Source organism: Agelaius tricolor, unplaced genomic scaffold, assembly GCF_023055355.1.
Source record: "Agelaius tricolor isolate 1412-34295 unplaced genomic scaffold, bAgeTri1.0.p SCAF_4, whole genome shotgun sequence".
Taxonomy (NCBI): Eukaryota; Metazoa; Chordata; class Aves; order Passeriformes; family Icteridae; genus Agelaius; species Agelaius tricolor.
Window position 1 is genome coordinate 44,074,661 of NW_027269264.1, and position 130,403 is coordinate 44,205,063.

The 130,403-nt window shown below is 40.8% G+C and overlaps 5 protein-coding genes across 16 annotated transcripts; 2 read left to right on the forward strand and 3 right to left on the reverse strand.

Moving 5' to 3' along the window:
* Positions 1-28,389: 28,389 nt before the first annotated feature.
* HMGCS1 (3-hydroxy-3-methylglutaryl-CoA synthase 1) lies at positions 28,390-39,858 on the forward strand. Of its 3 annotated transcripts, none has more exons than XM_071425469.1 (10): positions 28,390-28,542; positions 33,063-33,520; positions 33,877-34,002; positions 34,517-34,681; positions 35,383-35,551; positions 35,669-35,839; positions 36,619-36,725; positions 37,072-37,197; positions 37,470-37,633; positions 38,054-39,858. In XM_071425469.1, exons 2-10 carry the CDS (start codon positions 33,073-33,075, stop codon positions 38,144-38,146), a joined length of 1,569 nt encoding a protein of 522 aa, XP_071281570.1. In that variant the 5' UTR covers positions 28,390-28,542; positions 33,063-33,072; the 3' UTR covers positions 38,147-39,858. The 3 variants fall into 3 exon arrangements, with proteins under 3 accessions (XP_071281570.1, XP_071281569.1, XP_071281571.1); XM_071425468.1 differs by lacking the exon at positions 28,390-28,542 and adding an exon at positions 31,823-31,882; XM_071425470.1 differs by lacking the exon at positions 28,390-28,542 and adding an exon at positions 31,934-32,068.
* An 849-nt stretch (positions 39,859-40,707) lies between these two features.
* On the reverse strand, positions 40,708-69,516 carry NIM1K (NIM1 serine/threonine protein kinase). 4 transcript variants are annotated; one of them, XM_071425474.1, is made up of 6 exons: positions 68,466-69,516; positions 67,169-67,330; positions 51,035-51,417; positions 50,248-50,486; positions 44,201-44,469; positions 40,708-42,250 (listed from the first exon to the last, which is right to left on the reverse strand). In XM_071425474.1, the coding sequence occupies exons 3-6, from the start codon at positions 51,103-51,105 to the stop codon at positions 41,501-41,503; spliced, it is 1,329 nt and encodes a 442-aa protein (XP_071281575.1). In that variant the 5' UTR covers positions 51,106-51,417; positions 67,169-67,330; positions 68,466-69,516; the 3' UTR covers positions 40,708-41,500. The 4 variants fall into 4 exon arrangements, with proteins under 4 accessions (XP_071281575.1, XP_071281574.1, XP_071281573.1 ...); XM_071425473.1 differs by having other exon boundaries at positions 50,248-50,578; XM_071425472.1 differs by lacking the exons at positions 67,169-67,330; positions 68,466-69,516 and adding an exon at positions 52,125-52,868 and having other exon boundaries at positions 50,248-51,417.
* A 142-nt stretch (positions 69,517-69,658) lies between these two features.
* Positions 69,659-87,053, reverse strand: ZNF131 (zinc finger protein 131). 6 transcript variants are annotated; one of them, XM_071425464.1, is made up of 9 exons: positions 85,718-86,785; positions 82,914-83,052; positions 81,408-81,509; positions 80,288-80,432; positions 78,428-78,471; positions 78,108-78,193; positions 77,783-78,005; positions 74,100-74,230; positions 69,659-71,794 (listed from the first exon to the last, which is right to left on the reverse strand). In XM_071425464.1, the coding sequence occupies exons 1-9, from the start codon at positions 85,790-85,792 to the stop codon at positions 71,132-71,134; spliced, it is 1,608 nt and encodes a 535-aa protein (XP_071281565.1). In that variant the 5' UTR covers positions 85,793-86,785; the 3' UTR covers positions 69,659-71,131. The 6 variants fall into 6 exon arrangements, with proteins under 6 accessions (XP_071281565.1, XP_071281563.1, XP_071281564.1 ...); XM_071425462.1 differs by having other exon boundaries at positions 77,783-78,193; positions 85,718-86,787; XM_071425463.1 differs by lacking the exon at positions 85,718-86,785 and adding exons at positions 83,894-84,051; positions 84,145-85,701 and having other exon boundaries at positions 77,783-78,471.
* Positions 87,054-98,325: 11,272 nt separating this feature from the next.
* Positions 98,326-106,073, forward strand: SELENOP (selenoprotein P). 2 transcript variants are annotated; one of them, XM_071425476.1, is made up of 5 exons: positions 98,326-98,468; positions 100,083-100,286; positions 101,466-101,678; positions 103,279-103,396; positions 104,245-106,073. In XM_071425476.1, the coding sequence occupies exons 2-5, from the start codon at positions 100,096-100,098 to the stop codon at positions 104,905-104,907; spliced, it is 1,185 nt and encodes a 394-aa protein (XP_071281577.1). In that variant the 5' UTR covers positions 98,326-98,468; positions 100,083-100,095; the 3' UTR covers positions 104,908-106,073. The 2 variants fall into 2 exon arrangements, with proteins under 2 accessions (XP_071281577.1, XP_071281578.1); XM_071425477.1 differs by having other exon boundaries at positions 104,245-104,889.
* Positions 106,074-106,133: 60 nt separating this feature from the next.
* CCDC152 (coiled-coil domain containing 152) lies at positions 106,134-118,572 on the reverse strand. The gene is made up of 8 exons (XM_071425478.1): positions 118,486-118,572; positions 117,336-117,441; positions 111,105-111,173; positions 110,009-110,073; positions 108,487-108,589; positions 107,641-107,768; positions 106,608-106,694; positions 106,134-106,256 (listed from the first exon to the last, which is right to left on the reverse strand). The coding sequence occupies exons 1-8, from the start codon at positions 118,570-118,572 to the stop codon at positions 106,134-106,136; spliced, it is 768 nt and encodes a 255-aa protein (XP_071281579.1).
* Between the last annotated feature and the right edge of the window lie 11,831 nt (positions 118,573-130,403).

The window sequence follows — 130,403 nt, forward strand, 5'->3', positions numbered from 1 at the left end:
AGCAAAGCAGAGACACTCAGAACTTTAAAAATGTGTGCACATGTGCACTTTATTTTCAGTTTTTCCCCATGGTGAAAAATAGTTCCACATGCTTTAGCATAATGCATCTTGCATTTAAATATCTATATAAATGTTGACCAAATGGTATTTCTAGTACTTTTATATGGCTAGAGAGACACTGTTAGTGTTTCATGTGCTCTCCTGGTGCTTAACTCAGGCTGGATGATAAGCATGATCCTACTGCCTCAGTGTACAGATTGCTCAGCTGGGTGTAGCAAATATAAGTGCTAGACATCTGTCTGGTAGTGAGCAATCATAGAGACCTTTTCTATTCAGTATGTGACTGCTCAGTCTATTCAGTGGTGCTTAAAATGTGATTTATATCTTCCTAAAAGAAGATATAAATTTACATCCTAAAAGAGATTTTTGCTTCTGGTATACTGAATTGCATTCCAGTCATCACCTATTGTTCTAACTAGATGGTACTAATTGGGATTGTAGATTAGGCTTGTCTTACTCTCCTTCATGTGATTTCCCCTTGCTGGAGAAGTAAACCATCTTTTCAAGGACTATTTTATCCAGGGATTCTTTGATGTGTAACATAATAATGTACGCATAAAAAAGTGAAACAACTAGAGGCAGTTCTCAAGAGGCACTGATGCTACAGTTGCTTCTAGACTGGCATATTTCAGTAAAGGGATGACCATATTTTTAAAATTAATTTTAACTTTTGAAATGTAGATGAAGCTTTTATTGTAAAGTTAGACAATTATGTGACTATCTGTCCAAACACAGGAGTGTCTCTTTGAAAGATTTCACAGTTTCAGTGAGAACATTTATCATGGCTGAAGTTTTCAGTGCTAATCTTTGCTTCAGCTTACTATTTATTCAAGATTCAGTGTATGGGGACTTAGCAACGTGAAATCTGTTGAAAGTTTGCACCTTTTTCTCCCTTGAAACTTGACGCAGAAGAGGTTCTGTTTAAGTTTCCTAAAGTAGAGCTTGTATTAGGTAGTCTAGCTCTGTGGTAATACAGAAAAGCTGACTGCCTGATACTGTCATGATACACATTTATTGCAGTTAGAAACCCTGCTGCTGGTCTGCAGCACTCCCAGGGAGCTGTGGGCTGTATTTGCTGCTGCCATCTGCAGACTCAGTGCAAAGAACGAGTGCTGCAGTGTTACTTAAGGGAAACCATGGCTCGAGTTTGTGCTGTATGGCGCTCCACGCTTCAATGGTTTCTGTAAGTGTCAAAACCTGCTTCTGTTACAAAGAAAATCAGTCAAAACCTGCTTCTGTTACAAACAAAATGAGTTTCAAAAAGAAACGTGTTTTTTCCCCAATGAATTTCAGCCGCTGAAAGTCTTGTTGGATGATCAAATTTCTTGAAAACTCATTTCAGATAAGAAAACCAGTTTGGCAGGGACTTGATTTACAAGTAAGCATATTCCTGCTGTCTGTTTCAAAGTGAGGAATGTTGGCACATTTCTGTAGTTCTCTGTTGCCTGGATTAGCTTTGCAGAAAAGGATGTGTTTTCTTAGTCACCAAGTGTGAGCATTTCCCCTCTTTTTAGTGAACAGATAGATGGCTTTGAAAGCGTTGAGGACAACTCTTTTTGCCTTTGGCACATGTTCACAAGCATTCACCTGTCACGGTTATGAAAGGTATTCAACAAAAGATGGAAAATGCCTTGGACTAGGCACGCACTGAATACTTAAATCAGAATGTGTCCAAACTGCTCACAACACAGTCTAGGCGCATCTCTCTGCAAGAAAGTAACTGTTAGTGCGAAAAAGTCTATTGGGAAACAAATCACTGAAGACAGAATTGCTTTGCTTTGGGTTATTTCTTCACGCAGTAGTTCTACCTCCCTGCCTTGCAGGGGGACTGGCCTTTGAGTGGGCTTGTTCTCATTGCTACACAGGGTGCACATACACCAAGCTGATTTGAAAGGGGAAAGGTTTCAAGTGCACAGGCAAAGGTGAGTTTCCTGATGGCAGCAGAATGCTTTGTTCCTCAGTTGGTGGTAGGTGATACCAAGAGGGGGTGGGGGAAGCACCTCTCAAAAGCATTACTATTGATTGGAGGTAGAGAACAAATTATTTCCCTGGCCCTGGTGATATTTCAAGGAACCTGGCAGGAGTTACTTTACTGCTGGAGATAAAAGCTTTACGTTTCAGCTGAGATTCCATACTGACAAAATTACATCTACAGAGGGAATAAACACTGATGTCCTCAGTGTAATGAGAACAGGTTCTACTAAAATTTTCCAAGTTTGTGCTATATCTGGACTTGCAAAAAAAAAAAAAAGGCAACAGAATACTTTGCATTGGAGATGTTGTTTGAAAACATTCACATCCTGCCATGTTTACAAGGGGTGTTTGCTGTTTCTGCTTCCTTTCTATCCCAAAGTTAACCACACTTGCCTTAGCTGCTTCACACAGAAGGAAAGAACTTGTGGAGTTAAATACAGAAGAAAATCTGGTTTATCAGTGTTCTGAAGGCTTTTTGCTAGGGTTTCAAAGTCAAAACAGTTGATCAGAGGTGTTATGGGGCATACAGAAAATACATTTCAATGCTATTGAATGTTTTATTCCTTCATACTTTACCGAAATAAAACTTCACTGCCACTTGTTTTCTTTCCTCCAGTCCATGGCTAGTCCTTTCTGTACTCTATCTCCAAGAGTCTCCTGGTAGCATTTCAAATTTGTCTTCAATGTGCTTTGTAAGAATTACCCAATCTCACTGGGTCCCTAATTAGTTTACAGGAGGAAAAAAATCTTATTGTCTAATATGAAAAAATGGGGTAGCTGAGCCAATAAGTATGTCCAAAGATAAATTCTTTGAAGCTAAAGAAGGGGACCTAAATGGAGAATGTTATAATGAAATGTAGTTCTTCTAGAAAAAGGCTGATCTAGAGAGGAGCTTGTTTCAAACTCTGTAAGGACTAGCTTGGAGTTTCATGGTTAAATGTTATGTACCAGTCATTTCCTGCTAGCTGACCTAAAGTGATGAAATAGTTTGGGTTTTAAAACTACAAAAACAGAGCAGTTTTGCAAACAACTTTCCAGTGCCAGGAAATGGGATCTGGAATAGTGATGAGGAACTAAGATATCAAATTCACTTGCCAAAGTAAATCAACTCCATGCCCCAAGTTACTCAATAAATATGAATGTGCAGGACTCTTTTCATCCAAGTATTTGATGGACTGGAAACCACTGGATAATTTGAAAAAAAACAGGCATTGAAAGAGATTACAGGAAGACAGCGTGTGTCCTCCTTCTGGAGGGCACAGAACCACCCCATGGCAGGACAGTCAGCATTTACTTGAAAGATTTGTCTCTTATTCCTGTTTGATTTCTATTGCAACCCAAAGACTGGATCTCAGAAGAAGTGAACAGTTCAGGGTGGTCCATCCTTCACTGGAAACATACAGTCAGTGATATTAGAGTGTAAATGAAATTAAACAAAACATTTACTTGCCAAACTTCAGGTGGCTAACATAACCTAAAAGGCATTTAAAGTGCAGATTTATACCTGTGTATCATTACAAATCAAATTAATTCTGTTACATCTGTGCAGCCTCTATCTGCTGGCTGTGAGATGAGCTTGGTTTGCTGTGGTAGTTTAATGATGTAACCTCTACTGTAAGTGAGCAATATTTGGTGACCACATTTCTTCAAGTGGAATTCAAAAGAAAAGCAGGCTAAATACAACAACCAAAGCCTTCTGGTATTAATGAGCAAGAACTGTAGAACGTGCTATTACATATTATTAATAACATCCTTATTAATTAATCCTTATTAATAATTTATTTGTCTGGGTTAGCGCAGGGAGGTTTCAGTCACTCATTGCATTAGATGTTGTTTAACAGTAGGACAATCTGTGCTCAAGTAGTCTTACAATGTAAATCATTTGGTTTATATCATATAGGATAGGTAACATGTAACTATAAAAATATGAGAATAGAGAAAGGGATTGTAATCTTAAATTTGAGTAACAGACTTAAAATATGTAAACTAAAATAAATGAATGCAAGTGAGTAGTTCTTTTCTCAAATTGTTGGCATTTCCTGTATCTCAGGGAGTTGTTAAATTCTTCTGGTATTCCAAAAAGAGAGTGGCCAGGAATATTCCCATGTTTTTTGTGCTTTTTCTTTAAATTCATGTTTTAAAAAATTTCTTAAGTATATTTTCCTGAGACAATGAGCTCATGGAGAATGATGGGGAGGATCTATATCCAATTCATCCATCATTTTACTGTTCAAAAATGTACTCTCTCTGTGACCTGTTGTTGGTAGAGTCTGGGTCTTTTGAAAGCACAGCAAATCCAATTTTTTTCTAAATGAGACAGACTGCAGTCCTGTCTACTGTGTTTCATAATAACACATGATGAAATTGTACACTGAAGTTATTTTGTTCCATTCTGTGGGAAAAAAATGAACCAAAAAAATCAAAATGGCATGGGGAAGAAGCTGTTTTGGATGACTGCTCCTTCCATGGTGAGTTTCCCCACTTGTGCCAAGCTACCTGACAGCCCCGGAGACAGAATGGGCATTGATAGGAAATTTATGCAAAGACACGGAGTGAAAACACTCTTTTACAGGGGGCCACAAGGCCTGCTCAGGAAGGAAAGATCCTTCATTAGTGTCACCTTCACATTTCTTAGTCTGGAATATAGAAAGCATGAAAGAAGTTTTGGCCTCTACTGTTCTTAAAGAGACTGTGAATTCAGCTCTAAACAAAGAACCAAGTATGCTGTGCAGGACTGACAAGTGCAGCATGGCCTCAGAGGCCTCAGGGATGTGAGGGGACAGCTGCCTGTTACCTGGCAGACCTGAGGTCATGTGAAGTGTTATAAAAGCCTCGGTGTTAGCTAAACAACAAACACGTAACATGAGGACATGACGGTTTGTAAAACAAAATTTAATCTCCTGGTATAAACAAGGGCTGCAAGAGATCATAGTTCAGGGTTGATAGTGACTTCACAAGCCGCTGTCAGAGTGAGTGAATTTGGGTGAGGAAAGAGCTAGGATCACATTTGTTCTCTGTGAGAGTGGGGCAAGGCTGCCGCTCCCCACACGTTGCTGCAGGGTGCTGCACGTGCCCCGCGCACACTCGTGTTGGTATAACCTTGTGTGGGCTCTGTTTGCGCTCGTCCTGCGCAAGCCTCTCTGGCCCTAAATGTGTTTGGACAAACTGGAACACCAGGACACCTCTGTGTGCATTTATGTTGGTAGAAAACAGAAGCAACCTCTTTAAAAAACTTGACTTAATGCATTTCCATTGAACATTTGTCACTTTTTGTTATCATCCTGTGCATACAATGTTGTGTTTTAAAAGATAGGGAGATCAGAACAGATGCTCAGGATACATCTTGTCCAGAAGGACAGCTTCAAGTTTTTTAGAATGCAGGAGAAGCAGGTTAGGAACAGAACATCCTGCTGATCCAGACCACTATCCTGTGTGGTCAGATACTGCCTCTGTAGGGTATGAGCTTTCACATGTTTGTGAGTAGACCTTCTGTCCATCCCCTATTTTGGTTTTTGCCTTTTGGAATCAGAATCACAGACTCACTTCCTCATTTAAGAGTCAGTTAAGGCTTAGGACAAAAAACAAATCAAACATCCAAAACTTAGGGGTATCTGGTCTTTGGCACTCAGCTTTGTCATGACAGAAGGCAAAGTCTCCTGGGAGGTAGAGTTGGAAAGAGGTTGTGTGGACACAACATGTAAATGTTTTTCTTTTTTTTATTTGGTTTCAAGAACAACTCAGCTATGTACTCAAGAAGATACATTTATTTTTAAAATAATAAGGAAGCATGCAGAATTACTGGTCTTTGTTCTTTGTTCAAAAACACAATTACCAATGTACTTATTTTCTGCTTGTGCATCTCAGTATCAGGTTTTCTCCTGAGCTGTTCAGCCATGGAAAACATCTGACATTCTTTTTTTCAGCACTCACCTTGTAATCATCTGAATTATTATTATTTTGTTAAAAACAGGTTGAGAAGGGAAGGGTCTTCAGTTTGTCCTTTTGCTCATTGCTTCAATAAATTATGTCCTTCTTCTCAAGCTGCATAAGAAGGTGTCAGGCTTAAATATCATACTGAATGTATCTCAGATAGCCAAAACATGCTATCAGAAGCCAAGATTTTCAGTTTACCAGCAATATTGTACTCTTTGGCAGTCTTGAATTACATTTCTGAGGTGAATCCTGGGGCTCTGCTCAGGGCTGTCTTCCCAGCCAAAATCTGCAACATGATGCTAATACAGCAGTCTATCAAATGGTACTCCTTGCTTCTTCGGTAGTTGTTTTCTGGGTGTCAGCCTCTCTAGTCTGCAATATTTTCATGGCCACCTTCTCTTCAGTCTGTTTCATTCTTTCAGAGAGGAACAGAATCACAGAACTTATATCAGCCTCAGTTTTCTCATAGTTCTCACTTCAGAGAGATTTTCACTTCTCTTTTGAATGCCAGTCATCTTCTCTTCTCTGTTAGCACCTGTGCCACAGCATTCTCTCCTCCCCCTGTGGTTTGGCCCCCAAAGCACTGCCCTGTGAGGAACAATCCCTTCTGCAGTGTGCTGGTGGTTGGGGTTTCTTCTGTGCTCTTTCCATTGGTGATGATAATTGCTGCCACAGGAAGAGCTGAAGTCCATACAGCCACCTTCAGGTAAAATACCTGGGGTTGTATATCACTCTGTCTGTCTGTACATGATTTTGTGTGTCAGCTGCTCCAGATGGATTTCAAAATACCCATAATAAAGCTTGCTGAAATAGACAATGGGAAATAGTAGGTATTTCTCTGAAATTTTAGCATTGCATCCAGAGCTGGCACCTTTGTCTTCTTGGTCTGTAAAGCCCAAAGTGTCATTTCAGGACAAAAACCTGCATCTTCTTCCCAAGAACTCAACTTTCATCCTATTCTGTCAAAATTTAGTAGTCAGGGAATGGGAAGTCCATGCCCTGAGTGCCAGGAAACAGCACAGACAGAGACAAGACTTTCAACAATTCCTGCAAGTGCTGCACCTCTGTCACCTCCTGGGGATTCTGAGCACAGCAGCAGCATGTGAACATCATCTGTGAGGACATTCATCTGCTGCAAGGGGAATGGGTGCTCCAGTCCCTCCTCAGGTTTTTTCCCTGTTTTATGCACCATAAGATGTAGTGCTGAATGTAAGATAGATCCCACTGAGGCCCTAGCTGGCTGCTGGAGAGGTATCCTGACATTTGGATGTATCCATACCCTCCCTCTTGGGCAGAGGACTGAATCTGACTTGCATATTGGAATTTGCATATGAAGGACTAATAATTTTTCACAGCCCGAAGTTTTCTTTGGGACTCCTCTTTTTTCCCCAAAATGAAGTACCCACAGATAAAATATCTGGTATGGAGAGGGCTGAATGAGAGGCATGGAAACCATTTTAAAGTTTATGATAGGCACAGGGCCAGCCGTTGCAGTCTGGAATAGGGGACATCTGAGGAGACCAGTCTCGGGTTTTGATACGCACATAAACAGTTGAGACTAGGAAGTCCAAAGTATATTTCATTGTGAAATCTGTCCTTTCATTGTTTAAATCAAACTAGAAAAAACATTTATTACTGTGAGTTGGTTATTATGATCATTTACAGCATAACAAGTACTATGATAAGCCTATTGCATCTATCAATGTGTTGGAAGCCTTCATCAAATTAAGTCTTGCTGGAAACACTAAAGATCCAAAGTTGTTTTAACATTAATTATCCTGCTTTAGCAAACTGGACTTAGTCTTCCTCAGCAATCAGCACTCCTGTGGCAAAAGAACATTGTTTGACTGCAAGGAATGGGTAAAGGAAGGAGCATTTATTCTTGCCTCAGCTTAGTAACTGCAGAAAGATATACATAACTGAGGGGATTATATTACAGTGCACACTGAAGTGGAAGAAGTTAAAATCATTAACCTCTGCTCAAAAACTGAAGGCTCAGATTAAAAGATTGGTCAGTTTTAGCCTTGCTAGCTGTTCTACTTTCACAAATAAAAGGTAGAACTTCAAAAAGGATTTTTAAAAGCATTTACTTTGTTTCTCAGGATAGAAGAATGACTAGCTTCTCATTTGCAACAATTTCTGCCTGCAGGTTCGAGCTTTGATTTGAGCTTTGAATGCAATCCAAGTCAATATGTCAATAAAACTCCTTGCCTTCTTTCAGCTATACCTGTAACTAATGCCACTGTCAACTCCTGTCAGCCCAGTTCTTGGAAAAGAATTTCTGGCTAACTCCTTCTTCCTTTTTAAATTGGATGACTGCCTGCACATTCATGTGGAGCCATAGCACAATATTTGCTATTGTTCTCTTTGTTTTTATTTTTAATTTCTCAGTCTCATAAATCAGTGTTGTTTCCCCAGTTTACATTTTGTCCTGTTCCAATAGGTTAGCATTTTAAATTATTGACATATTATATAGCCTCCATAAAGTGGGAAGCATGTTCTTGTTCTGACACAATCCTAATTTCCTTGCTGCACATTCAATGCTGAAGCAAATGGCCATTTACTTAATTAAGAACCTATAAATGGCACTGTAAGAACCTATAAATGAACACAGGACAGAGGAGCATAAGATACAAAACTTGAGCTCAAGCTGAAAGAAATAAGTTTTATTGTGTGCTGTTGTTTGTTGCCAGCAGCAGAGAAAATAATACTCAGATTCCTGTATTTACTCCATGGCTCTGAGAGCACAGGAGCTGTGCACGTCTGAGTTACCTCTGGGGAGCACTTAGAACTCATCATACAGGAACAGGTCTTAAGAAACACAAAATGCTTGGGTTCTTCTTCCATCCCCATCCCTGCTACAGCTCCCTGTACTCCATACTCTCACTGTGGAAAGACCCTTGTAATCTGTATCAGGTCTTTAAAACTCTATCATCCCTTGTGAAGAATTTGCCAGGACAAACAAATTAATTATCCGCAAGGAAACAAAGCATCCTGATTTGCAGCATCAACCAGGCACTGGAATACAAAATCTAATACGGACTGAAGCTGTTTCTTTACCATGCTACTCCAGTAGCACCTGTCTCACTGTACTTCTTTTAATCTAGTTTTCTCCTCCTCATGCTACTTTGAAGAACAATAATGCTGCTAATATTCTTGTCCTTATGTAGGTTCAGGTTAATAAAGCTGTTGTGATCTGTCTTAGCTTTGGCCAGGATGGTGTAGCTTTTACAAACTAAATGGTGATAATGAATCAGCTAGCTGATTTCAACATAAATTACTTCCTCAAAATCATACTTTAAACAACACACATGATTATCTTCTACTCTTTTTTTTATTTTTACAGTAGACATATTTCACAGTACAGTCGTCTGGATTTGCCCTGGTCTTTTATCCTGGTAGATAACAGTGAATAACAGAAACAAATAGCTAGGAAGTAAAACACTGATAGCCAGAAAGGTTGATTACACTTTATTAATTTATTATTAGAAGAAATTGCAAAACCAGTGTTGGGACAATGTAAGTATAGACTAAAGTCCCTGAAGTAACAATTTCTTCTACCTTGTGGCCTGAAAATTTAGTAATAGTAAGAATGATGTTATGAGCCAGTGCAAAGATGAGCTTGGTTGAATAGTGTAGGAAATTCCCAGACTGATTTTCTAGCTCAGCCCTGGGAAAGGTGGAAGCAGGCAGCTGTCACTGCCCTGGCTGTGGTGGAGTACAGCAGCTGCTTGCTACTCCTACAGCCACTGTGCTCAGTCCAGACTGAAACCACGCAGTAATCTTTTCAGGGGTTTGGAAGCTTCGAAACTGTGCTGAAAGCCAAGTGTGCCAGGAATAGCATGGTCCTTATAGACTGAAAAAATTAGGTCAAACACAAAGCTAGGGCAAGGCTGGGGTCTCCTTGAGGTTGTGTTTTTTGCGCTACAGCAGGTTTGGCCCACAGCGCTGCACGTGTAGCTTCCATGCAGGTGACACCTAATAGCAGAGGGGTATGTTTCTTAATCCTCAATCCTGCAAGTACTTGTTTCTGAAGTACTCCTACCCTTGGCAAGCCTGTTGCTGAAGAGCCTCATCAGTGAGGAGGGCTGTGAGGATCTGGATGTAAGGCAGTACATTCTTGGGGAGCCGTGTGGAATACAGCCTGTCTTCCCACCTGGCAAAAAACTGAACCACACGTCTTCAGGTGAGAGGAGGGATCCTGTTCAAGTCCATAGTGCCACACAGGACAGAACTGACGCCAAGCTGCTGCTCAGGGTGGGGCTTTAAGGCACGTTCATCCCCAGCAACCAGCAGGTAGGGTCAGGTGTTAGTCCTGCAGCTCACCACCTGCTCTGTGGCTGTGCTCCTGCAGCTCCCAGGAGGAATGGATGTGAAACTTGTCACTGTTCTGGTTGTTCTAGCAGTCACGGTTAGTCAGACATCTGAGAGTAAGTAGTAATTGTACTTTCTCTATTTCTATACTTTATTCTCTTAAAGATAAAAAACCTGATGTGTGCCTACCTGGAACTGTGTCTGTTTGAGCCTTTGCAGCTCTGCATGGGATCAGAGGTGATAGCTTAAATGTCTGTGCTGCTTTTCTTCAAAAAGTGAAACTTGGGTGTCTTAACTGCACAGAGCAATTGGCATTTTCAGTGGAGTCAGGGCCTCACCTGAGAATTTCCTCTGCAAACCTGATGTTTCCTCAGCAGGTGTGAGCACACTATAATTCTGTGAAGTGGCTTGAGCAAGAAAAAGCCATGTGAGCTATTTGTCATAGGAAACATTTCAAGAAGATTTTAGCTGCTGAAGGTGTAAAAAATTTAAAGCAGTGATTTCCTGAGAGAACACCTTGTAAAATGTCAGTATTTGTTCAAATGGATCTCTCAAGTTCAGGTGTAAATTCTCCTTTACAAACTTCCTAGAGGAAATGTGTTTAGAAAGTCACTTGGTCTTTTTCCTTTAAGGTGAAGTTGCCCTGGGTAGCACAGGTTTCAAAAAACTTCTTATGACAAACTTCAAGTAAGAGATTTTTCCCAACAGTAAAGCAGTTTTGCATGCAACTTTGCTTTGAGTGCAGCACGTCTCAAGGATTCAGGAGATCTAATAACACTCAAAAATTAAACTTAACTTTAAACTTAAAATTAAAAAAAAAAAAACCTAAACAACTTTAAAAGTTTTCAAAACCATCTAGGCAATGCTGTGCTTGAATCCTTACTTTTTCTTTGTAATTTTTTACTGTAAAATAGACTGTGTTCACAGATAAGGTAACTCAGATTCTGGAGCACTTCAGGACAATCCATCTCAGGCTCTTCTGGCTTCTGTAGGAGTAGGAATTGTGGAATTCCTTGAAGATTTTGATAACATATGGACAAAATCTGCCTTAGAATTTTATCCTGTTAAAATGGCCACTACACTTGCTGGCATGGGAATGCTCTGCAAGTGCTTTTGGTCTGGATAAATGATCTGGCCAGTCAGCAAGGTCTTGCACAACAGAACTGACACCTGCATGCTCAGGCCAAAGCAAAGGCTCTCTTAGAAACTGTTCTTTTACACTGAACCACCTGACGCAGGGGAAATAAATGCCTTTACCACCCAACTTTCCTCAAACAGATGTGCTCCATACTTGACTGCAATACTCAAATGGCAGAACCCACAATAAAAATGAGCAGAATTTCAGGTGGCTGGCTGGGTTACAGGCATGCCCTACCTGAGCTGAACCAGATTTGGGCGTAACCCTACCTAGGATTTATGCATCCATTTATTTCAGGGTGACAGTAGACATACAAGTAAGAACTGGGCTGGCAGCTACAGAGGTTTCCTTTGCTGGTGGATGTGAATTGGCAGCTGTTGACAGAGGCCAGGAAAGCCATCTATTGTCCAAAATCACACCTAGCTACAGGCTTAAGCATCACCCAGCCAGGCAAGGCCAGAAAACAAAGATCAAGGTATTCTGTAGAGTGTGATGGGGATTTCCCCCTCCACATTCTCTACCCCAATTTCCCATAATATGATTCAAAATAAGTTTTTGAAATTTTACTTCAAAAATCCCAGTAATCTTCCATGATCACATCTCAGTGCCAGGGATTTAGAGGGTGCCACATATGCAGTGAAGGAGGCAGCACGGCATGGAGTATGCAGCAGGCTGGACAATGGAGCTTATTCCAGAGATGGTTGGTTTGAATTTCAATTTGAGAAGACAAAAGTTCTCTTCTGGAAGCTCCTACACGTATTTCATCTTGAAGACATGAAAGGAGAAATTTGGTAATTCTCATATAGTAAAATCATCCAAATCAAATGTTTGATGCTACAGCATAGGAACAACAACTAAGTAAGACTGTCTGACACTTCCCAAAGGATTTATCTGCACTTATCCTACTGAAGGTATTGCAGTAATATTAGTCTGGGCTGTGCAGTGTGGGAGATGGGTTCCCTCTTATCAAAATGTATTTCTTTATAGAAACAAACCAGATTTCTGTTGAAATGACAGCTTCTTTCTGCATCTTAATATGCAAGACAGTGTGATATTTATTTTTGCTAGGAATAGCAGAAATTTCCCCTTCCGGTAAGGCAGTAAATTTTTTTTTGACCACGCCAATATTATACTCTCTTTTGCCAATTTTCAGCTTGCATTTCTCTGATGCTCTGTAACCCAAGCACCAAGGATGTTGTGTGAAGACAAACAGCTTGCAAACTGATCATGATTTGATGGACGAAACCCCATCCTAAAATCCTGACCTATAGAAAATACCCATCTATCCATCTCCTATCAGCCTTCCAGCTTTGAAAATGTCCATACTAAGAGCAGTCCTCATAGCAAAACAGGAAAAGCATCACTCCACAACTTCAATTATATTTATTCTTTAAATATGCTTTTTAGATTTATGTATTATTGTTTATGGTTATATGGTTATAGCTTAGAATCCCTTTATCTTTTTTTTAAACTCTGTCTCAGAATTGTGCTTTAACTGTGTGCATTGCCATGTTAAAATAGTAGGATGCATTGGAACATATTTCAGCATTTGAGTTCCCCTGTCAAGTCCAGCTGTTAAGCAACCTCCTTGTTGTTCCATTTCCCAAGAAATCTAGCATCTGGCTTTGTTCACCTGTCAATCAGGATCACAGTCTTCTACATAACGAAATAGTTAATGACTTTCTTTAGGTTAAGATAAAAAGACCTCCCTTGAGGTGCTGAGCTCTTAAAATAGCCTCAAGTTTGTTTTAAATGAGAGAAACAGTTTCTGTCAGCTTTATGAAATGAGTGCTAAGCAAGCTGCTTAACAGTACCTAATATTAAGTGTAGATGATGTGATAGTCCATTTCCCTACAAGGGCAGAGCCTGGATTCTATGTTCATAAGCCAACAACATGGGACTAAGTGCTGAAACTCGTCTGTCGAGGTGGCTGTACTGATACCAGAGCATATCAATAAACACCATGTTCTGACTAAGCAAGACCGTAATACAATTAAACAATGCAAAGTTATGTGGGTTTTCTTTCAAGATGTACAAAGCCTACTTTGTAACCACAAAAGAATTCCATTAGGAAACACTAATGCCTGCTGCTAATAGCACAGCTGTGCCAAACTTGTGCAATGTGTGCAGAGCTGCAAGTTCAGGGTGAGTGAACTTGAGGCACAATTACCAGCAGGTCTCACATTCCAGCACAGAAAGTGCCTCAGGTGTATGGATCTCACTGTGCAAGAGAAGCCTCCCCTCAGAACACACAAAGTGTTGGGGGAACACATCCTGCTTAATAAATGTTACCCATATTTGCTGGGCTCCGACATTTTGTGTAAATTCAAGAACTGTCCTGGTTTTCTTGGTTACATAAAAGAACAAGTACAGCATGGTTTTTCATTCAAGCAGTCCAGTTCACAAAGGTGAACCAGGTGCTCTGCCAGCATTAGACAGGCTCCCGTGCACTGCCAGCAGGATTCAGGAGGGACCACCAAAGGCCTGGCCAAAACACTAACTGCTGGAGTGAAACTTGTGAAGAAAAGAGCTGCACAAGTCCTGCCTAGGGCAGCTGGGTTGGGTCTGGAGTGGAGGGAAATGGAGAAAGGAAGGAAAAACGCCTTCCCTACTGTTCTCACTTAAAGCACACCTTTTCTTTATCATGCTTAGTCAAAAGAGACCAAAATTAAACCAGTAGGTAAGAGCAAGCAGAGGGGTTGGGGGCACAATGGCTCCATCACTCAACATCTGTTTCCATGGGGCATCATCTCCTCTTTTTTCCTCCATCTGGCCCTCCTCCCTCATGAGGCAAAGACCTGCCCTGCCATGTTAAATTCTCTATGGAGGAGGCTGGCAGAACCACTGACTGCCCTGTCTGTCCTTACCAGTGCTCTGCCCAGCTGCCTAAAACTGCAGAGGAGAGCAGTGCAAGAGCCTGGCAGGCTCCCACTGGGTGCCACAGGAGGGCTCTTCATCAGGCACAACAGTTTTCCTAAAAGACTTGGCAAATCTAGGAATATCAGCTTGGAACTGAAGATGGACAGAAAAGTTCTTTGTGGCCCCAGAAACCAAGCATGCACCAATAACTTTTTTTGGATTTTTGCCTGAACCCTAGACAACCAGCCCTCTCTGCATGATTAACATGTGGCTCTCAAGTTTGAGAATCACAATGAAAAAGTAGAGCAGAAGAGTAAGACAAGTTTCTATAGACTAAGTTTGGTCAGATAGCAGAGAGGAAATGGAAAAGGAAAGTTTAGGCAGATCAAGGAGATTTGATACTGATCAACTTAAATGTAAAAGTAGATATAATGGACAGTACTCATGGAGGTATTTTTCCATGAAAGGCTTTGTTTTCACTGTGCTCCATTCCCAAGTACTCCACTTCAATCATAGAATTGTTTGGTTTGAAAGAGACCTTGAAGATCATTCAGTTCCAACCCCTTCTGTCCTGTGCAGGGAAAACTTGGACAACTTTCACCTTTCTTTTTTTTTTTTTTTTTTTTTTTTTTTTTTTTTTTTTTTTTTTTTTTTCTGAATGTGATAAATAACTTTGAAAACAACAGGTCATTCCCTGGAGATAGTTCCCAGGGAACTATAGTTCCCAGGGAAGAAATACCAAAATAGATAATATCACTTGCTAAAATAACAACAGAGGAATCCTTTCTGTCTCAAGATCCACCACTAAGCTTAGTCCTTTCAGCAGTTCCTTTAGGCTCTAAGAATCTCAGTGTCAGACAACAGGTCTGAATAATTTTTGGGTAAGCTGCTGTGTATTTCTTACCATGTCACTGAGCAATAGAGACAAATGAAATCAGCAGCACTGAAAAAATCCTATTGACTGATAAATGGCACAAAAAAGGCCGTGCCAACATCCATATGCAAAACCACAGTTCTTTCCTTTTAACTACTGTTTAGATTAACAACTACTAATAACCCTTATCTAATTGCTGAAACCACAAAAAAAAAAAAAAAAAAAAAAACAAAAAAAAAAAAACATGGCCTGGGCTGGGCTGAAATTATTATCTTTGTTTAGGATTACCTCCTAATTTCTTCCCATGTTCAGGATTAGAATGACGTTATAGTAACAATGGAGGTGCAGGATGGCTCAGTTCTCCATGAGAGCTGCATCAGTTTTTCTGGGCTTTGGGGAATTACAGGATTTCCTCGGCTCACTGCTCTCATACTTCATACACAGGAAAAATATTGCTTTTATTACTGACTTCCATGTAGAAAGGTACCAGTTCTCCTGAGTGCCTCTGTCAGCAGAAGGTTGCTGGTGACACTTTCATGTTCTCTGACAGAAAGACCCTCATGCCATGCTTTGTCTATGACTCACAGATTATTGATTTATATTTTCCATATTGTAGCTGTGCTTTCATACACATAACAAAAATGCAGCAAAAAAAAAATTGTGAGAGCTTCTTTTTCATCAAAAAAAAACAGTGCACATCAGGGAATACATACATATGAAAGCAAGAAAACCTCTCCAGGCACATACTTCTAATAAAAATGTACTAGCAGGCTCTCAATGTCCATAAGAAATGCTCTTGCCCTTTTAGCACGACTCATTTACATTTTATGTAGAATTTCAATCTGTTTTTTACTGGGGCATGCCCCAGTTTCCCATGCAGCCTGTGCTCACAGCTGTGGGGCACAGCTTTTGTACAGCTGCAGGGGCTGGATGTCAGTGGCATCCAGTGCTCTGGGTCAAAGACTGACTGAGCAGTGGGTGATTGAATTTGCTCTAAAATGGCAACTCTGGTCATGTAAGTGATGTCTAAATGTGCAGTTGTAAACAAGTTGCTAAAGGATGCAATTCCTGTTGGTTAAGATTTTTGCAAAAGAGCAGTCAGTCAGTCAGAAGTGGCCAGTGAGACACTCACAAGCCTACCTGGATGCATCAGGAGTTTTGCTTTATTTTCCTTGGTTGAGCCTGTGTATGTTTTTCATTACAAAGCTATAAAAGTACATCAATATTAATTTAATAATTTCCAGTTATAAAGTGTACAAATGGCTAACATGGTGGTATATAGTGCACTGTAAACTGCAATAGTGACAGTTCAGATCTGAGTATCAAAGCAAGGGATGGTTTTAAGCACATAAAGTAGGATGAGGGCAAGAGATAGTCAAGCATCAGCAAAACCAGTTGAGGAATAGTTCAGGGGACAGCTGGCAGCTGGCTCTCTCTAACACCTCCTGCCATTCTACAGAAGCTGGTAGTACTGGTCTTGCCAAGCATTTTAGTTTACTAGACCCCAAAGAAGTACTGGAGTAGACCTCTTTTAAAAGCTTAGCAGACAACATCAGACAGAGTTGAAAATATAATTACCCTTCGTTAAGTTTTCATCTGACAGGATTCTTCTGTCAGGAGCTGACTAGCAGCAACAAAAGTTTTACTTTAGTTTTACCAACTCTATCTTGAGGACCCAGAAAAAACCTTAAACTTAGTGGTGCTCAATGAGCTGAATTTCCACTTGTGAACATCAATTAGCCTGCTTCACAAGAAGTATGCTGTTGAAGATGAGAAAAACAAAGGACAATGGAGAAATAGCACAGGTAGCACTCAACACTTAATTAGTCCTTCTGCACCATATGATTATTTATAGCCCTCCTCTCTGGGTTGCTGGGGAGACAACTGCTGAACCAGCTTCTGTCGTTCCACCTCCCCTCTGACCATGAAATCCCAGGGCCCTGCCATCAACCCCACAGGTACAAAATCCCCCTGTAGGCAGCAGTGGGCAGTGTGAGTGCTCTCCGAGGACTCCAGCTCCATTGCTGGCTGCTCAAGCTCACTGCTTCAGCTGTGCCAGCATCTGTTATTCCAGCACTCAGCAAGCACTCTCATAAGAAGAAGGGCACACAATCGTCTTGCTTACAGGAAAATGTTTAAACAGATTTATCTCCTGCTTACAGAAGCTGAAATTGATTCTCTTTTTTTTTTTTTTCCTAGCTCATGACTTGCATTCAAGGCCAAATGATTACTTAGGGAAAGCATGGATAGGAAGAAAAATAGGAAGAAGATTCTCTCTCCACTTCTCCCAGATTAGTTCAAGGTCTGGGACACAGGGGTCTTTGCTGTGCTCATTTTGAAGAGTGGGTTTAATCTTGAGACCTTCATCCTAGATAAATCCCTGAGCAATACAGCTTTGCTTGTCCTTGAGCTAGTGGAGGAAATCCCTTTTAGAAGATCTATTTCTCTGCTAGCACAGAAGAAAATCAAGTCCCAAAATGTTAGTATTTTTCTTAAAAAATAAAAACCCACCTAAATTTATTATTTGCTCTTAAAAGTTCAGTGACTTTTAATTTTTAAGATGGTATTTGCAAACAGGAAAAAAATGTGCAGGAGATAATTCCATAGTGGAGACACATTCAACCATGGGAGCCTTTGGGGTAAAAGAAAACACAAAGCCCAGCAAGAGCATTTATCATTTCAAAAAGACAACAAAACATAATGGGCCTGATTTGACCTAAAAAGGCAGAGCTTTTAAATTATACTCCTGGCACTTCCTGTGTGGTAAATGTTAGTGATCTTCCACAAGTAAAAATAAATCATTTAAAATTACTTTTATATTACTGTAACAAGCCTTTACATATGCACGCAGAAGGAGGAGGGAAGGAAACTGATTTAAACCACCAATCTCTCTTGTGGGAGAAGCAGAGAGGACAGATCTCAGGCACAAGCTGTGGGGATAACTAGTCCTTGTCAGCACTGGGAGCTGCCCTCCCGCTCCGGCATGCAGCATGGGGACAAGCAGCAGCACAAAGGGGACAAGCAGCAGCACAAAGGGGACAAGCAGCAGCACAAAGGGTGGCTGCAGCTGCAGCTCGCACCTCACTGGGCTCAGGGACGTGCTCAGGGGTGCCTCATGTCACTGCTGTGCTGCAGCTGAGGGATACAGGCTTTTAGGAACGGCAGGATGGAGAGGGAACGACAAGGAAACGACAGGCTTGGCCTTTAGGCAAGAGAGCAGCAGGAATGCATCGGCTCTGCCTGGGACGGAGGACGAGCTGGCTGAGAGCTCACAGGGCAGGATGAGTGGGCAGACCAGCCGGGGTGATCTGGTAGTGTGGGGGTCTGCTATAGACTTCCTGACCAGGAAGAAGAAGCTGAGGCCTTCTTCAAACAGCTGGAAAAATTCTCATATTCACAGGCCTTAATCTTCATGGGGGACTTCACCCATGCTGATATCTGCTGGCAGGACAATACAACAGTGCTGAAGCAATCCACAAGCTTTGATGTGCATTGATGACATCTTCCATGACAAGTGATCAAGGAACTGGCACAGAAAAGCTCTCAGGTGGACAAGATACTTGCAAACAGAGCAGATCTAGTCAAGGGCATGAAATCAGAGGCAGCACTGGCTATAGCGTCCATAAAGTGGGGGAGTTTGAGATTCTAGGAGAAGGGAGCAGGGCAAAAACCAAAATCATGGCCCTGGATTTAATAAGAGTTGATTTACAACCTCTTCACAAGTTTGGAAGAATCCCATGGAATGTGATCCTGGACAGAAGAGAGGTCAAGCAGAGCTGGCTGATGTTCAAGGGTCACCCCCTCCAAGCATTATAAAGGTCTGTCCTGACAAATAAAATCCCAAGCAGGAGGCCTGGCTGGATGTTCTCAGAGCTTTTAACTGCATCAGAACATAAAAAAATGTGTGGAACAAAGGGGTGGAAGCAGGGCCAGGTGACCCAAGTGGAGTATAGGGCTGTCTGATCATGCAGGAATGCTGCTGGGAAAGACAAAGACAAAGCTGAGCTGGAATTGAATCTGTCAAGGAATGTGATGTGTGACAAAATGTTTCATAAGTATAGAAATAACAGAAGAAAGAGGGGTGAATACAAAAGCCCACTGCTAAACTGGGCAGAGAAATTGGTGACAAATTACATGGATAAGGCTGAGGCACTCAACACTTTCTTTGTCTTGCTCTTTACCATGCAAACTAGGCAATCTAACAAGAAACCCAGGTTCCTGGGACCAGAGGGAATATTTGCAGCAAGGATGATTTATCGTCAGTGGAGAAGGATCAAACTAGAGAGCACTTTTAAAAACTACACATATATAAGGTCACAGGACTAGTAGGATAGACCACAACCAGTGCTGAGGAAGCTGGTTGATGCCATTGTGAGGCCACTGTCAGTTACCCTGGAACAGTCATAGCAAGTGGGAGAAGTTCCTGAAGACTGAAAGAGAGCAAGTATTACCCCTATCTTCAAGTAGGGCAAGAAGGAGATGCAGAGAACTATAGGCTGCTAAACCTCATCTCAGTCCATGGGAAGGTGATGAAGAAAATTCTCTGAGAAAGCATTTCCCAAGATCTGAAAGACAACATAGTCATCAGGAGCGGTCAGCGTGGATTTATGAAGGGAACCTCATGCTTCCCAACCTGGTAGCCATCTCCAATAGTGTGACTAGCTTATTGGTGAAGAGGAGAGACATGGGCTTAGTGTATCTTGACTTCAGGAAAGGCTTTGATTACTGTTTCTTGTAATGCCTTTATAGACTAGCTGACAAAGTACAGGATAGGCAAGTAAAGATTGAGGCAGACAGAGAACTGAATGAAGGACCAGGTCCAGGCGGTTGTAATCGGTGCCACGAACCTCAGGGATCACCATGGGAGACAACAGAGTTCAACATCTTCATTAAAGACCTGAATGATGGAACAGAATGTGCCTGTGCCATATTTGCAGATGGTAACAAGCTGGGAGCAGTAGGTGATGAACCACATGGTTTTGCTGACATAGAAATGGGCAGAGAAGAAACTCAGGAAGTTCAACAAGGGGAACTGCCAAGTCCTGCATCTGGGGAGCAATGATGGCAGGCTGGGGGCTGCTAGGGAACAGAAATAGAAGTCTGATTGGTTTGTCTCTTGTTTCACAGGACCTCCAGGGCCTGATAATGAGGGAAGGGGTATGAACACATGACTTACTTGGTCACAGAAAGTCATGGCTGCTTGTCTCATAAAATTGAGTTAATTAAGCTAACCACATTATAGGGGCTGGGAGTGGAGCTCAAGCAGGACCCAGGGACCAGATGGCCCTGCTTGAGCAGAGAGCTGTGCCAGATGACTTCCAGTGGTGCCTTCCAATCTCAACCCCTCTGTGACTCTGTGCAGTCAAACTATGAGTTATCCCTCTTATATCTGTGTTGTTTCTAACATTGTTACTCCTCTTTTTAGCTTTGTTTCCTGGGGCCTTTAGCTGTTGCATGAAAATTTCAGATGAAATTTCCAAAGGAATTCTCAGAAGAGTGGAGAGATTTGAAATCCAGAAAGCTGATGGCCTGTGTCACCTAGACGCTGTTATGTAAGAGATATTTTGTGTCCTTCACAGTGAAAGGGATACTGCGAGTTAAAATCCATCATGCAGCATTTAAATAAGGAGAGTCTTGGAAAGCTAACACAAATTCAAAAAACAATGGTTTATGTGATTTAAGAACTATCCTTCCTTGTGCTATTTAAACTTGATTGTTAAAAGTTAATTATTTTTTCAGTAATAATACTGAATATTATTCTGCCTTCATTGACACTTGCTTTATTTTCAGAACTGAAAAATTACTCATGCACCTTAAGACTTCTCTGCTTTTTCCAATTATTTATCCCATAAACCCCTGGCCTAAACTCATTAAATCAGCTTTACTTTTGTACATAAACATATATCTGATTTTTTTCTGATACAATATCACACCATTTGGATTAAATTGGTACATTTCCTAGACTTTTGCATGATAATCATCACAGTCATAATAACTACACAGTAGTCTGCTTATTTATTTGCCATAGAAATGTACTGCTTTGCACTGTGGTTCTTTTTGCACTGAAGTAGTAAAGCCTTTTTACAGATTTTGGAATATAAGTTTAATAACGTAAAACTTAGATCCTAATGTATTTTAAACCAGAAAAAAAATTAATAAACACAGCATAAAATATAATTTAAGATTAACCAAGTCTAACTTTGTGGTTTTCATAGGTGGGTGATAATTATGATGATTTTTAAAAGCTGGGATTTTTATTTTTTTTCTTTGAAACTGACAACCATTTCTTTAAATGTTAGTCTCCACGTGAAAGGCAGAAAATTCTGTGTGAATCCATGGAACAGAAAAGTCGAAAAAATGATGAAGAAGATGAAGCACAAGATTCACAGGAGCAAATCTCATGTTAGAAAGCAGAGAAGAACCAGAAGAACCAGAGAGAAAGAACAGAAGTAGTAGCAAAATGAAGCAAGATGATGGAAAATGAAGCAAAATGACCCATGATGAAGATTCTGTGGCATATGGCACTGTGGGCAAGGATACCAGATTTCACCACTGATGGACTATTGTAGCACTAAAATTACTTTTCAAATCTCTATGTGCTAGAGAAAGCAGAGGCAGAAAACATCACCTGTACTCAGAATGATGCTGATCAGACAAATGACAAAGTGTTCCTGGTAGTGTCTCGTAGCAAGTGCTCACTGTACCTCCTGGATCTTTTGGCAGACTTAAATCTTCCTCTCTCTCACCCTGCTTTTATGGCAACCTCCCCTGTGACTTCTGTTTTAACATGCTGCTCCTTCTCAGTCCTCCATTTTTTCCCAGTCCTATACTTGGTCCCTATTCTTTCCAGTCTGCAATCATCTTTCTGCTGTTGCCTGCCTTGTTTATATTCTGTCTTTCAGTCAGTCTTTCAGTCACTAATCTTTCTTTTTTGATTCATTTTACATTGATTTACAAAATTTTTTTCAGATACTTCCAGCTTGTTTGCCAAAACCATGTCTTTTGCCTCTTTTAAACAATCTCTGCTCCCAACTGTTACTATCATGAAATACAGTTTCAGGGATAATATCTGATCCTCTTCACAAGACTCAAAGTGTGGCCCTCAGAGCTATGCAATAAATATCATCTCTATTCCTTTTTTTCATTCAGTTTTGTTCATTCAAATACTCAGATCCTTCATATGGGTCCTTCCTACTTTCTTTGCTGAATTTCTCATAATTGAGACTGAGGATTACATCTCAAGGCCTTTTTTCAAAGACTAGCAGTGATGACAGTCTGGCTAGCCACTCCACAGCCTCTCTTCCATTGTACAGTACTGCCTTCTCCTGTGTGGCACAGTCTGGATTCCCTCCCTCCTTCCTTGGAAACTTCAAAGTAATTTAGTATTTCCACAAAGACATGTCATCAACAGCACTTCTTCTCACAGACACGTATACAGAAAGCAGCAAATGAGGGAGAAGAGAGGTCTTTAAAAGAGTCAGTGTCATAGAATGTACACATCTCATAAGCCAAAAATACTTAATTTAGCAGCACAACTCTGCTCTTTCTCCTCTTCCCCTAGCAATTACTGGTTTTTTTCAATGACTGCATTTGACTTAAATGAGATCCTCTGAGTTGCCTCTAGTGTTTGCTTTGAAATTTTTATGTAAAGCTACATCCTGCAAGCATGGGAGAAAGCAAGTCTGATGATAGGGGATAGAAGCAGATGCTGGTAGGTTCCCTAAAAATAAGAAAGATGAAAACTGCAGCAAGGTCACTAGAGACAAACAGCATATACAGATGCAAATCTGGTCAAAGAAACCTGACTCGTTTCAAAACAGGTAAGAGAAACAATTACTGCTCTAATGAGCCAACTGCCAGGGATGAGACAACTGTTATATTCTTCCATAATCTAGGGAATATTTTGTACAGCATGTACACTGGCACAGCCCCATCCTCTGCCTGCTGGAATAGTGTGCAGGAAGCCTGCTGCTGGGAGCAGGAGCTGGGGCTGCCCTCTCTGACTCCGAGCGCACAGAGGCTCTTCCTCCCAAACCTGTGCTTGGCACACTGCTGAGGCAGAGGATGTGACCCTGGCTAATGCAAGCTGAAATGGCACACGCTTCCCACCTCTCATTTGCACTGCCTGGACACCACACGGATAATTAGCTAATGGGTATCACACAGAATCCAAACCCCCTGGGCCCAGGTCAGCAGAGCACCAGGAATGCAAAACTGCTGAAGCACTTTACAATATGGAAGCAGCACATTGCTCTTTCTGGCAGTTCTGTTGTCTTCCTCATGTTCTGCTCTGCCTTTCAGATTTTGAACCTTCTTGCTTCCTTCCGATTTCTAGGTGGGTTTATCATGGCATCTCAGCTCCTCAGAGCTGTGCCATCAATGCAACCAGTTACCTTTTGAGAGTATAAACATACTGACTGAAGCATGGGCTGTACCCTAATTTCCATGGCTGTGCTATGGGAGAGAGCATTTCACAGAGTATGGAACAACCTTCCCAAGCTGAGGGAAGGGAAGGGAAGGGAAGGGAAGGGAAGGGAAGGGAAGGGAAGGGAAGGGAAGGGAAGGGAAGGGAAGGGAAGGGAAGGGAAGGGAAGGGAAGGGAAGGGAAGGGAAGGGAAGGGAAGGGAAGGGAAGGGAAGGGAAGGGAAGGGAAGGGAAGGGAAGGGAAGGGAAGGGAAGGGAAGGGAAGGGAAGGGAAGGGAAGGGAAGGGAAGGGAAGGGGTTCATGCTGGTTAAGGTACAGGCTGCTGGGAAGCTCCATGCAGTCTTGGCTTGCAGACCAACTCTGACAGCTGTAGGATCACAGCACAGCTGCAGTTATCCCTCCCATTTGGAAAGCAGTACAGATACTAGTAACTGATTTTTGTACTGTCAGCCTTTCTGGCCTCCAAATCTATGATTCTTATCAGTTTAGCAGTTCCTTCTTTGTATTGAAATTAAAGACCCAATCAGATCTACAAGGCAAACGTTATTGAAATATTTGCATTTACTGGACCTACTTTAAAGACAGGCTTTGATATTTTTGTTTACATCTTCCAGTTCATCAGTGTGATGTCTCCTGTCAGGTTCTCCTGGAAGCAGTAGATCAGTCTGAGAGATTATGAGATTACAAAGTCCACTCCATGCTTCCAGCTGTATTTCAAGTTCTGATTACTGTGCATTCTTTTGGGAATTGAATTAGAAATAACTTATACCAGTCATTTAATCTAATAAAAACTTTATTTCCTGGTATTGGTATATAAAGTACCAAAAACAACAATTGAAAGATCCACTGCCTCGTACAGTTTCATTTAGCCCTGAACACTGCCACACAAATATGTAGAAGAAAAATCTTCCAGTTTCCAAACCTTCACTTGAATGATCTCATATTCTCTGTACCTGAGCATTATTTTTGACCTTTGCTATTTTGTACTTGGCAGCAATATAAAATCAATGCCTTTTTTGTTAAAGTCATCTCAACATCTTGTTTTGTGGAAGAGATTATTAGGGCACATTACTTTGTTTTCCCTGAAAATGCTGAAAAAAGCTCTCTCTTCAATAGGTTTAGGTGCCTAAAAGATATAGTTGGATGCATTTGAAAACACCAGTGAGTATCTTAGTGGCTTAGAAGTGCAACTTCCACTGAATTAAGTCCAAATTAGACTTGTAATTAATATTCTTGAGAAATGCAATAAAGTCACTCTTAACCACTTTTAAGAAACAGCTTAATAGATTATTATCATCCACTTTTTAAATTTATTTTAAGAGTTATTAACTTAATGTGGCAGCCTCTAAGTCTTTAGGATGCTTTAAAGAAATCACAGGTAGCATTGCTTAAGAAGTGCTAACAAAAGCAAAGAACCTGTTGGGTCTATTCAAGCAAAACCAGCACCCTGAATTTGATACTCTTGCTTAAAATTAGAAGTCAGACTAGAGTCATAAGATTGCAAACACTTTTCTTTCAAAACACTAGGTTAGGAGTTACCACACACTTTTACACAGTTGAAAAATGTTGATAGAGGCTCAAATTCAAACCCCTCTTTTACCAAAACAGCCTGGATTTTAACAGAGGAAGAGGATGCCTGCTTGCCCCCTGACTAGCACACCTGAGCACATTTCTGAGACAGTGTTATTCTGAGTTATGCTGAGCTTCTTTGGTAGTACCATTTTTATTAAAACAACCTGTTCTTAGTCCAAACAAATAAACACAATTTGCAAATACAATTTTTGATTGAATATCTCTCTGGGCAGATTGGTTAAGCTCTACAGCCACGAAAGGGATTCTCACTAGCTGGGCTGGAAATAGTGCAGTTGCATGTCTGGAGCATAATTCGGTTAGAAAACTATAATTAATTAACTAAGAGGTTTGGAATAAGATTCACCAACAACTTTAATGATACTAATGCAATCCTTACGAGAAATTAATGTAAAACAATTGTAGACTATTGCAACAGCAGCATAGGCAGATCCTTTCTTGTGAAGAAATGACTGCAATTTTTTATAAGTCTTCCCTTGTAATACAGTCTGTAGCAGGAAAAGCAAATATTGTCATAAAGCTGAATAAAAATAATGACACTATTGACAACAATTATACAATAAATTGCACTGATTAATAAGAAAAAGTAGGTTCTAGGTCTTAGGCTATAAAGGCTTAGTCATCAAACCAGTCTGCAAGAGGAGGATGTCTGGACTTCATATAAATTTAAATTAGCATTTGGATCCATAAACATCCTGAGGAGACAAAACCAATGCTTTTAGCAGTATAAAGACCAGGTAGATCTCTTAATAGAGAGTAGAGATACATAGACTATAGGAAAGAAAGCAATAACATGGCTCACCTCCCCAAGCTAATCTTAGTAATTTTGGCAGGGTTTCTTTATGACATCTGTAGAAGATCTGCATTTTTAAGATCTCCATTTAGTGTTGACTATACATGCACCAAAAAAAATTACAGAACCCAATTCTGACATCGCCATTTTGAAAGCAAGTAAGACATTTATCAGAAGGAACCCCCCTCACAGGTGAGTGCAGGCTCCCAGGCCTGCATTGCCAGGAGCAGCCAGAGCCACGACAAGGCAGCAGGCAGGCCAGTGACCTCACCAAGGGCGCGCTCTCACAGTGCCCAAACAAACGTGCAGAGCAGGGCCAGCGATGGCAAAACAGGGTCAAACAAGAGTCCAGATTTTCAGAGTAGGTCGGAGGTGAAGCTGGGAAGTCAAGTCACTGGGTCAGGGTCAGCAAGGGCGGTACCATGCACAGGCACATTCATGGCGCCCCTCTGGCAATGGCCCAAGCTTGAACACAGCTCCCAAGTGGAAGGGACGAGGAGGTTCCCCACAGCTCCATCACCCTGCCTTCTCCAGGGCAGCCCCAGCCCAGGCTGCCTGAGTCGTGGGAGCCAGTGGTGGCCTGGAGCACAGGCAGCCGAGTCCCCAGGGAGCAGGGAAGTGGAGTGGTCCCTCTGCTCCCCAGCATCTCTTCCAGAAAGCCTGGGCAATCCAGGCATCCCTGTGGCAGGAAACATTTTGTCACCAAGAGCATATTGAGGCTGGTACTAGGAGTCCATTTTGATGTTCAGAACAAGGATACAGCTCTGGTTCTGTTTTTTCATACTGTGTAGTTTTGAGTTTTGGTTTTTTTTTTACGTTGGTTGTTTGGTTGATTTTTGGTAGGTTTTTTGTTTTGTTTTTATTCTGTTTGGTTTTGGTGGGGGAGTTTTGGTTTTGTTTGTTTGTGGTTTGATTTTCTGTTTGTTTGGTTTTTTTTTTTTTTCCTGTGGTAGGAAGGAAAAGAAGGAAATTGAGTTTTAGAGTCCCAGAACAGAAGAGGAACTTTCCTGACAAGTCCCTTTTTTCTGTAGGCAAAGGAGGTAACTGTGTCTACATGATGTAACTACACCATCACCTACTGAATTTACATTTTGTCAACATGTTTTTTTCAGAATTACAAATGGAACTGGCGTGTAACAGTGACTGGCACAAGCTTATCATGAGACTGCAGGGTAGCACGTGCAAGCAAAACTTTTCTTGATTTCTCAGTAGTATTTCTCAATCCTCACACTACAGATAGTTATGTGACAAATCTGTGATGATTTCCCATGCCAATGGCAGAACAAATTGAACAAACAGGATAGGAGTTCACACTTTCAATGATGGCTTTCCCATTTCCTGAGCAGTGTTTTTACCTGCCCCTAAGATGGTGGTTTGACACCCTGGAGTGGAGTGAGGTGAGCAGGCTGGTGTCTCCTGCTGGCTTCAGCAGCCAGATCTCACAGAACCTGACGGCTGCCAAGGGAGTGCCTTTCCTTGACTTGAGCAGTGGTTTACAACCCAATTACCCAGGGTACAAAATTTGTGTTAGACTTTTGTCAAGCAGCTTCCCATCTACAGCAGAAGTTTGTTCTCCCAGTTCTCCGGGGGTGTGCAGCAATGGATTAGGTGGCAATAAATCATCGCACGGCCTAAAGGCAAGCCAGGCTGGCAGAAGGAACCCACACAATGCCAATTTGTCAGACAGCAGTAACCCCGTGATGTACGGCTTGGCACACGGAGGATTTAACGAGCTCGAACGAAAATGTTACGGGAAGATCCAGGGCAGGGCAGGGCAGGGCAGGGCAGGACAGGACATCCATCACATCCTGCGTGAAGCAACTCTGCAGGCAGAGCCCCGTGCGAGCCCCGGTGCTGGGGCACGCTGGGGTTGGGACGCGCCGGGGCCGGGACACTTGGGGGGCTGATGGGCAGGAGCCGGGACAAGCCGGGGCCGGCATGGGCCGGGGTCAGGATGCACCGGGGTCAGGATGCACCGGGGCCGGGACACTTGGGGGCTGGATGGGCGGGAGCCGGGACAAGCCGGGGCCGGAATGGGCCGGGGTCAGGATGCACTGGGGTGAGGATGCGCCGGGGCCGGGGCCGGGGCCGGGGCCGGGGCCGGGGCCGGGGCCGGGACACTCCGAGCGGGCGGCTAGGGCCGGGACACGCGGACACTCCCGTTGCCAGGCAACCGCCTCGCGCCCGGCCCGAGCCCTTCCTACCCTCACCCGCGGTCGGCCGCGCGCTCCCATTGGCTGTCTCCGCACGGCGCAGGGCTCCCATTGGGCGCCCGCCGCCCCTGCCGCGTCCCCATTGGCGCACCGCCCTCTGCCCACGCCGCGTCACTTTCTCACGCCATTCCCCCCGCCCGCTCTGCCCGCCGCTCGCCGGGCGGGGGGCGGGACCTGGGGCGGCTGCGGCTGTGATTGGTGAATAGCGCTGCCGCTCAGGCCGCGCGCCGGGTGGCGGGCGGTGCAGCTGCTTAAAGGGGCCGCACGCCCGCCGGAGGCTGGTGCTGTCTTGAGTGCGTGTGGAGCAACATCGGGAGCGACAACGGGAGCTACATCGGGAACGACACCGGGAGCCATCACCTCCGACGGGTGAGCGCGGCTCGGGCCGCGGAGGCACTCGGGCCGGGGGCGAAGGGCTGCGGAGCCGCGTGGGGGAAGCACGCGAGGGGCGGCGGGGCTGGGAGGGGGAGCCGCACGCAGGGTCGGCATAGCTGGGAGCGGCTTCCTGTGGATGCAGCGCCTTCGGAGGAACGTCCGTAGAGCGGCCCCGGGGGTTGAAGGGAATTTAAAAAAATTAAAAATGAAAAGAAAGAGAAAAAAAAAAAGGATGAAAACACACCCCAAAAACGTGTGTCAGGGTGTCCTAACTTAGGTGTCACCTCGTATCCCGCGCCAGCCGCTGTTCGGAACATCACGGGCCGTCGGGCGGCGCAGCGGGCGATGCTCACTGCCCAGGTGACCAGGTGCGTCCCGCAGGAACCGCATCCCGCAATGGGGATCCCGGTCACCGCCTCCTGCCCTGCCCGCGGGGGAGGCCCCCGGCTGCGTGAGCTGCGGTGAGCGGCTGCTGCGGGCTCTACCCCCGTCTCGGAGGCAACCGAGGAGCCTTCCGTGTGTCCCTTATCCACCTCTCAATGTCGCGACAGCGTCGCCCTCCCAAGCCGGGAAAGGCGGACCGAGCGTGCCTCCCTGCCCGTGCCACCCCCGTGCCCAGGCAAAGGCAGCCGGGTGCTGCCCCGGGGGATGCCGCCGCCTTCTTTCCTGACGGCGTTTGCCGCAGGGTGTGGGCATCCCGGCGCCCACCCGTGTTGTGACGGAGCCCCGTGCTCGGGTGTGCCGCCATCCGCGCGGGTGGGGCCGCACGACTCCGCCCGAGTTCCGTCCCCGCGGCTCTGCGCGGTTTGCCTGTATCCCGGCGCACGGCGGTGAGCGAGCATCCCTCGGGATGCCCGTCCCGGCCCATCCCGGCGCCCGCAGCCGAGCGTCCCGCGGGGAGGTGGCCGCGGTCCGGCGGCCTCTGGTGGCGGCACGGGTGTCTTGCGCGCCAGTGTCACCGGCGGGCCCCTGCGGGACGAGACGGTGATGTCGCAGCCGGGGCCGCCACGGGCACTGCCCCTCCCACCGGTCCTCCGGAGCCAAAGGCATCGCTTGTAGCAAACAAGGCCGGAGCTTATTTTCTACCTTTGAGTAAAGTGTTCCGTTAGAATTAAAAACTTAGGCAGGAAATAACACAGTCAGATTATTGACATAATATGCTCAAATTCCTAAGAAAGGCAGTAACGCTACCACTTGTTACAAGCAAACATGTTTCTGGTAGCACAAGCAGAAAGAAGTGGCTTGGCTTATGCTTCTCGTTCATTCCCAGCAGAATCATAAGGAGACATGAAACAAAGTGTGTTTCTCATTTCCATAAACCAAAGCATTTGGGGTTCTTGTTATTTTAAAACAAATTATACTTCTGAGAAAGTTTTCATTTTCAGTAAAAACTCAATGATACGATGTTGTTTGCTGTTTGACCAGGAAGACAAAAGACTGTCTGTTTTATACTGAGTAAACAATTTTTTTTTTTCCGTAATGACTGACTGAATCGAGATGTCATATGTCCCGTTTCCTTCAGTGGTCAGAGTGTGCTTACAGAGCAGTGCTGCTCTCGGCAGCACAGCCTGGCAGCCCAGACTGCTGCCCTGCTGGGTGTGACTGGTGAGCTTGGTGTTTGGTGAGCCTGGGAACACAAAAGAAACACCCTCCCTTCAGTTGTGTTCTACACAAAGTTTTCTGATGAGAGAACTGCAGCAAGTAATATCACATGAATGCTAGTTTTGGCATCTCAAAGTTCTGCAAGGAGCAAGCACAGAAAACACTTGTTTTCATCAGCTCTCATCAATAATGTAATTCCTTTTGGCATATTGATTTTCCCAACAATTCACTGCCTGGTTAAAAGCTGCTCTTCTTCACCCATTATTTGTCAAGTCCATTACATGCTCCATGCAGGCTTCAGGGAGACCTCGCTGCACCCCTTCAGTACTTACAATGAGCTTATTAAAAATTAGAGGGAGAGGGGCTTCTTGCAGGAACGTGTAGTGACTGGACAAGGGGGAATGGTTCCAAACTGAGACTACGTTTAGATGAGATATGGGGAGGAAATTCTTTAGGGTGAAGTTAGTGAGGCACTGGCACAGGCTGCTCAGAGGAGCTGTGAAAGCGCCATCCCTGCAAGGATTTTAAAGCCAGGCTGGATGCATTGAGCAGCCTGGTCTAGTGGAAGGTGTGCCAGCCCATGGCAGGAGGGTGGGAATGAGATGATCTCTAAGGTCCCTTCCAACCCAAGTTATTCAATGATTTAAGATTCAATGAATCTTAAATAAAGTTAGGCCTTTTGAGATTCTCTGCAGCCTCCAAATTTAAGCTTTCTGGCCCATGGAGCAGCAGTGAGCTCTGCTCTGGGTACATGGCTCACCCTCGGTGTGGCTGCCAGACGTTGATGAGCTGGAATTTCCTCTTTGATAAAATGAGGTGTTTTGTGCCAGAAAGGGAGCTGGACCCCAAAGCCCTTTTCCCAGCTGGTACCTTGGGATCTGCCTGTGGGGCAGTGTGTCTACACTCATATGGGAGCCAGAGTCTTCCTGCAGTGCCTGCGCAGATTTAGGATAGCACACAGCTCTTGGGGCCAGGTTTTGGACCCCAGCGCTGCTGCGTGTCCCCATGCCGTGTGTATGACTTGTTTGCGGTGCTGGGCAGGGACATTCCCCGCAGCTCCGGGGCACTCCCGGACCAGCACCCTCCCTCCGCTAACAGCATCAGCCCTCTGCTGTACCAGAACAAATCCAAAATCCTGCCCGACAGCTCCCGGGAGGCAGGAATAATTACGAGTTTGCTCAGTTTGTGCATTGTTTGGGGGTTTTTTATCTGTCTAGTTTAAAGCAAGATAAGGCGGCACGGCACCGCTCCACTTTGGAAACAGAAGCGAGGTGCCGAGGGCTTGTCCAAAACAACAAAACAAACACAGCCAAGACCACACAGAAAGCCTCTCTGCAGCGGGGGTTTGGATGCTGGCGAATTCGGTTTTATTTCCCGTGGGAGCTGTCGCCCGTGCCCGCTGGCCGAGCCAAGCGCCCCGTCCCGGCGCTGTCCCTGCCCTATCCCGGCGCTGTCCCTGCCCTATCCCGGCGCTGTCCCGCCCTGTCCCGACGCTGTCTCTGCCCTGTCCCGGCGCTGTCCCTGCCCCGTCCCGGCGCTGTCCCTGCCCTGTCCCTGCCCCGTCCCGGCGCTCTCCCTGCCCCGTCCCGCCGCTCTCCCTGCCCTGTGTCCCGCCGCTCTCCCGGTCCGGTGCCGGCGCTGGGCGGGCGTGGCGGTTGCTGCGCACGCGCATTGCCCGCGGCGCGCATGCGCCCTGCCCGCGGCAGGAGGCGGCCATGGGATTCCGCAGCGTGTAAGAGGCGGGCGCCGTGAGGGGCAGCGCGGGCACGGCGGGAGAGGCAGAGAGGGCGGCAGCTGGGGCACGGCGGGTCGGCGTGAGGGGCAGCTAGGACACGGCGAGGCGCTGGGCTCCGCCTGCGGCTGAGGCGCGCTGCGAGCCCCTGTGCGCACATTTCCGCGGCTCCTGCCCGGCTCCAGGGTGGGTTATGGATAACCTTGAGGTGGTGGGGGCGGCAGCAGGGGACACAGCAAGGCGAAATTGGTTATTTTGCTTAAAACCGCGCAGTGCGCTGTAGGGCCGTTCTTTGGCCCTCTATGCAGCTGGTCCTGGCTTCTGGAAGCTTGGAGCTGGGCACGGAAGGGACGGTGCCCTGTCGGGATGTAAGCTGAGGAGGATGGTGCCGGCCTGTGTAATTGAGGGAGGGTTGAAGTAATGGGGTGTAATGTGTCCTTGGGATAGTAAATCCCCAAGTGTGGTGACAGGAAAGTTGTGGGGTTAGAATAAGGAAACTCGGCCTATCAGGGAGAACGCTGTTCATCTCAGCCCATGAAATACTTCTCCAGGCATGGTACTAGGAGTTCCAGTGTTCTGGAATGCCAGAATAGAGTATGCAACAAACAGAAAAAACAGAAAAAACACCAACACCCCCGCTGAAAACAAAAACCAAAAAAAAAAAAAAACAACCCACACAGAAATATTTCTGCCTTGTTGCAAGTGTAAACAAAACAAAGTGACCTATGTCGCTTTGTTTAAAAATAAATACTATTTTGAAGGGTCCTGGCCTGTCTTAAGATGGTTATTCTCTAGTAAGGGTTTTCAACTAGCAATGCTAATAAAAATATCCAATCTTTCTAGCTTGGTTATATGCAAAATTGAGACTTTGCATATAAGCAGAAGTAAGATATTGAACATTAATTTCTCAAACACTTAACACTTGGTAAGTGTGTGGTTTTGCTTCAGAAAGACAGGGTTTTACCTACATCTTTTTGTCTCCAGAGCTGAAATCTGTATTTTCACTTAATATACTCATACCAAAGCTTCACCAGAGGCAAAGGGTTGCCTTTTGCAAATTACATTATAGAAAACATGCAACACAACTTTTTCCTTACAATTACAGGAACTAAAAGTAGGCTCCTCTAAGTATACCTGAGTAAATCACATGATTTTGTGGTTTTCTTTTATTTTCTTAAAGATCTGCCACGATGCCTGGGTCTCTTCCCCTGAATGCTGAATCCTGTTGGCCCAAAGATGTGGGAATTGTGGCACTGGAAATATATTTTCCCTCTCAGTATGTTGACCAGACAGAGCTGGAGAAGTACGATGGCGTGGATGCTGGGAAGTACACCATTGGGCTGGGCCAGGCAAGGATGGGGTTCTGCTCTGACCGGGAGGATATCAATTCCCTCTGCTTGACTGTGGTCCAGAAGCTCATGGAGAGGAACAACCTTTCCTATGATTGCATTGGGAGATTAGAAGTTGGAACGGAGACCATAATTGACAAATCAAAATCTGTGAAGACCGTCCTGATGCAGCTTTTTGAAGAGTCTGGTAACACAGATGTAGAAGGAATCGACACCACCAATGCATGCTATGGAGGCACTGCTGCTCTTTTTAATGCTATTAATTGGATTGAGTCCAGTTCCTGGGATGGTAAGTCACGGGTATTTTCTTGAAAAGTTACATCATCCTTACATCAGTCTGCCCCACAATGACAGGGTCATGTTTAACCATATAAAATTCAGAGGGTAAACTGTTTTTCTCTTCTAAAGTCTTTTTCTTAAATGCTCTGGATATTTGCCACTTCAGTTACAGCATGAATAATGACATAGCTACTAATGTAAAGGTCTTCTGTAAATTCAGGTGATTGCCAATTGAAATGTGGGAGAAAAATCAAAATTGAAGAGCCCTTTAATCTTGGTGTCATCTCCTCAATAACTAGAGTCTAAAAATTGCTGATGGATGTTAAGATGTGCCTTCTCATCGTTTTCCCTGTGTGTTTTTCCCAGGTCGCTACGCCCTTGTGGTGGCTGGAGACATCGCTGTGTATGCCTCGGGAAATGCCAGGCCCACTGGGGGAGCTGGTGCCGTTGCAATGCTGGTGGGCCCAAATGCACCGCTGATTTTTGAGAGAGGTTAGTCCCATGGGAGAACATACACTGCTCAGGTCAGATTACTGCATCTGCCCTGGAGCCTCTTCACTGGTTTTTGTGCCTTGCTGAAGCAGCAGATCAATTCCCACTAATGTCAGAAATTGCTCTTTATCTCTTCTTGTCTGGGCTAACTCAGCCGAGTCCAGTTACAGGACACATAGGGGAACAATTAGAGGTGCTCCTATTTGTTTATTTCCTTGAGGATTCTCCAGTAAAATTGATAGAGTAATACTAGAGCTGAACAAAACAACATTCTACTTCCAGGGCAATATGACAATCCTTTATTGCATGTGTTTGTCATGCTCAGTCCTACTCTGCTTTACAGGCCATTGAGGACTGTGTGAAACCTTATCTTAAAAGGCCACAAGTGCCATGAAAATCTGCTGAACAGGGCCAAAACTGCTTTTTTTCCCACATGTGCCAACTGACACATCCCAATTGACTCAAAGCAGCTGAATAAATTAATTTTCAACTTCTGTCCATTTCTGTCCACCAGGATTGCGTGGAACCCACATGCAGCACGCGTATGACTTCTATAAACCAGACATGGTGTCTGAATATCCAGTGGTGGATGGCAAACTCTCCATACAGTGCTACCTCAGTGCTCTGGACCGCTGCTACACCGTCTATCGCAACAAAATCCACGCCCAGTGGCAAAAGGGTGCGTAGCCTCTCCCGGTGCTACTGCAACATTGGCAGATGCTTGAGTGTGTAGCACACAGGCAGTCTAGTGTGTGATCTAAAAGCTAGTCTGAGTCTCTTCATGTTTGTATGTTCTGAAGTGATTGAAATATTTCTCCTGTAAGAAATTATTTATTTCTGTTCTGGCATGGCTAATTTCCTGACAGTCTGTAGTAGTCTCTACAGGCATTTGTTGGTGTAAGATATAATGCCTTGGTTAAAAGCATACTATTACCCATCTCCATCCAGACTTTTAAGAAACTTAGGTTAATATTTAAATGTTCTGTAATTATACTGATTTTTTTCTTTTAACACAATATGTTTAGTAATTGCTTTAATTATATTAAGAGACATAAGTGTGAAGATAGGCAAATTAAGTAGATTATTACGTCAAAATGCTGGGTAGGAATACCAAGATTCTGTTAAACATAGCTTTTTGTTCTAGAGAAAGAGCAAACATTGTTAGCTGGTGCAAAAGGTGGTAAAAAAAGAAATTTTAAACAGAAGCAGTACAGTGTGTTAAGTGCACTTGACAGGAGTGGTTAGTGTTACTCGTATGTTTGTGTCTCTTCTATGCCAGCATGTTATGATGACTGGTGTCCTGCCAGCTCCCTGCTTTATTTCCATAATTGAAGTGAGTACTAAACAGAGGTTGTAACATAACCCTTCTGCCACTTCCAGAGGGGACAGACAGACGTTTCACCTTGAATGACTTTGGATTCATGATCTTCCACTCTCCATACTGTAAACTGGTACAGAAATCTGTGGCTAGACTCTTGCTGAATGATTTTCTCAGTGACCAGAATCCAGAAACAGCAAATGGTGTTTTCAGTGGTCTGGAAGCTTTCAGGTGAGAATGGCTGCTGTCTACCTTCTTCACATAATCTGTTACACATCCAAAGTGTGTTTTTACTTTCTGCTATTTCATTAACTGTTTCTGAACTTTTTTTATTCCTCTTTTGAATAGGGATATAAAACTTGAAGATACATACTTTGACAGAGATGTGGAAAAAGCTTTTATGAAAGCTAGTACAGAGCTCTTCAATCAGAAAACCAAAGCTTCATTACTTGTATCCAATCAGAATGGAAATATGTATACCCCTTCAGTCTACGGTTGCCTTGCCTCTCTTCTAGCCCAGTAAGCATAACATTGGGAAAAGTTGTTTATGAATAAGGTCATAAAAGGCTTTTTTCAGAAAGTTTCTTGTAAAAGCGTAATATAGCAAATTTTTCCCTACAAGATTGCCTTAAGCAGAAAAACTAAAGTTAAAACACAATTCTGCACACACATTCAGTTCAAGTGATGTGCAGATTGAAAATGTCCATGTCAGAAGCTGATGCAAAACAGCTGCTTATGGCCTTGCAAAGCAGGATCTTATTTGTAAGGTAGCATCTGTTCTCAGCCCCAACTTCCCCCCTCTTCCTTCCCCTAGAAACACTCCTGAAGTGGAAAAAAAATCTGAATGTCTTCTCTTACTATAATAAGTAAAGCCAAATTAAATTACTATTTAATTATTTTTTTTCAAATACAGCCTTTTACAAAATCATATTAAGTTTACATTAAACCACTCTTCCTGTGTTTTCTTTATTTTTATTTATTCTGACATTCTCTTCCAAGATGTGTTAATTTTTTTGGCCTTAGTTTGCTTAAGAATGATATATGTCTGCCTTCATTATATTCTGAGCATTTCTCAGGCATGTTTTGCTCTAGGCAGCTTTCAAACTCAGCAGATAACAGCAGTATTTGAATTTGTGTTTTTAAAAGTCAGTATTTATGTACATAGTATGCTAAATGTGTATTATAGACACTATAATAAAAAGCTGGTTGCTTTTCCAAAGCTAGATGCAGTTTCTAGTTATTTAAAACTGGAACTTTGTCTTAGTTCTGACTTTAAAAAGCTGTGGTATGATTTGCAGGTACTCCCCAGAGCAGCTTGCGGGACAGAGAATCAGCGTGTTCTCATATGGCTCTGGTTTTGCTGCTACCCTGTACTCCATCAGGGTCACCCAGGATGCCACTCCTGGTGAGTGACTGGAGGTGATGCCATCTGCCTCCCTTGCTCAGCTCGTTCTTGCTGCCTTGTTGCACAACCCACTGGCATAAGGAAACCTGCAGGGCAGTGCCTTAATGACAGCAGTGCCACACTGGGAATGTCCAGCTCCAGGGAGTGTTTAAGTGTCTCCTTGAACAAATAAATAATAGTCTTCAAACTCTGTTAAATGTTTTGAGTTGGTAATTGGGAATATTTTAAATGACTAATACTTTAGATTCTATAATGCAAAGTACTTTGAAAGGGTTTGAAATATTCACATACTAGTATGCAGTTCTCAGTACTGACTCTACCCTACCTGGATGGTTCTATATTGCAGGTTCTGCACTGGACAAAATAACTGCCAGCCTTTCTGATCTCAAAACAAGACTTGACTCAAGAAAATGTATTGCACCTGATGTCTTTGCTGAAAACATGAAGCTCAGACAGGAAACACATCATTTGGGTAAGAACCTAATAAATATCAATCATTCCTAGTCCTTGAGCAAATTGCTTATCACTTAATCTGACAGACTTTAAATGATTAGGGTGTAGAATGAAGGAAATGTCCAACCCTTTCTGCCTCTAAGTAGCTTGTGTTCATTTCACCCAACATGTCTGAAGTAAAAAATGGTGGCTTGTTTTTTTCTGTCTCAGTGCATCCAGTCTGCCAAGGCCTATGTTGGGTAAAACTCTTACCAGGAAACAACTAACAATGTGTTCCTCCCTTTCTTACAGCCAATTATATTCCGCAGTGTTCAGTCGAGGATCTCTTTGAAGGAACATGGTACCTTGTGCGTGTGGATGAGAAACACAGGAGAACTTACGCCCGGCGCCCGCTCATGAGTGATAGACCTCTGGAAGCAAGAGTTGGAGTTGTCCATCCAGGCATTGTTCATGAGGTGAACACTCAGCACTCTTTTAAAGTTTGATGTAAATGGTGGAACCATTTACATGTTTGTCTTAGCATGTGCATGTATGTTAAGAGGAAGTGGTTTTATGAGTTACATTGAATACTTTGTTAACACATGTAACATACAAGCCAGAAGTAAAAAGTTGAAACTGTGATTTTAAAAAGTATATTTCATCATAAAAAGAACAAAAGTACATTTCATCATAAAAAAGAACTGCACAAGAATGAAAGAGGAACAAACTGGCTCTTCTCACACGATCTGTTTGCATGAAGCATGACCAATTTGATTGACTTAAGGCCAAGCTGTCCATTGTAGCATGAATGTTGTTTGAGAGTTGGACTAGCCATGAAGTATGAATGTCTGTGAACTAGAAAACTGTATTTAATATTTTTTTTCCCTTCTTCTTAGCACATCCCAAGCCCTGCTAAGAAAGTGCCAAGAATCCCTGCAACAACAGAATCTGAAGGCGTTACTGTCGCCATTTCCAATGGGGAGCATTAAGATACCTCTGTGAGGTGGGGAAAGAAACGAGGTGTGAGGGCAGGGTGAGAGAGAGAGAAAAAGGATTGCAGTAGCACTGAAGTTTCAGTGTACACTAGGACTTAATTGGAGCATGACAAAACTCTTTAGGCTCCTTGAAAAAAATCATCATAATATGGTGTGCTGATTTTATAGTATTTTCAGAACACTTACATCAGGAGTATATTGGAGATAGAAGGACTTGCCAGGTGCTGTGGGGATTCCTTAACATGTCTGAACTTTTTTAATTGCTGAGAAGTAGCTGTAGTCTATTACAAAGTCTTCGTACACAGAAAGGAAAAATAAAAGGAATCTTCTGCCTGCTCTTCCATGTAAAATGACTTGAAACCTACACTGTTAACTTCTACTAGTACTCAACTGTGTGCAAAATTGTCCAAGCTTTTAATGTTAGGGTTCTCAGTGCCTTGACAATAAGCAGTCAATCTTCTGAATACTGCAATTCTCTTTCACTTTATCACCTTCCCTTTCATCTCCTAGTCTGCCTCCCATCACCCCATTGCTTTGGGACAGGCACAGAATCAAGAACATCCATTGCTGGAATAGAGCCTCTCTTCCCTGTCAAAGTGACTGGATCAAGAACGGCTAGGCTGACAAGTGGTTTTCTTAGAAGAAACTCTGTGATTCACTGTGTTAGTTACTATGTAATTACTCCTAACATCTTGTGTGATTTATACCTGCATTTTAAGTCACAGGAGACTGGGAGGAAAGATGAAGAAGAAGGGAGGTAGTAAATTTTTTATTCTAAAGAAAGGGGATAATTGATTTGACACCATAATAGATGGTTTAGTAGAATATCCAAGACAGCAAAATTTTAAAATAAAATTTAGAGCTATTGTAGCGCTGTTTTAATTGGCAAACAAAGGAGAGAGTGATGTTTATCACTTTGTCTGGAACTCTAGCCTATTAGTTGTCTTTTATATAATACATTTCCAAAAAACTCTTTGTAGCTTTGAATCTGGCTTTTTACTTTGAGGTCCTTCTCACTATTGGTAATACTGTAGGAGTGGAGTCCTTTGTTTCTTTCCCCCCTTCCCCAGCGTGCAAGCTAAAGCTATCCATTTTGCAAGCAGTAGACAGATTTACAGTGGTTATGGGGAGTCCATTCTGGTAGATTTTTAAAGCCCAGATTGGAAATGAACTATGATATGAGCCTTTTAAGCTTGTAAAATATATATATATACATACATATATATGTATATATATATTTAAGTTGAGCTGATGTACAGAATGAAGTTTCATTGAATTTATTTCTTTGCTAATTCTACAAAGCTACATTATCTAATATAAAGTAGCAAAATATTATTTCTGTTAATTACATTTTTTTGTGTGTGTGTAATGAAGTGTTTGTATTACCTGTCACTCACTAGAATTTGATAACTTGCTGTATTTGTACAGTCAAGCCTTGGTAAAATAGTTGTTTATTATGGATTGATGAATACTAATCTGTTTGTTCTGCTGAAAATGATGGAGCAATGCATGATGATAGTGTTTGCAAGTATTTTGGTTTAGGTTGCCCTCATGAAACTTAACCTTGACACCTGTAATACAAACTGTCATGGAACAAAGTCCATTGCTGGCAGTGGACAAGCCAAGAAGTGAGCTACTGGCACAGGCCTCACAGGTCTGTGAGGCTGATCCTTTATTAAAATAAAGTTTGAGATATTTGAAACCTGTTGGAGTAGTGCTGACTTGTTGGTTTTTTAGGAGGGATTTCTTTAACAGGAAAGAAGAACCTGGCTCTGGTAAAAGCCCAGAGTTGTGGGGTCACAACCCGTGTGGGCATTTTGCGTCTTTCTTCTTAGTAATTCCATTACAGAAGTGGAAAAAAGAATTGCATAGGCTGGTGTAAAACAATCTTATCAGGGCCATGTTTCAAGATAATTTAAAATGCTTTTATATGGAACCTGTTTATAGTGGAGGAATTAATACTCATTTTATGAAATTTTATAAATCAGTAATTAATTCAAATTGATATTATTTACCCTCAAATTCTAAATTCTGTGAAGGAGGCTTGGTTCTTGCTTTGTACACACCTGGGCCTCACTGAGTCATTTCCCATGCGTGGCCTTTCAGATTCATTCCACTGTTCATTTATATGAATTATTCCCTCTAAAGTGAAATTGGTGTCGCATCAGTGTCATAACAGATAAGGCATCCTGCCTTTAAATGTGACAGCACCAGCTGTACCTGTGTACACCTTGTGTTGGGTATCTTTCCTTAGCTAAACTCAGAGGTTCTGCCTCTTAGCTTAGGCATGTCAGCTGTCCCTGTTCAGAGAACAGCTGCCACACTTGTCCTCTGCACTGGAGTTGATGCTGTTGAAGAACTAAGCATAGAATAAATGACTAAAGCTGAAAATCAGAGCATCTGCATTTTGGTGATGCTCAGAACAACTGGAGTTGTCAGACTGTGCAGCTTTTACTTTTACTGCATCAACTTGCAGTGATCAAGTGTCACAATCAGCTTTGTGCAAGCTTTGGCTGCCAAAGCAGGATGGCAGGAGTGAGGACAAGCCTGTAATGCTCAGTGAATATAAGCAGATTTTGCTGCTGCTTGCATTCAGCTACTGGTAACTAGGGCTAAGGAGAGAACTTAAAACTACGTGGGTTTTGGAGTATGCTTAAATCTTTCTTTATTGGAATGCAGGTGGAGTCCAAGCAGTTCCAGAGTGGCAGAATCATGCAAGCAGTGGAAGGTGTCAGAAGGGTAACTGATGGTAGCCCAACCAGTCAGGCACCCACACATACAGGGTTAAAGTACTGAATCCTGATTTGTCTTCTGGAATCGTGACAAGTTGGGAACTGCAGCCGACAACAGCTTTGATGTTTCTTGAAAGAAAATAAAATGCTTTTTAAAAATAAACTTGTTAAATTTGATGAGGAAGTTCAAAAGAATTTGCAATCGATTAGATTAGTCTGGTCTCTGCTTAAATTTAGTTTCTGCAACTGTCCCAGTTTGCAGTGGTGAAGTTGTGTTGAGCTTAGGTACGGCTTTCAGAAGTTAGCAGTTAGATGCCTGTGCAGAGAATCTCCCAAGTGGGTTAAGTGCAGTAGCATGGTGTTTATTAAAAGATCCCCTCCACTCATATTCTTTTCAGTCACTGGGTTCTTGCACTGGCAATACCAAGTATATGGAGAAAGGGTCAAACAAATGCACAAGAGCTCTGTTTTTGAGTGCTTCACTGTCAATTGAGAAATGCAAAGAAAATGAGGCATTTTTGGTTTATTCAAAAATTACAAAAGAACACTAAAACTTAAGGATAAGTGAATAATCCCCTTTGTCAAATGTGCTGAGCATAAAGCCTGCAGTGCAATTTTATAAAATAGAACACAGCTTGGATGTGTGCTTAAAGCCACTGTAAGGAGTGATTCCATTCCTTGAGTTGTCTTCTTTTGGATCTGGCTGGGACATGATAGGAACAGATTCAAGTGCCCTTTTCTTCTGTACTCTGTGCAACACGATTCTGTAGACCCCCGTTATGGAGCTGCGCGCATCTCTTCCCTGGTTGTTCTGAATGTGCTGTTCTGTGATTCCAAGGTCTTCCAGAATATTTTTCACTTCAATTTCTTCTTCTTTTAGTGTACTGGCGTCTGATAAATATTTCGGATCCAGTTTAAATGTCTGTAAAGGTTTGGGGAACTGTATTCCTTGCATCCATTCACTGTTCATAATCAGTTTGACAGAGTATCTCTTGGTTGGTACTGGCTGAAGGACTCCTTTTATCAGTTTCTGGCAATTTTCTGAGAGGCAGGGAGGCAAAGTGTATGTCCCTTCAAGAATGCACTTTTTCAGTTTGCCTACTGTATCTGCCCGGAATGGCATGCTGCCTGTCATCATGAAGTATAAGAGGATTCCCAGCGCCCAGATGTCTACATAGATGCCAATATAGTTTTCATCTCGGAAGAGTTCAGGAGCAGCATAAGGAGGAGAGCCACAGAAAGTTTTTAAAGTTTCATCTCTTTTACTTATTGTGCTGAATCCAAAGTCTCCCACCTTAACACAGGTGTTACTGGCGTAGAAGACGTTTTCTGCTTTCAGGTCTCGGTGAATGATATTGTTGTCATGCTGTGGAAGAAGAGGAAAAGTTGGTATTGTTTTGTTCCCAGGAAAGTTCTCAATGGCTACCTCTAATTCATTTATTAGCCTGAAGGAGAAAGGGAGTTATCTTGGGCAAATTCTGAAACTGGTATTTTAATTATTAAAATTAAAATTATTACTCAAATTTACCTTAATTTTCCAAGGATAGAAAACCAATTGAGTAGAGGGAGGAGAAGGATGCTGGGATTTTTAAACACAGCACTCTCAACGTGTTAACTAATAGCAACTATTTTTATGAAGCAAATGTGTGAGGGCAGCGTGACTAATCCTACAAGACTAGACAGATTCATGTGCAAAATCAGTATTTTTTGGGGTTCACGGCACTTGTTTTTGCAGTTACTACATGCAACTTACAGATTTAAATATTTAGTTCACTGATCGAACATTGTCACAGATAAAATAAGAAATCTGTCATCATTACATTCTGTGATCTAATGTCCTATGAGGAACTGGTGGTGGTAGGAGAAAAGGACCACAGAGTTGGGCTTCAGAGTACTTCATGCTCCTGGACAGCCAAGTTTAGTGGTGTTCTAGTTTTAGAAATCTCTAATACATACACTGTAATTTCTACCTTTTTCCCATTGGAAATGCCAGTAGTAGCTAAGGACTCAAAATGAATTTGCTCTGCTTAGTGATGACATACCTGCTTTGATTAAGTAAGAGTTAAGCTTCATCTTTGGAATAACTAGAAGGAATGGATGAGCACTCTCTGCCTTATCCTTTGGAGTAACATCATACAGTATCTGGAGGCAATAAAGAAACCCTTTGGCATCCTATTTCAACTTTCATCAGTAACAGCAAGGGATCCTCTGTCCTTGTGGACTGGCAGCAAAGAGAAAGGATTTATGTAGCCTGGATGTGATGGCTTAGCAAAAGTGAAATGTGCAGAAGTTTCTGTGTACAAATGAAGAGGTTGGCCAGCTTGATAGTCCATGTTTAATTCTAAGAAATAAATGTGGTGCAATTTTGAAATGCAAATTGAATTCCTATAGCTGCAGGGTGCCTGTCCTATGGATTAAACGTTGAAGCTAATCCACCAGTTAAAGCACATACAATCATTTCATCAAAATAAATAAGAAATGCATGCTGTTTATGTAAGCCAGGAGTAGCGTGCGATGCAATCTCCAGACGTCTGACCTGGGATCACCCTTGCTTCTGACTTCGCCAGAAGCTGTTATGTGGCAAGGAGGACAGGAGCCACCGGAGGGCACCCTGAGCCAATTTTAACGAATGCTGCTTCTCAGACTTGTAGAACAGTTCTCCGGTTTTTTTTTGTTTTTTTTTTTGAAGTAGCTGTAATTACTCTGCAAGATTTAGAGATGTACCAAAGTACAAAATTGCTCCTTTTCTGCCTTGACAAGATGCTTTCAGTTCTACACAAACAGCATCATCTTAAATGTATATATTGAAGACCAGGCAAGAAGTGACCTGTTGGGCGTTAACCTCACAGACTTGCATCGAAGTGAGGAGCAGGAATTGACTGTCTTTAAGTGACAGATTCGTACATTCATTAATGAGCAAGCCGGATGTTTGCAATGCCTAACCAGCCTCTCTGGAAGCAGAAGAGCGACTGATCCTATGTTTTGAAACAGGGAGGGAAGAAACGAAGCTTTGTTCACTGATGCCCACAGCACATTAAAGCAAACAGAACACTGGTGCTAGAAGGGTGATTCCACCCATCAGGTGTTCCCAGTCTCCTCCCAAAAGCTGTCAACAGAGAGGCAGTAACTTGAGGTGGATGTGAAAACTCTCAGATACCTTTAAAAGCTCTTCTATAGCTGCTAGCGGTTTTGCTTTTTAATAATGTGGGCCTGAAATTTTGGGTAACAGTAAATCTACTGTTGAAATTCAAAAGAAATATCCACAAAATGAGCTCAGAGTAGTGAGAGGCAGCATGCCTGTGTAAGAGCAACTTACCATGTGCTTCACAGCAGACACAATCTGGGAGAAGATTATTTTACACTCTGTTTCCAGCAGCTTTCCTTCTGTACTGATTTTAGTGAAGAGCTCCCCACCTCCTGCATACTCCATCACCAGGTGCAGTTTTGAGAGTGTCTCCACCACTTCATACAACCTGATGATATTTGGGTGGTGCAGCTTTTCCATGCTGGATATCTCACGAGACAGCAAACGTTGAGTCTTCCGGTCTAGCTTTGTCTTGTCCAAAATCTTAATTGCAACTTTCTCTGAGAAGAAAAACATTTTTTCCTTGTTGTTAATGCAACAGGTACAAAATGGTAATACCATTTACATACAATGATGCTTGGTTGTAGAAGTGCAATAAAATTTCATCTCATCAGTATAAACTAAGCTGCAAGGACTTACTAAGTCCTGTGATCTTTCACACAACCCCTGCCCTTTCTGTCTACAACATCCTATTCAGTGCTGAGGTAACTGAAGGCTGGTAGAGTATTTCAAGGGCTGATCTTGGTGCCTCGGTGTGCTTTGCTGTGCCAGGCTTATATGAGTCTGAAGGTACAGCATCTGCTTTTGGTGTTCACTGCTGGTAGAGAGTCTGTGCTTTTTCAGAGCTACTCAGATGAGCCAGGTACTTGGAGACTAATGGAGGTGTGAAATTTGTGTGCTTTGTTTCCAACCAGACAGACAAATTTGTGGGGAATTTAGAGGCTTTGGCTATTTTATGCTGAGCAGTGAAGTCAAGTAAGTCGCAGGGATCCTGTAAGACAGCAAATCTAGCTGGCACATACTGTTCTGGTTATGCAAAGCTGCTTTTAAGTACTACATGTCTCTGGAAGCCTACACAGAGAAGCCAAAGGCCACAAAACACTTATACATATCTTCAGCTGCATCACATCATGAGGGTAGCTCAGAGCAGTATGAATAGGTGAATCACAGTTGCCCTTATGTTCCTGTTTTAGTCTGTAGGTTACAGCTTTTGTCTTTACTCTTCTGAACACAGCCAGTATTTGAAGGATTAGTCTGGTTAAAACAGGTTTACAGTGGCTTTGTATAACTTGTCTGGACAGCAAAATTAAAATGGATCACAGCAATAAAAACAACTATTTTTTCCTGGGAAGAAGGGATTCTTGGTTGTTCAGTTTTGCCTTTTTTTCCCCTCAACACTATCTCAGTCAAACAATCACACATTTCTTAATAATTAATCACTTTTGATAAATCTTTCAGAAAAAAACTTCCCCTTGGTTTCTAGTAAATGGGAATAAATTAGGAAAAAAATGTATTGTTCACTTGTTGCTGTAAGAAAAGAGAGAGAAGGCTATTACATTCATACACATGTTCAGGTATAAAACCATTCAAGTTTTTACTGAATATTATCAAGTTTTAACTCAAGTTTAATATTTCAACATATATAAAGGAATGTTAAGGATACTTATGCATGTGTCTGTACAGATCAAGAAAACTCCATATTTGGTATATTTACATTTTTTAGTGTGATACATATATCAATTGATCTCCCTACTGAAGTGCAGCAGATGCTTGAAGCACATGTGATTCTTGTGGTGGAAGGTGCTGAATTATCCCTTGATGTGCCTATTTTTAGGAGTCTCTGCTGAGTACAGGGCAGTTATCCTGGTCACACTACTTCTCTGGGAGCTGAGGGAGAGCCCCTCAGGGAAGCAGGTACCTCCTGTGTGGGGTGGAGCTGGGTGAACCAGAAGGAAACGCAGCTACTGACAGTGACTGCTGACCGAGTGGAGGACCCTCATAGCACATTGATCTCCTAAACCCAGAGGAAAGAGCATCAGCTTGCAGTAGGTGATATATGCACATCTAAATGCTTACAATACTTACAGTCTTAACCATGCAAGATGGGGACATTTGGGCTTTTAAAATAAAATCTTCTAAGTTAATTTTTCCCCCTGTCCTTTTGCTCTACTTTTCCTCCTGGTAAGTTTTCCTGCTACATTTTAAAAGGAAAGAGGAGAGGAAAAAAAGATTTTGAATGGAAGAGCTTGATCCTACTCCAACACCACCATAAATCAGGACAAACTCCTTTAAATCTACATCGTTGCAGTTGCAAATGCATTCCATGCAAAGAAACCTGACACCTTCCTTTTCTTTTCTAAACTCTTCCTTTCTGCTTCCAAAGAATGCTTGGTTTACAAATCCTCTATTATTGTTGCTTAGCAGCTGTGCTGAACAGGACATTTTTAGCAGGCAGCTTATTTACCAAAATAATTACAAAAAGAGTCGGAAGAGATTTTGATTGACTATATGCAGTATATGAGGTTTGAAAAGTGCTAGGTGAAATCTTAGTAATAGAAACTAGGAAAAAGTTGGGAAATACCAACTTTTTCAGGAGGAAATGGTGTATGATGTCATGTCAGAAGGAAAAAATATACAAACAAAACCAAGTTAAAATTGCTTTAAAAAAAAAAGGCAAACTGGGTGCCTGGACATTCCTGCTTTTGCAATTTGTGTCACATTAGACAGATTTCTTACTAGCTATAAATTTTGTATGCAATTACTTCCATTCAGCTGTGCTCTCACACTTCCTTTGTCAGATGGAAGGCATGTAAAATAAAAGTTATACAGGGCTTAGGAATTTAACAGTCCTTAGCAAGAAAATGCCATGAATTTCTGGAGAAAATCTCTGCCAAAATTCAGGTTAATATAGTGGGCAAAGCCCCTGAATAACACAACGTACACAGAAACATAAATCAGAAAAGATCTCTAAGATCATGAAGTCCAACCTGTCAGGCCCATCACTAAACATTGTCCCTAAATGGCACATCTACACATCTTTTAAGTATCTACAAGGATCCATTCCAAGGCCTGACCACCCCTATGGTATAGAAATTTTTCCTAACGTCCAACCTAAACATCAGCCTTTCCTGGTTCAACAAGGTACAATTGGAATAGCTGGGAACAGGGAGTGGTGCTGCATGGAGTTATATCCATCTGGGGCTAGTCACCAGCAGAGTTCCACAGGGCTGAGTATTGGGGACAGCCCTGATTAATGTCACTCAGTTTGCAGGTGAGTGACACCTCTCCTGGTGCAATTTGAGGCCATTTCCTCTTACTCTGTCCCTTGCTACCTGGGAGAGAAGAGGCCAACCCCCACCTGGGCACAGCCTCCTGTCAGGCAGTTGTGGAGCGTGATAAGGTCACCCCTGAGCCTCCTTTTCTCCAGGATAAACACCCCCAGCTCCCTCAGCTGCTCCTCACAGTACCAGTGTTCCAGAGATCCTACCCCAGTTCTGTTCACCTTCTCTGGACTCACCAACACCTCAAAGTCTCTCTTGTAAAGAAGAGTCCAAAACAAATAAAACACAAGATTTGAGATGCAGCCTCAGCAGTGCCCAGCACAGGGGGACAATCCCTGCCCTGGCCCTGCTGGCCACAGCATTGCTGATCCAGGCCAGGATGCCATTGGCCTTCTTGGCCACCTGGGCACAGCCTGGCTCATGTTCAGCTGCTCTCACCAGCACCCCCAGGTCCTTCCCAGCCACTCTGCCCCAGCCTGTGGCACTGCCTGGGGCTGTTGTGACCCAAGGGCAGGACCTGGCACTTGGCCTTGTTGAACCTCACACCACTGGCCTCAGCCCATGATCCAGCCTGTCCAGATCCCCCTGCAGGGACTTCCTGCCCTCCAGCAGATCAACACTCCCACCTAATGTGCTGCCACCTGCAAACTGAGTGACATTAATCAGGGCTGTCCCCAACACTGAGCCTTGTGGAACTCTGCTGGTGACTAGCTCCAGATGGATATAACTCCATTCAGCACCACTCCCTGTTTCCAGCTAGCCAGCCAGCTTTTCATCCAGTGAAGAGTGCACCTGTCCAAGCCATGGGACATGGCATCCACATCATAGCACTAAAGATTTTTCTGTGTTTTCTAAACAACGAAGACAGCCCTTGTGAGGGAAACAAGGCTCACATCCAGTATGATCCTGAAGTTTTTTCCTCTCTCTCTCTCTCTCTCTAGAAATCACATGTCCTGCTACAAAAGATCACAAGGGCAAGAGAAAAACATAGATATGTAATTTTCACAAAGGCTCATCTTTGTAAAAAACCGAAACTGTTTCCTCTTTTGATACAGGATGATACAGGAGAGAGACCATATTAAAACTGGCAGTAACTGAAGAGCTGAACAGCCCTCTGACACATACACCACCCTCTTCCACAGAGACCAGACCAGCGTTAATGATGAAGCCTTTGATTTATATAATCAGATGAAAAAAAAAAAACAAAAAAAAAGACTTGCACTCATTAACACTGTGCAGGAACATAATTTCATTGCCAACACAACAATGTGTATCTACCATAAAAAACAATGATCTTTGGTGGTGGTGAGTGTGTATACATGAATGCCTATGAGCACATTCCTGTTTTTCTCTCCATGTCCATGTATTTTATTGGCACAGGTAAACTCACAAGCAGAATGAGTCAGAAAATATTTATCTTTCATTTTTCCTTCCTCATGAGAGTTACAAACTTAACATCAATAAATCAACTCCCTTTTAACCAAAAAACTTATGAACAAACAAAAGAAAAATAATTTGAGAGATTTCTGTTGAAAAATAACCTCTTCAGAAAAAGAAAAAGTACAGTTTTGGTTTTGGTATTTAGCTTACTGTGTTCACTGAAGTTCAAAATTTTTCAATCAGCTCTGTTTAGATACTAAAGGAACCTGTTCCTAGGTAAGTTCAGCAAAGGGTTAACCCAGATCAAATTTCTAACTGCCTTTCATTAGCATTCCTTATGTTCCCAGTACAGGAGCAGCATTTTTTCACAGTAAGCACAAAACAGTTACCTTGGGAAGAAAAAGAAATATCACAGAAGAGGAAACAATTTGTGAACCAAGTAGAAAAGAGATGCTTTTCTGAAACAAGAGTAACCAAAAACTCAAAACCCAGTTAAAGCAACCCTTGGGTGTTGGCAGGCTTAAATGTGAAAAATTAAGTACCATTGGTTCTCCACTTAGATTCCCAGTGTAACAACCACTGCTCCCGAGGGATAATTGTGACCTTTCACCCCTCTCAGATCTGGGCTGAAAGAAAATAACAATAGATAACACAGTTTTGGGGCATATCTCGTTCTCTCACCTGTCAGACGATGAAGGGAAGGAGAGTCAATCAAACTGAAAAGCAAAGACTCTTAGAAGAAAAACAAGATAGTAGTGTACAAAGATACAGAGAAAACTAGTCACCCTGACAGAAAACAACAATTTCTATTATTGTCAGACAAAGCAGAAGACGAAACAGGACAGCTGATGACAAGTTCTTAGTTATACCTATGACTGAAGTGTCCACTGCAGTTACCTAGCCCTTCCAGTCCTTCCAAGAAGCAGTAGATAGGGTGCTTTGTGTAATTAAAACAATAAAACTAACTGACAATTTAACACAAACACCAGTTTGGTGATACCAGAGCTTGTTCCCCTGCACCCATTCCTCCCGCATCTATAGCTCCCATCCTAGCTTTTTTACAGTCAAGAGCCATCAGCAAATGAGTCAGTTAAGTGGGCATAGCATTTCTCACCAAATTACTCTGGCCAAATAAAATATTTTGTCCATACTAGTAAAATTTGTGATGAAACAAAGGAAGCCTTGCTGCCTCTGGCTGCAGGCAGGAGCATACCTAACCTGGGCATTCATCACCTGTATCCCTGCGGGCCAGGAGCTGGGGCAGGGAAGAGGGTGGATGGACAGGGAAGGTTACAGGAGGGGAGGCCCAATACCACACTTCAAAGTGTGGAGTGTCTGAGCCACAGGATGTGTAAACTCCATGAAGTGCAGCAACGAACTCCACCTGTACTAACTGCCATGTAGAGGAAACGTTTCTAGTTTCTTTAAAGCAGAATCCAACCCTGAGGATTTATGTGTGACCCTGTCTATAGATTAACTCAAAAATGTTAAAAATACACACACATACACACACAGACACAGACACACAAACTCTATATGTGTATTTAATGTTCATACAGCCTCTTTCTTCCATAGGAAGCCATTTATATAGGTCACTCAGCATGCAATGGTGCCTACCTTTGGTAAGGGAATGAATTCCAAGCTTCACTTGTGAGAAGTTCCCACTTCCTATTTCTCCTCTGACTCGATAGAAGGCAATTCTCTTTCCCAGTGTTAATTCTTTCACCACCTTTTCATTATGAGACATATCCTGCATCAGTTTCTCAAATGGGGTCAGCCTGTGCTGTTTGCCCTCTTCATCTCCTTCGTGGCACTCTGGGCGCCCATCATCGTCTCTGCTGTCCTCGTGATGCCACCTGGAACAGCGGTATTTTCCAAGACTTCCTTCATTCACATATCCTGTTGTCATAGTCTATAGGGTGATCACTTCCCCATTTAACAAGATGTCCTGAGAAGTTTAAATGAAGTAATTCTGTATGAATATGCAAGCTCTGCACATTATGGACACTGTGGCAAATGCAGCAAAAGAAAAAAAAAATAGCAGCTTACAGAAAGTCCAAAGATTAGTTTGGAAATTCGTTCAAAAACAAATCTGGCACATCTACATATTGCATGTCCTGTTCAAAATCAGAGCTAAAACATCCATTCCTCACTAACAGAGTTAGTGTGTGAGGATCTTCAGCTGCAAGGTAAAAGAGGCTTTGCAATTAAAACTGCAAACTTTGTGCAAGAAAGTGGCAAGGTGCTCGCTGTCTACATTTGACACATGCAAAATATTTGACACAAATATTCAGATTTTAGCTTGATCCTTTGAGAACTAACTTGATAGAAAAAGGTCAAACAGAAAGCTGATTAACTGCTCTGAATAAATCCAGATACTTCTAGCTAATTTTGAATAGCTGACCTTAAGAGCGTCATTCTCCTTGATTCTGGTAAAAGTCCAAAAGCTGACTGTAGGGATTGCCTTTGATTCATTCTTCAGCCTGTGAGCTTGTCACTGTACCTTGAAAATGTCACTGTGTGTGGAAGCCTTGCTGTAAAAAGTACGTTGCCCCTCTGTTTCTTTCCCATGGTGTGTTCAACAAAGCAACTGATTCTGGAAGATGACAGGAAAAGCATAATCTGTGCACCAGGCAAAAGAAATGCTGCGCCTCAGTATCCCTGCAGTCACATGGCAGGACAATACAGGATTAAGTAACTGCAATGTCACGTTAACCCTCCTTTATTTAGATGAGCTTTCTTTAACGCCTTGAGCCTTCTCAAAATTTTGCCAGACGCGTGGTGTTCCTGAGCAGACAGATGAAGAAAGTAATTAAAACCTTTACATAACAGCTTCACTGAATGACAGCATGACCCGTACCATTTCACCAGTTTAACTCTGGCAGCACAGACACAGAAGTACTTACCCTAAATACACAAGCAACCACTTACCTTTAAAACAGCACACCAATTTTTTCTTTTTTACCTTTCTCTTTTAACCTTGAAAGCCAGGAGTTGATCAGCAAGTGCTGATCCTGCAGCTGCATGCCTGAGGGTGGTGAGCTGGGCACGAGAGCTGAGACAGCTCAGGCAGTGGCAGCACTCACCTCCCCTGCTCCCAGCCTGCAGCACACCCGACTGATGGACACGGGAGACACCCGACTGCCAGGACAGATGCACCAGATTGAGGGGGAGTGAATCAGACTAGTAACTCACTGCCGGAAGCTTAGCTAGACAGTCACCTAAGGTGCCACACTAGCAGAGGGCATGTGGCATTTGCCAGGTGGAGCTGCCCTCTAAACCCCACAATCTCCTTTGTAAGCAAGCAGAAGAGAGGTCAGAGACACAACCTAAATGCAAAGAAAATGCAGCTGGTGATGGTTTCATTAAACGGGAACTTGAGTGGCACAGAGGCACTCATCTGCTCCTACAGAGAGGCCAAAGTGACTGACCCAGGCTCTGGGACACTGCTCCCTGCCTTGAGACACATTGAAGAAATTTTGAAATCACTTTACCTCTCTGTGCTGCAGCCACGTTGCAGGCAGACAAACTTGCTCCAGGGTGAGGCAGAAAGCCTGGCTTTTCCTCAGAGTCTGTGTGACTCTCTCTATCACTTCTCTGAACCAGGGACACTTTTTACTGTGTGTGCTGCAAACTTAATGGCTGACGCAGTTTGTAACTGGAACAGAGGGAGAATTTACTACTTCCATAATACCTTTGTTAACTCTTTTTGGCTTACTCATTTTTGAAGAAAAGAGCCCTTTTCATTGTTGACAGAAACTAAAAATAATAAATACATAATTGTATTATTCTCTGGAGCTAAATAGAGTGAAACCCCTGACAAACACTGTATGTGTGCATACAGCTAATGGCTAAATCCTGATACTGTTATTAGGGAAGAGACCAAGTGACAAATAAGAAAATCCTTCAGTATTCTCCCACCAAACCACTCTTTCTTAGCACCAAATATTCCCCCTAATTTTATTATTTTATACCTTGGAAGAAAAAAATCTATGTGGAAGGACACCCCATCCCCACGCAAACTGAAAAACCCAAACCCCACACCTTAGACTCTGTTTTTCCTCCATTTGGGAAAAGGACAATTTCTTTCAGGACTGTCAGAATTCTGACCCACAGGTTTTCTGCTTTAACCTGTTTCACATCACAGTTGTAAAAGTATTATAGGTAATAAAAAACTCTTTATATGAAATTTGACTGTATTTCACAGTTTTAACAGTGGGTGACACTCTAACAGAGCAGGGCTTTTGGAAGCCACTTGTCTGCTGTACAGTGCCACAGAAATTCAGAGGCAGAATTCTGACCCCATTCTGCCCTTTGATCTTGAGAACAGCAGCACAGGCTGTCCATGCAAAAAGTCTGGAAACCTCCATGAGCAGTGTCAGGCACGCCATGTGCAAACTGTATTATTTAATCAAGTTTCTTTAGTTGGGTGGTGACATCCTCACCACCAAAGAATAGCTGTAACTTGTGGCTATAACCTTCCAAGTGGCAGGTATGGACAATTCTGCTCCTGCAAAAGAAGAAACACAGAACTACCACCATCTTCTGTAAAAATTATCAGTGCCCTTGCAGTTAACTGGCTGAACAGAAAAGGCTGACTGTGCAACAAGAAGGGTTTCCTTCAAACAGACTTGTGTAGACAAGCCCCTCCTGAATACATTCATTAAGGCACAGGAGGCAGCTAGCCCAGTCCATGTGGATCACAGAGACAAACCACACGGTAATGCCACAACCTTGTGGGGACAGAGGAGTCAAGAGAAAGGCAAAACTGCACTGAGGCATCAGCACATGGCTCTTCCTGAATTTGCTCCTGCAGAATTTCTCCTGGGGCTCAACATGCTGTTTTTCAGAGCACTGCCTATCATTAATCTCCCTTTCAGGCTTGACATGTAACTGTCAACCCTGCAACCTCCTGGCACTTGGCCAGCTGGCTAGGTTTTCCCTGTCTTCTGAGATGAGCTATTTCAGTATTCCTGGTGTTAGCAGTATATATACCATCTATTTATGGCCTACATTCCTTCCTGTAATCAAACCCAGCAAAATCTGTCCTAATATCATACAAAAGGACACTGACTGTAAAAGAAAATAATTCTAAGAGAGAAGGGAAAAATAAGGAAATCAGGAGTGATCCAAACACAATGAAAGACCAATGATTTTTTTTTTTTCCTCCAGTCTGGCTGACCAGTGAGAAGAACTTCACAAAAATTTATCTGACCAAACAATCACTTTAAAAAATAAAATAAGCAATGAAAAGAAAACCAAAGCCAAAAGCAAACCAGTATAAAAAGCATTACAAGACAGTGAACGAATGTATCAATCCTTTAAGACCTAACACTGATGTTGTTTAGCCTTGTTTCTTAAACTGACATTCTCCTCCTATTCTATGACGTGCTGAGTACCCTCAGGCTTCACCTGCAGACTCAGTTTAAACCCCACATCACAACTCTAAGGACATTCAGAATGAGGACAAAAAGAATTAAACCAAGAAAGAGATCATTTGGTATAGAGAATTTGGTTCCTAAAATCCCATTTTGACAGATAGATAAAAAGTGACCTGGTTTTAAGGAGCTTAGAATGGAGCACATGAAAGCACAGAAGCAGCTAGACCAGAGCTCTCTGATAGCACTGTGTTTGGCAAATTGGTCTCTCTCATTAAATCTGTCTTTCAGAGGCAAAAATCCACTCAACTTTGAGTGCTTAAACTGCTGCAGCTCCTATTAGAGTGAATGTGAAGGAAGTTTCACTGGAAGGTCTGCTCCCACTCCACTCAAACTGTCACAATACCAGGTGTTTTTAATGAGGATGTCACTGGATATTGCGACTCATTCACTAGAGTTCCCTTTTCAGCCTCTCTGCTGTCTAGTCTGAGGAGATGGGGATTTTTAAGGTATTTCCCTAGGGTAGGGGATTAGTCAAATTTTTTTAAATTCCCTTGAAGAAAATCATGTCTCCTGCTTAGTAGATTATATGCACCATGCACCAGCTTTGGATCAAAACTGATTTAAAATAGCAGGGATTTTTTTTTTTTTAACTCATCTGCTAGAAAAATATCAAGCCCATTTTTTTAGTCACAGCTTTGAATGTTCAACTGTTGCAAGAAAACACCAAAAACTTAGTATACTCCTCTGTATAGAAGACCTATCTTTTACAAAAGATTAGAGGTCAGCAGAACAGTCCTGCAATATCTGTAGCACAGATCACAGGTGACACAAAAGCGCTGCTCTGCAGACAGCACAGCAAAAGTAACAGCTCAGCTTCTGTGCTTATGTTCAAGTAATATTGAGCGCATGGCTGTGGCCAATGAAAGTCAACATTTGTTCAAGGTTTGTCTTGAGCAGAGTTTTTGATTTACACGAGAAGCACTCTCAGTCTTATTTCTGTGATTGCCAGAAAACAGAATGAGTATATAAAATACACCACAGAACTTCTTCACATTAATTGTTTAAAACCCCCCCCAAACCTAACTATTCAAAATACAAAATACAGCATGGTTACAGGCTGAACACAGACCTCTATTCCCAGCTCATGTAGGAGAAAATACTAACAGGGCACTGACCATGGAGAACCTCCAGAATCTCCCTGCTCTCTCTGCCCAGGCCCACACGCCACCCATTTCCATGCATCCCATAACTACTACTGTTAGATGGCACAGCATTCAGTTTGCCCCTTATTGTTTGATGAAAACCAGACATGAAGAACATCATTCTTATCAGCTTCCTGCTGTGCCTGGGAGTGCTTTGATAACAGCCACAGCCAGGGCATCACTGCCAGCTCCGTGTGCTGTGCTGGACAGGCTGCGGCTGCAGGGTGAACTCGAGTGAAGGGACTGTGACCTGTGGATGCTGGGAGCATGGTGGCACCTCTCAGAGCAGCTGTGGCTGTGGTTGTGACTGTGCCAGGTACACCTCTGGAGAGGGATTATGGCCCATGCAGGCCATACTGGAGCAGGTGCACTTCAAAGGACTGTGCCTGAATAAATCTATGCTGCAGCAGGTATAGCCCTGAGGAGGCTGTGACTCACAGATACGGCTCCACTTGAAGCAGGCACAGCCCTAAGGCACTACAGACTATGGGTAAATCCAAGCTGGAGCAGGGGCATGGGGAGCACTTCATTGCACTGTCAAGCCAGGACATATTGGACTCGATCATCTTAAGGGTCTTTACCAATAGAAATGATCCTACTGTACTTAGCCTAAGACATGGCATTGTTTTCCCACACAGGAAACATTCACATATGCAGCAGCCCTGGCTGAAATGGAACATAAACACTTTCAAGGCTTCTGTGTGAAACCTCACTAACACAGCACCAAGGGAAGCAGGAAGAGATAACAACAGTTGTACTGTACACACTCCTTCCTCACAATGAAGTGCCTGTTCTATACACTGTTATCAGAAAAAAAGGAAAAAACAAAAACAAAAACCCAAGAAATTCTGGTATAAAAAGGAAAAAAACAGCCAAAAATCCCCCCCTCTACACTGGAACACACTAACTCTAACCAGCAACTTAATTCTACAATTGTAACTTGGAGCAAAAGACAGGGAACTCTGCAGCCTATTTAAAAGTTTAACAAGCCTGAGCCCTTCATACTGAAGCAGAATACAGGTGGATGCTTACTCGAGTGTCCCGAAACCTCTGTGGAAAGATGAAACCTTCATCTTTTGGACTGACCTGACAGTCATTCTGGGATGGACCCCTAAAGACAAACTCAATTCCTTGGAAACTGATGGAACACGATCTCTCAAGGCTTTTACCTGACCAGCCCCTTGCCAGATCTGCTGACTGAGCACTATTCAGCAAGGTCACTGTAGCACAAAACTGTAGATCTAAGCAACATCCCACATTTATTTAGTCTAACTTCCTTCTTGCCAAGACCAGAGATTAGAAATAGAGAAAAAAAATACTGGTGTGCCCTGTTTTGTGGTCCACCTCTAAAAGATCTCTCCATGATCTTCAACAAGCTAACCCTCCTGAGTCCAGGATTGCTACAGCAATATAAATAAATAAAAATTTAAAAATATAAATAATTAAAAAAAATACTCAGTGGGACCCCAGGCAGGGCCAGCACAAGCACTCGCTGACCCTGTGGGGCTGCCCACGCCTGCGTGGCAGCAGCAGCAGCTCAGGAGTCCTGCAGGGCCACTGACAGGCGCTTCATGTGACACGGGCGTCAGGGTGCAGCACAGACCCACCTGCCCACGGCCCCGGGGGTCACCTGCCAACAGGCTGGAATAAGCTCTTGGCAGAAGAGGGAAGGCTGCACAGAGCCCTCAGCAGCCAGAGCTTACACAACCCTGCCAACACACGCTGGGTGCAGCCCAGCTGGTGGAGTCTCACATCAAATCCACTGTCTGCAGTGTACAGGGCACATGGAAAAGAAAATCAACATAACACAAACCATACTAAGCGGGTACATTAAGACTTGTGAACTAGAAACTAAAATCAGGGCGGGGGGGTGCAGGGGGGCAACTCCTTTCATCCTTTGACAGCACTGCTGATAAAACAGCTAGAAAGAGAATTAAAATTAATTAGTCTTTGAATGGTGCAGAAAATAACATTAAAAACAAAGACAAAAAAAATTTATTAGTAGAACCCATTGATTTCCCAGGTCTTTGAAATACATGGGAGGGATTAATTTGAAGTCTGACTGTTTGAAATTAAATTTACCCTTTCAAAACTTTAGCCTGGCCAGTCTATTTTATTTCCTTCTTTGAGGTATAATGCAAATGACATCAATTTGCCTCAGAATTGTTCTTCCAAGATAAAATAAATTTCCATTAAGCATGTGTTTCTGAGTCAACAGAGATGCAACAGTCTTTACTAGCCTTTTAAATAACAGAAAAAAATTACATCTAACTTGGTTATTTGTCTAAATATTAGTTTGACTCCTTTTTCGGTGAAAATAAAATAAATTCTCTAGATAAAGCGAGCTATAGTCCAAGAAGTAAGAAACAGGCAATACTTAGAGTACTGCTCAAATCACTGAAGAAATCAGTCTTCACTTACATCAAGAAAATGATTGCATATTTAGGCAGATATGCAATGCTAAGAAGACAGCCTACAATAAACTCACCCTGTCATTTTCAAGGAAGAGAAACCAAAACTGTGCTCCCATACAAGGGCAACAGAACATTTTCTGGTTCATATTGTCTATCACAGTTTTCTTTCACTACCCCCACTTAGTAGTTGGGACTTAGCAAATAGAAACAACTCTAGTTACCTCTTACAAGGTAATCAAATTTAGTTGCATCACTTTATATGCACTACTCAAAAGTACTGAGTAATAAAGGGTTAAGCATTTTAAGGTAATTTTTCAATGTAATTGGGCAGAAGATAAGCAGTTGGTATAATTCTCCAGGGACCTACTTGAAAATTTTAAATCCTGCACTGCACTTCAGAATATACTTTATACTGATTGGAGCTTCCAATTTTTCAGAGTAATCCCTAGGACATCTGAGATTTACCCTGAATCAATATTAAGAAAACAGTGCATTACAGTAATTACATTCCTCACTAACAGAAGACACAGATGCAGTAATATAATAGCCACATAAAAGTGTCAGGAGAGCAGCATCATGAAGACTTTTTTTAAGTCTTAAAAATGTTTTAAAAATGCTGAAGAATTATCCCCTGAAAGTGTTGTTGCAACTTCTCTGTCCTCACCCATTTTAAATGTCCTGAAGTGACTGCAGCTTTGAGAATTTCTTGAGCTTTTAGAGAAAAAAAAAATCTAGGTAGAAAGACAGGTATTTGCATTTCTCATCTCACTGACCATTAGACTGGAAATATGTAGAATACACCAGAAAACAACACGGAAATGGAAAACAGTCCCAGACATATTTCTCTGGTAATGTAAGAGTGTGTGCCACCTTCTCAGACTGAAGGGGTCCCCTTCCCATGCAGACCACATGCACTTCACACCAGCTTCCACCTCTGGAACTCTGTTTGGGTACCACATGCTGAAAAACCTTTGCAGTGCACTGCTAACCAGGTTTGCCATCCATGTGACCTCCTCAAGCCTTGCAGGCACAGAGCCACAGAGCAGGGGAATAAGCACAAGCTCATTCCCCTAGTGCTGCTGAAGCTTTGATTAACCTCTGGAAAATGGTTAATGCATAGCAAGTCTCCAAGATGCAGCAAGGAGCTTAGCAGGAAGAAATCTGATCTTATTTGACATCCTACAGGTCATAAGTCACTAATCTCTATATCAAAGACATCTCTCCCACTAAAGATGCCTCTTCCACTGGATTGAGAACAGAATAGGTATTTTTGAAACTGGGATCTAGAGAAACAGTACAAAGGCAGCAAAAAACACTCAAGACAGCCCACTGCGGATAGAAATGTTCTATCAGCTTCATCAGTGTGGTGCACACCCTAAGTGAGGGATATTAACCCAAACAAGGTGAAGCACAACTCTCGATTTTACTCTTGAGACTTCAACTTCAGTATTGCAGCTTAATGCTTCACATGCATCTTAAATCCTGGGCTTCCTTTACAAGCCTTATTTTTTTTTCCTTTTTAACTGACCTGGTTTTGGAGCAGTGAAAAATTCATAATGCTGTCTCAAACTGAATTTCCAAGTGCAGCAGCGTGTGTTGAGGAAGCTGCCAGCACATTTAGGCAACTGATCTCTCCTGCTGAGAGGATCAGCAGAGCACACAGTATTTGAGGGCAGGCACAGACCAATAGCCTGGGAAACTACAGAAGAGGAACACTGCAGAGCTCCAAGCAATACAGACCTTACTACTGATCCACTGAAAGACAGTTATGTGAAAAAGCTGCTATATCTCAAATCCCTAAAACCCATGCTACTTTTCATATCACATTTAAACAGCAAAAACTTTCCTGAATTCAATGAATATTAATGTTAATAAATTTTGCGAGCATTTAATTTCATTAGCTAGTCTTATAGACATTTGTTGAGTATGTGTCCTGGAAGTCAGACTATTTATTATTATTATTATTATTATTATTATTATTATTATTATTAATAATAATAATAATAATAATAATAATAATAATAATAATGCTCTTACTACTATTATTACTGTGAGAATGAAGGGTTATGTGAACTACGTTTCCTTAGAAAAAACAGAGCAACTCTGAGTAAAAAAGATAGTAACAGTTGATACTTTGTTAAAATGGTAATGAGTAACACACTCAATGTTGAAGCTTAGGGAAGAGATTTTGACAAATCTGCAAAAATGGAAATTAGGAGTAAGTCCATGCTATGACAAGTAACTCTATCATTACATATAACTCTATGGTATTACACAGATACTAATTACATTCCATGCTTTCAGGGAGCATAGATTCACTAAGGAAGCAGAAAGCCAATATATGCAGAAGTACAGCAAATAAGCAAATAAGCAAATTTTAGAATGTCTTTCAGCTATAATCTTCCCTGCAAGCATCCACTCCCATGACACAGTTCTGTGGACAACCACCGCACACGTAACACAATCCAAAATCCTAAGTTTATTTAAAAGTCTGTAGGTAAGAGACTCTAGTTTCTCACCTTTCCTCAATCTTTTCCTTAAAGAAATCTGCAGGAGAATTTCAGATTAGAATCCAGAAATGTATCTGAGACTAGAGATATGCAGACGACTTTATAAGCTATTTCTATTAGACTAAAATTCTGAAATAGCAATCTATTTTTAAATTGACAACAATGTAATGCTGCTAGCATTTCATTCTCTGACTAATCTCTCCTGGATTTGCTTAATGCTACACCCCTTTCCAGCAGCCTTCTATCGGCTCTAGGAAAAGCAGCTGCCTGAGTGCTGCAGAACTCAATGCAAGAAAAAAACTCTAGTTTCATTTTACTTTGTGAAGTGGAGGGGAAAGGACAACAGGAAATCAATCAGTTGAATTAGTTCACAACTAGTGTTTAAGAGACAAGAGAAAGAAAAGAGAAAAAAAATGGATAGAGTCAAAATATTATAAGAGTCTATACTACTTTAGTGGTGCGAGTTGCTTGAGCACAACTAAATTTTTTCCATTTATCATTGTAATTAAACTATAAAATCTATTGAGTGGGAGTTTTGTTAAGACACTTAAGAATGAAACTGCTGTTTAAGTGGTATGTATGTGAAATTATTTGCCATCAGGCAAACATATTGAGAAAAAAAAAGGCTTTCAAACCATAATGATGCTTTTGTATACTACTAAAGGCACACAGAGTCTTTACTAGTACTTAACTAGTGGTTCAAGTGATTGCGCATTTAACAACATAAAGTTATAAGACCTGCTAAGGTTTCTAGGACAGCTTTTGTGAATAGAGGACAATAGGAACAAGAGACAGAGAGGAACAGTCTGTTCTGTTTTTTCCAAATCCAGCAGGCTAACACCAGGAGGCCAGCAAGATAAAACAAGAAATGCTTATATTGCCTTGAAATCTGAAAAAAGCACAGCTGGCCATCCAGAAGGTCCCATTCTCTCAGGACAAACCCTGACTTGCCAGGTGATGGGCAGGATGTCACCTGCTGTCAGGATGACAGTCAAGGCCTCTGGCAGTAAAAGGCAAAGTTCTCATGTGCTGGGTACCTCATCCCAAGCTCAAATTCACAATGGCAACATTTTTTTCCCAGAGAAAGGACACTCTTCCATCTTCCTGATTATTAAAAAAATGCATCATGAGGAATTGCAGCATCAAGACCAAAATCTTGTTGCTCTTCACAGCATTTTACAAATGACATATAATTTTAGCACCACAGTGTGATAGCAGGAAACAGGTCAGGAAACGAAGATATGCAAAGAGATGAATGTTGTAACGGCTGTATTTTTCAGGTAAAAGGGATTTGTTTGATCTCCTATATCCTCAATCTAGTAAATAAGTTCCATTAAGAGTCTTCAAGCTCCCAGGGAGCAGACTCATGAGCAGCTCTGAAGAGGTGTATTTGAGGAAATTCTCCAGCAAGCATCTCAAAGTAGACACAATACTGTCCTGGTATAATATTACCTGGTGATGTACCAGAGCTAGAACTGCTTTGCTGGCACCAAGATTTTAAGATTGCAGCTTAAAGATTAACTGCTTTTTCTGGTTCCTCCAAAGGTCTCTGAATACTCACTGACAATATTTACTCGTGTCTCTCCACAGCAGCAGCATTTCTCAGTGCCACAGCACTAGCTGACAGAGAAAAAGAAAGAAAATGCATATCTCTTGCATCCTCTTCATATAATTAGTACTTAACCCAGTTAATCACACCATTTAATCTGATGACACCATGCAGAGCTCAACAGGACTGAAAAGAGATTATTCTCATACCCTCTAAAGCACAGGGCTGGCATAATTTGGTTAACTGGGCCAAAGAACATCATATATTTCTCTCATATCTCTCAGTGTCTCTCATTTTTAAACCTAGGGGCACCCCTAACCACTCCAAAGACAAAGATACAATTATTTACCATTCTATTCTTTAACACTGTTGAGTCATTTGTCCAACACAAAACCCAGAAAATCATTAATTTGAAAGCACTCTCCCAATTCAGAACCAGTATCAAGCCTATATCCTGCTCCTCTTGCACTTTAAAAATAGAATTTCATGATTTTTCATAGACATGACACAGAACTGAACATACACACCATGTGTGTGCACTGCCAATCCAAATCCAAGCAAAAAGACAACCACTCCTTGCTGTGCTTTCTTCTTGTCCATGAAAAGTAAATTAGACATGCATATAGACTTATTGTTCACTCTAGACAGTGTCACAGTTCCTGCTTTTTACTCCTGATAATGATACTTCTAATACTCCTTCAAGATGTTTTACTTATTTTTCCTTTGTAACAAAAAAATGCACAAAAATTACTGCTTGAATGTAGAGTTCACTGTACAGCAGTAAAGGAGTTAAGCCAACAGCTTCGGTGAATTGTTGCTGTACACCCAAGACAATCACACACAGATGATCACAAAGGTGAAACTGAACCTTGAAGATTGCTAGACCACAACTGCTAGCCCAATGGATGCAAGGAAAACAATGGAGTCTCATTTCTGATGAAGAGTGGATCTATTCACATTTTCTATTTGAGTACCAACAATGGAATTTCTCATCATGTAAAGGAATTTTAACAATATATTTAATAATTCTGGAAGCTCTTACTACAGAGCTAAATGTAAGACAGAGTTCTGAGTTTTAAATGTTTTGCAATACTACTGAATCAGATGAAAAAACATTTATACAGGAATTTCTCATATGGCTTGATGAGGCTGAGTTCCCTTCCTTCAGCCCACATGGGAATTCCAATTCTAACAGAGTTTTCATGTAATGATTATTTCCAAGTAATTAAGACTTTCTTTTAATTCTGACTTCTAACTTAGTAATTAAAGGAACACAGAAAAAATACTGTTAATAGAGGCATTTTTTCATCCTTCCTCAGTGGTTTCACTGGATGACCTAGTGTTTGCAGGCCAATAATCAGACAAAACACACATCTGAGCATGTTCGTATCACTTCTGTACTGAAATGCATTTGTCAATCCCTCTATCAGCAGAATGTCTTACACAGATGAAAATCATAGTAGCAGATGTAAACCTTGACTGTACAAATTGTACATAGAACATGAGTGCAAATAATCTTTAAAATTCCAGAGGCCTTGGCAGACATCTCCTGTTCACAGCCCTGAAATCCCTTTCACACACCATGCTATATTTACTGTTGGGAGGATTAGAGGAGACCAAGCTGCCAAACTTCACAAAGCACTTCTGATAAAATTTCTGGGGAATTGTATTGCAACTAACTGTCATTTCAGTGTCCGCCAGCTGAAGCAGGTACATGTGGACAAAACAAGTTCTGTATGCTTTTAAACAAAACAAACAAAACCAACAGAACCCACATCAAAAGAGCTTCTCAAAAACAGTCTCATGACTGGAACACTTCCAGAGACCTTAGTGGTGTATTTGAATCCTGGTCCAGAGCCCAGAAGAACGAATTCAGATTCAGTCTTTCAATGTTCTGTCACTGCTCAACTATCATATAAGCATTGAAAACCATTAAAGCAAATTTCTAGAAAGCTGGAGAGAAGGCAATTCAATGACTGTGATGCAGATCCACGTAGCAATTTACAAACACAAAAGTTATGTATGCAACTATCACATCCTCATGTGAAGGAAAGTTAAGAAATAATTTTTCAACATCAGGATTATAGGCACAGCTCTGTTGAAGACACCTGAATAAAGTAATGTGATATTTAGCAAGAATTAAGCCTTTCAATGTGTTTGTTCTGCTAAGTACAGAAGCTTCAGCAATTCCAATATATATCTCCATAAATGTTCAATATACTTTGCTTAACATCTATATTTTCATGTCATGTGTAGGCTACGGGTATTTCTTAACTTCAACCTTTTATTTTTCTACCAAACATGTTCTCAAACAGTCATTGGATCCTGGGTCACCAAAGACCAGCAAAGAGGATGATATAATCCACATCTAGGAAAAAGGCCAAACCCAGTTTGTACTGATGCTCCTGCTATTTGATTACTAAGGGAAACTTGCATTTTATTTTTTTCTACTTAGCAAGGTTATCAGCTGTTTCAAGTGATATCAAGCAGCCAAAAGGGGGTTGGGGTTGGGACACAAAAACATGAGAGATTAAAAAAAAAATAGAAAAGCCAAAACTCAAAACCCCAAGTAAGAAGAAGAACAAAGACATTGACAACCTTTTACAGGAGTAATGATTTTCAGAAGTATTTTATTTCAATCTTAATTACAAATTAAATACTGTCAAGAGAAATCTCCAAACGGAGCTGATTACACTTCAAATTAAGATAAAAATTAGGCATTCATATCCTGCAAAAGAGCTGACACTTTGCACTAATACAACTTCTGAACTATTTTCCTTTGATGTTTTTTCCCGAATATAATCCTTGCAGAACCTGAGCATTTTTCAACTTGTCATGGATGCCCCCAGCCTCAGGGCAGCTCTCCAGGTGCAGCCCCTGCAGCCTCTGGGTGACACCTGCAGAAATGGAGTTCCAGTTACAAACACAAGCCCTTAATGATGAGATGTACGTACAGCTGCCCTCTGCCCTCGCTGCAGCAGCACAGGTGAAGGAAGCCCAGGCTGAATGTGCTCCCTTCCAAGCAGAGGGACACAACACATGCAGGCACAGAGGTCTGCAATGTCTGTGTTCAGAGTGGTGCTGCAGCTGTGCAATGCTAAACATCCCTGGAAAACTGAAATCCCCGTGCTCCTCGTGGCATGCTTTTTGGCATCTTAAACAACCCTGCACGCTGCTGAGGGCAAGTAAAGCAAGACTTCCCCATTAAATGCTAACAGAAATGTACCACTGGGAATGAAACACGACTAAGTGATCGGCTCTCCTTCAGTGCAATTATGCCATGCTTGGGCAGAGAAGTGGAACTTTATTTAGGAGCAGAGCCCCAGGCTCAGTCCTACACTATAATTTTTGGTCTTGGGCATGAGCTGAAACAGACTCTTCAACCTGAGTTCTGGAAAACCAAGCTCCTAAACGAGGATTCTGTGGAACCCATAACTAATGAGAAAACCCCAAATTTACACCACTCCGTTGTGTGTAAAAATGAAACTGAAAATAAGAAGCATGGTTACATTCTCCTTTTGTAATTATGAGACCAGTTTCATGCTGCTCCTCTCAGCCCACAATTAGCTCAATTCATGGCAGCCTGGCAGGGCAGAGAAGACTGGCAGTACAATCAACGCCTGTGAGACAAAGAAAAATGGATTTTTTCAATTGTGGTGTCCAAAAAACTAAACTGCCCTATCTACAGGCCTGCTGTAGAGGACAGGCCTGTCATTTTACACAAACACAGCCTCTCCAAGAGGCCACCTTGCACATATGAACTGAGCCTGCTCATCTTGACTCTGTGAGAACTTTCTCAAACACTCCACTTCGTAAGTCCATTTCAGCAAGCTACAGGAAATGCAGTAGAAGGAACAACATAGTAATTGCAAAAAAAAAATAGTAATTGCAAAATAATAAAAGAGGGATCAGGTCACATCAGTAGTAGTTGTCCTGATTTGTTCAAAGACAGATAAGTTTTCAAGCACACTCTACTACTCAAATGCCTGGCAGGTAATTTGTTTTCTAAGTTGCTTCCAGATTAAACACAATCTTATTTTGCAATTGGAGCTTTAAATGTCATGATAGTATCAGCACGCATTGCTGCACAGTGTAATAATCAGACTATCTTAATGAGGGACTAAAGAGTCCTTATACTTCTGATACAATCTCTAAAACATAAATGACATAATAATTTAGGCTGAGAACAATTATTTATTATAAACACCTGAAAAACATGGGGCTTGGGACACTGAGGCAAGTCATGCACTGCCATTACAACATGAAATTGCTCCATGGTATAACACTGTGTCTTTCTGAGAAGATCAGAGATGTATTGGCTGGACTCTGGGCACTATTTCCAGTGGAGTGAATGGAGAGCATTTAATCCAGCTGTTATCAATCTGCTCAGAACTGACGACCTAATTTGGAAACTGGATTACACTGCACGCACAGATTAACGCACTGCTGTACAGCTGCACGGATTTATGATTCCCATGACAACCAGCAGAAAATGTATCCCAGTAATTCTCCCCGCACAGAGCAGATCTGTCTCCATGCAGCACTAACAAGATTTACCACTAGCACAGTCATACTTTCAATGATTTCATTGCAGATATCTAGACTGGTATAATCTCTAACTCTCTCTGCATCTTAAAATACCAATTCACAACCAGAAGAGACGCTCATATGATGCACTAATGCTGCATGCAATGAAAACCCTTGGATACTATATGAAAAGCGTAATTTCTTAGAAACTATTAGTGGTTTCCAAATAATTTCCCAGGGCACTGAGTAAATTGGTGTTCATTTTACTAACATAAGAAAGTGAGTATTACCCTGTACTTCCCACACTAGGCATAGTCCTCTCATATTTCAAGCAAGTGATACACTGATTTCTATTTTGGAGTTTGGTAACTTGTTTTCCTTGCAATGAGAAGAGTCTTTGGTTTCAGGAGAGAAAGTCAGAAAACTGGACAGTATTTTCAGTTCCATCACTGCCTGCTTGCAGGATTATTTAGTCTGTTTAACCATGAAAAACACTGAAAAAAAATTTAAAAAGAGGGAAAATAAAAGCTGTTTAGGTACTTCACAGTAAGTTAGAGGCTGAGCTAAATAATATTTGCCAAGTGTCCTAAGAGAGAGCTGTCTATGCATGAGGGACTATTTTCCTCCAAACACACAGAAGAGCCATGCTGGAGATTTTCTTAGTGTTAGCCAAGAATTTCAAAAGTTGATGTTTATTTCCCGACTCACAGAAAATATCAGGAAGAGAAGCAAACACACCCAGTTTCCAGGGCTTTGGAAGAACAGTGGAGCTAAAACTGGCCATGAAGAAATTGTGCGATGTTCCAGCTGTAGAGGAGCTAATCCCATCACTTGTCAGTATGGTTCAAAATGTGCTGTCCTTGGTTGTGTTCTTCCACCCCAGCATAACCTGGCCCAAAAAAGGGCAACAACCCCAAATTCTCCCACAAAAAGCAACTTCTGAAGGCGTACTTACAAGCATCTTTGTCACATGTACCTCCTCCAGATAAAGCACTACAGTTGTCTCAATTCTGCATTTCCTTGGGTCAGTACCTCATGGAGTGGGAACTTGGGGCAGCCCCACGCCAGAGCATTTTCTCAGTGGTAAAGTCCTGAAAATGCTTCCATGAAGTTCAACCTACAGGAAGCAAAGAAAAATCTTTTTTAGCAAAGGGCCAATAGATCAGCTTATTGTAATGTGGCTGCAGTGTGAAAAAAACCAATTATCTGCCAGTGCAATTTAATTGCCTTCAAAACAGAATCAGTACATTTTAACGTGTTATGATGAGTTATTTGTATTTGCAATAGTGCAGATCCTGTGTTAGTTCACAAAATCACTGTTTTTCCATCCGGCAAAGCTAAGGACTCCACAACTGGACATTTTTTTGAACACTCACCCCAGAGCTGCAGTTTTAAAACAACACACTGAAAAGATCCCAAACAAGCAAATGTAAGGAGAACTGGCATGTTAGGGTATTTTATTTCCTAACTCCCAAAAAGACTGCCTATCTAGGACAGAAATCCTGAAGTCCTCACCTCTATTTGTTGGATAAGGCACTATTTAGAAAACAGCCGCCAATGAATGAAAGACAATAGATGATAAAATTAACATATTCAGGAAAAATAAATAATCTCAACCAAATTGTTTGCTCATTTCCGTTCGTGAGATTGCTCAAGCCCTGGAACTGCTGTAGATCTGACAAAATACTTTAAAATAAATCATGTAGTGCAAGAAAAAAAAAATGTAATTTAGGACCCTTTTTGATAGATTTCCTAAATGCAGGTGAAGTTTTTTTATATACACGTGAGCAAATACTCTTCTCTTTCTGATAACAAGCACCAGTTTTTAGTTTTTCTGGACTGGGACTACCAAAAGAGGCTGTAACATCTGTGCATCCATAATGTCAACAAATCTGCTTGTTGTAGATGAACTGAGATGCCAGACTACATCCTCAAAGGAGCAGGTCCCAAAAGGACAGGTTTGCTCTGATGGGGACTGCACCTCCTCCTGCTATGAAGTTGCAGGAACACCGACAGCACTGTCCAAATTAACCACCCAACCCAGAAAACACTGCAGCATGTCCCTGCTCCTGCCACGGAATTTGTCATATGTTTTGTAGGTCAAACACGGGATGAAATTTCTTTGAATCAAAACGGTTTTTTTTTCACTCAGGCTCCAGTTAGCCCCAAGTGTGAGAGGGTCTCAGATAAAATAAGCGTATACCTCCAAAAATCTACATTTAATTAACAACTGGAACCCGGGGGGCTCATACCAGATACAGCCTCATGATGCCGACGGGTTTGCAGAGGCTTGGCATTAGGAAGATGCGGGATGCTGCACCAGTAACCGCAGATTGTCTAGGGTTGAGGGGCCTCTGGAGATCATCCAGCGCAAGCCCCTGCCAAGGCAAGATCACCTGGGGCAGGTGACACAGGCAAGGCGTCCAGATGGGTTTGGAGTGTCTCCATGACTCCACTTCGCCAGCGTACTTCGTCTCTAGGCAAACCAACACACAGGCTGAAACAACAGCGACGCGCTATCACTGACACTACTTAAACACCTCCAGCGGCACTGCGGCGGAGCCTGGCTGAGCTCCCTGCGAGAAGCGCCGCCTGCCTTCCGCTGGGCCCCGCCGGCCCGGCGCGGCCCGGCCCCGGCTGCTACCGCGGCCCTCGGCCCCGCCCGGCGCCGCCATTTGCTGCTCTGGGCGGCCGCGCCATTTCCCCGCCTCTCGGCGCGGCCCGGGAGCTCCCGGTGGCCCGCAACCTTCCCTGCTCCTGTGGGCTCCGCTGGTTGGGAACGGGCACGAAGGACTCCGGCAAAAATGTGGGGTTCAGCCACTTGGGAAGGAAGTTACAGGGGAGGAGGGACGGCTCTCTGTGGCAGAGTTTTCCAGAGGAGAGTCTTCCTCCGTGTCCCTCGGGGTGAGGAGGGGACACCGGCCTCCCGCCCGGCCTCCCGCCCGGCCTCCCGGGCAGCCGAGACAGACTGTGCTGGGCACTACCGCGGAGCACCGCTCCTCTCCTGCAAATCCCCCGAACTGTGCTGGAAAGGGGACAGCAGACAGAACCAAGAAACAGCCCAGCTGCGCTTACCAACCACGGCCTTGCTGGCAGTAGCATGGAATTGCTCAATTTACCCTCGACTGAAAAACTACACAAAAGTTAGTTTTTTGGTCAGATGCATAGTCAGATTGTTACTTTAATTCCACCGAGACAGACTTTGTCTATATGCATTTATACATAAAAGGTATAGAGGCTCGGCAGCTAACCAAACAGGCCAGTCCCCTCCACAGTTATCAGAAGACAAGCTGCTTATCAGAAGCCAGGTATAAATATAATAGCTAAAATTTACTCTCATGATCAGTGTTGGGCCACATCCTTTCCCCTACACAGAATCTCATCACAGATTACTTGCATCTCAGAAAACACAAAACATAATTTAAAAAAATGCAAGTTACATTAATCAAATTGTTTGAAATTTTAATTGCAATTCATGTTTTTTTGCAACAGTTCCTCAAAGGCTATGATGAAACACAATAATATTGAATGAAACTAAATAAAAGCACAAATACCAGGAAACAGTTCAGCATTTGAAGATAGAATAGAAAAGCCTGATTTTAACTAAGATCTAAAGTATTACCAAGAGCAGTAGGGACTGTCCTTGCAAAAATTCTTCCCTTAATTTAAGGCTTTGAAAGAAAAGTTTCTTCAGCAGTTTGGAGCACCTCTAACCTCCAGCAGTAATTAAGACATTCTTAACATCCTTGACCAAACAAGCATTTTCTAAAAGATTCTAACTTTACAATAAAAAGCTACTAATCATATTAAAAATGAGATTGATCCTTAACACTGGAACTTGGCACTTAATTGCCAGTCATTCAGTTGTTTCTAATATATTGGATGAAACAAATAATGCAACATTTAATGGTTGGTACTGTTTTATTTTCTAATATTGATTAAACTATTTACATTTCTACTTTTCAATCCACAGTTTAGCACTCATACCTATGGCTTTTACTTTTATGTTTAGCACATCTTTTTGTCAAGTGTCAGAATTTAATTAAAAAAACCCAAGAACCTGATACCATATAGACAAGTCTCTGTTTATGTTTAAACATATTCATTTTCAAAAATGATTATTTATAAAAGAAGAGCCTGCTTGTAGCTTTCTTCCAAATCATGTTTATCACAGACTATTCAAGCTCTTCCTATTTTTAAGTGTCCCATTTAGTATGTCCTGCTGCCTCCAAGTGAAGTCTGTTCCCTCCCTCAGCCCCCCGCCTTTAAATTTAATGCAAAAAGAAAATCAGTAACCAGCAATTTCAAGCAAAAATATAAAGCACTATAACATTACCTACACTGCCTTTCACACAACTAAGTTCTCAAAAACTCTAGAAACTTTGTGGAAATTTAACCACTCATTGTTGAAAAGGCACAGGACTTTTGTGCTCAGAGACCTCCAGCAACAGTGCTTTTAGCCCAGCCTGAAAGTTAAGATCCAAAAATTCACAGGTGTGTTAATTGCCACTTACAGCAGAACCCCTCAGATTTTACTGACTCTCCTGCCACAGACATCCTGCAAATTTATACAAGACTTTGCCTCTACTGCAAGAGGAAAAGAGGTGAAATTATTTTTACATAAACCCAGGAATGGTGTGATGATACAATGATACAAGTTGTTCATTGCTAAAAATCTCACAAAGTTGTCCATGTCTTGTGGTAGTTTCTGTTTCATGGCACTACATGAACGGGGAAGTATTTTTCACATATGAGAGAAGTTTAATTGTACATGAAGAAAGCTAATTTTGGTCCACTTGTCCAGCTCCATATGGACAGCATATTGGAAAGGTGACCAGTGACGGTTCAAAAACCAATGCAAAAGTTAACAAAAATAATTTGGTATTTAATTCTTAAAACTGCAGTGTCATTATGTGTCCTACTCATCCACTTTTGCATTTTGTGTATCCACTAATTGTTGTGTTTCTAAGTCTTCAGCTTGCTCATGATGTTCCTTATCTGCATCATCTGCTTCATTATGATCCTTTTCTTCTGCTTCTCCTTGATCAACACTTCGATATTCTACTTGTTCAAGGTCTGTTCCATCTATAAGTTCTGCCTGTACTTCTTCCATCTGTATTTGATTTACATGCTCGACATGTAACTGCTCCACATGAACTTCAGCACCTTGTTCAGTCTGAATGTGTTCAACTTCCAAGTAACTAATCTGCACCTGTTCCTGCAGTTCCTCCATCTGTGTGCCTTTTACTTGATTGTCCTGTATGAGATCCTGGTGCATCTGTTCCACAGTTACCTGTGCAGGATCCACTTGTACCTGAATTACTGGTAGGACATGCACTTGCTCAACTTGTTCTATTATAGTCATTGACGTTACTGGTTCAGCTTCCATAGCTTCCACTGGAAGAACCTCTTCTGTCACTAATAGTTCTGAAATATTGTGCATTTCTTTGAGATGCCTTCTCAGCTCACTGCCTTGCATAAACCACAGGTCACATAAGGTACAGTGGTTGGGTTTGTCACCAGTGTGTATTACCAAGTGGTCTTTGAACTGATCCCAGCTGTTAAATACGCTGTTACAAACCTGAAACAAAAGATAGAGCGTGTTAAACAGTGCCAACAGGAATGTGACAAAATACAGTGCCTGAGATCATGGCTTCACATTGTATACCTTCTTGCTACTTGGATTCAAAAAACATGCATTTTAGAGGTAAAAGCTGAGAAGAAAGCTTCAAATGAACAGAAGACTTGATATTTATTTATTATTTTTTTAAGAATGGTGATCTATTTTGAGTTGTGCATGCATAAGATACCTACAAAATTCACAAGTCAGTAGACCATTTGAAAGTTTTCTCATCTGATATTCATGTAAGTATCATACCCCAATCAATACATGTCTGGTACTAGAGTTTTGGGTGTAGAAATATTTATGCATTAATAGGGTGCACTGAAAGTGTAATGCAGACTGTTGTTTTAACTGACATTCTAGATGCAGTACTACTGAACAACTTTTCCTTATCAGCTTTCACTTGCTCATGACATCGTGAGGTTTAAAAGGCTAGGCTGAAGTCTCACATTTTGTGATTAAAAAAAACCCCCACTTGAATTATTTCAGCAGATAAAACTTTTAAAACTCCATCCCTCTCATTCTCTTCCAGCCAAAAGTACTGCCTCAACATCAGACATACTGTTTTCACAAAGCACATGAGCTCCCTTCCCTTCAGCTGGCACTGGAGGTAAATAGCTGGAAAACAACACACAGACTGCAGAAATAAAAGAGATGCAGTGTAGAGGAGACAGAAGAGTGGGGTGGAGTCAGTCTTGGAGTGAAAAAACCCACAGGCTCAAGAGTTTTTGTCCATGGAAATGTGTTTCACTGTAGAAAGCAACAAGAACACATATCAACATCCCTTCACTGTTGACAAACAGTTTTGAAACAGGATGTTGTAACTCTTCATGATTTTCAGTAACTGCACAGAAAGGTGATGGAGGGAGTATCTAACAGGATTAACTCAAGAGCAGGTCTGTGTAGTCAAGACAAGTATCTCCATTTTGCTGCTGAAATCAGCTAAAAGGGGTTGTAATACTATTGCCACACATTTTTTTCCCCAGGCTCACATTTCAGAAGGAGATTACACATACAGTTTTAAAAATACTAATATTATAGGTAAGCACTCAAAATTACTTAGTCATACATAAAGCTAATGACTAGCAGCAATGCCCAGGGCACACAATTACTGTTCTTGCCACACAGAATCTAATTCAGTTTTCAAGGCATACACCTGAAGAGCACAAAAGGACTCATCAAGAAAGCACAACTTTTTCTCATCTTTGTTCAGTGAACAAAGATTGGTTCAAATTTAGTTCTAAAGAGAAAAACGAAAAATTCATCCAAGAATTGCAGCAGTTTCTGCAGGCTGAAGGGACACAAATCCACATTCACAACATCCGTGATAGGAAGAGGAAGTTTACAAAATGAGTTATGACTTGAATCAGCCCTTTAAAAGTGAAGTAAGATTTATCTCAACAGTTTTTCAAACGTCAGTTACATATAGTGACCAAGTAAGTACCCTAGCAATCTCTACAGCATTTATTTTGCTTAAAAAATACTACAGACTGCCATAATAAATTTGAATTACTTTCCAGACAAAATCAGTATGTTTGGTATCAAACAGAGAATAACAGAACAGAAATTAAACAATAATTTGTATTTTGGACTTTACTTTGGGCTTTACTTTTTGTGAAGCATGCTTAGAAGTGGAAAAGGCCTAGGTCAGTGTATCAAGAATCTTGAAAAAGAAGCAAATGTAAAATGCAGCCTACCCAGAAGAATCTCTACGATTGTAAGTATTAGAGGCTCCACATCAGTAATTCCAAATTTTAAATGGGGATACTTAGATGTGAGGATTTATCTGCATATTGTGGTTAATGTGATCCAAAGACCTCCCTACTGTCTACAACTTCCTCGTTAGAGAGGGGGTACAGGCACTGATCTCTTCTCTGTGGTGACCAGTGACAGGACCCGAGGGAATGGCCTGAAGTTGTGCCAGTTAGGCTGGATATCAAAAAAGGTACTCCAGCCAGAGGGTGTTTGGGCACTGGAACAGCTCCCCAGGGCAGTGCTCACAGCACCAGCCTGACAGAGCTCAAGAAGCGTTTGGAAAATGCTCTCAGGCACAGGGTGTGACTTGGGATATCCTGTGCAAGGCTGGAAGTTGGACTCAATCCTTGTGCGTCCCTTCCAAACCAGCATATTCTGTGATTTTGTGATTCAATATTATTTTACAGAAGTAGCTCTTAGAGACATAAGCCACTCTCATTGCCTCTCCTGTTCAGTCCTCCCATGCTCCTTGAAAGAGGGAGGCACCTAACCTATTTCCATTACCTACCTGACATTCATACAGCTTCTTTCTTCCCTTTTTAGCACCAGCTCCAGACTGACAGGCTGTCAGGTGACATTTCAGTGTGCTATTCCGAGCAAAACGTTCATGGCAGTTTGGACATTCAAAGGGTTTTTCACCTGTTGAGACAGATACAAGGATTTGTAAGTGTATAAAACCACCCAGTCTTCTTTCAGGTCTCTCCCTCTCTTTCTCGCTCATCTAGGTTGATAAATGCACTGTAAAGATGTGGCCAACAGGATTATTCTGCAGGAAAAAAGATGAAAATAAAATATAAAAGGGCAAAAAACTGATGTAGATTCATAAGTCTCATTTAGAAGAAAACCAACGTAACAATTACCAGTAGCTTTTAAGGTATTTGTGGAAATTATATTAGTATTCTGGTAAAATATTTTAAACACTTTATTTCACACTTTTAATCTGATAATAATTACAATTAAAGAATCAACATAAGTCAATACACAAAGTGACATATTAAAGAAGGAAAAATTTAAATAGTACAACCTTTTATTTTCAGTAATAACAGCTTATGCTTGAAACTGAGCTCCAGAAAACGAAGCTGGCACAGAATGATTGTGAAATAACAGTGCATCAATACTAAAACAAAAAAAACCCTGCATCCAACTTTGCCCCATAATACACGGAAGAGAAAGCACAGAGGGACATAAATGGGCACAAGCAAGATGAAAATTCCTCTCAGTTTGGCTATTTCAACCATGGTATCAAACATAGAAGCCAGCTAAGGACAACAGCAGGGGAAGCTGAAAGCAGGTCTTTTTATCATCCAAGGTACTATGCTGTCATCAAGTGGTAATGAACAAAGGGTGTTGCACCATGCACAAACACAGTGACATTCAAGCAAATTAAATTACAAAAAAACCTAGAAGAGCGTGTTTCCTCTGAAAGGCTGTAATAACCTGTATAGGTACTGCCACCAATACTACTACTGAAACAAACAGATAATGAACTCAAAAGAGGCTGAGCCATTTCAGGGAATACCATGAGGATCAATCCTAGCTAGTTTAAGAGCATGCATTTTCAGGCATGCAATACTTATTGGGCATTGCAGTGGAAAAACAATCTTCAGAAATATATTTACAAGTTCCTAATTAGCTTTTCAAAAGAAATTCACAAGTAGCTGAAGTATCACTTACACACCTGAAAGCTTCAAAAAGATGTTAAATGGTGGGAACATTCCCCTCAATGGTTACAAAATGGTACATATTTGGTGAGTGTAGTACAGGAAACGCAGAGGATGCCAAACTGCCTTCAGTGTGGCAGGTCAAAAATCATGGGTTAGTTGATGGGTTTGGAACTAGATGATCTTCAAGGTTCCTACCAAAGCAAACCATTCTGTAATCCTATGATTCTACAGAGCATGTGTGGATGACCAAAGAGCTTTTGGACAAACTCAAACATAAAAAGGAAGTCCATGGGACCTGAAGAGATGCATCTGCTGGTCTTGAGAGAACTGGTGAAGAAGTTGGTTATCAACTATCCATAAAATTAGAGGTGTGGCAGTCTGGTGAATTTCAAGATGACTGGAGAAGCAGAAGCACAACCCTTTGAAAACAGAGACATAAGGAAGAGCTGGGGAACTACAGGCCAGTCAGTCTAACCTCCATGCCCTAAAAATCATGGAGCAGATCCTCCTGGTAGCTCTGCTGTGAAGACAGGCTGAAAGCCTTGGGATTGTTCAGCCTGAAGAAGAAAAGGCTTCAGGGAGGTCTATGAGCACCTTCCAGTGCCTATAGGCAGTCTACAGGAAGGCTGGAAAGGGACTTTTAAGAGAATGTAGTGATAATGACAAAGGTGGAATGGCCTTAAGCCAAAACAGAGTAGGTTTAGGTTAGATATTAGGAAGAAATTATTTTCTCAGAGGGTGGTGATGCACTGGATCAAGTTTCCCAGAGAAGCTGTGGTTATCCTCTCTATGAGAAATGTTCAGGGCCAGGCTGGATGTGGCTCGCAGCAACCTGGTCTAGTGGAAGGTAGCCTGCCCATGGCCCCAGAGGTTCGAACTAAGTGATATGTAAGGTCCCTTCCAACCCAAGCCATTCTATCAACCTATTACTGCCCCACTGCTATTTCAATGTAATTGCTGGTAAAGTGATTGAACAACAACAGGATAAAGTATTTTAGGGCATTTTCTCACAGGCCTTTCAAGTTCATTTTAGCATTCAACCAGTGCTGTACAGAACTCAGAATTTAGAAAGCCTGTAACAGAATGGGAGCTTTTTCATTCTCCTTAGGAGACCACAGTTAAATGCTGATATCTGTTCTGATTTTAAGCTTAAGGCTTTTGAAAATGTTAAACTGTAAGTAATTACATTCCATATGTTATACTTATTAGATCAATACATATTTAGTAAGTATTTTGCACCTCTTGTGATATGCTAACTTGTTTTGAATTGAAAATACTTTCTTTGCAAGAGCAACGAACATATTACATAGTTTGCATTACTCTGGTTATCTGCCACAATTTTTTTTCCAAATAGATTTTTGCTTAGTGTTTTTGCTAATAGTTTTTTCTAACTGCTGATTTTTTAGCACCTGTTTGAATTGCTTATAATGGAGAAACACTCCCTCCTTTACAGGGAATAAGAACTTCCCAAAGCTTGTTTATAAAAGGAACTTTTAAGAGACTATTGGGAATAGACTGGACACTGCCCTATATTAATACTCAGCAGTCCCATACACAGATACATTCTAATTAAATTAATTATACATTCTAATGAAAAGGCTTTAACAATAACAAACTGCAAAAGAAATAGAGCTGCTACCCTCCATTAAACTTTTACTTATGACTCATGACTGGCATATTAAACAAAAACATCTGGAAGATCAAGATGACATATATTTTACATTCAGTTATTTGTGTCATTTTCAGTGTCTGTTCAGTCAGCTTACTTTTCAGTGAGATGAAGAGGCAACCTCCTATACTAAAAAGAAGAAGGGAGGACGACAAGTCACTTTGTACTCAAAAGATTTTTGCTACCCAGATTTCAAAGAGGCAGTTTTCACAATAAAAAAAGTGTACTATTATGACTAGGAATGTTTTGCCAGTTTTAGTAGTTTTGCATACTTAACCAAGAAAATTCAAGTCATAGATGAGATGAGACAAGAGCAAATGTGAAACTTTCTAAACATGATGGTACAAGACATAATTCTTTGAGGGTATTTTATGTCTAGTAGGCATTTGCTCAGAAGTTCTGTTAGAAAAAGAAACTCTCTAGACTGTATTCCACAAAGAAGATTGTGATTCAAATAATATTTCAACAGAAATATTTACTAGAAAATTTTGAAAATAAAAGTAGTTCCTCAGTTTGGTGTTTCTGAAGAAGGGAACATGACTTAAGGGAGTATTTTGAAAAAAAAGTCTCTAAGATTTAACAGACTTGATAGAGAAGTTTCTTTACTACTTTCTGGTTTTAGGTGCCTATTTTTAATTGACTCAATCCACCAAGTTTCCAACATCAATGGAAAACAAAAAAAACCCATGAACAAACAAAAAGACATACCACCATTTTCATTATAACTAGAAGCCAAGTATTTCTAGCACTCATGACTCATTGATTGTCTTCAGCATGTTATCTATTTCCCCAAAACATGCAAAAGCCCAAAATACTAGAAGGAAGGCCACAATCACAGGACTGTAGCAGTGTTCTTACCTGTGTGCTTCCGAAGGTGCTCTTTAAAATGCCCAAAATGGTCAAACTGCTTGTCACAGTACTGGCATACATGTATTTTCTTGCCAGGTCTTTGCTTCTTGCTGGCACCACCTTCATCAAGGTGGTAACAGGTGAGGTGCTGTTTCAAAGCACTCTCTCGTAGGTATCTTTTATTGCATATGTCACATTTGTAATTCTCAGTAGAGTGTGTTTTCATGTGTTCCTTAAAATGGTAAAACAATTTAAATGAACGGTTACATTTCTCACAGTGGAATAAATTGTTCATGTGTGACAGCTGAAGTTCCACAATTTCAATACCTTCTACCTGTTTGCACGAGGGGTCAGTTGCACTATCACCTTCTTCTTGCATCTGGCATTTTCTCTCTCCCTGGCGATACTTGCTGGTGATATCTGCCAAAAGAGCCAAAGCAGATTCATCTGATGTACCTGTTGTCTGTATGTACTTTATGGATTGCTCTGCAGAAGCTACTTCTTCAAGGGTTTCAATGCTGTCATCCTCCACTTTCATCGTCCCTTCAGCAATCTCAACCTCAATTTCAACAGGCTCTGATTCTGCAGATGGCAGTGTTTCTGTGATAACATTAGAGGTTTCAGCAATCTTCCTCTTTTTCGGTTTATTTTTACCTTGTGCTTCATTTGATTCTAAGGGTGATGAATTTTCTTTGTTCCTGAAAAACATTTGCATAAACATGGTTAAGGTCAATTAACAACGACATAAAAATTCCTGTCTAGTAATCTAGGTTCTGCATCCAACACTCCCCGAGCTGTTTCTTGAAGTTGAATGATGACCACATTATCTGTGTGCACATCAGACATATAATCTGTGCTAATTTGTCCTTAATCTACACTCCTTAGTGCAGTAAAATAACATTGTTAAAGCTGATAAAATACTTTAAAGTATTTAAAGTAAATAGCTCTGCTTCAATGATACAAAGCATCTAGAAGAAAAGGCAGTTAACCTAATGACTTATCTAGAAATTTGTGAAATTCTCTACTTGGAAAGAAAACTTCTCTAAAATAATTAATTCTTTGGCCTGCCTACTCAGAAATAAGGTTTAAGTCCCTCCTATGCCATTCACCTCTTAAACTCTGGATTGTGTGCAACTGCAAGCAGTACTTAGAGCTTGTCAGAAAACACTTCAGCTGTCACTTCACATGATGCTTATACACACACGGGTTAACACATCCCATAATTCAGGAAGGCGCATGCTAATAGCTGACATTAAAAACAGGATGTGAAAGGGGTATTCTAGTTTAATTTCTGGGCTTAAACGCACCCTCAGTTCTGTGCTGTTCTCTCTGCATAACACACACACAATCCCCTTCCTCCAAAATGTTAGGGATGGCATAGCATCTCAGACACAGCTGAGTGGGTCAATGCTTTCAAGTCATCCACAGCACTGCTGTGCTGGAGGTTTTACTACTGATCATCAGTTTCAAAAATAAGTGGCTATCTTCCCATCAAATAGACTGACTGGAGTAAGCTGTGCTTTTACCCTTCTTCTGCACCAGGATGAATCCTTTCACTCCCTATCACTTCCAGGCTTTCTAGTTACAAGAGACAAGACTTTGCCCAGTATCTCCAAGTCATATTGTCAGATGTGTAACTAATGATGTAATGCAGCTTATAAATGTCACCTTAGTGTGTTCACACACAGGAAAACAGAGTAGCTAAATCCAGTTTCATATAGCCTGGATTTCTGATGTCTACCAGATCACAGGCACATTGCAAGGAGCTCCTGGATCACATTCCAAAAGCAACTAGTGTAGCATGTAGAAGGAATGAGAGCATGAGAGTACTTTATGGAAGTGAAATGGAAGAAAGAGGATGAAAAACAGCATGATGGGACTGGCACCCACTTTTTTCAAGCTAGATTTTGGCAGTGGATTACAGTTCCTGGTACTGGATAACAGATGCAAACAGCAACATTTGATTGAGTATTGAACCCAGATAAAACTGACTTTAACAGTTACATTCATTCAAGAAGGTTGAGAGGTTAATTTTGCAGCAAGAGGTTTATTCTGAGTTTATTCTCTCAGAAAGAGCAAAAAAGCTACACGAAATCAAAACACCACAAAACAAAACAAGAACCATAAAATTAAAACAAGCACAAATTTGTTAATGTAGTCTGATTACCAGAGACACATTGTCACTGCACAGTCAGCTGTCAATCAGGTGTGGGCCATCAGACAGCACAGAGACCAACTATCAGCTACCACAGAGTCACAGCCCTACAACATCAGCAACATTTAGAAGCCATGTCACTTGTCATCATGTTCTAGCCCAATGAATGTGACATTCTTGTTTTACCCTGTGTAATGCTGAAATGTATGTTACAGTAGAAGAATATATGGTTCTACACAACTTAAGGAGGTTCCAGTATAAAGAACAGCACTGCAAATAACTGGCACCCAGCCCTTGCACAAGCCTTATTGAGACTCTCTCCTTCAGTGTTGGGAAGAAAAAGAGGCTTATGTGCTTACCTGATTTCAAGTGCTTTGATTGCTTCTAGCATCTGTAGATACTCTGCAGCTTTCCAAACATCATTTGCTTCTTCCTCACCTTGTACCATTAGCTTTGCTGTATAGGTGAACTCAATTAGGTGACGAAATGCCATGTTACTTACACCTGTGTACAGGCAAGAGAAACAAATTACCTTTAACAATTCTGAAGACTTATCTTCCCAATGAATCTTGCACACTTGCCTGCACCCCATTTTGATAACAGCACTGTAGTCACCAGTTTCATAAACCTCATACCCTTAAATGGCACCACTGAATGGTTTGGGTTGGAATAGACCTTTATAATCACCTAGTTCCAACCTCTCCCATGTTGGAATAAAAAAACATAGTCTGAACAACTGTGGAGTTTTGCCATGACAAAGATAAAAGGAATGATAAGATGGAAAAAAGCAGTTTCAGTAATATATAGATTTAAACACAAAAATACTATTCCTGGAGGCTGAAATGCTGCTCCAAGAATTTCATTTCCTCCCTTCCTATCACATAAATATTACCCCATGTTTGCCCTGCTCTTGCATCCCAGCATCCCAGCCAAGGCATTTGCCATTGGCCATCACTGACAGCCTTTTTCAGCTGACCAGAATGGCTTTTCTCTGGGAAAGCTTTTGTGTAGTACTGCTAGTCCTAACAACATATAAAGGGTCTGCCTGACCTTCACTGGATATGTATAAGGGGAAAGAAGGGGGAAAAAGCACCACATAAACTCACATTTTCCCTTCCAATATATTTAATTGGAATTAAACTGTTCTCATTTTAATTTTTTTTCAGGGGGTTTTCTTTCCAGTGATGGTAACTGTCTCAGAACAACTCAAGAACTAAGTAAGATCTAGAAAGTTAACTTTCAATAACCAAGCATGTTCAAGTGTTCAAAGCCAGACTGGATATGGCCTTGACAAACCTGGTCTAGTGGGAGGCAAGCCTTCCCAAGGAAGGGGAGGTTGGGCCTAGATGATCTTAAGATTCTACACTCCAACCCTAAACATTCTATGATTCTATGCACTAGCCTCTACTCAGGATGCTACAATAATTTCCAGCTTGAGCACACAACTCTGAATGCTTTTATTTGCGCAAGTCAGATTACCTTCAATCTCCACCAAAGGCTCCTGAGTGAAATCTTGGAAGAATTTGTGGAAGAACTGGCTACAGGCAGCAAGAACTGCCTTATGAGCTTTAAAATGGTGACCTGCAAAGGGAGACAAAAAGTTTGGTTTAAGGTAACACCTTCCTCCCTTCATAGTGCACATGCAGAAAAAAAGAGCACCCAGTGTAAACATTATTCCAGCAGCATATACAGAATGATTCTCCTTGTAACACAGGATAGTACTGCAGCTGGCTTGTCCCTTCTCACACAGAACCTTGCTGACATTGCTGACCTGGCTAAAGCTCTGCAACTCAACCAGCTGGACAACTCACTCACTCACTCAACTCACTCACTCACTCTACTCACTCACTCACTCACTCTTCAGATATTTAAGAAATGAATTATGGGAAATTTCTATGCAAACTTTTCTTGCTATATCTTGGGCTTAGCTCTGTATGTCTCATGTTTTTGTTGCTCCTACAAACTGATATATGTTATCACCGCCACCAATATAAACACCACAGAACAAAAGTGGTTCTGCTCTATTCTTTCTGTCTTCCAGAGTCTGTATTTCTTCTCCCCAGTGGAGGCATGCACATTCATGGGGCTCAGTGGTACAGGGATAAAGGAAGCAACACAGATTAGAACCACACAGCTGCACACAAAACCACCTCTGAGTTCAACACAAGGATTTGGTAATGACAGAGCAGGAGCAAACATAGGAAAAGCACTATCAGTGAAACCGTGGCTGTTCCTGAAGAATTTTTTTTTTTCTTCATTTGCTTACCTCCTTCTAATCTGGACTCTGCAGGATCCTTTTTCTTCAAGTGAGTTGCTGCTATCCTTTTAAAGATCAGGTGCAACTCCTTTAGCTAAATCTGTCCTAGTGGACACTGCCTATATTCCCTGTAGTGTTCATCCATTCTAAAATATGTTTGGAATATGAAGCAGACTTAAATGATCTACTACATACCACCTTTTCTAAGGAAATAATAAGCACTTGTATCTTCATCATCCTTTTAAAACAGTTCTTATGCTCTTAGAACACATACAAAAAGTGTGTGCTTCTACCCTTTTAAAAGTTTTTAAAACATTAAAATAGTAGACAGATACCAGAGAAGCTGCTATGAGAAGTAAGTATTATTTCAAGGCGTAGGGTTTTTTTTATTTAAACACAGTATTTGTAAAAGTTCTCTGCATGCAGTCAGACAACTCAAGTCACAGAAAAATATTTTAACAATGTTTTGGGAATCCTTAGCACATTAAATATACCATGGCAGTTTTGAAGAGGGCTTCTATCTGAAAACATTTTAGTCTCTTGTTTGGGAAAGCAGAAGTAAAATTACTAACCACTATGATGAAACTTTCCAAGTAACTTGCACACAGGTACAGAACCAAGAATTGATTCACAGCCCCATCTGACATGTGACCATGAAAAATCCAAGAGCATCCCAGCACAGCTTTCAAAATTCTCTAATACCAACTAGTTGTCAAGCCTGTACATACCATCGACGATCAGAGTGATATCTGTAAACTGGTCCTGCTCACGTTGTTCATTCAGCCTATCCAAAATAACTTTATAATGCTCAGGGAATTCCTGGATACATTCCATCGTTTCCTCAGCTTCCATGGCAAAAGGCCTGGTCTGCAGAACAAATGTAGTATGAGAGAAAAAATACTGTGCCAGTCAGTAAATACTGTGCAGAGTCAGGTTATTATACAAATGTGAACTAACTAGCACTTGGCCAGGACTTTAAAACCAATCGAAAAACTGTCTTGCTTGCTTTTTTATCCAATGTTAGCTGACAGGTAGGAAATGGCACAGTTAAGGATGTAGAATATTCTTATTTGGACACATGAAGAAACAGCCAAAGTGGGTATTTCTTTATCCTACAGATTCAGCAGGGATCCACCACCCTCAAAGCAATTACTACAGGGATGCAACATCTCCACAGCTACTCATTCAACACCACTGCAGCATAATCTCAGAATCTTCATACAGTTCTTGCAATCCTTCCAATCCAATTGGTTAACAGACAGTTCTTTAAACTTTTATATTTAAGTCACACTTAGCAGCTCATGAACACAAGTTGTTTACTTCCTATAATAGGGATGTAATAGAGCAGCATTTTTTATTGTCTGAGTGCATTACAACTGCCAGGGATTTAATCTGCTCTCAAGCTTATTCATGTATCCTACTACACTTCTTCCTCTGTAAAGTGAAATATTCTTTGCCAGCCTTTTGATGTATAACCACTGCAGCATAATCTCAGAATCTTCATACAGTTCTTGCAATCCTTCCAATCCAATTGGTTAACAGACAGTTCTTTAAACTTTTATATTTAAGTCACACTTAGCAGCTCATGAACACAAGTTGTTTACTTCCTATAATAGGGATGTAATAGAGCAGCATTTTTTATTGTCTGAGTGCATTACAACTGCCAGGGATTTAATCTGCTCTCAAGCTTATTCATGTATCCTACTACACTTCTTCCTCTGTAAAGTGAAATATTCTTTGCCAGCCTTTTGATGTATAATGCTTGTAGTGAGACAGCTCTTCCTCCCTTACTAACACAATGAACATAGCTGGGGGTGGGAGTTGCAGGGGATCTCAGACCTGGAGAGGTCTAGCAGAACTCGGTGCCTGTGGATGAGATGCAGACAGTAGTCTGCTGCATATGCAGAAGAACCTCAGCAGAACATCCAAGTGCTTCAATGAAAGCACTTCACAATTTACCTCCAGGCAAAATTATTTCAGATCCTTGAAGCAACGCTCATTTTCAACTCCCACACCAATGTGGCTTAAACTTAGAATGCTGCAGAAAATAAGAATTATGGAGTTCCTGTTTACACCACAAAACACACTTCCTGTCTCTCAGAAAAAAGTCACCCATGAAGAAATTGATTTGCCAAGAGAGCAAATCAAGTAGAGCAGAAGCAACTACTTAGGGAAGTCCGGCCGTACCTGCTATTGCTATGCTGTCAACCACAGAAACGCTGCCCACAAAAGTCGGATTCATTACCTAGTGTGCAACGAGGCAATAACTACACACACTCGAGGGGACACAGATTATCGATTCCAGAGTTGTGCAAGCCTGGGCATTGCCCAGTGCAATTCCACTAATCAAGTACCCAACTATAAAAACTTTTTGCTAATTATTGCTAATTTTGCTATTATTGCTTTTTGCCAGCAAGCAAAAGGATTAGTGTTCATCAGTTACAAGTAACATAGTTCTCTAATTAATTAGCATTCTCTCTTCTACTGGTTAATGATTTTCTTGCTTCCCGTGCTAATTAGTCCACAGGCTCAGCCGCCCTCTTCTTTGGGATCAGTGGGTTTCTTGGGTTGGTAGCTGCAATCTTCCCCAACCAGAATTACCGGTTACCCAGTTGGAGCCAATTCCAACACAATTGCTAAGTTTGCTTTATTTGTTTGCTCCTTATTTTGGGGTTTTTGTTACACGTCCATGTAGCCTCTAAATTCTAGATTCTTTGTGTCTACTATCAGTGGTATACCCATTTTCCCAGGCTTTGTTAGCCTGCCCTTAGGTCAGAGATCACGGAAGTATGTCTTCATAAGCTTAAGAAGGCAATTTTACCCACAAGTAATTTGTTTTTCTAACACCTGGACATTACTTAGAGCTTGTAGGCCACTCTCTATATCATGGATTAAATCTCCTTTCTTGCTGAAGAAGCTTGACAGTACACAAAGATCAAACAGCAAAGCAAATCCTTCTTTAAGAAAATTCTACATATTCCATATTTCACACCAGAAACAACTGTCAGGGTCTTCAAGTGGGCAGAGGAGCCCAGCCTGCAGGGGAAGATGAGGTGGAAGGGAGGGGAAATGCTGCTGCTGCATTCTCTTCACTTCATCTGTAATGGTGGGTCTAAGAGAGACAACCAGAAATTCAAGCCTTTCTTCACCATCTGGTATTTCACATAAAGTCTCATGTGGGAAGGTGTAAGCTACACACTTCACAGTTTAATTCTTCTTGCCCATTTTTGACACATTATAGAAGGGCAGATGACTTGCAATTGAAAGCATAATTGCTTAAACTAAAAATTCGATCTCCAGCTCTCATGATTTTCATCTCCCATGGTTTTTGCTTTACTCCCAAACTGACTGTGGGGATATCTTAAAAGAAACACCTCAAACCTCAAAATAATAGACCTACCTTAGCCTAGCAAACACAAGATACTTTAAAAAGTTTCTTTCTTGGAATTCTTACAAAACATAGTAAGAAACATACAATTTATGTTAGGCAGTTCATTAATTAACACAGAACTAGTTAAAAACGTGACTTTACTGTGTATCTAAATGGTGTTGCAGCGTTCTTTGAGCACTCGTAAAAACCTCGGTCACACTGCACAAAACAGCACATGTTCAGTAAGAGCGTGACTGCTTTGGAGGAAGGAGTGAAAAGTACAGTCGGGAAAATAAAGCAGCTGAGGAATATGGACAGAAGCAATCCAAATTCCCACTTATGAGTGGGCTCACAGATGAGCGACAGAGAGCGGACCGCTTCAATTGTCTATGCAATTTCCTTGAAAGACTCATCGAAATACTGCCTGAGCCTTGTAAGCCTGTAACCCTGCACACATTTCATGTGATGTGCATATGATTTGCCGAGCTGCTTTTATAAATCCGCCCCAGTGAAACATGCTATTATTACTACTCCTCTGGGCTACAGCAGGAGCTGCTCAGACTCCGGGCACCAGATGTTAGCTTGGCGCAGACGGATCCCAGAGGCGCGGGCGGGGCAGCGCCGGGGCAGCTCGGCTGACCCGCAGGAGCCGATGCGGCGGCCCACAGCACCGCCATCTTGGGAAAGGGGGAGCCGCGGGCCGGCCAGTGCAAAGCAGGAATTCCTCATGTACACTGCCGTACGTTCTCCTCAAAACCAACGCTCAGGCACGGCGCAGGCACAATCCCGATCCCGATCTTGCCCCTCGCCCCGCAGCACGGACGCGGGATCGGTGCCACTCCCCGGGATCGGGGGCACAACGGCCGCGAGGCGGCGCCCCCACCCCCGGCCGCCCCACCCGGGGCTCCCCGCCACCCGCGCGCGCCTCCCGCGGGCTGCGGCCCGCGCGCCCCGCGGCCACCCGCGGCGTCATTGGCGATCGCCGGTGTCGTTCAGCGCGACCCCCGCCAATCGCGAGGCGCGGGCAGCCCTCGCCCCGGGCGCAGAAGCCAATGAGCGCCCGCCGAGTGCCCGGAGCGGGCGAAGGCGGAAGGCCTGGCCCGCGCCCAAGGCTCGCCGCGCACGGGGGATCCGGGCGCGGTGCAGACGGCGCCGGCAGGCACGGGGGTCCCGCGGGGCGCCCCGAGAGGGGACCTGACTGCTGCCGGCCCCAGCCTGGCGCGCGGCAGCGCCGCCGCCTCGTTAGTCCTTATTACGTCATCAAAGCGCGCATTAAATCGATCCCTTTTCAATTCCCGGCCGGGTCGCGGCCCGACGACGCGGCGCTCCGAGGGGTGGGGAGGCGGTTCCGCCGGGGACTCACCGGGAGCAGGTCCTCGCCGCGCCGCTTCCCGCTCCACCGCCGCCGCTTCCTGCTGCCCGGCACGCTGGAAAGCGGGGCGCGCGCCGGCCAATCCCGACTCGCATTCCCGGCCTGCCCCGCGCTCACCTTCCACGCGACAGGGCGCGCGCGCGGCGGGGGCGGGGTCCGAAGGCCCGGGGCATGCTGGGAGTTGTAGTCCATTTGTGCAGTGCGCCGGGTTCGGAGTGGCAGAACGAGTCGGGCTGGAGGGGACTAGAGCGGGTCATCTGTCCCAGCCTCCGTGCTCAAGCAGGATCATCCCAGAGCACATGGCACAGGATTGTCTCCAGACAGTTCTTCAGTATCTGTGAAATGAGACTCCACAGAATCTCTGGGCAATCTGTTCCAGCACTTGGTCATCTGTGCTGTAGAGTTCTTCCCAATGTTCAGGTGGAATTTCCTCTGCACCTCTCGCTGTCCATTATCTCTTGTCCCTTTTCTCGGCAGCACCGAGCAGAGCCCAGTCCTGCTCTGACCCCTCCCTGCAGACACTGAGAGACACTGATGGGGTCCCCTCTCAGTTGTCTCTTCTCAAGGCTGAACAGGGACAGCTCCCACAGCCTGTCTTCATAACAAAGATACTCCAGTCCCTTGATCACCTTGTTGTTCAGCTCTGTTCCTCTTGATGAGGAATGCCTGTGTCTCTCCTTCTAGATGCATTTTGCAGCTACATTGCAGTGCATTCCTTAGTCTGGCATACCAGAACATTTTGGAGGACAGGTGTTAGGGCCACATAGACCCTCACAGGCAGGACTCATACCCACAGGATTCCCTTTATCCCATGTCCCTTGACTCTGTTACACAGCCACTCTTCCATGCAGTTCCATAACACCGTGTTACTTTATAATACAGATTGAGCTGTGTCCAAAATGAGTGTCATGAAGCACTGTCAAAAGCTGAAAAGTCAGAAGTGCAATACCGCCCAGCAAGCCTCTGTGGCATCCTGATGTGCCCCTCCAGGTCCCCACGGCTGAGGAAGGAAAGGTTCAGGCAGCACCTTGCAGCTCCAGCACAGCTCCTGGGCTATTTGGCACTTTAGTGAGACAGCAAGTCCATGGCACTGGCTGCAAGCAGCCCCTCTGCCATCCTGCCTGAGCGCTGACAGTGTGAAACTCATGTTTCTTTTCTACACTGGAGTCTTCAGGGGACCCCTACTCATCCACGTTTCATGTCCTTACACCACATGAAAATGTACTCATCCAAATAAACCAGTATAATAATTTAACTTGTCAGAACAGACAGCACGATCATCCCTTTGAAAGCCTCCATGCTAAAGCTGACAAGAGAAGAGCAGCCTCATACAGTGGCTCTAATTAGCTTGCCCATGTTAATTCCTGAAAATTGACTTGTTTTTGAACTCCATCCCTTTCCCATGGTGCTTATTGCTTAATGGCCTTGTTAACATAACAGTACTATTGATCTTGTCAGTAGGTCTGCTCAGACAGTTATTTGCAGCCTAGGAGTTGCCTGCCACACCCATTCTGGTTTTCTGGAACACAACAGTACATAAGCAATATTGATGCCTCCTGCATTTAAAAATATATGAAGGTTTGTTTTAAACTAGCAGAGATCAGATTTTTAGTCGAAGAACTATATCTCCGATAGTTTATAATCCAAATAGAAATATTGCTAAATCTATCACTGCAGCAGAGTACAAAACAAGAATTAAAATTTTCCATCCCAGTACCTTCTACCTCTCCAGTGTTGGTGTCTTGCTTGTTTTTGATTAATGTATGGTTTGCTCTGACCATTTACTTTTTTTCTCATGGCATTCTCCACTGTATTTCTTTTTTTTCCTATGGCTTCCTCCATTTAGTTTTACTGTGAGGTTAGGCTGAAGGTTTTAAATGAACAGTTCATACTTGGTCCTAATAGCTTTTCAAGTATAAAATTACACTGACTAAGCTGTAACTCTTATGTTCTCTTTTTCCTCTCTCAGAGATGGATATGTCGTTTCCCAGTACTACCTCCAAGATTTCCAAGACCTATGTTACAAAACAATGCAAATTAGTTTTAGTAAGTCTGGAAACTACCTGGTTTATAATGCATTTTATTTACATAAGGAAGAGTATGTTAAGCAAACATCTAAAGGATCTTGATCAATAGCTTTAGTTCAACCTGTATTAGCCATTTATATGCCTAAAAATTACCTATGTTTTTTCCGTTTCCAGAATCATCTCAATGGCACTAGAAAATCCTGTATTAATTAAAATAACGTGGTATACATCTTCTGGACATAACATTCAGCTGAATTTGGGAAAATTACTGAAGTGTAGATGTTCTCTTCTAGCTCCAGCTTCTCACTGCAGGATTGAACAGGGCTGAGAGCATCTGTCCAGGCTGAGCATTGTGAGCCTCTCCCAGGGGGAGCTGTAAGTACCAAACAGCCAAAAATGAGTACTAAATTAATAGTAGAAAATTGTGAATTACATATTTCCCTTCTTTAATAAAGGAAACACCTCTTTGTCTGAGGAAATGTAGGAATTAATAAACTAGAGATGTCAAATCAAGGAGGCCTGCTTTTGTGCAGCAGTTAGTAGATACCTGTTGTCCAAAAGCAGGTGATTCAGATAATAAATGAAGGCCAAAAGGGACCATTAGCTCATCTAGTGCAGGGCCATCCACCTGGCAGCCTCTGACCTACATCCAGCTTGCTGGACAGTTCTGACTGGCTCCCAAAAATGGTTTTGAAAGCTCCTTAGTGCACTCATGGCACACCCAGATATCCCACATCAAAACCAAATTATTCACCAGCCAGAATACAGGTATCTGCAATGTAGCCTGTACTGGTCTCTTCTATTAGAAAATTGTTATGAAATCAACTGCTCCTTCCTGTAGTGTTATCAATCATTTGCGAGAAATCTCTGTATCGGGCGAGTCAGTACGTCTCCCTTGCACGGTACTTGTTCTGTGCATGAGAAGGCTGTGCTGTCATGCCTAGAGCAAGCCAGATGTGTGCTGTTATGCAAGAGGAAAACATTTCTGTGGGGCCCCTTTGATAGGTATGCCAAGGGCAATAATATCAGTGTCTGTTTAAAAAGTTTTAAAAGGAAAATAAATGTGGATTGTGCTTCTGACAGAGAGCTGTTCTGTTCATCCTCCTTATTTCTTTATTAGTTTCAGAGTGAAGGGAAGATATAAGGAGTTAATGGAAGTAAAAATGATAGTGTAACTACAAAATGTAATGCTTGAAAGCTGTAATGTGTAGAATTGTGGTTGATGTCAAAAAATATTTAGACCTTAGTCCTGTGACACAAACGTGTCAGCCTGTTCCTTCGTTATCTATTTTCAGAGGAAATGTCCAGCTAGGACAGGATGTGTATTTATATCTATTCAGTATTATCTGCTGACGTACAAGCTCCATGCCAAGTCTTATCTACTGTTTACAAGTTTCATATTTTTGTGACCCCAGAAAGAGCACCTGACTGGTGAAATCAGGGATATCACTGTCTGTTGAATGCTGCAAGCGATGGTAGTTGAATTCTACTTCTTATCTAAATATTTTCTTTTGTATAATTTTAAATGTCCGGAGGAAGAAGCAAGTCCAGCTACTTACTGTTCCTGAGTTTCATAAACTATAGGATTCTGCAGGATTACAAGAAGCATGCCTAAAGAAATTAAATGTAAAGTACTTGGCTATTTTTTTTCTTTTAATCCCATAATATAGAATAATACATATAAATATAAAATTAGTTGTGTTGGAAGATCATATAAATTCAGCAGACTTTGTCTACGTCAGGACTTGTCTGGAAAACCTCTTAGAGAAAACCTCTGTTAAAAAGTTATCTGTATTTATTATTAAAATACATATAACTGGGAAATTTTTGCATGGGTGTGCATTGTGCATCATGAGTAGAAATAACATACGCAGACATTATTACTACAGATTTCATGTATTTAGTTAGTACCTCTTCAGACATGACCCAAATGTTCCACAGCCAAATTTTTAACTTCATTTGCAAAAATATTTTTGTTTTGTGGGGCTTTTTTTTATAAGCAACAGTGGTCACAGTGCATCAGGATTTGACATGTGGTGGCTTTTTTCAAGCTCTTTCACAATCCATGAAAATCTACAGAGTCTAGGAGGGGTTAAAGCTAAATTGTAAGAAAAAAATTTGACCTAGCCCACAACTGTACCTCCATGTATTATACATGCAGAAACATTAACAGATCATTTTATATTACTCCTCTTTCAGGCCAGGTAATCTTCCTACAAAAATGTAGACCTATGAATCATACCATTGCTGTGAGAAATTATGTTTGGCTGATAGGGGCATAAAATGTTCACTATAAACTTTACTCCAGAACCTGGAGACAATCAGAGAGTCATTCCACATGCAATAAAGATAAGATTAAGAGCAATAAAAAGTTGGAAAGCTGGGCAACCTAGAATTCTTCCTGTTTTCTAGAAGAATATTTTTCCTTCAAGAACTTTTTTATTTCTGGCACAGCCTTCCATCCATCAAGTGCATGTTCTGTCTGTGCAAGACAGCGTGTGCTCTGTGTCACATTGACCGGACTGCGCTGACTATTGTGTGAGCACTCGCTCCGTAGACTCGCAGGTGGAGCAGCTACCAAAGCACACATGCTACTGGAAGACCACCCAGCTTCTGTCATTTCAGTTCTTAAGGCCATGATCCACCTGATGTGGATCACACATGATCCACACGCTATGCCTCAAACAGTGCCCGAGCTGCTGACTGCATAATGATTTGCCTGAACAGTGGATACTGAAGTCCTACCTTGGCTTCAGGACTACTGAGATTCCTTACTGTCCTTTAGTTTTGTACTTTGTAATTTACGTAGGCAGACAGCTGTGTTAAGGAATTAATGAAAGTTAACAACAACATTTACAAGCAAGAAACCTTTGCAAAAAGGGGAATACAATTAAAGAGTGTTTATTGTTAATTATTACTTTGTGCAGTCATGGGATCGCTTTTGCATTTTGTTTTCTGGTCTCTCTTCCTGAAAGCCTGTTAGCTGAAGAGAATGTTCAGCAACTTTACTGCCATGATTCATAAATCATTACAAATTTTTTTTCACTTCACAGTCATATTTTGTTTCCTTTTTTTAAGCTCGTACAGGAAATCTGGCAAGGTTTATGATGCAGGATCAGCAGAAAAAAAAACCCTACTTAGGTGGGTTTTTTTGATATTGTGTTTTTTTGGTGGGTTTTTTGGTTTCGTTTTTTGTTTGGTTTTTTTTCCCCTGACAAGAAAAAAGTCAGAAAATTTCAGCTTGCAGTTTAATGGGGTGGATAAAATGCTGATGGTCAAAGATGGCTGTGGGATGCAGACTCTGGGCTCTGTGGTGGGTACTACACCTCCTGAAATACAATCCTTAAGTCTGTTATGTCCGTGATATATAAATAATAATTAGCAAGTAATACAAGGCATACATTAATAATATTATGAACACCTTCCTGCCAAGAGGCAGACATTAAAAAATTAAACTAGAGGCCAGGTAGAGATGAGTTACCAAAGTAAAATGCCAACCTGGGACTCATCTCTGCTGTAGTTCTACATGAGCCCTTACAAATGAGCGTCCATGCAAACCCTCACTGACTGGAGAGCTGTTGAGGCATTATGATGGCTGTTTCTTGATGGGACCAGGACTTACCTTTCAAGTTCCACAGGTTTAGCCAATGCTTTTGAAATGGGATGAGGAGATGCAAAAGTGGGTGTTGCTGTTTCTGCCTTTCATTAGACAACATGATATGAAGCCTGTCCAGTGTGAATTCTCAGATGAGCCAAGAACAAGAAGTCCATCCAAATACATGTGAACTTAGGAAATCGTGGTACTTTTGTAAAAACAACCAGTAGTGGCTGCTTGAATTTTGCAGGGCAGATTTTCCCCTATCTTTCCTATTTGTAATGATATGTAGTAGTGTGATGGCTTGTGCAGGTGATTTCCAAACATGTCCTCAGACAAAATGTCCTCAAATCTTCTCTCACTTCTCTTTCTTTCAAACAGTTATTTCCTCTGCATTGCATTCTGCATCCTTTTTTGTGGAATGCAGTTGCAGATCTACTACCCTAATTTTGCCTTTTCCAAAGACTGTAAGGAGAACAGGAAGACTGCCAGTGTCAAGGTATATCTGTCAGATATAGTATCTTTGTTGGTCTATTATTAATGTTATACAAAAGTCATATTTTGTATTCAAAATTTTACTTTGCCTTCATTGTTACTTTCAACAACTGCATCTCTGGAAAGTAAAATACAGAGCTGTAATATCAGAAGATTGAAGGCTTCTGTTACACATATTTCAGCTAAAATACACAAAAGTAATTTTATGTTAGTTAATAATTATAATTTTCAGCAAAAATGTGAACTTTTCATGAGATAGGAAAAGCTTGGAAACCTTCTGGAAGTGCTAAATTGTTGTTAATGATTTACAATAATATTAGAGTATATAGTAGAATCACAGAATTATAGAAGGTTTTGTGGTGGAGGGGACCATAAAAATCACCTAGTCAGCCCACTTTCATTAAGTCAGGCTACCATCTAACTTAAACTCTTTCAGTTTAAAACCATTGCCCCTTGCCCTGTCACCACCTGCCCATGTAAAAAATCCCTCTCTCTTTTTTTTTTCAGCCCTCTTTAGGTACTGAAAGACCTCAGTGAGGTGTCCCTGAAGCCTTCTCTTTTTCACTCCAACTCTTTCAGCCTATCTTTGCTGCTGAGGTGCTCCAGCCTTCTCAGCATCTTTGTTGCCTCCTAAGACCCTGCTATTTGAAAAGAAGTATCATCAGCAATCAACTGTCAATATCATGTATTTGAAGCCATCAGTATTTTAGTTTGTCAGATTTCATTCCACATATGACAATCTCCATCTTGCACTCAGATATCTGAATCTGCCAAAAACACTCCTAACATCTCTTGCTGACCATAATGTTCACAACCATTTCTGTATTACCAGGAAAAGAGAGCAACACAGAGCCACAAAGGAATTTAACCAACACCACATAATCCATTTTTTAATCACAGTTCAACAGTTCTAGAAAGATGAATTTTTTTATATACAAACATCTCTTGTTCATTAGCTGGGACCAGTTTTCACTTCAGTTTTAGTGTATTTCACAACAGATAAGCAAAGGACAGATAAGCAAAAGTCTTGATCTTCCCATCAGGCTAACTGTATATGGTCACTGAATCCCATGTAGTGGGCTGTCTTAACTTCCATTCTGCAGCTTGGGTTCAGTGCAGTGAACTGTGCCTGCATGACCTATTGTAAATCATTAACAACAACTTGCTTGAACAGGTATTTCTGGTGAGAAGCGTTTAAATGTAGTCACCTAGAATGAACCACTGTGAATTTAGCTGATGAATCATTTTCCTCCACATCTCCTAGGGAGGTTTATTGTGTATAAAGAGTTAAAAGGAATTTTATGTATTGCTGATGGTACTTCTGAGGTTTTTATTACAGTTACACTCTCTTGGATGCCTGAGCTGTAAATGTAAAGAGAAATGTCTGAATGCAGTATAACAGAGAGGTTTTTTTAAATTTCTGTGTGTTCATTGGTCCAGATCCCTAACCATTTTATGTGTTCACTCAGTGAATTGTCTTGGAGAGCCTAAAGCTGCCTGCTAAATTCCTGCTGCAACTGCATCATTCCCATAGAAGGAGGATCATTGTGTGGGAGATAAGATCTGGACAGATACCCTGTTTTGGGCACTGCATGATGACATTTGCTTCTTGGTTTACTCTGCCAAGCACCAGGAGCCTCAGCAGAGTAACACCAAACTGAAAGAATTTTCAATTTTCCTCTATGGATCACAGGACTGCCAAGTATTAAATACACTGGTACAAATACAAAAATGTGGAAGATTTCCTACAGCTATGATCTTCTAAACCACCTCTTGGGTATCATCAGCAAATTTTTTCTTCCTTCAAATGAGAAGAGGACCACTGGTTTTAAGATCACTGCAGTGACTTAGAGAATTTGTGGACTGATAGAATTATTGCAGGATAAATGCAGAAAGTAAGCCGAGCCTATAAGGAGCTCAGAACAGATGTAGCTATTCAGCAACTAGGGTCTGTTTGCCTTTGTACTCTGTGCAATTATTGTGATTGAAGACACATCTGATAAAATGTTTCCCTTCCTACTTACAGTGTGCTTCAGATAGATTCAAGCAGAGAAAGGTACTTCATTATTGTAATGGAATTTCCAAGCAGAAAACCCAAACATTTTGCTAGATTGGGGCTCCTTTAAGTCTCATTTTATTTATAAGTGGACAATTGCATGTATCAGCTATTCCTATGTTCACTGAAATAATCCTTAGGCCTACATCAGAGGATGTCAGCTTTAGTTCCATCCTTTGAATTCTGAGAAGTGTGCATTTAGTTACCTTATATTGTGATTTGCTTTACTTCATGGTATCTTTTGCCCTTCACTTAAGTGACCCTTTATTTTACAGCATTTAGTCATGTTTATTCCTCATAAACTGATGGAAATTTCTTTATATATATATATGAACATTACGTAACTCTAACAGCCTTCTGCTGTTGCCATATTTTCCACTATAAAGTATGAGTAACTACCCTGAGCTGACACAGTTGTCAGAGAAGACAGAGAAGAACCAGTAAACAATTAAGATTTGCAAGTGGACTTTGAATTCTGTGTTTATGACATCCTTCAGTCACAAGAGCAAAACAGGCACTGAAGACCTAAGGCCTCAGAAGAGGGTTCATGCTGAATCTGTGTTCTGCCCCCATCCTTGCATTATTTGCGCGTTACAAATCTCCTCAGCAGGCATTACCAGAATGTAATTTCTGACAGCCACAATTCCTTGTCCTTTGGCATTGTGGCATTGTGTTGGGGTTTTTTTAATGTATTTTTGGTTTTTCTCTTCCCAAGAAGTATGTACATTACCAATCTAGATAACAGAAACAACAAATGATATTTCTGTGCTCTGATGCTTTGAAAAGTTTGGAACATATCAGAAAAGGGGAAAGTTTATGTTCAATAAGAAAGGAAGGGTGCTGCTATTTCCACCAGAACTATTAGCCTCCCCCAAAGAAGAAAGTGAATAGAAACAGGATGATCATTAAAAAAATTATCCTTCCAAACTGAGGGCTTGTCCAAATTAGAGTTCATAACTTGCCTCCTGCCGTGATATTGGACTAGACTCAACAACTAAGAAAATATTTGCAGTGGAAAGCAAAAATTAATATTTAAGATTATTGTTTTACAATATAGACAAAGGGCTACAGAAGCCTATGAACAGAAAGGGAATTAATGTAAGAAATGAATGATCAGACTCCTAGACTGTTAATCTGACAATTATTAACAGCTTTATCTTATGTTCATAAGAACATCCTGTGGAAGCAGATTTTTTTTTCACTCAGAAACAATAATGCTTCAGACTGAAGTTTAAATATATTTAGTTTGTACATTTCTAAACCAAATTAATTACATCTATTTTAATCCATAACCAAGATTATAATATTTCCTACCACTTGCTTTAAGACAGAGGAACTTTTTTCCTCAATATTTATTGAGGCAGAGCAATGATCTAAGGTAGGCTGAACATTAAAAAGTAAGATGCTTATGGAACTTTGAATATAACTGAAGTAATCTTAATATTATAAGGGTGGTAATAAATATAATAATAAATAATAGTATATATAGTATTTATTGTCACGGGGATGATTGCTAGCAACAAGTGCTTCTCATCTCTTGGTAAGGCATCTGAGGGTCTGCAGGTGTCTCTGCACACTGTATGGCAGGAAATACTAACTTTTCCATTGTGACCACTGTCCATTTCCCTCCTCTGTGTGCTTTCCACAGCAAAGTACTTGTTTTATATGATGGCTGCTTCATCTCCGTTTACTCTGCCTGAACTCTGAGTTCCTCAGTACTTGTGAGTTGCAAGTCTCAGCAGCACTCAGTGGTAATACCTATAGGTTATTGGTTCAGCACTTGTTAATCAAACCTTCTCCACATCCTCTCTACAAAGAAAAGGAAATGGAGATAGAGATGGAGTATTGCTCTTCCTTTGAGAGTGTCTCCACTTGTGTTGCTGTAATTGGCAAGAGAAGAACTCTCAGTCACCAGTGAGCTGCATCACTTTTATTAGCCCTGTTAACAGAGCTATACCTGCTTCATTTTTTGGCTACCTCTGTGCTCATGCAAGAATTGGTGGATGTGGTGCACACCAAATACTTCCAGTCAACTTTACAGGATTTTATCAGCTCTGAAATTGAACCCCAACACCTGAAGCAGGAGGTGAGCAAATTGTCTATCAATTGAAACAGTGAAGGGCACTATTGCACATATGAGGGTTATGTTACCAACCCAGCAAAGAATACAAGATGTGTTTCCCTAACAATATAAGGAATACAAGCACACTCCGCTTCTTAAAAGAACTATAGGTCTAGTATGAAGTCTCTCTGTTTTCTGCATTCTGTCTTCCAAGACTACTGAACAGAAGTTCAGAGATTTCTCAGTCTTTCCACTGACCAGTGGAAAAGAAGTGCACAGGACTTCTACAGCAGAAACCCCTGAGGTCAGCAGTTCCATATCTCACATCCAGCCTAAAGCAAAATGCTTATCAGTGCAGAAGATGGCCTCAAGCCATAGATCTAAGCAGTATCAATCTCATCACCTTGAACTGTGAGGGCACACCACCTTTTTAAATGTTGATTTCCCCATAAACGCATGTAACATGTACATTGGAGGAAATCAAAGCAAAGCAAACTGCTGTTGAAGTAAAATATCATGCATAAACAATTCTCTCACTGAGGAAAGAGAGTAGGGAAACAGTTTAACCTGGACGTCCATAGATACCTTAGTGATCCTGGGGTTAAGAAAATATAAAATTGAAATACGGAGGCTCAAGTACCTACTGCCAGTAGCTAGAGCTTCATAGCTTTCATGTAGCAACATTGATTTAAATGTCTGAAGTTCTGGGCTCTAGCTTTCAACAAAGCTGAAGAACTGGGAGGTTCTACAGAGAAAAGTTTGAAAGCAGAATGATATAACCAAGAGCAGCTGGGCCAAAGGAGCTCAGTATGCACATGCCCGCAGATGGAGCACAACATTCTCTAAGGCAAATATCAGATAAAGCACATGAGAAAAAACCTGCTAGCTCAGCGTTTTTGTAAATAGAGAAGTACCTTCCCCCCCTCACTCTGGTTACCACTGTGCTCAGAAAATAACTCCTCGGCCCATCCCCCTCCTCTGACTGTACCACTGCCTCCAGCTGGCTGGGGTGACTGACAGACTGCATAACAAAATATTTGAAGTCATGATAGTAAAAATGCTTCACTATTATGCACGAGAAATGGTTTCCACTAGGGATTAGTTAATGGAGAAATATTTTGGGTACTTTTTGCTCAAGGGGTTTCCTTTGCTTGCAGGGTTGTTCAGAAAAAACTCCCTGAACTTTGAACTGTATCTGCAAAGTGAAATAAACAAGAGCCATATAAATACCACAGCCCTTTTCCCCACACTGTTTCCTTCTGCAGCGGAGCCAGGCAGAGCTGCCAAGAAGGGGGAGGAGAAAAGGGTAAGTGTGCTGGGTTTGCTGTGAAAGAGCTTCATGACTTAAGATTTGGCAGAGTGTTTGCTTGTTTCTTTGGCTGAAAAGGCTGACTGTGGAAATTTCCATTGGAAACTAAGTTGAAAGTTGAAATATGAAGAGAAGTATAAGGCAGGACATGGCTCCCCTGCAGCTGGCAGGGCACACAGCTGTTGCTGGGCGCTGCATGCCAGTGCTGCAGAAGGCTGCTGGAAGGCAAGGAAGGATATCAAAATGTCCTGAGAGTCTCATGTGTTCATAATGGATATAAGGGCAGGCTGCTTTCCTGATGTGTGGAAAGAATAGAAAAAGGCAGTGTTGGTATCTATTGGACCACAGTTTAGTCTTCAAAGTACTTTACCTAGAACGTCAGGAAAGAACCGTCAGGGACAGCTGGATTTCACAAATGCAGCAACAAATCACTCTTGTTTCAAAATTTCGATTATTATTAATCTTTTAGGCTATGACAAGATGGATGGAACATGTATTATTTATCAGAATTTATTGTTTCCAAGCTGTTTTGTGGTCACTGTCAGACTTTGATGTAAGTGGTGAAATTGTACAATTCCACAACCTAGGACACGTTGGGGAGCAGCTTTATAATTTTAAGTATTTCTTGATAATATGTGTTTAAGCCAAAACTGAGATGTTAATGGAATAAAATGAAAAGGTAATTATAGCATTTCTTATATGCTTTGATTTTCGTAAACATTAACTGAGCTAAGTATGGATATGAGATTTTATAAGATCTGAGGAGTCCTGAAATTCAGTTTCCATTTCTGGTTTTTGCAAAATTGTTTCTGGTGCCTGACTTCTTCATAGTTTTTTTCTCAATGGGATCCAGATACTCCAGACTGACTTGTAAAAATTTTGAAGTATTTTTTATTGTTTTCTGCTATGTTCTGTAGCACTTACTGTGTACTGAAATCCGCTGTTGGTGCGTGTACTTTTAAGACAGTGGAATTACCTGTAACTGGAGTGAACTGGTCTAGATTCTTCTTGACATAAACAGGCTTACCACAATTTATTTAAAAAAACAGGAAACAAGGACACTTTAAAATCACTGAAGTGTTAAAAATGGTCAAAAAGAAATTACAAAGAGAAATATTAGTAGTACTGAAAAAAATTCCAGTTATTCTGAATGTTTCTTTTGTAGCTGTTCAAACACAGTAACAAAAAAAACCCCACAAAAACCTTCAAGCACCACAAAGAAAAAACACCTGCCTCTATTATAGAGGAACTCTACTGAAAAACCAAAGAAATTAAGCAGTAACCAAAGAAATTGAGCAGTAAACAAAGAGCTCAAATTTATTCTTAGAGGGCTTTGTTTCTTTTCTTTTCTTTTCTTTTCTTTTCTTTTCTTTTCTTTTCTTTTCTTTTCTTTTCTTTTCTTTTCTTTTCTTTTCTTTTCTTTTCTTTTTTCTTTTCTTTTTTTTTTTCTTTTTCTTTTCCTTTGTTTTCTTCTTTTTTTTTTCTTTTTCTTTTTCCTTTTTTTCTTTTACTGAATGGAGCCAATATGCTGCCCTGTTTTCTTATGGGAATTTCAGAGTCTGAACTTTGTTTAGGCATCGGCCTTACTTTATTTGTTTTGTCTCTTGTCAGGTAAAGCCCAGCCATGTGGGCAGGTCTGGGGCTAGTTCTGGCCCTCTGTCTCCTCCCAGGAGGAGGGACAGAGATCCAGAACTGCCAGGAGCCCCCAGAATGGCGTATTGGGGAGGAGGACCCGATGTGGAACTCCAGGGGCTCGGTGACAGTGGTGGCTCTCCTCCAGGCCAGCTGATTACTGTGCCTGCGGCAGGCTTCCAGGTAAGCGTGGGTCTCATCCCGGTTTTTGTTATCCAGCTGAGAATGCTACGTGTGCCCTGCCACCGATGCACTCCAAGGACTCTAGCTGCCCCAAATGCCATCATCGCCGCTGGCATGTGTGACCCAGTGACCTGGCTCACTATCAGCAGAAGGGTTCTGTGCCAGTGGGCAGGATTCTTTATCTCTTGACCTACTCCTGACTGGCACATCATCTTCTCCAAATTAGGTTTCCAACATAATAAATAGTATGATCAACTTGACATTAATGAAACCCAAACCACAGGAACACCCAACAGAAAAAGCAACAGATCATTAATGTAGCAAAAATGGTGAAGCCAGGAAATATCACAGTTCTTTAATATTTTTAGATCACCTGAAATAGAGAGATCTGTGATCATTGATTTCTTATGTAAGACCCATAGAGGAAAAAATAAACCAAAACATGTGCTTTTCATGTGGCTTTTCAGCCTGCGTTCAGAGATCCTACACATATTTTAAAAATCCAAAAGTTAAGGTAAATACTGTCCTGTCAAAAAATTGATGAGGCATTCAAGGAAGTCATCACTGTTAGGTTTTCATCCAAGACCTGGGACATTGGTGCTCTATTTTCAAGAACTTACTCCTTGCAAATAATTAGCTATCATGACAGTAACAATAGCAATAAAATATTTTCAAGCTGAGCCAAACGGGAATTGCATAAAGCTTTTATCTTGATTCATTTGGGAATTGTGAAATTATTTTGGCTTAAAAATTCATAGTGCCAGTTTCAGATTTGAATTTTAGTCATGGTGAGAACACCTTAGTTGGCCCCTCTAGGCTGCACAACTTACATATCATAATAGGCTTTGCAAGGTTATTAAGAATTTGATTTAAAAACATAGTGGTAAATCTGTGGCTCTGTCAAAGTTAAAACTGGGCTTTGTGTTTCGCTTTCAAAGTAGCTGGGTTTGGTTCTTACATTTTAGAAAAAAATTGAAGAATCTTCCACATTCTAGACTATTTCTCATAACTGAAAAATAAAAGTCTTCTAGAGCAATTCCATATGAAAAATACAATTGAAAGGGAAGAAACTCCACATCATACAGGTCTATTAAAAGCAAGATGGAGTGTATTAACTTTTGTGTCAAATCTCATGATTCTCTAATGATTTATGGTCTTGCTTCTTTACATTCCCACTAGTTTGGAGGACCTGCGAGTAAAGTTAGAGAATGAAGGATTGGTCAACATCTCGTATGTGGTTGTCAACCATCAGGGAGCTCAGTCCCGGAGGGAATTTCACCTACTAAAAGAACGTGTTTCAGACTACATTACTGTCTACCAGCAAGATGAGCACCAAGAGGATGTCTGGACTACTTTAAATGGAAACAAGGATGATTTTCTTATCTATGACAGGTGTGTGCTTGCAGACAAACATGGGAAAATATTTGCATGTATTTTGAGTAATGTTTTGCGAACCTCTATATTATTTCATTGATATGCAAATCACAAAGACATCATGCTCAGCTTCTAAGCTGAACTGTGTAAAGTGCTAGTATTTACTGGAAAAACAAAGTTACAAAAGCAAAATCTGCTTTTGTATAAGTAATTTTTGAATGATTATTTTTTTTCTTTATAATTGCCATGGATTTAGACGAACATAAGTGAGTGTAAAATTTGGTAACATGTTCATTTTTTTATAGTGTGTTTATTTTCAGATAACTTCATTACATCCATGATTCAAAATAGAATCTTTTATCTCATGGAAACTCTTTGATGAGAGTTGTTGAAAATGCCATGTAGACATAAGGAAAAATTAGAATTTAGTTAAAACTTAAAACTTCCGAAGAAAATTGCTTTTTGATATAAGATTCTGCCACAAGTATATCTTGGCAGCACCAGTAGGAAGTGAAGTTGAAATCCCAATTTTTTGATTTTGATGTGATGGTAGTTACTTGAAAAATCCTACACTTGAAACATGTCTATCCTTGTTACTTTATATTACTGTGATGAACATTCCAAGTTCACACTAAACCATAATAAGCTTAATACTGAGTTAGAAAGTTACTCTTCTAACTCATGTGATGAATTTAAACAAATTAGCTACATGAGGTTTGTGGGATGAAGCTGGCAGTGGAATGAATGATCTTGAATGTTGCAGCAGCAAATATGCCCAAGTAAGGAAGGCTGTCATACAACAGACAAAGAGAACAGTGCTGTATTTCATCTGGGAGGGGGCCCAGACACCTTGCCCAGAGCTTTTGAAAGGTTGACTAGTTCTGTGCTCTTGACACACAGGGTATGTGTACATTATAAATTGGCTTAGCACTAGCCTGGCCATGATCCATGATGGGTCTAGGAATCTCTGTTCTTATTGTGCCTTAGCCACGAAAGCTTTGCCTGCTGCTGGTCCTAAATGTGCAGTCCACATGTGGGGAGCTAAGGCCAGGGGACTGTGTGTTGGCACTGAACGAGCTGCCCTTGTGTACAGGTTCTGCATTTTCTACAGCTCCTTTGAGCACATCAGTTGTTTAGTCAAGATCATATCAGAACCCTCAAGTGCAGACATGGGGCAAGCAGGCACCATAACAATCCCCTCATGCACAATAAATCAGTAATGCAGGTGCACCACAGTGTCCATCCCAGTCAAAATACCTGTCAGGTTGCATAAAAAAAAAATTGGTAAGGATGCAGCAACCACTATGCAAAGAACCCTTCTCATTATCCCAATGGGTCTGTAACGAGTGCACCTCTGCCAGTCTTTAGTGCCACTCTAGGACAAGGCTTCTGGCAGTGAGCTACCACATCAGCCAGAAATGATGCTTCACACCCTGGCCAGTGCAGGTGAGCAGGCAAGCATTGTAAGGAAGATACTGGATTTGCCTGTGAACTGGAACAGAAACACTCCTTGTGGAACTGTACAGTGTGGGTGGATTGATGCAAGTAAAGTGAGGTATCATAAGAAAAGAGATTTAGTTGTAGGTTTTTGTAACCACAGAGTTCTTTCTCTCCTTAGATGTGGCCGTCTCATGTATCATCTGGGTATGCCCTACTCCTTCCTGCATTTTCAGTATGTGGAAGAATCTATTAAGATTGCATACTGCGAAAGCAAGTGTGGAAACTGCTCTTACATGGTATTTTCTTGTCTCATTCTGTGTATAATAGAAAAGTGGATTTGATTGGTATTAAAAAAATATTTCAGTGTGATTAATCCAAAAATATACAATTTTGAATTTACATATTTCATGCATCTTGACAGATAGTTTTTAAACATTTTTCTAAGCAAATTATATTTGATTTTGAATAGACTGATTGACTATCTGAATTCCTGTCCTTGATAGAAATGCAAGTAATTGTCAGAAATGTAATGCAATCTTGGAGAGTAATTCTGTTTGTAGATCTATAGAAGTAGTGAGCAATTAACTACTCTAATTCTGTGGGATGGGTAAGTACGTATTTTTTTTAAAACCCAGAAATCAAACTCCAGCTGGTTTGTGTTACTATTTATTGTAGTTTGCATTTAAACACAGTCTACAGGAGTTATTTTAAAAAAGTGATAATACAAGGTGAGAAATTATTGTTACTGCTATAAAAGAAGGGTAGCTTTCTTTAGTGAATCATTCAAGTCCAGAAATACTTTTTAGGATTATCAAGAAATGTACATACTTCATGGAAGTTCAATGAAAATAATAATTTTTGATCCCATTGTGCAGTGTTCCGGCTAAATGTAGACTATAGACAGGACAGATGTAGGATCTAGGAAAAGAATAATTGTTATTAGCAGTTACTGGAATTGCTAAAAAGCCCTGTATAGTTGACAGTAGTGTGACAGCACAGGGCTATTTCTTATACATTCATATGTTCAGCAAAATAGCGCTAATAACTTAGAAGTGCCTTTCATGCTCTGTAAAAATGTTAATCTTTTACATCTAGTTTAATTGAATACACTGCCCTGTATTTAATGCAAGCATCTGTTTTGCAGGAACCTGATATTGATGGTGTCTGTGAAAACATCACTAAAAAAGCAGTTGAAGAGCTGTCAGAGATAGAACCCGAGCCGACAGACCAGCATTCCCACCCCAGCCCGCACACACATGGACACCACCACCGCCGCCACCACCACCGCCACCATCACCAGGGCAGTCGTGATCCCAAACACGAGAACCACCAGGCTGCTGCTGAAACTGACAGACATCATCCTCACAGCGCCTGGCGCCACAAGCTTTTCAGCCGTCACAGACACGGTCAGACAGGTAGTCAGGAGCACGTAGACACTGCCCCTCCAGGAGAAATTGTGGAAATTCCACAAGATAAAAAACTACGAAAGAAAGGGAAAAACAGCTGCAAAAACCAGTTAACTTGAAATTGGCAGACAGGATCAGACTCTACCTCTGGTAGCTGATCCTGTCATTGTCGACACCTTCTGTTTGAAGAAGTAGGGAATTCTGTCACCTGACAGTGTCGCGGAGCACTACCAAATTCTTGCAGGTGACACGGGCAGCTGGCAGCAGAGGACGTCACTGAGTCTTGACAGTGCCGTCTGCTCTCTGCTGCCTGACATTCATCACCAGCAGGAGCAAGTGAAACCAGTGACACCTGACAGTGACAGGAAAAGGCGAGGAACTGATCCTGAAAAACAAACTAAGCACCTTCCAGAAACAAGGGAGTCACACTAACTCAGTTAATATACTTGCAAGAGCAGAAAAATGAACAGATTTAGTGTTTTAATTGCCCAAAATTCAAAATTGTGCTGACAGGTATGGGTAAATTGCAAAGAAGTGTATTTTTAGAGCAGCGCTCTTAGAATGATTGAATATCTGTCAAATTCCATCAGTGAAAATCTTCATGATTTAAAGGAATTTGGTTGACCCCTAGTTTGTTTTTCAGTTCCACTGAGAAGGTGTCTGCATTCTCGATTAATTTGTCTTTCTTGTTTCTCTTCTAACATTCTGCTTGCATTTGTGAGGACAGGAGCATAAACTATGACCTAGGGGCTCCTGTCTGATGTTTTGCAATCAAGAACAGAAGAAAACCAAGACAGATACTTTAATAATTTTTTATTAGGAAGACAATAGATTTGAAGTTTGTTTTTTTTTTTTCCTAACCTGGGGATACAAATCACATACAAGCAAAACTTACTCCTAAGCAATGTGACAGAATAATTCCACATAACAAATGTAATATATAGACAGTAACTGCTTTATTTTTAAGTAACAGATTGATATACTTAACTTTGACAAAGCTTTTTTAACAAAGCTAAGAGCTTTGTGGCTCTTAGGTACAATAAGACTGTCATTAATACATACTGCTACAGCATGTAAATTCCTACTAAATCAATTAGATCATCCTGAAGTCAGAAGTAGCGTCAACAACTGAGAGTCAGAATCAAAAAGAGGGTGGGATGAAACAAGTTTAATCTTTGTATAATGTTGATCTTTGTTTATAACAGTGCTGAATTTGATAAATCTGTACCAATTAGCAAGCCATATCAATTAACATAATATACCACTTAAACTTGTATCACTTCTCTGTCTATAGCCTAGCATTCCTAATGTTTGATTAACTGAATGGAAGTAAATCCAGTTGTTTGAAGGATTCCTGGATGAAGAAGAGAATATTCATGAAAAGAAAACTGCTATGAAAGCATACACCATAATTAATGATGGTTTAATAGGGAAATTACTACTCCTACAAAACCTGAACCTTTTTATTGTGAATGCTGATTAGCAAGAGAGTAGCTTTGAATATATATAGAATGCATGCCTTTGGAATGTTTGACAAGAGTGTTTTCAATAAAACATACTTTCTTCATATCTTGTTTTTATTTTGAGATGCAGAACTTGAAACACTGAAATACTTCAAGTCATTTAGTCAGAATCTCCTCCGTTTGAAGGGGAGGTCTTGGCCTTTATTAAGACGTTGCTCCAAGTCTCTTATGGTATTTCGTAGAATTTCAATTTCTTTGTTTTTCTCTTCCTGGAGATGCTGCAGCTTCTGTAAAAGTATAGGCAAAGGCTTCAGTCTTAAACATCACATAAAATTATGTAAAATTTGTTTTGCTACTGCAAGTAAACTATATTCTAATAAGTATTTTATATCACAAAATTAAAAAAACTATTTCCCCAGAATCCTGTTTTTCTGCCATCCTAAAGTCTTAAGCCTACAAAAAAAAAAAAAAAACCAAACAAATCCCAAAACCCAAGCATATGCAGAGTATTATATCAGTGTCACTGATGTCAGATCTAAGTTTCCAGGTTAACAATTCTGTAGGAGAAACCCCAGGGAACTCCTGTTTCAAACACCCTGGAACAGTATCTGTGTGCTGCACACTATGAGAGCACTTACCCTTCGATAGATACTTTGTGGCAAGACTGAAGCGTCTGAAAAGGACCTGGTGGTTTTATCCTGAGCTCTTGCCAATTTAGCGTTGAACTGAAAGAATCAGGCAAAGACAAAATGGTGAGAATGAACGGGGGGGGGGGGGGGGGGGGGGGGGGGGGGGGGGGGGCGGGGGGGGAAGGTGTATTAAATATGTCAAGCATAATTTTCACTTTTTATTAGTTGCATTTTTTTACCTGACAGTAGTAGCAGTAACCCTTTCTACTAAGTCTAGAAAAACAAGGCTACTTATGTTTATTTTAAAAAGAATGCAGTTACAAGCTGTATTTCTTTAAAAAAAAGCCTCAAAGTTTTGCACAAGTGTACAAAAACAATTAACTAAAACCATGTAGATAAAATAGATGCTTCTGAAAAAAAGAATAAAATTGAAGGCTTCTCAGCCACATATCTACAGGAGGAGAAAATACAGAAGGTGCTAATATCCTTCAGAACCATCATTCTTCTCTTACGTTCCAAGGATTAGTCAGCCTGAACACTTCCACATCTTAATTCTTTTTTGATGTATTTCCTTAATTCTTTCTTTAATGAGACTGTTTTAAAACATGAGCAATGAAATACATGTTGAATGCTCTCTCTTAAATCTCTGCAGGATTAGAAATTTTTATTGGAATTTTATTTTAAAATATATCTATTCTCACCATTCAGAAATTACAACCAAGAAAGTTAAGCAGAAAACATTGTTGAATTTTTTAATAGCTCAAAATCTAAAACTGTTTCTAAGTAATTTAATTTGGAACAAGAAGAGAGCAACCTTCAGTCTCCCTACACAGTAGGTGGAACTTGAATCCTGAGCAGAAGTCAGTTACCATTGTGGAAGGGAGCACCTGCCACTGATCCTCACAAAGGCAATAAATGATTAAGTTTTCTAGATTCCATCATATTACTTTGTTAAGTACTAATTAATATTTTTTCACTACACAGTCTCTTTGAAGTCTACCCAATGCCCAGTTCATCTTTAAGTCAGCTCTGTAATGCATACCTCTATCTGCAGTTTAATTATTTCATTCTGCTTCTCTTCATTTTGGATTTTCAGCTGTCTAGTTAGCTCTAATATTTCCAGTTCTTTTTTCTCTCTCTCTTCTCTATACTCCATTTCTTTTACTTCAACTAGCAACACAGTAACACCAAAATTATTATTATAATAGATGAAATTATATAGATGAAAAATTAACATCATTTTCCAAATATTAAAACTTTCCTGAACATCAGGTAAACATTTCACTGGAAGACAATTCAAGCAAAAACCATACTGAAACTATATGAAAACCACACTGTCCTTTTAAAAAGACACCAGTAAGATGGTGTCTTTTTAAAAAAGGCATATAATTTACAAAAACTTTCCTTGTTTTCATGTATATGGATGACCAAAAAAATACTACTTTTTAAGGTTATATCTCTAATGGAGCCAATGAACATAGAAATCAGTTTTTCCTCACCGAAGTATTATTTTTTTGTGAAAATAATGTTCTACTCTCCTGAACACAGATAGAAAATTCAAACAGCAATCTAGCTTGCAGGTCAAAGCAAAGTTCCATTTGACACTTAACTCAAAATTTCATTCCTTCTGATCTTTATGCTGACATTCCCAGCATTTGTTCTAACCATCTGGGAATTTCTGCTCATCCCATGTTGCTGTTCTATTGCTTCATTACCACTGTCTGCTCTCTTCATCAAAGATAAAATTGCATTAAACACTGCCCACTTCTAGCGTTCACATGTTTCCACTAAGAAGTGGAACTCATATTTATCCTAGACAAAACACAGCATCTACAGGTGACAGGATGTTTTACCCATTGCTAAAGCATTCGGTCTTCAGAGAACTTACATTTTTTCCTTGTATCGCAATTCAGCTGTGTTATTTCTAATTTGTGGTCTTCCTCCTTGTTTTTAATTTCTGTCATGAGTTTCTCAATTTGATCCTTATGCGCCTGTGAAGGTAAAATGTTTTGTAAAGATCTTTCAGTTTCTGTGCTCTTAGCCTTCTGCAAAGCACAACCATCATATAAAAATATACAGTACTCTATAATTCAGTACTTGTTTTATCGTCAATCTTGTAAATTTAAATGCCCAATTACACAGTCTGGTTGAAGTCCATAGATTAAAAACATAGTAGATTTCATTGTATTACAGCTATCTGTTAATATAAAATTGGAAACTGTACTTCTTAGGAGAACAGGCAAACGGAGAGGTAATATTCCTTTCCTGAGAAGAGGATCTGACACAATGATGCAGTTAGTTAAGGGACGACAGTTTCACCTTTGTGGGTTTTTGACTCAAGGATTGCATGATTCGAGTGTGTGTTTTGTTAGGATTGCTTGCACAAAGAATTCCACAATTCCATGTTGGCAGCAGGAGACATATCAGTGATACCAGCAGCAGTGATGCTGCTGGCACTGACGTTCAAAGTTTGAAGATGCCAGTTATAAATTTACTCCAGTAGGAACAGCAGAATTTTCAAGGAATTGTCTGTAGCTGCCACTGTTGAGGTGCTGACTCCAAAGCTCTTGTTGCAGCCTTCTGACACCCACCAGAGCAGTGCCTGAGGGCACTCACCAAGGCAGTCACTGACTGGGGATCAGGATATGGGGACATGGTCAGGTGCCTTCAGAATGACACCAGGAGGACACAACATGCTCACACATGTGTTTAATGGGTGGAATAATAGTTTATCACATCCTTCAGAAAGCATTATTAATTTTTCACTTGAACAGTCAAGATAATAGCTCTACTGGTACTAATACTTAAATTTAACTCATAGCACAAACACAGGCAAAGAAAATCAGATCCGCACCCTCCACATGGAGAGAGAAAAGAGAGAACTATGACTAGGGCTGCTGGTTTTACCTCCTTTGCAAAAATGAGTGTCATAGATACAAAGTACAGAGATCATATATGGAATTTATTATGAGGTACAGATAAGAAATAGAGACCTACTATCTTTGTTGTATTTATTCCTCAATAAACTGGACAAAATTCAGACCACGCCTGATTCTCTGGCAGCACAACCAGACATCTTTAATGTGAAAACCCTATTTCCACATGAAATTTTATTTTAGTGCAAGGGATTAGAATGATGAAGCTGAATTTGAATTTAAAGCTAAATACAGCTAAAAAAACCCCAAGTGCATCTTAGATTGAGCCAAAGTTCTCAGCACCAAGGAGTTTTGACCTCTTAGTTCCTCTAACACCTTCTACATGGATACTGTCATGAGAACAACCCTTCTCTTTTTACACATGAAAAACATTAACAGAAGAGCACCAATAGCAAACACTAAACAAAAAGATATACAGCATAATAGAGATGCAGTATTATTCCTTTATCTAAAGAATGATAATTTGTGACATACCTCTTCACAAGTCTTTAATTTTTCTTCCAAGATGTGAATGGTTCCCTTCAGTCTATCATTTTCATCTACATAAACAAAAACTATATGGTACAGTACAAAGTACATTTTGACAATTTCTTTAGCATGAAAGAGGAATAAGGAAATTACTTGCATTTTTTGACTTGGCTGAACTTTGAGGAACTTTTTTTATAGGCATTGTAGTCATCATTACAGAACCACATACTCTCTGTTTCCATTTTTTAACAAGAAAAATCATAGTTTAAGTTTAATAATAATATTTACTTGGTATTACTACTTAGAGCTTTCTTTAGTCTTCTGAAAAATGATGCATTCAAGAAAATTTAGATGCAAAGTTCTTTGACTCAGAAAATAAAAGACTATTATCATGGCTACAACAGTTTCAAATGGGAAGATGCAAGTTCTTAAGTACCTGTTTCCCAAAAATCAGAAAACTATGCAAACACAGAATTTAAAGAAAATAGATTTTTAAAAATTATTAATATCAATTTAAGTATTAAAAACATCTGTATACTTCCAATGATAGAGGTTTATTAATATATATGTTAATATGCCTTGAATGCATAATGGTTATAAAATTAACTTCATGGTGTACTGCTGAGCTGTAGTATAAAGATATAGCAAACACTTTTTTTTTTTTCAAGTAAAAATGAGTAGTTGTCAATGTGGATAACAGCAATAACATTTAATAACATTATATACTAAGGATTAAGACACGCTGGTTTAACACAGTGATAAAAACTGTGCATAAACACTTGAATAGTCTACAATCCAACAGCTGACTGGTACTTTCTCACCTTTTGTAAAATTGCTTGTGTTATGCTACAATGAATTTAAAGCCCAACTATTGATTAAAATAACCTCCCGGAGACAGTTACCAAGTAAACTATGGCAATAATGGCAATAGACATTTATGACTGCACACGATTGATTTAAGAAAATTTTTTTTGTTTCTCTTTGCCTGCCAGTAAGTTTCTGTGTCTGAAAAAATTCAGTAAACTTAAATGAAAAAATAAAATGCCTGCTCATTTGAAATTACAGTACAGCATACATATAAAACAGCATTTTTTGCCTTTACCTTTCACGTTACACTGGTTTTCAATGGTTTGTGTTAGACCCTTTATCACATTCTGTAGAGCACTGCACTCTGAAAGAAATTTAAGACCCAGTATTTTTGAATAGTGTCTCCACAAATTTACATTCTGCTCACAAAATTTTATCAAATATTTTATAATAATTTTTGTTAAATATTACTCTAAGTCTTTTTACTGACTGTAGAGATGATTATTATTACGTGGTTACTGCTTAATTTTAGCTTTTAGTTTGAAGATTGATTAAAATCAATTTTATGAAGCAATACAAACAATTTCATAGAAATATTAAATGTTTGTTTCTAGTCAGAAAACAAGTATCTTTTTGTTTTCTGGGCAATACTAGAAGTTTTCCATATCAGGCTTCCAGCAATTTGATGTATTTAATGAAACTGACTTACTTTCCTGATGGTATTTCTTTGCCAATTTTCTTTTTAACAATACCAAGAGAATCCACTCATTGCAGTCTTTCACCCCTTTTTTACCCCTTTCTTGATGCATATAACATTCATCTTATGGCTCAACATAAGCTTTGAGAGATTCAGAATATGTGCTATGGTTCTATTATCTCATTTTATACAACAGAATTATATATGCAAGCTCTTATCAGTTTACACAGTTGTATTTCATAATTTTATTTTTAAAACTGTATTTTTAGTATTCAAACACCATGTGTACTTCCTGTAATACAGGATTTAGTTTTCATTAATATGACTTTTATCCCTTATGTTCATTGTAAGTTTATCAGTAGAGTCACAAAACTGTCAAAGACTGACAACAGCAGAGGCTCTACAACTGAGGTTGCTTACTTTTAAAACTTCTCTTTCTCTTTCCTAAGTACCACTGTGTTTCCTAAATGGTTTTTCATTTCCACAACACATAAAAGTTTGCTAAATAACAGTTATTCATCTTATCAAACCAAAGCCCTTTTGAAAACTGTCTGTCATATCACTAAAGACTACATTACAAGTGAGGAAGATGAACTAAGATGCCAGCTAACAGGTTCAGTTTTCCGCTCAGTCTTTTTGACCGTCAGCCTGATCTTCCATCAAGTCTTTTCATGCAACCGAGTAGGTTAGCCAGATACCTTTTTCCGTTCCGTATTTCCAAAAAAAACCAGTAGAGGGAGCACGAGCAGCACAGAAACATTGCTTGCCCCTCAGTGCCTGTGCCAGATCAAAAGTAACTGTGGAAAAATCCTATTCAAAGTCGAAATGACGAGATCAGCATGCCCGTCTGTACCAACTAGTTGTACTACAAATTTCCTCCCATTTGAAAATGTATGGAAATTAACTCAGATGCTTGTAATTCATACACAATTTGGAAAGACATCTGAGTCAACACTAGAGCAGCAGCTAGTCTTTAAAAAGAATCACAACTGTTTAAGTGTAAGCCATTCTTTTGTACAGTCCCAAGAATATCTGCTTATCTTTCTTATCTTTAAAGGATATATCTTTGCAAATCTCATATGTACCTAAAGTTGTGACTGGAAAAAAAATTCCTGGGAACCCACAAGTTTTGCTTGCCTACATTAAGGAAAAGAAGCAGAATTTTTCTTAATGTTTGCAGACTTGCAGATCACTGTCATAGCCTCTGCTATGGATCCTGTGTAGCTTATTCCCTCTAAGGAATACTGCCTACATAAAGAAAGACTGAACAGCATAAGTGTTCATCTGTATTTATGATTGATTTTTTTACAGGATAATTACATCAACCACATTTTTCTTTAATGCCTTAGAAATGTCAAATAAACAAATACGCAACCCTTAAGATGCTAAATAGAACCTCCTTAAGTATTTCACAGACAAAAATGTGATTGCTTTATTCCAGAAAACGACATTAGAATTTAAATCAGAACTGTAGCATCACAAGAGTCTATTTAGCCACCACAGAAAAGGTTTAAGAGTAGAAAATAAAGATGTCAGACTTGTATCTGTCTAAAATGGATCTGCAATTATGTACACAAAACAAAAACTGGTTTTTTGAATCTCATCTTTTTTTAGCAAAGAACGTATCAACAGAAAATGATTAATTTATGACCTTTCAACAGAGTGTATATGCAGGCCAATCTGCCTTTCTTTTTCCACGTTATCCTGGATATAAGTGTTTCACTGCCCTCTCCCTTGATTTTTACGTGTTTTCTTTTTTCCTTTGTCTTTTTTTTTCAGAATTTTCAATCTTCTTTTACCTTAAACAGTTCTAGGAAAGACTTTTGACAAGGATATCAAAGACTCCCCATGTTGTCACTTATTGAAGATTTCTTGGGGTGTGAAATACTATTTTGTTGTTGTTGTTTCTTTAAACAAAGTGTTCTTCAGCCAGGATAAAATTCCACTTCCTCACCCCACTACCACTGGTAGCTGCAAACCCTACAGGATAGGTGGAACAACAGCCTATCCTTCCACAGCCCTCTTTCTTTCTGCTTCTCTGCTGTAAGTATCTGTTGCCTTGGACCAACTCTTCAAAAGATACTTCAGGAGCTGTGGCTGAGTTGGGTTCTGGGAAACAGCTTGGGATGTAAGGCTCGGAGAAATATTTTTTCCAAGCCACAACTGGCAATATCACTCTATAAAAGCCATTCTCACTATTACAGTCTGTTCAGATAATTGTTGCCAGAGTAAAGATTGGAAGTATCAATGCTGTATTTGGTCCCTTGTGCCTCTCCAGTGCTGCAGGGGACCCCTCTATAACCCCATCAACATTAATGGGGATTTGGGGTCTCTTTTAATCCCACAGTGCTTTGACCTTTCAAAAGGTTTTTATGAAGAATTTAACTATTAGTTGCAAAAGTTTTAGTACTCTGATTCTGAATATCACATATGCTATTACCTCTTTTGAAGGGTCAGTGTGGAAGATCAATTTAATAAAGGTGCAAAGACCATTTCTATCAAATGCAAAAAGAAAAATAAAAATTGTTTAGAAATGTTATAGACTTACTAATTTATAATCACTACATCAGCCTTTCACATCCTTTTGAGATACTCCTAAAGTCACCACCACTATTCACACGCCCTGCTCATCTCCAGAAACATGTTGACTGTTTACCTGAAGGTTCCTGTGATAGTCTCTGCCACAGTTTATGTCAATTTTCTGTCCTAGAAGTTTTTTTGAAGCTCTGCTTTATGAGCACCAATAATGAATACAGTTCAGAACAATAAACTTACAAGCATTTTATGCCCTGATATTTGAAGGGTTTACCTTATTGGTAAGTGCATTATTCTAATAGTTTACCTTACTGGTGAGTACAGATCACAGAACCACAGAAAGGGTCCCTACTGGGTTATCTGGCCCAACCTCTCTGCTCAGGCAGGGCCATCCCAGAGCACACGGCACAGGATTGCACCCAGATGGCTCTTGAATGGCTCCAGTGGGGGAGACTCCACCACCTTTCTGAGCTTAACCTAACAAAACAGCCATGATAATTGTCTTTATTTCTAAATAAATTCTATCCCTTTGGTGTCTTACTCATATTTTACTTCATTATCATCAAATAGCTTTCAGAATCACCTCTTGGATGTCTCACATTGTTCCAAGTTCCCACTTTTCACTGGTTTTTGTCAATGTTACTAATAATCTCTGCAATTACTCTTACTCATTGACCAGGATCCTTGTCTTACAGCAATTCTGCCTCCTGTCTATATCTGCACTATCCCTATGACTTCAATATTGTTGAGTTTTGTTTTTTCCTGACTATCCCTGTTGCTGAAACATTAGTTCATATTTCAGGCTGATTGCTCTGGTATTTTTACTTGGACTTCTGCCACCCATGCTTCTTTTTTTTGTCCTGTGTTTCAAAAGAAGCTCCAGAGGCTGTTCTGTTCAGTTATATCAGCGTAACTATCTCAACAAATAATTTCTCTCTTATCTCATGAAAGTGAGGCAATACTGTTTACAAAGCTCAAATCTCTCTTCTGACTTTGATCTGTTTTCAGTCCATTCCTCTTGTCATCCCAGCAGCTCTGGTTTCCTGAGTTGTCTCTTTCATTTTCTCTGCTACCTTTTATATCATAGGTTCTATAGTAAGAATTATTTCTTCTTTTTGTCCAACTTTTCCTTTCCTTTTTTACAAATTGTTTTATATAAACCCACTCCTTTCTGGATTCATCAATAAAGAAGCCTCTTCTGTTTCTGAGTGACTGTCCTGCACTGTCTGACTTTTGTGCTGAATAGAGAAACGTGTTTCTGACTCAAACCAAAGTTCCATCCAGTTCACTATGCCACTTCACAATATACACCATGAGATACTTCAGGAAAGATGAAAAAAAAGCTAGATAAATGCTATCATTAGTACATCCTCTCAACTTCCCAAACACAGAATGAAGGGGGATGATGAGAGATACTGTCTTTGTGTTTAAAAGTTTGTTGTTTTCCATTTTTTTTCCAATTTTTTTGGATTAATATATACCTCTGTTATGCACAGGCTTCTGTGGAACTGATTTAACTTTATTTTGTAATGTGTGGCAAAGTTCCTCCTTTTGTTAGCTTTAAATCAATATACAAGTTTTATTTCCATCTAGTATTTTTATTACATTAGACAATGAATCTTCTATTCTGTAATCACTTTCTCTGTGCCATTCACAATTTTACAGCTATGAGTCATATCAGCTCTATTCTTTGTCTTGGCTGAAAAATTCCCAGCCAACCAGTTTTCCCTCAAATGTACCAAAATTGTGACCAAACCTGTGAAAGTTCTAGGTGCATTTTCCCCCATGCACCTTCTGGGTGTTTGGCTGGGCACAAGGCCATCTTAGAAAGAGGATAGATGGTGACATTGAAAAAGAGGCTGGAGCAGATTCAGAAATAGCCATCCCTTCTTCCCATGGGAGCTGCTTGTAAACAGAGGCTTTTGCCCTTGGCCTGTGCTGCAGTTGTGTGACAGCCACACACTAGACCCTAGTCATGACCTAGGGAATGATTTTCTGGCTTGACATCAGATCTGCTTCTTCTTCTACTTGGGACTAAGTAGAGATCCTTGGGCCATGTCTGGCCTTTGTTACCATTTCTGAACTCCATTCTGACTCAGCCTCCTGAGTCACTCTCATCAGTACAGACTTGTTTGTTAATGTAGACTGTTGGCTGACCGTGGCAGTCCTCGCTGGGCCAGCCCTGCATGGGCACAGTGGGAGTGAGTCTTGCATGGTTAAACCCCTACATCCATGGTCTTTGTTACAGGAGTAGTTCCTGATTCCTTGTACCTTGCTCCCTCCTAGCAATACCAAGCCTTGTCTCCTTATCTGTTACCTTTTCTAGTTCTGCTATTGTCTATTTTGAGATGTGTGGACCAGAACATGACATAAAAATCACAGACCTTACAGAGTCATAATGCTTATTTCTCTTTTTCATCATCCTGCCTACCACTGTGTTTGCTTTGTCTACTGATATTTTAAGAGAATACAAATATTTTAAGAGAATAAAAATATTTTATGAGAACTGTTTAGAGGACACCAAGACCTCTTTCCTGAAAAGCAGCCGACTAACATCAACAATTGTTTATACAAAATGCCTCCCATTTGTGCTGCTACTGGTCTCCATCTCCCCTACCATCTTGTACCATGAGTTTTTGGTGTATCTGAAGAGATTTATCATCATAAACAAACTTCACTCACTCAATAACTCTGTTTCAATGCTCCATTTCTGATTATGCTAAATTATCCAAGTCCTAGTGAAGATTGAAATAGAACCCAATTGGCAATATCCCTCCTGTGTGAAACTAAGTTTATTCCTACCTTGCTTCCAAACTTTTAGCAGGCTGACTTCCTAGAGATGAAAGTCCCACAAAAAATGCACCTTTTATCTACTTTACAAACTACAGAAGAATAAGCAACCACAAATCCATGCTAAGCACTAGATATTGTTTCTCATTTCAAATACTCATCTGAAAACAGTTCTAGAATAAAACAAATCTTAATTTTATAGTTTTCCCTGTAATTCATCCTTTGTTTCACAATTTTTTCATTATGATTATAGACTTATAATTCCCACTTATAAATGGTAAATGAAGTTTTATTAGCATCCATTGAACAGTCCGAATCCTCATAAAATTAATAAAAATATTACTATTTACTATGAGATGGATTTCACTACAATTCAGGGTTAGGCAATACTGCTTTTCCCACATTTTTACCCATGTTATTTTTTATGGCTGAAAATAATGGAAATATCTCTCAGAACTTCTTGAATACATGCAAAAATCATACCTATCTAATAAAGTAACTTACCCTCTTTTACTGATTCCTCCTTTGATTGGCTTAATGCTAGCAATCTGTTACATTTTTCCAGCTGATGAATCAGTAGGTTATTTGCATCATTGATTTCTGATATTTTCTAGAAAATTGGAGAATGACTAACATTACATTGCCATGTTTTAAGTTTTGAGTTTTAAGTGAATAAAAAAATTAACAATTCCACAATACTGCAGTCCAAGACTGTAATATTTCCCATTCAGGATATTCCTTTATAGAGAAAAATGATACTAGACTTGAGATCCTTTACTGTTCCAAGTTTACCCTGCAGAACTAAGAATGCTGACTTACATCATGAGTTATAAACTATTTTCCTCTCAGTCTTGTAGCCCAGAGTCTGGATCAATCCTCTGCAAGGTTCTTTCTACTGCTTTGCATATGAGGCTGTCAACACTCTTGCAGAGCAACAACTTGAACAATATGTGGGAATAGGAACTGGTATAATAAGTTTATTCCAAGAGAAATGCTAAATTTATTTCAGGTGCTCCTTTTATACTACCTCTAGTATGGATTTGCTGACCAGGAATCAGCAGAAAGCTGATCAACATCAGTCTAAGAGAAACACAGTACTGATTTTCCTCAGAGGGTCAATCATTTGAGAAATGACACACACATAAGATAAAGGAAATTCAATGCATATGGAATGTAGGAATTCGTGCTCCTGATAAGGCAATGACATTTTTCTAGGACAAGAAAAGACAACTTCTGAAAGAACACCCCAGCACTAGAGCACCTGGTCTAGTGAGAGGTGTCTCTTCCTACAGCAAGGGGGGGTTGGAACTAGGTGGTGCATAAGGTCCCTTCCAGCCCAAACGATTCTGTGATTCTATGAAAGCAGAGCAATGCAGTTAACCTTCAACACCATCTTCCACAGTCTTCCTAAGAAAGCAGATTTGGCCTCTGCATGATTAAAATTCTAGCACAGAAACAAAGGCTTCTCAGATTTCACTCAGAATCCACTCCTATGTCTCCAGGATACAGTCAATACAAACAGCTTTCCAAAGGAAGTTGGTATTACAAGGCATAACAGTAAGCTGATACAACTTAACATTTTCAAAAAAATTTTGAAAATGTCACATAATAATTATAGATGGCAGTCTCAACATTTTTTACCTTCTTCACTTACCTTTTCTATCTCTGAGAAGTCATATAAAAGCTTATCAAGGTTCACTATACTGGTTTTCTTCATAGTTTCTTCATCACTATGATTCATTTATTTCTGGATTGTATAATCAAATGATGACTAGATATATGTAAAAAAAAATCAATAAATTAATATATTTATCATTCACTCAACATAAAATCTAAAGCAAAAATGTAAGAAGAACAAAGAAGACTCTTTTTTAAATTGAAATTTTATTTTTGCATTGAAGGTAAACTTCAGCCAATTTAAGATCTTGTATTTCTGGGAAATACAGTGAATGTCAGAAAGCCCAAACAATACCTGCCAAGCTGATATATTGTGGCTGAATTTGGAAAGTTTGCTGTAATTAAAAAAGTTAACCTGGATTCACTTCCGTAGACAGAATAAAGCACCAGGCACATATTAATTCAGCATTCTTTATCTGTGTGGATGCTCTAATACTTGGCTACTCGGGTTTAAAGGTACTTACATATTTTCTTATAAACAACAAGTGTTAAATCAGTGATAAACACATAAACCTTGCTGCAGAATAAAAAGACAGTATTTTGAAAGGCACCCATATAGTTCCAGATTTTTAACATAACCCCTATTTTTGTAAATTCTACTTACAGAATCTTCAACATATATTAGCAAGATGGATCTGAAATATACAACATGAATGCTTCTAAAAATATTCAAACTATTTCTCAACATCAGGCTCCATGAGACAAAAATTCCAATACCTACTAGTAAACCATGTGGTCCAAACAAAATCACCACTTCTATGCAGAAATGTGTGAACAGCCTTTTTACAAATAACAAAAAAATTGCAATCAGGGAGATGAACTAGAAGTTAAAATGTGTTCACTACCCAGAAACTGAATGAATTTCCAGACAGAAATACTTGCAGTACAGTTAGGCAAAAATAGGTAAATGCACAACACTAAGCAGAAACCAAAATTATATAACTAAGTAATTTTCTTAGTCATTCAATATTTACAGGCTTTTATGTGCATGTAACTTCTTGAACAAAGCAGTAAGATATTGGTTCTGTGTGTTTAATATTTTTTCCTTGTGCCCACTCCTTCCTCAGTGAGACTAAAACTAATTCATAAGCCAAAGCTCAGTTTTTTACATTAACAGTTTAAATTAACAGAATATAGAAAACTTTGAAAAATTAATGCTTCTTAGTTAAATTAATGGGTTTTTTTTAAAATTAATTAGTAATCTTAATGACTTGCAGCTTACTACAATGCAACGGTTTGTCAAATTGGGGTTTAAAATATGTATTCAGAACACTCAAATTTTTAAAACAATTATCCATCCTAATATTCTGTTAGTTGATAATCTAAATGTACACTATGAATGTCAGTCCTCTGACTTTTCCAATCCTTATCATGGGCAGTATCTTATGTTTGTCAATCACCATTTTTTTCATTATACTTTTAAAACTGTGTTGTACTCTCCACATTTAGACAGAGGATAGAATTCAGGGAGCTGCTGTGTTTTGTTTGTGTATTTCCTTATTCTATGGCATCACTTGTTTTCTCGGAAGACAGGATGTGCTCAGTACTTGGCAACAGTACCACTGGGTACAAAACTCCTGCTGAACTGGAACAGTAAATTAAAAATGATGTTGTATTATTAATGTTGTATTTTTTTCCAGCAGGAAAACTCATCACTGTTATTTTTGTTCATATTACTATTACACATTATGTCTTCAAAAGGCATTTTTTGTCAAACCTCCCGCTCCTGTTTTGAACGGTATTTATGTCACTGAGAAAAAAATTAAAGATTTAAGTCGTGGGTTTGGCTGCTGTGACACCGTCCTTTAATGCCTCTTTGACCCCTTCCCACCCATGCTTTCCCAGTATCACTTTTGAAACTATTGTAGCTGATGATCCCGTTTTGAAAGTTAAGTTTTCGATTTTTTGGCTGCATATGGCAGTGAAACTTATATATATAGAGACAGAGAGAGAGAGAAAGTGAGAGAGAGACGCACACATATTAACCGAATGTAGGAATTATTCAGTATCAAGCACATCAGGGCCCCCCGGCCTCTCCCGGTCCCCGCCTACGCCGCTGCCCCTCAGGCACCTGAGGGGAACGCGCGCGCCCGCCAAGGCGGGAAACCCCGCCCCGCCGCGGAGCGTACCATACCGGCCCTGCAGGGGGCCCGCCCTCCCCCCCTGCCCCGCTGGTGGGCTCGGCCGACCCCCACTGTTTACAGAGTCCTCTGAGGTGCGGTGGGGTTCGCCCTTAAAACATGGGGATGTGTCCTCCTTTGTCTAGCTGTTAATTTACTTTATGGACCTAGGTTTTTTACAGAAATAGGCTTTATAATTGCATTCCCGGAGCCCAAGGTGCAATATAGTATGTGACATTTCACCCTTAAGCGGAAGGGAGTAGCCGAGATTCATAAATGCTTGTAGTTGAACAGAACGACAAAAGTCAGGAGGTCTGCAAAAGTGTGAAAGTGGTATGTCAGCTCCTGACCTACTCTGTAAGCACATGGCAGTGGACTAAAGGGATAAGATGGAGGGGAGAGGAGGGGAGGGGAGAGGAGGGAAGAGGAGGGGAGGGAAGGGAAGGGAAGGGAAGGGAAGGGAAGGGAAGGGAAGGGAAGGGAAGGGAAGGGAAGGGAAGGGGGCTTGGGTGGTCTTGATCTCCCCTGTAGTCCATGTCCACTTGTTAGCCTCTTTCCTGTGTTTGTACTGTGCTGGGTTGTGCTCCAGAAACTGGAACAACAATGTTTGTCCTGGAAAAGTGCTGCGCTACTTCCACATGGCCTTCTCCAGCCACATCTTGTTCTTTCTCACACTGTGTTGGTACCAACAATCCTTGGTGATTACCAACAATTCTTGTCTGTTATTACCAGCTGTCCTTTCTTGGCTCCACAGCACTCCAGCTATGCGTATTGAAGACACACACATTGAGACATACCCCCTTATTTCTGAGATTCTAGAGTATAAATCAACTTCTTGTCCAAAATGCTAAATACTCCATAGCTTTCTCAGATAAACGGTTTTTGTCTGTAATAGAGTGAGAAGATCTTACATCTTGAATACATTTTGGTGCTGTCCCCATGGTCAGAACTGTCTGCTGTGCAAATCAGAAGATGTGGGTGCACGCAGAACCTTTTGTGCCTGCAAACACCCAGAGAAATAACAACCTACCAGTCAGAGTCACACGTGCTGTTTGGCAGGCAGCTGCTTTATCAGAACATCTGTGGGTTGGTTGTGTGCACTGGGACATTGACTAGGCAAATTGATAAAAATAATTTTCATGGATAGAAGGTCTGCAGCTGAGATATCAGTGGGGAAAGGACACAGTGCCAAGTGTGTCATGGGCAGATATTAATAGAGAAAGAGGTACCCAGGGAACTTGGAACACACTACTCACGTTTTCTAGCTCACTTTCCCTGCTTCACATACCAATTTTTACAAAACCTCTGTCACCATTTCAGTTGTCCTTATAAATTGCACAAATTTTTCAAAAGGTTTGGTACTTTCAAAAAATTAGAATTAAAATTTTTAAATTAAGTTAATAAAATTATTAATCACAGCAATTAACGTTCCTCTTAGACCTAGAAAAAAGTCCACTGTTGGTTACTAAAGAGAGAAAACCCCACCAAACTCTTGAGTAGTGAGCATTTTACCACACAGTAAACCACAGCATATTGTACAGACTGCTTTTTGTGTTATTTAGCTGTATTTTTGTTGTATGGATTACATTCATAGGAAGACAGGAAGTGAAGACTAAAATCCAGTTCTTACGATTAAACAAAAATGTTACTCAGTGTCCACATGTTATATTTGTAATAATGCTATGCTAAATGGCCTATAGGTAAATATGTCATCTGACTTCTGGGAAGGTGATTACTATGAACAGACTGGGCAAAAATGCAGAAAATAAACATTGAGGGAAAAATGTTTGACAGATTTTGATGCAGAAATACATGGAATGAAGTCTATAACCCAGGGGTAGAACATTTAGCTTGTAAAAGGTTTAACAGTCAGCAAATATTCTTTTGTTTTAGCTTTTAAAATATTGCTGCTAAAATAAGCAGTTTAACACTGCATGCTTCCAAAAGATGAGATTTTTATCTGTAGTTCATTTAGAGTTCATTCTCAATTTTTTTGTCCTTTTATAGGGTAGTAACTTCTCGCGCAAGGCAGTTCAAGCATCTGGTGGTCACTGAAAAAATGTTTGACATCCACTGTGTATGAAGCAGGAAAGCAGCAGGTAGCTGATGAGGCATACTGCAACATGCAGGGAGTTTCTAACACGTATGGAAAACACTGCTGCCTTTTATTGCCATTGTGAGCATCCCTGTAAGAGAAACTGCTGCACCAAAGACCTGTGACAAGACATTGTCTCATATTGTTTCTCACAAACAGCACAATCTATGTACATTTAAAATCTCATGGCTAGGCATGAGCTTGAGCAGTGTTTTAGTGATCTTCATGCTGTTTGGATGGTCTTATACAGCCTTCTGTACAACCCCAGCCATCTCAAATGGATGTGTCAGATTCTTTCACGGAGTTAAACTTTGCAAGATTCATTGCAGTTTACAAAATTATTTGTTTTGTCTTTTTCTGAAGAACACATGGAAGGAAGAGTATAGGTTTTAACTTGCTCTAGACTGCCAGAGCACTCATCCCAGTGTTTGGCAGAGTATCACATTGACTTTAGTGTCAGACTGCAGAGTAGCTTAATATGATGGGAATATAAATTGTACTCTCATGTATCTGGGGCATCAATGTACTGTTTGACATGTTATATTCCTTTTGATAAAAGGATTTGTTTTCTGGTTTAGGAGATGAAAGCTGTCAGAAAGGGTATTTGTTATAGAAGTACCCATTTCTATTGCATTCTCCAAAATGTTTAAATTTGTCCAAACAATGAAAGCAGTAATATACACAAAATACATACAAATACATGTTTATTTGTATTGGGTTTGCATGGCCAAGTTTTGGTAGTAGGGAAAGAGTGGTGAGAGCTACAGGAGTGGCTTCTTTGAGATGGTGCCAGAAGCCTTCCCCATGTCTGGCAGAGCCAGTGCCAGCTGGTTCTGAGACAGGCTCACCAATGGCCAAGGCCAATTCCATCAGGGACAGTAGAACCACCTCTGTGATAATGTATTTAAAAAGGAAAAAAGTTACTGTGCAGTGGTAATTGTGCTCAGAGAAGAGAGCAGTGAGACTATGAGAGAGGAACAGCTCTGAAGAAACCAAGGTTAGTACAGAAGGAGGGGCAGGAGGTGCTTCAGGCGCTGGAGCAGATTCCCCTGCAGCCTGAGCTGAGACCCTGGTGAGGCAGCTGTGCCCCTGCAGCCCTTGGGGCTCAATGCCAGAGCAGCAGGATGCCCAAGGGAAGGCTGTGATCCTGTGGGAAGTCTGTGCCAGGCTCCTGGCATGGTGTGGCAGGTTTGCTGGGAGGACCAGTGACCGTGTGGGGGCCCATGCTTGAGTGAGCTGTTCTTGAAGGACTGCACCCCATGGAAAATAACCCGTGCTGGAGCAGTTCATGAAGAACTGCAGCTCATGGGAAGGACTGACACTGGAGAAGTTAATGGAGAGCTGTCTCCCACGGGAGGGACCCCACACTGCAGTAGGGGAAGGACTCTTCTCCCTGAGGAGCAGCAGGAACAACATGTGGTGATGTGACCATAACCCCCATTCCTGTCTCCCTGCACCACTGGTGGGAAGGAAGTAGAGCTGGGAAAGGAGGGAGGGAAGTGGGGGTGGAAAGTGTTTTCAAGATTTGTTTTATTTCTCATTATCCTGCCCTGGTTTTGATTTGTAATAAATTCAATCTGTTTCCCCCAAGTCAAGTCTGTTTTGCCTGTGATAATTGATGAGTGATCTCTCTGTTTTTATTTCAACTCATGAACCTTCTGTTATACTTTTCCACCTCCCGATCCAGTTGATTTCATGTTTGTTACCTAACTATTGGCATGGGAGTCTTAAGGGGGAAAAAAAATATTCACTTACTTTCAGCATATGTTTTAGCTGTTATTTTCTTCAGAAACAGAACAGAAATTTCAGTTCACAAAGTATTTTTTTCCTCTGTTCAGGTGTCTTTTTGCTTGTCAAAGGATGACCTAATCTCTGCTTTATAGCTTCAGTAGTTGAAAAAAAAAGGTTTAGCATTAGAGATTATGATATGATTAAAATAAGTTTCATTTTTTTGTAACTTGAGACTGGTAAGCAGTAAATTTCTTATCTTCTTTATATGAATCCCATACCTTGCAATTTTAGCAGGAATGTTGTGTGATGCAATATGAACAAAAAAAAAAAAAAGGAAATAAGCACTAGCTAAATGACAAATGAAATCTCCTAAAATGTGTATCATTCCATGCATCTGTGAAACCATCTTCTTTGTGAGCTCTTTTACACGCTCACTGTAAAATGGCTTTTTTTGCCTTGAGAAATAACTTCCCAAATTACTACAGATGGAAAACTATCTCACTGTATCTTGCTGTCTACAGGTCTTTTTATGGAATAGCCTATGTTCATCTGCGGCATAACTCATAATAAAGTACTTAGCCATATGGAATGAAGGTAGCCTGTTCCAGTGTTTGTTGTGAAGATTGATATGTGCTTTTTCCAAGAGGAAAAAAAGCCCCTCGTATGTCATTAGACCTTTGCAGTCATTTAGCTGGTCAGAACAACGCTTTTGTTTTAAAAGTTTCAAAAATCACCCAAGCAGGAGGGAAAACTTTGATTTGTAGCAGAGCTTGTTGCTCTTTTTCTGGCACAGTTTTTTTTTTTTCATAGATCACAGAATAATAGAATGGCCTGGGTTGGAAGGGGCCTTAAAGGTACTGTAGTTCCTACCCCCCTGGTGTGGCCAGGGACACTTTTTGCTGGGTCAGGTTGCTCAGAACTCCATCCAGCCTGGCCCTAAAGACTTCCAGGGATGGGACAGCAACAGCTTCTCTGGATGTGTATGTATCTATGACAAAACAGAAATCAAATACCTAGACTAAATAATTTAACTAAGTTAAAATCAAAGTTTATGCAACAGGGAAGAAAGTGTCTATCTATATTCAGTTATTCTTGTGCCCTGAGTTCTTCAGTAGTCAAGTATTCTTCACTAGAGTGTATCAATGTCATCCATTTGGAGCCGCTTCCATAGACAATGTAATTATGCAAAACCAGATTCTTGATCTTGCTGAAAATCTTGAAGCCATTAGTATAATTTTATCCTCAGAAGATTTTCACTTTGCAAATTACTATTTACTGTTTATACTGCATCCATGTCAGCATTCCAACCGTGTCAAAACTCTATTCTGCAAGCCATGGTGCAAGCCTACAAAAACTCAGTCTTTTCTTGGAAGCATTTAACAGATATTCTATCCACTTTAAATAGGATATGACAAAGATGACTGATGGATCTCAGAGATGAAGAATAATAGAGAAAGAATGAACTCAAGAGAAGAAATTGTGTTGATTTCTGGTTTTCTAATTAATCTCACATGTATTTCTGTGCTTTCCCATCTACTTTGGATTTATCTTTTTGTTGTATCCTGATGGGTCAAACTATTATAATTTCAATTTTAAGCACAAATACAACAATTATATTCTTAAAATTTATTTGTAATTCTGGATCTCTTGTTCTCTTAAAGTAATGTTGAATTTCTGACCTAGTTTTCTTGTACACCTGAAAAAACCAGGTTGGTGGTGAGTGTTTAAACCATGCAAACGTCTGTCAAGGAGCATATTATCTGAAATACATTTCTCTGAAATCACAGAATATTCTGAGATGGAAGGGACTCAGAAGGATCACCAACTCTAAAGGTAATGCCCCATATAGGAATCAAACCTATGATCTCAGTGTTAGCACCATGCTCTAATGTACACCATAGGATGTTTTGTTAGGGAGTACATTTTCCAGCAATTATCAAATCTTGTCTTATTGATCCTGTCTGAAGCTGTCCATTTGGATGGTATTGGCTTTGTTTTCTTACTTTTCCCTCCATTAACCATTAGTCCTTCTCCTGTGGAAGTTAAACAGCTGGGGGCAGTCTTGTGAGAAAGGAGTACTTGTGCATAATTTACTACATCATTCCCTGTGGAATCAGGAATGTAAAGACATACATGTATCTATTTTATTTCTGTTTGTGACAGTGCTCAATTTCAGTGCCAAGCTGAAAGCATGCATCTTGCCTCTAAATAGTCATTTAATACATTCCTCAACAAAGTAAATTCAGAAGGTTGTTGTAATTAATTGATTGGTGATTGGTAGAAATCAGCTAACTAATACTAACGACATTCAAAAGAAAGTGACACAATTTTGCCATTTTTTATACTATAAAATCAAGAAACCACTTGTCTTTTGGAGACACGGAGTTTTTAATAAAATAGGTCATTCTTTGGCTAGTCTGTTCTTGGTATCTGACTGTGACTATAAAGTGTATGAATCCTAACTAAGTAAAATTTTGCATTTTCAAACACAGTAGGTTTACAAATCTAATTGCAGTTAACACAGGAGCTTGTTGAGAGTTGCACATTGTTCCAGCAGTAGTTTGACTCAGAAAATGTCACTTAAAATTTTCATGACATTTCAGGGCACCAGTAAATCTTTTTCATTCCACCAAAAAATATGCTGCGAGAAAGAAAGAATTCCACCACATAGTTAAAATCTTGGCTTAAGGAATCCAACACAGCTAGGCCACAGGTGGAGGATAGGATGCTCATCATGATCTCTGGCTGGCAACTAAACCTCACTGTGGGAACTTAGCACATGCCTTTGGATGTCCAGAGTTGCTGAGAACCCTGTTGGGGGGCTTGGAGACCCTGACGTGCTGCCCGGAACACCTGGTGGCTTGATTTCGACCCTTGCATCGAATTGCCAGCTTTGGATGAGGATGTGAAAGTCACACAGGTTTGGATGGTGTAATAATAAGATATTCACAGGGTGAAAATTTAGATTTTAGGATTTTTGGTATGGAGGTTATGGGGACAAGATGGAGGAATCAGGGCATGTCTAGTCCTTCTTTCTTCTTCTTGTTCTCCATTTTCTGCTGTGATGTTGGCACTTTGGGATTGGTTTAGAATAGAGGTGCAGTGTCTAACATAGGTGATAGGTATTGGGAATCAAGAGTAAATATGATGTCTGTAGTTTGTAGTATAAAAGGACGATACCGCCTCGGGGGCGGTCAGAGTGCTCGTGGCTGCCTTGCTGAGCAGATCTCAGCTGAGCAGAAAGAAAATTTTATACATGAGAATTAATAAACAACCTCAAGACCAAAAAGTGAAGAGTCCAAGCTCATTCTTCAGTTGCTCAAGCTCATCCTACGCATCTCAGGGCAGAGAACATCAACAGCCGACCCGAGACCTCAGATGTGCTCAGATGTCTGTTGAAGAAGGGTTGGACCTACTCATTTGATACCACAGTTTTCGCTAGAAATCACATTGTCTTTAGTAAATTTCCAAGCCTGAGCCTTACTCTTCCAAGGAAAGTACATTTGGTTGGCTCACAGAATTAGTTCCTGAAGGAGTTTTTCATTCAGAAGGGCAAGGTTGGTATTTCCTCTGTAACTTGAGACTGTAACACTGTACATGCTACACAGCTGCTAGGAAATAGATCTGAAAAGTTTTAGTATGAGGAAGTTAACTGACACTGTATTGTTCTATACTTTATGTCTTTCTAGTATAGTATTGTAAGGTTTTGTATTCAAGAGAAAAAATATATATTAAGAGGAAAAATCTGTTGAAATTACTACTAAAAAAAAAAAAGACAAATCAGTTTCCTGGCATGTCTACGTCTCAGGTGCCTGTTATGGAACAGATTTAATTTTCTTCAGTATGAGCTCAACAGCAGACCAGGGACAGTATGGGACCATCATTTGTAGCATTGTGATGGGAAGCTATAGAACGTTGCAAGCATAAGCTCATTGACTTTGCTTTTACTCCCACTAAGCCTTCTGCAGACTTTTGTTTCTTCCAGTGTCAATGAGAGGAGTTCACCTATGTTCTCTCACAAATTACCACATGATGTGGGATGATCTGCTTTCTCAGACTAATTGCAGGAAGCTAATGTTTCATTAGTCAGCTAATTTTCGTATATTAAAGAAGCTTATATTATGCAAAAGAAATGCCAAATACTGTAGTGATAAAAAATTAAACCTGTCAAACAGTGTGCCAGTTTACTAGAAGCATTGGTTTTAGTAACTGCATCTGCTTATCATGCTGACTGCTGGCAGCCTCTCTGCTGTGCCTGTTTCTCTGACATCACTGGTACAGTTTCTCTTCTGCTTCTGCATACCTACTCTAATAGCCCTGATTAGAGAAGATAAAGAAACACTCACTCAATACAGTTATGCCAGAGTGTTTAAGTAGTATACTAATCACAGAAATGGAATTGGACTACATTTTGCTTCTCTGTGGCCTGAGGGCATGGTTTCTATGGCAGTTAAAGCACTGACTGTGTAGGCAATTAATAATGATTAGTCAGAAAGAAGAATTTGTACTGCTAAATTACATTTAGACAGAGTCAGTTCCAAGAGAGAACATATCCACTTGTATCTCAAAGTTAATTGATTATAAAAGCTGGTTAAATTCTTACCAATTCCACCATCTTGGTGAAATAGATATTCTGAGTTAAACTGAAAAATTGGTATTGCAAAACTAAGATTCTGTAGTGTTTACTTCTTTTCCCACCACCCAAATTTGCATTTTTTCTGTAATAAAAATAGTATCATGCTCCAGACATTTCCACAGAATTCACAGAATTCACAGAATGTCTAGGTTGGAAGAGACCTTAAAGATCATTTAGTCCAGCCCACACCCTAATACCTCAAGCAAACCATGCCACCGAGTGCCACATCCAGTCTTTTTTTAAACACATTCAGGGATGTGGCTCCAGCACCTCCCTGGGCAGGCCATTCCAGAACTTTATCACTCTTTCCGTGAAATTTTTTTTTCCTAATATCCAACCTATATTTCCCTTGATGCAGCTTAGGACTGTGTCCTCTGGTTCTGTCAGTTGCTCCCTGGAGAAAGAGACCAACCCCACCTGAGCACAGCCACCTTTCAGGGAGTTGTAGATGGTGATAAGGTCACCCCTGAGTCTCCTTTTCTCCAGGCTGAACACCCCCAGCTCCCTCAGTCGTTCCTCACAGGGTTTGTGTTCCAAGCCCCTCACTGGCCTCATTGCCCTCCTCTGGACCTGCTCAGGTGTCTCAATGTCCTTCCCAAACTGAGGGCCCAGACCTGGACACAGCACTCAAGGTGCAGCCTCACCAGTGCCAAGTACAGGGGGAGAATGATCTCCCTGCTCCTGCTGGCCACACTGTTCCTGACGCAGGCCAGGATGCCTCTTTTCTCCCTTTTCTCCCTTTTCCTCTCAGATCAGATAGTCTGCATCAGGCACTCCCGTTTTTTTGTCTGGTAATAGGCCCCTGAGCAAATCTTAAAGGAAAAGAAGTTGCCTGTGGCTAAATGTCATATAGTTTGAAGTTTTTCTTTGAACCAGAGAAATATTTCCCATTCATGCAACTATGCTGATGCATATGTAATTAAATATACTAAACTGTAAATGACAGTAAAGTGTTCCCAATAGAGATTGCCATCATTAAATCACAGCATTTTTTAAATCATGGCAGGTGTAAAGAGCACTCAACTCTTCTTTAATACTTTATTTTAAAATAGAAAATATACCTTTTATAATGTTAATTTTCATTCAGACTGAACAGCTCTCATAATCTGCTGATCTCACTCCCTGTATCATAAGTCAGAAAAAATATTTCACCCTAAGTAGTAAAGAATAGTAGTGTAAGTCATTATGTTTGACAAAATTCTTTTTATCTTAATGGAAACTAGTATAGATGAAGCTTTTTTCAGTTTCTTGTAACACTATGCCTTGGAAATTTACGTTTTCTTTAATGGATAAAAAAAGGCTCAGACTTTTCC

Excerpts from the sequence above, each read along its gene's own strand:
- HMGCS1 (XM_071425468.1), top strand. Across the intron at positions 34,682-35,382 it reads CCACGCCCAGTGGCAAAAGG|AGGGGACAGACAGACGTTTC; the intron begins GTGCGTAGCCTC and ends TGCCACTTCCAG. Across the intron at positions 35,840-36,618 it reads CTTGCCTCTCTTCTAGCCCA|GTACTCCCCAGAGCAGCTTG; the intron begins GTAAGCATAACA and ends TATGATTTGCAG.
- NIM1K (XM_071425474.1), bottom strand. The coding sequence starts at position 51,105 with ATGAATCAAAGGCAATCCCTACAGTCAGCTTTTGGACTTTTACCAGAA. Across the intron at positions 44,470-50,247 it reads AATTCATTCCCTTACCAAAG|AGAAAGTTGCAATTAAGATT; the intron begins GTAGGCACCATT and ends TTTTCTTCTCAG. Across the intron at positions 42,251-44,200 it reads TGTCTGCTGTGAAGCACATG|CATGACAACAATATCATTCA; the intron begins GTAAGTTGCTCT and ends CTTCTTCCACAG.
- ZNF131 (XM_071425466.1), bottom strand. The coding sequence starts at position 83,037 with ATGGAAGCTGAGGAAACGATGGAATGTATCCAGGAATTCCCTGAGCAT. Across the intron at positions 80,433-81,407 it reads GCCTTTGGTGGAGATTGAAG|GTGTAAGTAACATGGCATTT; the intron begins GTAATCTGACTT and ends GCCTGTACACAG. Across the intron at positions 74,231-77,782 it reads GCACCTTCGGAAGCACACAG|GTGAAAAACCCTTTGAATGT; the intron begins GTAAGAACACTG and ends CTGTCTCAACAG.
- CCDC152 (XM_071425478.1), bottom strand. The coding sequence starts at position 118,572 with ATGAATCATAGTGATGAAGAAACTATGAAGAAAACCAGTATAGTGAAC. Across the intron at positions 111,174-117,335 it reads GGAGGAATCAGTAAAAGAGG|AGTGCAGTGCTCTACAGAAT; the intron begins GTAAGTTACTTT and ends AATTTCTTTCAG. Across the intron at positions 108,590-110,008 it reads AATTAAAGACTTGTGAAGAG|GCGCATAAGGATCAAATTGA; the intron begins GTATGTCACAAA and ends TTACCTTCACAG.